This window comes from Humulus lupulus, chromosome 5 (assembly GCF_963169125.1).
Source record: "Humulus lupulus chromosome 5, drHumLupu1.1, whole genome shotgun sequence".
NCBI classification, from domain to species: Eukaryota; Viridiplantae; Streptophyta; class Magnoliopsida; order Rosales; family Cannabaceae; genus Humulus; species Humulus lupulus.
In genome coordinates, this window is record NC_084797.1 from 191,487,791 (window position 1) to 191,631,969 (window position 144,179).

Here is a 144,179-nt window from a genome sequence, read left to right on the forward strand (position 1 = left end):
GGATAGACCCAGAGGTGATCAGCCATGTCTTAAATATAGAAAAAAACTTTCCACCTATACAACAAAAAAGAAGGCTTCTCGATAAAGATAGATTGAAGGCCCTAAAAGATGAAGTCGAGAAGCTGAAGGAAAACGGATTCATTAAGGTAGCATTTTATCCATCTTGGGTCTCTAATTCCGTATTGGTTCCCAAGCCGAATGGCAAGTGGAGGATGTGCATGGATTTCACAGACCTTAATAAAGCCTGCCCGAAGGATTGTTTCCCACTTCCAAGGATCGACCAGCTGGTCGATGCTACATCAGGGCATGAAATTTTATCATTCATGGATGCATACTTCGGGTATAATCAAATCAGTATGCATCCACCTAATGAGGATCACACTAGCTTTCGAACAGATACAGGACTTTACTATTACAAAGTAATGCCCTTCGGTTTGAAAAACGCTGGTGCGACTTACCAGCGACTGGTCAACCATATGTTCAAAGAGCTGATCGACGTTAGCATGGAAGTATATGTCGATGACATGCTGGTTAAGTTGAATAAAGTTGAAGAACACATCGAGGACCTTCAGAAATGCTTCAACATCTTGAACAAATATCAGATGAAGCTAAACCCTCTCAAGTGTTCTTTTGGTGTTGGATCAGGGAAATTTTCGGGATTCATAGTAAACTCGCGGGGAATCGAGGCTAATCCCGAAAAGATTCAGGCCCTGATCGAGATGCAGTCTCCTGCCAAGATTAAAGATGTTCAAAGCTTGACTGGGAGGATTGCCGCCCTGAGTAGATTCATATCCAAGTCAACGGACAAGTGTGTTCAATTTTTATCTACTCAGAGGTAACAAGAAGTTTGAATGGACAGAGGAATGCGAGCAGCTTTTTCAAGCGCTAAAGTCCCACATGTCACAACCACAAATCTGGTCTAAGCCGATCGAAAAATAAACTTTGTTCATCTATTTGGCAGTCACAGAATATGCTGCTAGTGCAGTGATAACTCTATATTTTAGAGTTATTAATTGAGCTTTTGAACTTAAAAATTTAAGTGAAATAGAGTGTTTGTGTTATTATTGTGTGGTTTTAGTCATTTTGTCTTTTAATTTTGTTTGTGTATTTTGTTTTAATTAATGATAACTCTTGTGGAAAATAATGGGATTATATTCTAAAAAAAGATGGTATCTATTTTGAAGGCAAAAAGAAAGGGTGCTTGGAAAGCTTAGTGAAACATGTGCAAGGAAATCATCTTGGAGCTAAAATTCTGGCACTTTGTTGTAGCATCAGTCAACTTTGCTGCAGCAAAGTGTGTACAGCCAACAACATAAAGTTTGCACACTTGGCAAGTGATTAAATGAGGTAGAGAGACTTGAATAGTGGGAGGATGAGGTGGAAAGGAGCTGAAAAATTCTGAAAAGAAGAGTGGTCCCCACGTGTAGAGAGAGAAAGAGAAGGTTTATACCCTTTTTGAGCAAAAAAAACCTTAAATAAAATAGAGAGCATCTTCTCTAAGGAAAGAAACCCAGCTGCCTATCACCATTAAAGGAGAGTTTCTACATTTTTGGGAGCTGAAACATCAAGAAAAGAAGAGGAAAAACCTAGGAGGAGGAAGTTAGAAGAAGAAGAAGAAGAAGAGTTAGAAGACAAATAATAGTGGATTTCTATCATTTTGGCTTGTCTTTCTAAACTCTCTTTTCCTATAATTTTAATTTTTCTCATCTTGAACTCTTGAGATAATGTTGAATATATATTGTGGTGATTTGGGTATTTTGATCATGAGCTAATTTGTTTGTGTTAGGGATATTGATGAACCCTAATTTGTAATTGTTGACTGCGTTTTTAGCCAACGACGTGAGAACGTCAATAACGACAAGCCTTCAAGAGAAAGAAAAACGACACAGACGGCACAATAAAGAAAATAAAGAACACACGAGATTTTTATAGTGGTTCAGCCCCGATTGTCGGTAATAGCCTAATCCACTTAGAGTTGTGATTTATAAATCTATACTCAAGATCAGATGGACTGAGCCAACTGAGTTTCTTCAGTACAGATTGTGAAAATACAAGAATTCTCTCTAATTTCAGCACTTTCTCTCTCTAGAATGGACAGACCCAATTTTCTCTCTCTAGAAAGAAGAAGCAGAAGAAGACCTTCTCTCATCCATAAGCTCTCTATTTATAGAGATGGGATCCTCAACTGATATCCCCTTATGATCGGGATATTTTATTATATTTATTACATTTATATTACAAATAAACATTCAAAATTCGAAATGTAACAAACTCCCCATTTGTGGGAAGAATGAGAGATTCCCGCGTATGTTGTTGAAGTTGTGTCTGACTTAGTCTCCTCTAGCTAGTTGGTCCACCTCCTACTCACTATCCATGCAAGTGCTGGTTGAACATGCATGGTGGTAGGATATGCATGGTGGTAGGACATGTTTTTGGTGGGTTGAACGTGCATGGTGGTAGGAGATGCACTTCTCTCCTCTAACATGCACTCTCCTCTAGCATGCCATGTTCCTCCTTGAACCAATCTCCTTAGCTTCTCCTCGGACCAAGGTGGTCCGAGGCAACCTCCTTGGCACCTCACCTTGGACAACATTGAGGCAACCTCACCTTGAACAACATTGAGGCAACCTCACCTTGAACAACATTGAGGCAACCTCACCTTGGACAACATTGAGGCAACCTCCTTTAGCATCTCCCAAACATGTCCGATCGAACATTGTATAGGCTCTCCTTATCAAAATCTAAGTCTCCATTCTCTTGCATGAGACTCCTCCTCCTTAGCTATTTACCTTGGACACGTTCGAGCCAACACTTAGAAAACCTTGGGAGGCTTACCTCCTACACACCCTTGGGGTCTCCTAGGACCACATCCTCCTTGGGGTCTCCTAGGACCATTCCCCTTAACTCTCCTAGAATGCACCTTCCTATTTTTTGGGTATAACAGTAATCAACCCCAAAGTGTTGAATGTTTTATGCAATTTTTCTCTTGTGTCATTTGATCTATATTTATTGTGCAAACTCTTGCTTGAGAATGATCAACTTAGGTGAGAAACAAGCTAGTTTTAATTCCGGAAGGGTTAGAATTAGTGGAAAGGCTTGATTGATGCATGTTGATAATTTTGTTATTGATTAGTGGATAACTTAGGGATATTTTATTCACCTTGCAAACTTGAAGGATTGATGCTTGAAATTATGTTCTTGAAATTAAATTTAGCATAGGAGTATGTGAATTTAATTGATGGAACTTTAACATGAGCATTTGGAAAAATGGCATGTGCATTAAATTAGAAATCCTAGTTACAAGAGGACTTTGCTATGAACTTTGTTGCAACATCAGGGGCAAAACTACAAATTATGGGGATTTGATATGCCTAATTTTTATCATAATATTAATCACAATTTGTCATTTTCTAGCTTTAGTGTTAAAGACCTATTTTAATTCTCTTGTTTAGTTTGTTTTAGTTCAATTAATTAAATCATCAAAAATATTAATTGTATCCCAAATTGTTTGGTGTTGATTTTTACAATATTTATTTGGCAATCCTTGAGGAGACGATAAAAATTACTTTCATTATATTACTTGTTTGACAACTGTGTACACTTGCACACACTTAGAAAAATTCGCAACATGCAGTTTTAATCAGAGAAGAAGACAACGTTCAGAAAGTAGTATATTATGTGAGTAAGAGGTTAGTGGGAGCAGAATTGCGATATCCACCCATTGAAAAGTTAGCCTATTGCTTGATTCTGGCTTCAAGGATGCTGCAGCCTTACTTTCAAGCTCATCCCATTGTGGTGCTCACCGACCAACCATTACGGCAAGTCTTACAGAAACCAGAAGTCGCTAGTCAATTATTAAAATGGGTAGTCAAACTAGGGCGGTTCGACATTTCTTATTCTCCACAAGCAGCTGTGAAAGAGCAAGCTCTAGCAGACTTTGTCGCAGAATTCACCAGGATCCCAATTAGCGAACCGATGGAAGAAATGGAAAGTCAAAATAAAACTCCTTCCTGGAAGTTGTTCGTAGATGGCTCTTCCAATGAGCATAATGCAGGAGCAGGTTTGATTTTAATCACACCCGAAGAACATTGGTTCCATTGTGCAATCAGATTCGACTTTACAGCGTCAAACAATGAAGCTGAGTATGAAGCCCTGCTCGCAGGATTAAGACTAGCTAAGGACATGGATATAAAGTCACTGGAAATATATAGCGATTCCCAACTAGTAGTTAATCAGATTACGGGGGAATATCAGGCTAGGGGTTTCAAGATGGTTTCTTATTTGAACAAAGCAAAGGACTTATTGGCACCGTTTGGAAAGTATACTCTCCAACAAGTGCCTCGCGATCAGAATTCGAATGCTGATGCCTTAGCCAAGTTAGCAAGCGCTAAAGATGCTGACACCTTGAACATAGTGCCAGTTGAACACTTGTCGGCACCAAGCATTCAAGCAGAAGAGTCTTCACTGGTGATTCAAGCAAGAGACACGTGGATGACGCCCATCATCAAATATCTCGAGCAAGGATTGCTACCAGCAGATAGAAACAAGGCGAGGATGCTTCAGAGATAGTTGACTCGATTTATTCTAGTCGACGGGATTTTGTATAGAAGAGGATACTCGATGCCTTTGTTGAGATGTGTTTCTAAGGAGAAAGCAAAGGAACTGATGCAAGAGGTCCACGAAGGCTTCCGTGGAGATCATGCTGGAGGGCAAAGTTTGTTGAAGAAGATCTTAAGGCAAGGATATTTCTGGGCTACCATGAATGAGGACTCAATGGATTTCGTTCAAAAGTGTGACAAGTGTCAAAGATTCTCCAAGATACCGCGAGCAGCCCCAAATGAGCTCAAACAGATGCAAATCCCATGGCCATTCGCAGTTTGGGGGATTGATTTGATCGGGTTTTTACCTATGGGAAAAGGGAACGCCAGGTATGCAGTAGTTGTTGTTGACTACTTTACAAAGTCAGCCGAAGCTGAGCCATTAGCAACGATAAAGACCAAGAAAGTATTGGACTTTGTCATCAAAAATATCGTGTGTCGGTATGGGTTGCCAAGGAAAATTGTCTCAGATAATGGCACACAATTTGACAATGACCTTTTCACTGATTTCTGCGAGAGGCATGGGATTATAAAAAAAAATTCATCAGTAGCTCATCCGCAAGCAAATGGACAAGTTGAGGCTGTCAATAAGACTCTAAAGGACACACTAAAGAAAAGGCTCGAAGAAGCAAAAGGTGCATGGCCAGAGCAATTACCCGAAGTACTTTGGTCATATAGAACATCCCATCGAACAGCAACAGGCCATACTCCATTTTCCTTGGCTTATGGGTATGAAGCCATGTTGCCTGTTGAGCTCAACCCACCATCACATAGAAGGTTGACATACGATCAAAGCGCTAATGATCAATTATTGATGCAGTCCTTGGACTTGGTCGATGAAAGGCGCGAGCAAGCTCAACTTCGAGTAGCAGCTTACCAGCAAAAGGTCGCTCGATATTTTAACTCTAAAGTACGTGAAAGAAAGTTTAACGTGGGAGATTTGATACTTAGAAGAGTTTTTCTCAACACTCGCGACCAAGCTGCCGGAGTGCTCGGACCAAACTGGGAAGGTCCGTATCAGATTAAAGAAATTCTTCAACCTGGCACATATAAACTTGCTCGCTTAAACGGAGATCTCATTCCTCGCTATTGGAATGGAGAACACCTACGCAAGTATTATCAATAAACAGTTCTTTTTAAAGAACTGGCTTGTATTAATTTCACTTTTTACAAGTTTATGAACAAGGGCCAATCAATTATATGACTGGTCGCTTACAAGTGTAAGATCAATTTTTGATCACTCATGGAGACACGATTTTGTCCATTTATTACGAGAAATAAAAGGAAGTGTGCGCAGCCAGTTATTCTTGCCAAATTATTGTATTTATTACAAGTATTTGCTCATTACGTGTGTTGTTTTGCTATATTACCATTTTTTATTATGAGTACGCGAGCAATAATGTTCAAACAGGACTTGGTTATGGCAAGTGACCGAGAACCCTAAGTTCCTCAATCACTTGGGGGGCATATAAGATATTAAGCAAGCAAAGCATATCAACAGGCATATGTAAACACACGAAAAATAAGGGAAAGCATACTACGGTACTTAGAGTATTTTTAAAAAAATTTAGTTTAAATTTTGTAAAGTCAAAACAAAGTGTTATGCTAAGTTCGGTCATACGAACGGATGCTATAATAGTATCAAATGTTATAATATCAAAACAAAATGTTTTACACCACGAGCAGTTACTGCTCGTATGTAAAATTATAAATTAAAAGAAAGGCTTCCTGAAGCAGTAAAATTGTCTCAACATTACGAACCGTAGTTTGCATGTTCTAGTTACAAATATATATATAAAAAATAGTATTTAAATCACTGAGCAGCAGGAGGATCTGGCTGGGATTACTGGTCGACGGTGGTCCCCGCATCCTCTTCAACAATTTCAGTGCCAGTCGCCAAGGAGATTTCAGGGGATTCCTGAGCTTTCTGTTCCTCTGCCAGACGAGCGACACATTTTGCCAGTTCAGCCTGCTTTACCTGCTCAGGAAGATAGTCGAAGTTCGCCTCTGGATTGTTTTTCCAGAACAAGTAGAAGCAGTTGAAAGTCGCTCCTTTAAACTTCTCCAGATTGTGAGAGTTGGTTTCCTCAAGCAGTTTAACTCGTCCCTCCAGCTCAGCAGTTTCCGTCTGGCTGATCACCAGGTCATCTTGAAGTTTGGTGGCTTCTTTGAAGTTAATCTTCGAAGCCTCCTTAAACTTCTCCTTGACAACAGTAACTTTGGCCACCGACTCTTGGCACTTCCTTAACTCCTCGCTCAGGCTGGCAATTCTAGCCTTATCCACCTTAATCTCCTTGGCATGTCTGGCCTCAGCCACCTTGATCTCCTCAGCATGTTTGGCCTCGGCCGCCTTGATCTCCTCGACAAATCTAGCCTCAGTCTCCTCAGCTCGACGCCAGCTATGCCCTATGGTCAGGATACCCTGCGAATAGAAAAAGAAAAGTAAACCAGTCAGGGGAAATTAAAGAAAGTGTTGTTCGATTAAAGAAAAAAGAAGAAATACACTTACACTGAGGACTTCAGACAGTCTGCGGCTGATAACCTGCTGTTCTTTAGTGGAGGGAGATGAGAAAAGGCTTCCTGGCTACGGCGATGCCTGGATAGCCTTTGTAGCTTCTCGTGGATAGCATTGTAGGCACTACCCAGCAGGTCATTGGCCATAGATCTCCCTGCCTGCTCGGGGGGAGGGCTATTATGAGGAGGACGAGGAGTTGTATTCCTAGATGGAGTGGGCACTAGAGGGTCCTCTGTTCGAGCCATTTTCTTGGAGGGATCATTACCGCTCTCCCCAGGGTGCCGCCTACTCATTTTCTTTTGCTTGCAGGAGCTTTGGTGTTTGTGTATATGTCAAAGGCATCCTCGGAAGGCATGACTGCAAGACAAAAACAAACGATCAGACAATATAATTTAAAGGAGTAAGGGAATAATGAGAAGGGAAATTCTAAGTAATATACCCGAGCTATTATTATTGGTCGATATATTATTTATAGAACTACTGCTACACTCACTCTTTGCCTCGAAGAAGTCTAAATTAAAATTACTGGTCGTAAATTTAAAGTTGCCACCCCCGTCAAATAAATGATAGGGGATAGGCAAGCTATCTAAGAGTGAGAGGTCTATACCGTTCTCGTCGGAAGACTCGAGTACAGGTTCGGTATACTCTGGTAGTTTTTGCTTACCCCTCCCATGTTGGGCAAGGGCAGCAGCAGCCCGAGGGTTGCTGGATGGTTCTCAGATGGTCACTCCCATTGCTTGCCATCTCAAGGGTTGTGACACATCTTGCTGTTGTTCGGGGATTTCCTCTCCAGTGGCACTCCCCGTGATGGACTCCCTCACTTCTTGGTGAGGTGCCAAAAGGCCGACCAGCCTTAGATTGCTCTCGGTAACTAGCTCTTTGATGCTCTTCTCAATATTCGTCATGCTGGCCAGAGCTGCGGCCCTCATCTCCATCTCTGGAGTAGGGTGTGTGTTGGGGTTTTATGCCCTAATTAAAACCCAAATTCTTTGTAATCTCATTTTATTATCAATAAAAGAATATAAATCATTTTTTGACTTGGTCAATCACTTTGCTCACATGTTTTATTTTCATGATTATTTGTTTAATATAAACTTCTATTAAATCCCGAGCATATAGCTAATCTTATTTATAGTGACGTAATCACAGTGGAATATAAATATGATTATATGTTCAAAATAAGTTAGTCCTAAGATTAGTCAGTGCACGGGATTTACACTGACTTGCTAATCTACGATATGATCTACTTACACATCACAGTGTTATGTTCTCTCCAGAACATTAGCAAAGTAAATAAGATCGGATGTATTTGTTACATCGGACAGGACCGATATTGACAGTTGATAAGATAAGTAAACATACCGTTATTATCTATTCTAGTCATATCATATAGTTGACCATAGGTCAATTCAATCTCAATTCTGAGTGGTTAGTATTCTAACTGATTGTATTATTTGAGTTCTTTGACTTGTTCGTTACCAACTTACCCTACGAACTAGCCCATACTTACATCTTGGGAACTTAGTAGTATAATTGAGTGAGAGTGTTAATCATAGATATGAACATCTATAGCTTCTGATGAAGAAGTGAAACAATGGTTTCCTTTTAGTTTGGTTAAATGTGTTAAATGATAGAGATCTCATTTCAGTAATTAAATTAGTTTACTGAAATATCATTTACAAGGAACTAAGTGTTTTAAGGATAAAATACAATGAGGGGTAAAACGGTATTTTAGTCCTATCTCATTGTAGACCATAATAGAGGATTGAGTGACAATTGTGGTTGTAACAATGGATAATGAATAGTGTATCTATATTTGTTATAGAGTGTTCTATGAATTCAAGAGTGCAATTCTGAGTCTATAGTGGAGTCACGAGGAATTAATAAGTTAGTAAATTTATTTGTTAGATTTATGATAACTTATTGGAGCTTGATTTCATAGGCTCATGGTCCCCATTGTACCGTGGGTAAAATTATCTAGATAGTCTCAATTAATTAATTTAATCATCAATTAGAATTATCAAAGTTAACCAGGTCAATTTTGGATAGTTTCACATAGTTATGTATTTTTTAGAAGAAAAGATAAATTATTGCAGATTTATTAATCAAGATAAATTGGTATCTAAATTAATAAATAAGTTTAAATCAATGTTAAAATTATAAATTATTAATTTGATCAAAGATTTAAATAATTATTTAATTAATTAAATCAATAGAAAATAATTCAGGCCTTGATTTTAAGTCCAATGGGCTTATAATCAAATGATAAATTTCACAGGCCTAAAGCTCATGATAATTTCGACCTAGGGCTTTAAAATTTCTATTATTTTATTAATTTTTAAATTAAATTAAATGGCCTAATTGAGTCTATAAAAGGAGTGATTAGAGAGAAGTCAAAACATAAGTTTAATCACTGGTTTTCTGATAGTTTTAGATTCCTTCTAAACACAAATCATTTTCTAAGCCTCTTTGTTATTTTCTCTTCTTCTTCTCTGTATCTATCTCATGTGTTGAGAATTGCCCACACTAGTCTAGGTGATTCTAAGGATACATTGGAAGATTGTGAAGAAAATAGAAGATCGGTTCAGTTTCTTGATAATACTCTGCGACAGAGAGGATACAAGAGTTAGAGAAACTGAAGGAATGACTCTTTAATTCCGATGGGTATACTGTAAGTATTCTATTAATTGTTTCTCTTTGAATTCAATTTTAGAAACATGTTTTAGGTTATCTCGTATCAATTTGTTTAATATTAGATATACATGTAAATAAATAAAGATCTTGTATAAGTTTTCCTAACAACTGGCCTCAAAGCTTTTGGTAATCTTTATTTTCATGCATGAACATGTTTAAAATTGGATTATTTGATATGTTTGAATAATTGGATGGTTTTCATGTTTTTATGAAGCATATTGAATTTATGTGAATTTTAGCAATTTTTTAGGTTATTTTGTTGTGTTTTCTATGATATTAATTTTATATATGCATTATTTTATGTAAAACATGTTAAAAATTAATTAAAAAATTGTTTTGATTTGAAAAATTGTACAAAAAAAAAATTTCAAAATTTTTTGCCTGGCTGCCATGCGTGCCCGCGCGTGCCCAGCCCAAAAAATATATTTGGAAATTAAAAAAAATTAAAATTGTGGAAATAAATTATTTATAATCAAAACCAAAAATATTTTTTTTGTTTTATCATTTAAATTTTTTTTTTTTAAATAAGATATTTTTGTTAGTTGAGATTTAAATAATTAGATATTTTCTACAAAGATTCAAATTTAAATTTAAAAATAGACTAACAACTTAATTTTAAATATTTTAATATATTAAAATATTAGAATTATGATATTAGATATTTAAGATATTTTCATTTAAATTCTTGATTTTTTTATTAAATCTTTATTTGAAAATATAAATATTTTTTTATTCTATAATTTTTAATATTTAAATTATTTGAAATTTGAATATTGTTAATTAGATATTTTTATGGATATTTGAATTTATTTAATTATTTTGAGATATTTTAGGATTGTTATAACTATTTATATTTTATTTTACTTTTTAATGGTTAAAATATTAGCTAATAGTTATAACAACACAAGATATTTTGAAAAATAGTTAAGATATTGATTTTAAAATTTAAAATTGGTTAAATTTTGAAAAATATCATTTTTTTCCAGCCAATTAATAAAATATTTTTTTAATAATGGGATTTAGATCAACTTTGGTTAATTGTTGATAAATCCTATTTAAATTAAATTAATATTTTTTTTTCAAATTAACCTAAACCAAGTTGATTGTTAATAAATGAAATTTAAATTAACTATTGTTAATTGTTGATAAATTTCATTTAAATTGACTTATTTTTTGTAAAAATTTAATTAATTTGAATTTTTTGATAAATTCTAGATAATTAATTGTGGTATTTTTGCAAATGAAATAAATTATGGTATTTTTGCATAAATTCGTAGAATTGCTCATATAGTAACCTGATTAGGCCAATACAATTATAGCATGTCTGTTTGCATTATATGTGGTATTTTTGCAACTGGGCTTAGATGCATATAGTGGCCCATATGTTTGTTAAATATATGGTTTTTGCCAAATAAAATATTCATAAAATGATAGGTTTTATTTGGGTCCATTTGAAAATGTAAAGTTTAAATTCCTCTCTTGTGGGTGATTCTACTTGTGAAGGCTCATTTGCTTTGCATGACTATAGTGGGTCTAATCAATTAATAACAATTAATAAAACAAAGGTTTAAATTCCTGTCTTTTGGACCTTGTATGGAAGATAGGGGGCATTTATAGTGGGAACGACATACTGGACCCAGTCCTCCTCCATACAAGCCCAATTGTTAAGGCCCATTTACCTGAGCTTGACTTAATTGTATAGGTTCATTATATTAGTTAAATCTAAATATTGATTAGCAACAAATTAATTCTAAATTAATTGAATTTGTTTCAATGTGAAACTTTAGAATTTATAGGAAATTATAGGACTTTGGTTTTAAAAATTTTAATTTGTTTAATTTTTTTTTGGAAAACCATAGTCATTAATTTTCTAAAAATAAATAATAAAAATACTATTTTTAATTTTATAATGAGCTTATTTTAAGAATTTTATTCGATCTCCACCGTTGGTTTAACATAGTCAATAGCTTAATGGGGCCTCGAGGCGCTTTGATTCGTCCCCGACGGAAGGTGTTCATTAGTTATTTTGACAAGGTTAGATTTCGAAAGATAGATAATTATAGGTCAAATTCTACTAGACTCACCCCTACGATGACTACTAGGACTAAATCTATGATTATTGAAACCGTGGGTCTAGCTCATAAAATAAGATATTTTGTTTTCTTATTTTGATTGAATAGTAGGTTGTTAATAGTGGTGTCCATTATTAAATGAGTTTACAACTCTATTTAACTAGTGGTATTTTTTACTCTCGCCAATTGGGACAAGGATATCATAGATTAGTTAAAAACCTAAAGAAATAGAGATATGATTGTTTTTGGTATTTTTTTCTCATATCTTACATATTTTTGGTATATGTTGTGTTATTTCTTGAAAATTGTGTGAATAGAAGTTTTATTTAGCAAATGTGATTGATTTATATTTTATTGGTAATTTGTAGTTTAATTATGGTTGTGTCTACTACCATCCTTTCTCAACTTTCGATGGAGAAACTCACTAGAGAAAACTTCCATAATTGGAAGCAGAATATCAACATAGCGTTGATAGGTGACGAGTTGATAGGTGACAACTCCAAGTTCGTCATGATTGAGGAATCCCCAGAACGAGCATCATCTCCACATGTTCTTGATAACACCATAAATGCTTGGATAACACCGTCTCCACACGTACGTGATGGCACCGTGAATTCTCGGATGGCATCGTGTCTGCACGTTCGTGCTCAACTCAACTATGGTCTGACGCAGCTCATGAACGAGCTTCAGATTATTGAACCTGTCATGGGTGGACCTAGTAAAGGAAGTGAAAATAAGACTACTGATGTTGCTGCTGATCTAGCTAAGGTTGAAGCTTATCCAGCTTCGTCTTCGAAAGCAGGAAACAAGAGGAAAGGTGGACAAATAAACAACCCCAAGCCTGCAAAGGCTGCAAAGACGAGTGCACAACTAAGTGCACAGACGCCTAAGGGGAAGAACAAGAAAAACAAGAAAGGTAAAGGTAAGTGTTTTCACTGCAAAGAGAATGGGCATTGGAAACAGGATTGCCCCAAGTTTCTAGCAGCTAAAAACAAAGGTAATGATTATAGTTCATTTATCTTGGAAACATTTTTTAGAGAATGATAAATTCATTTGGATTATTGATTCTGGATCTACCAACCATGTTTGTAACTCTTTACAGCTTCTTGAATTGTGGGAGGAAGTGAACGAATGTGGCTTAAAGCTTAGAGTTGGGAACGGAGCGGTCGTTGCGGTCCGAGCTAAAGGAAGAACTCGTCTGAAGTTCGGAAATAAATTTTTAATTTTAAATGATGTATTTTTATTCTGGATTTTAGTAGAATATAATTTCAGTTTCCATGTTGCAATTAGAACGATTTGTTATGACTTTCACAAGTTTTAATATATCTATTTCTTTCAATGGATCACAATTGTGTATTGCATGTTTGGAAAATGAGATTTATATTCTGAGACCTAACGAACCCCTCGCTCTTAATAATGATTTATTCAAAGTAACTAAACCTAGGACCAATAAACGTCAAAAGACCGATAACGATGATATGACATATTTATGGCACTTGAGACTAGGTCACATTGGCTATGATAGGATTCAAAGACTTACAAAGGATGGACCTTTGAGGGAACTCACCTTAGGTGAATTACCTGTCTATGAATCTTGCCTAGAAGGCAAACTGACCAAGCGTCCATTCTCTGCAAAGGGTGATAGGGCCAAAGAACCACTTGGTCTTGTGCATTCAAATGTTTGTGGACCTTTGAATGTACAAGCCAGGGGTCGTTTTGAGTATTTCGTCACTTTCATTGATGATTACTCTAGATACTCATGTCTTTACCTAATGCATAGGAAATCAAAAACATTTTCAAAGTTTCAGGAATTCCTAGCAATGGCTTAGAACCAATTAGGTAAAATGTTAAAGATCTTGCGATCTGATAGGGGTGGAGAATATTTGTGTTATCCCCAAAAATTGGAGATTGATGACGTGGCAATAGAGGTGACAAGTGGCAGTACATGGTCCGTAAAAGACACATTAAATAGTCAATAAATACATTGCCTCCTTAGAGTTGTGATAAAATTTTGACTGGCTTGAGAAGTGTCATGACCGACCAGGCATGACCTTGTCCGACCAGTCACGACATTACTGCCCAGGAGTGACTTTGCTGCCCAATGTGCCATGTTGGACCAGAGTGCCATGTTAGAGGAGAGACATGGCATGCTAGACCAGAGTGCCATGTTAGAGGAGAGCACTTGCATGCCCTGCCACTTGCATATGTCCAGCATGCACATGTCCGACCAGCAAGTATATATCCTACCAGCTAAGTGCGTGACTATCTAGTAGAGGTGTGTTCGACCAGCTTGAAGGAGATATGGATCAACTAGATAGAGGAGGACTAAGTCAAGATTCCCATAAACAGCTCCAACAAGAACCGGTCTTGGCACACGCGAGAATCTCTCATTCTTCCCACTAACTGGGTGTTCTGTTATATTTTGAATATTTTTGTAATTTAAATGTAATAAATATAATGAAATATCCCGATTCTAGGGGATATCAGATGTATGATCCTAAGCCTATAAATACATGGCTTATGGGATCAGAAAGGGGCTTCTTTTTTTGAGACTTTTTGGGGAGATTTTGGGTCTGAGTTTTCTAAAGAGAGAAAGTGCTTGTATCTGAAGGAATTCTTATATTCTTGCAATCTGTACTGAAGAAACTCAGTTGGCTCAGTTCATCTGATCTTGAGTACAGATCTATAATCACAACTCGAAGTGGATTAGGCTATTACCAACATATTGGGGCTGAACCACTATAAAAATTGCGCGTGTTATTTATTTTCTTTTCAAACCTGTCTGTGTCGTTTTATTTCTCTTAAAGGCTTTATCGTTTTGGACGTTCTCACGTCGTTGGCCAAAAACCCGGTCAACAATTTGGATATGCAGTTCCAAGATCATTTAACTGAACTTGAGATTTTATCACAACTTACTGCCCCAGGTACTCCGCAACAAAATGGTGTAGCGGAACGCCGGAACAGAACTTTATTGGAAATGGTTAGATGCATACTTAGTTACTCAACTCTACCAACTTCGTTCTAGGGACATACAATTGAAACCGCGAATGACATTCTCAATGTCGTGTCGTCTAAATCAATCCCCAAAACACCTTTAGAACGCTGGAATGGTCGTGAACCTAGTTTACGCCATTCTAGACTCTGGGGGTGTCCCGCCCACGTCCTGAGGGAAAAGGAGGGAAAGCGAGAATCGCGATCTAAAGTTTGCATGTTTGTTGGCTATCCTAAAGGTACTCAGGGTGGACTTTTCTATAGTCATTCAGAAAATAAAGTGTTTACTTCTACAAATGCTACTTTTCTAGAAAATGACTATGTCCAGAACTTTAAACCTCACAGCAAAGTAGTTTTAGAGGAGATGGTTAAAGAATTGACTCCAACCAATGTTCCATCGTCATCAACGTGAGTTGATGATGAAATTCCCACTCTTCATTTCCAACCGATGCAAGTCGATTTAAATGAAGAAAGTACCACTGTTCCTGAGCAAACAGTCACAGAGCCTCGTCGTAGTGGGAGGGTTTCTAGGAACCCAGTTTGCTATGGTTTGGATGGTGAAACCAATATGGTTATTGGTGACACAAGTGATGATGATCCATTGTCTTTCAAACAAGCAATGGCTAGCCCTGAAAAGGAACTATGGCTCGAAGCCATGAAACAGGAAATGGAGTCCATGTACTCAAATTCCATCTGAGATATTGTGGAAGCACCTAGTGACTTTAGGGCCATTGGGTGCAAGTGGATCTACAAGAAGAAATGAGGTGTTGATGGAAATATCAAGACTTATAAAGCTTGATTAGTGGCAAAGGATTATACCCAAAGAGAAGGTGTGGACTATGAGGAAACTTTTAGTCCGATAGACATGCTCAAATCCATTCGTATCCTCCTATCCATAGCAGCCGCTCTCGACTATGAGATCTGGCAAATGGACGTCAAGACAACTTTTCTTAATGGAAAGCTTGACGAAGTCATTTATATGGATCGGCCAAAAGGATTTAAAGTATCTAGACAAGAAGGAAAAGTTTGCAAGTTGAATAGATCCATCTATGGACTTAAGCAAGCTTCTCGTTCCTGGAATCTTAGGTTTGATGAAATAATCAAAACCTATGGCTTTGAACAAAATATTGATGAGCCCTGTGTTTACCAACTGAAGGCAAATCAAATAGTGGTATTCCTGGTTCTTTATGTAGATGATATCTTACTCATTGGAAACAATGTTAAGAAATTATCAGATGTGAAGAATTGGTTGAGCACTCAATTCCAGATGAAGGATTTGGGTGAAGCGAGTTATGTTTTAGGTATCTAGATCATCAGGGATAGAAAGAACATACTCTTAGCTCTATCTCAAGCAGCTTACATAGATAAAGTGCTTGAACGTTTCTCAATGAAAAATTCCAAGAAAGGGCGTCTACTGTTCTGCCATGGAATTCATCTCTCAAAGAAGCAGTCTCCCCAGACTCCTGAAGAGGAAGATGCAATGAGAAAAGTTCCTTACGCATCTGCAGTTGGAAGTCTAATGTATGCCATGTTGTGTACTAGACCAGATATCTGCTATGCAATGGGAGTAGTGAGCAGGTATCAGTCAAACCCAGGACCGGAACATTGGATAACAGTTAAGCAAATCATGAAGTATTTGAGACAGACTAGGGATTATATGTTAGTCTACAAGGGTGGTGTTCTGAACCCTGTACGCTACACCGATTCAGATTTTCAGACTGATGTCGATGACAGGAAGTCTACTTCTGGAATTGTGTTTACTCTTGGGGGTGGAGCTATGATATGTAGAAGCGTAAATCAGTCTGCAATCTCATATTCCACCATGGAGGCTGAGTACATAGCCGCGTCAGAAGCAGCTAAGGAAATAGTTTGGCTAAAGAAGTTCTATTCAGATCTTGGTGTTATTCCAGAAATGGATAAACTACTTGTGTTGTTTTGTGACAATACAAGAGCGATAGCCAACTCAAAAGAACCTCAAAGTCACAAGAGGAGTAAGCATATAGAAAGGAAGTATCACATTATTCGAGAATATGTGGCCAAGGGAGATGTGAAGGTTATGAAGATTGCAACTGAAGACAATCTTGCGGATCCGTTTACAAAGACACTACCAGAAGCTACATTTGATAAGCATATCAAGGAGATGAGATTAGTATATTTAAGGCATTAGTTTCAATTAGTGCAAGTGGAGTTTGTTGGGGTTTTATGCCCTAATTAAAACCCAAATTCTTTGTAATCTCATTTTATTATCAATAAAAGAATAGAAATCATTTTTTTGACTTGGTCAATCACTTTGCTCACATGTTTTATTTTCATGATTATTTGTTTAATATAAACTTCTATTAAATCCCGAGCATATAGCTAATCTTATTTATAGTGACGTAATCACAGTGGAATATAAATATGATTATATGTTCAAAATAAGTTAGTCCTAAGATTAGTCAGTGCACGGGATTTACACTGACTTGCTAATCTACGATATGATCTACTTACACATCACAGTGTTATGTTCTCTCCAGAACATTAGCAAAGTAAATAAGATCGGATGTATTTGTTACATCGGACAGGATCAATACTTACAGTTGATAAGATAAGTAAACATACCGTTATTATCTATTCTAGTCATATCATATAGTTGACCATAGGTCAATTCAATCTCAATTCTGAGTGGTTAGTATTCTAACTGATTGTATTATTTGAGTTCTTTGACTTGTTCGTTACCAACTTACCCTACGGACTAGCCCATACTTACATCTTGGGAACTTGGTAGTATAATTGAGTGGGAGTGTTAATCATAGATATGAACATCTATAGCTTCTGATGAAGAAGTGAAATGATGGTTTCCTTTTAGTTTGGTTAAAGGTGTTAAATGATAGAAATCTCATTTCAGTAATTAAATTAGTTTACTGAAATATCATTTACAAGGAACTAAGTGTTTTAAGGATAAAATACAATAAGAGGTAAAATTGTATTTTAGTCCTATCTCATTGTAGACCATAATAGATGATTGAGTGACAATTGTAGTTGTAACAATGGATAATTAATAGCGTATCTATATTTGTTATAGAGCGTTCTATGAATTCAAGAGTGCAATTCCGAGTCTATAGTGGAGTCACGAGGAATTAATAAGTTAGTAAATTTATTTGTTAGATTTATGATAACTTATTGGAGCTTGATTTCATAGGCCCATGGTCCCCATTGTACCTTGGATAAAATCATCTAGATAGTCTCAATTAATTGATTTAATCATCAATTATAATTATCAAAGTTGACCAGCTCAATTTTGGATAGTTTCACAGAGTTATGTATTTTTTTAGAAGAAAAGAGAAATTATGGCATATTTATTAATTAAAATAAATTGGTATCTAAATTAATAAATAAGTTTAAATCAAGGTTCAAATTATAAATAATTAATTTGATAAAGGATTTAAATAGTTAATTAATTAAATCAATAGAAAATAATCCAGGCATTGATTTTAAGTCCAATGGGCTTATAATCAAATGAGAAATTTCACGGGCCTAAAGCCCATGATAATTTTGACCTAGGGCTTTAAAATGGCTATTATTTTATTGATTTTTTAATTAAATTAAATGACCTAATTGAGTCTATAAAAGGAGTGCTTAGAGAGAAGTCAAAACATAAGTTTAATCACTAGTTTTCTGATAGTTTTAGATTCTCTCTAAACACAAGTCATTTTCTAAGCCTCTTTGTTATTTTCTCTTCTTCTTCTCTGTATCTATATCATGTGTTGAGAATTTCCGACACTAGTCTAAGTGATTCTAAGGATACATTGGAAGATTGTGAAGAAAATAGAAGATCGGTTCAGTTTCTTGATAATACTCTGCGACAAAGAGGATACAAGAGTAAGAGAAAGTGAAGGAAGGACTCTTTAATTCCGCTGCGTATTCTGTAAGTATTCTATTCATTGTTTTTCTTTGAATTCAATTTTAGAAACATGTTTTAGGCTATCTCGTATTAATTTGTTTAATATTAGATATACATGAAAATAAATAAAGATCCTGTATATGTTTTCCTAACAGTCTGGTCGGCACCATGGACCTAGACACAACATCAAGGTTCTAAGGACGGTGAAAGAAAAACTGATAGAAAATAAACGACCATCGATTGAGAAATTTACCTCCTCGTGTGAAAGCTAGGTTGTCGGAGACCAGGTCTGTCGTAAGGAAATACTCCTAGAAGTACTTTCCTACGTTGGCTTTGTAGGTGATGTCACTTATGAATATGCAGGCAGATTCCTGGTGATAGAAGTGGAAAAACCTCGTGTTGTTTTGGTTGGGGTTGGATTTGAGATCATAAAGATAATTGATCTCGTGTGGTGTAGGCACAGGCCATTTTTTATGGTTGTGAAGGATATAGAGTGTTGATAGCACTCTATATCCGTTGGGTGTAATTTGGAAGGGGGTGACCTCGAACTAATTGGCCACCTCTTGAAAAAATTCGTGCAGGGGCAAGATTGCCCCTGCCTCAATGTGAAACCTCGACCAGGCGCTAAAGGCGCCTCCGGGCACGTTTGCCCTTTGGTCGAAGGTAGGTTTGACTAAAGTAACCCCAGGAAGACCATACTTCTTGACGTATCTTGTCACCATCCTAGCTGATATGACACTAGGAGGCGCGACGTACTAGTCAACTTCTAGTCGAAGGACGTCGAGAGGCCGTGCTTTGGGTTGAATTTCTAGTGGTGCAAAATTTACAGGTTGGGGATCATTTGAAGGACCCTCAGTGTCGGTTGCTGGTTGGTTAGAAGGAGAATGTGTGGTTTTCTTTTTCCTACGAGCTATGTGTTTAATACGGCCCATGTGTGGCTGGCGGTCTGGAGAACTGGTCGTGGGGTTTTGTTGTGAAGATGGAAAGTCAGAGAAAGGAAATGACGGTTGCTCTTGATCTTCGAACAGTAGTGCAAGAAGATCATCATTTATTGGCCTCTCACCTCCCCAAGGATTGTGCATGAATATCTGAGAAGAGTAAAGGGGAAATGAGAATCTATGACCAATAGATAGAAGAAGAAGAAATGTAAGGATAATGTTGCTCGTGTATAAAAGTTAAGCTTTTGTATGACCCGCAACATCCTAACATAAACACTAAAAACATGCGAGCAGTTTGGAAAAACAGATCAAAAAGTGAAAGTGAAACGTTTTTTCAAGAAAACTTTTCGACTCCGAAAAACAGGCGGGAAAAACCCAGTTTTTCCGAAAACAGTAAAATCAAATTTTCACTTCGATTTCAGGCCCTATAACAGTATTCCCGTTTTCCACATTAATTTCTAAGCATCACCTAATGTTTTTTACTACATAAAATTCCTAGTCTATCATGTTTCTGCATACGAACCTGATTACCCAAAGTTTTTTCACAAGAACATTAAAAACTCAAACCAGAAAACTTACGAAATTTATTCTAAATTGTACAATAGAGAAGATGAGTTCAAAACTTACTTGGATTGCAGTTTTCAGAGAAATCACGAAGGTTGTTACTCAGAGTTGATCGAACACGTCTCGGATGACCGAAGCTTTCTGGGTTTTTCTTGGGAAGTTTTTCTGAGTTCTTTAGGAGAGATAAGGATACGGTAAAAAGTGAAAAGTGAGAAAGGAGAAATGAGATATATTTATACTGATCGTGGTGCAGATAAAGAGGTAATAATGGGGGTAAGATTTCGATGCATTGGAAATCGTATTAGCCGTGAAATATTTTTGAGAAACTGTAAAGGTCATGATAGCTTACTTTTTCGAAAAGGCGCTAACAGATGTGACAGCTCAGACGAATCGCTGGTCGAGTAAGTTTATTAAATGCTGGTTGCATTAAAATAAACTTGGGGGGGGGGGGGGGGCAAATGTTTACCCAAAAAGGATTCATTTGATGACGTGACAAGACTAGTGCGCACGTGGGGTACGCGTGACCATTTAAGCAGTTACGTTTCCGGTCGACCATCGACCAGAGGAGAATTCACTCGGCAGAAGGCATATTTCATGAGCGACTAAGCTGGTCTCAGTATATCATATACTTTCTATTGATATGTGATATCGCATTTATGTAATAATTGTAATTTCTATTATTATTTGAGATTCGCTTGTATTAAATGTAATCAAGACCCATCGATCCATAAGGAGATCATTGAGCCTATAAAAAAGACTCACAGGGTATTTTTGGGGGAGGCTTTTGGGATCTGGAGAGAGAGAATTATTGTTTTTACACAATACCTTGTATCTGTTGTTGAGCTTGTGAAACTCAGTAAATCCTAGTTTACTTATCGCAGATTTTCATTACATTAATAAGAACTCTAAGTGGACATAGGTCATTACCATCACTTAGGGTCGAACCACTATAAATCTTTGTGTGATTTATCTTTTTGTCTTGAATTCATCTTATTTCTATCGTTTTACTTGACTTTGTGTCGTTGACCAAATCAATGGTCAACACATTTTATTAATTAATTAAATTTATTTTTAAAATAATTTTATTTATTAAAATTATTTTAAAGCTTTAATTAAACATTTATTTTATTTTATGAATTATGAAAATATATTTAAATTATTTAAAAATAATAAAATAATTTAAAATCAAATAAATCATTAAAATAAGGGATAAGATGATAGTATTAAAAATTTAAAAGGATAGCAACTTATGTAGTTTTTGTTATTTTAAAATTTAAAGGGATAAGATGATATCTATTGATAATTATCAAATTTAGAGGGTAATAAATTTATATTGGGAAATTTGATAAATCATGCTTACATTAGCTTAATAATTAAAATTTGAACCAAAGTTAACCACCATATGATACAAATGCTCATCTTTCATTTAATACCAAAAATACCCCTCTCCTAACAAAATCTCATACATTTTCTCTCTAAAATCTTGCAAGAAAGATACACATGGGTAAGTGATTTTCTTTGATTCTTGTTGTTGTTGGTTGTTTTTATGATTTAGAATGCTGTTTAGATGTTGGATCTGTAGTTTGTTGGTATTTTTTGCTGTTTTTTGGGTGAAAATCGTGTTCTGTGAAAATCTGCGTTTTTTTTGGGTTCCTTGAGTTTTTTTCTAAATGCCCGATAGTGTCCGATAGAGGCCCGATTCGGGCACGATAGTTGTTGAGTTTCAAGGTTAGGGATGAAGGTCCGATGGCAACCCGATGGTTGCCCGATAGTTTTGGCTACCCGATAGTCATAAAGGTTCGATGGCTACCCGATGCTTGCCCGATTATTATTTTGAATCTATTCGCCCTTTAAGTACGATAATGGATCGATAATAGTCCGATATATGCCCGATTTTTTATTTTTAAGCTACTGCAGACCTAATAGTACGATGGTACCCGATACTTGCCTGATATTAGTTGTTTTAAGTGATAAAAAACTTAAATAAAAACCTAACTTTTCCCCTCCCATTTCCCTTTCCCTCTCTCTGCCAAAACTCCTCACTCCCACAAAACCATCGAGCAACCCATTCTCACCATTACCTGACACATCTGTCTCCCTCACCCACCCTCACCCGACGCATCTCTCTCCCTCACCTGACGGTCAGAAAAATGCCCACCACCCGACGAAGGAAAACCCAGACCACCAGAGACCAAGCCTCACCCAAACACTAACCCAAACCCCGACACTCACCCAAACCCCAACCACCACCAGAGACGAAGAAAAAACCAGACCCCGAAGAAAAACCGACACCCCATTATGCAAAAATGTCTAGGGTGTGTGTTTTTTTCAATTTCTTTTCCATTGCAAAATGTTATAGTATGTATTGTTTGAATTTGACTGTGTGAAATCTGATTGTGTGAAATCTGATAAATCGTAAAATTTTGAATTTTTTTTGGGTTTTTTGAGAGGTACGATAGGGTACGATAGTGGGTCGATAGGGGTACGATAGTGTTTGTGTTTTCTCATAACTTCAGGTTGAAGATGACTGTACGATAGGGGTACGATAGTGGTTCGACGTTGGTACGATAGTTTTGTGTTTTCTGATAACTTGAGGTTGAAGATGAAGGTACGATAGGGTATGATATTGGGTACGATGTGTGCCCGATATTGGGAACAAATTGTTTGGGTTGTTGTAGAGGTACGATAGGGTACGGAAGTAGGTCAACATTAGTATGATAGTTTATGTATTTTTTGATAAATTGTGATTGAAGATGAATGTACGATAGGGTACGATATTGGGTACGATTCGTGCCCGATGTTTTTTTTTTAAATTTCCGATGGTGTACGATGTGAGGTACGATGGTGCACGATAATTTTATAGTTGTTCCTGTTTTTATTTTTTTCAGTGGTGTCCAATATGGTGCGATAGTATTTGATAGTTGCTCGATAGTAGATTGCAGAATATAAAATTTGATGTTTTTTTTGTTATTCTATTTAATTGGGTATTTATTTGTTTTATGCAAAATTTAAGACCTCCACAACTGATAGTTCTAGTAGAAGAACATTTTACAGGACGTATCACTTGGCGCGGCAGTTGGTACTTTCCAAAGATTAAAGCAAAATTTACTGAGTGTGGTTTATTGGATAGGGTGAAAGAATCCCCTTTCAAACAGTTCTTCATGGCGGAACCATTAAATTTTTCTGGTGCCTTAGTCCATCAGCTGTTGTTGCACAAATTCAGAGGGGAGAAGATTGACGAAGTCCAGTTTTATATTGGGAAAAAACGATGTAGATTTAGCCAATTGGAGTTCGCTTTAGTTACTGGTTTAAATTTTGAGGCCGGACCGTTTGAAGCTGAGATTAAAGCGAAGACCACTTCAGATCGGTTGATTTTTGAGTACTTCAATGGTCATTCCCCAGTGAGCATAGGGCAACTGCGCAAAACTTTTGAGAGTTGTCAAATAGTTGATGATGTGTACAAGTTGGGTTTGTGTTTATTAGTAGATGGTGTTTTGAAAGGTCGCGAGGAGAAGTTGATGGTTTGGACTGACATGCTGAGGATGGTAGATGACGTTGACTTCTTTTTCCAGTACCCGTGGGGGAAGATATCATACCAGAAGTTGTTACAAACTTGTCAAAAAGACTTTGTAGAAATGAAGAAGCATTTACAGAAGAAGATTGAGAAAGGAAATACTCAAAAGGAGGCCAAGTACTCTATTTATGGGTATGCTGCAGCATTGCAGTATTGGGCTTTTGAGTCCATCATTGAGTTGGGTCAAGATTATGCTGTGAGATTGGGCCAAGGCATTCCAAGAATAATCAACTGGCAGAGCAAGGAGAAAGTAGAGATACACAAAGAGCAACTTATTAAATTGTTTGCCAAAAAGGTGAGCTTTTACTTTACTTTTTAAATATTTTGAATGTTCTATATTTTTTTCTAGATATTCAATTCTATGGGTACTGCACGATAGGAATACGATAGGGTACGATTTGAGTACGATTGTGGGGTTATTTTGTGGTTTTTTGTCAATTGTTTGAAAACTGGCTAAGGGTACGATTTGGTACGATGATGGTCTGATGGGGGTACGATATGTATTCTTTTTTAATGTAGTTGTAGAGGTACGATATTGGTACGATGTTGTACGATGATGGTACGATAGTTAGCAAGTAATTCTCCCTTACGTTAGGGGTACGATTTGGGCACGATAGTAGTACGATATTGGTTCAATATGGGTATTGTTATGTTATGGGTATGATATGGGTACGATAATTGCATGATATGGGTACGATATGGTACGATTGGGGTACGATAGGTTACCATTGTTCACCGATGACAATTACTTATTTTTTATATTGTTTTACTTTCCAATCTAAATATTCATTGTTTTTTGTGGCAGTTGACAGTATACCCCTACCTGTGTGCCCGACCTGCTGAAGAACAGTATGTGAGGACCCTTACAGACAATGAAGCCCCATTGTATGTGGACATGGGGTTAGAGGAACTAGAGGTGGGTGCCGATGGACAGCCTACACAGGAAGCCTTACAGAGCCAGGCTGAAAAGCTTGCTGAAAAGTTAGCTGAGCAAGCGGAAGCAGCAAATATTTTTAAGGAGGTTCCACCACCTCCAGCACCTGAGGTTCCCCCATCAGCTCCTCATGCCAGCACCTCCTCCCAAGCTGAGCAACCAGGCTACTCTATGATTTTGGCCAGGTTAGAAAAGGTTGAAGGGCAACAAAGTGCCCTTATTAAAGGTCAGTCCGAGATCTTGGGTCAATTGCAGAAGCTGATGACAAAGATGGAAGATCTTAGTAGGCTAGCTCCAGATCCACAACCTCAGTCCACTGAAGAAGGCCCTCAGTCTCCTGTAGATGAAGACATTCTCCCTAACGATTACAGACCTGGTGATGTAGATGATCACATTTTTCGCACCCCAGAGGATATGCAAATTACTGTAATCGGAGATACTGAAGATTCTGAAGTACAATTCTTAGACATAGCTCCACCAGCACCGGAGAAGAGGAGAGAAAGAAAGAGGCCTAGGTGGTTCGATGAGTACACTGCAATGAAGAAAAGGAATAAGAAATCGAAGACAGCAGTGAATGTGGATCCATTGAGGGTTGTTGATGGTAAATTACTTATGACCTTTCACAAGTGGTTGCTTGGCACCATTGGGAATAAATATCCGAGGGAATGCTTCTCAGGGACACACGATGCTGCTTGGTTCCTGAAACTGCATACTCCGAGGACATGGCTTTCTGACTCTGTAAGTTTTCTATAACTTCATAATTAAAGAATGTTGAAAATTTATTTAAATATTTCTATATGTAGTGGTACGATATAGGTACGATTGGTGTACGATGGTAGTACGATAATTATAAGTGTCAAATTATAAACTGTTTATATTTTCAATGGTATGATGGTGGTACGACGGTATTACGATAGTGGGTACGATAGTGTGCAATACTGTAGTTATTTCTATAATGGGTACGATGATGGTACGACATTAGCACGATATAATTTGTTAAGTAGTTACTATTAACATCGTAATTTTAGAATTTGTAGTGGGACGATATAGGTACGATGGTAGTACGATAATAGTTAGTTTCAAATTGTTAACTTACTTTGTCAATGGTACGATGATGGTACGACAGTGGGACGCTAGTGGGTACGATGGTGTATAATACTGTAGTTTTTTCCATAAAGGTACGATGATGGTACGACATTAGCACGATAGGGGTACGATAGAAGGTTTTATTGATGTTATTTAGTTACTATATTCATGTACGATTGGGGTACGATTATGGTACGATTGGGGTACGATAGTTACTATATTCATGTCTGATAGTTTTTTGTTTATTTATTTTGGTACGATAATGTGGTTACTGACTTAATTTTTGTTTAATGTAGCATTTAGATGCAGCATTCCATCTCATGAGGAGGCGTCTACAATTTCATCCTGACGTGTACCCTCAGAACTGTGTTGTTATGCCTACAATTTTTCCCGAATCATTGAAGGCTCAGTGGGACGCTTTTCCAGGTTCTGACTACTCTAGCTTTAGTTGGGATGACAGTATATTGGACCGGGTTAGGGGTGATGCAATCCAGTTCTTACCGAGTTGGCAGAACAAGGAGTTCATTTATTTTGCCCTCTTCTTGAAAGACCAATTTCATTGGGTAGCTGTAGAGGCAGACCTGAATGGGGTGGATGTTCAACATCTTTGACTCCAGTATTGGATCAATTTCTGAAAACGATTTGATCAGTTTGATGGTTGACTGGTGTACCATTTTCCCGTCGATCTTGCGACAGTCCGGTTTATTTGAGAACCATGACGTTATACTCGCACCTCAGTTGACAGCATCAGAGAGTCAGGTCAGACCCTTCGATTGGAAACTCACTCCACGTGAATTCGTACCGCAAACAAAATCCAGGTGAACTTTATTAAATATCACATATTAATTATTATTTCTTAATTACAAAACTTTATTAAATTATTGTTTATTTTCTAATGCAGTGGCGATTGCGGATGTTACGTAATTGAACATATTGAACATAAGCTTCTACAACTACCATTTGATAATGTAACTGACAATAATATGAAATTTTTTAGGCAAAGGTGGTGTGTAGACTTATTCTACCAAAACTTATGTTGAACGGTCTTAATTTTTTTGAATTGTATAATTTTTTTATTGCTCTTTCTGTAAGTACTACATTTTAATGTGTTTAATCTTTGCAATCGTACTATCATCGATCACTATCGTACCCTTACATGTCTCACAAATTTCACGAAACTGTACTGAAACCATACCATCGTACCACTATCGTACTAAATCAAAAAAATTCATTTTCATGACACAATCAGACCAATATCGTACATTATCGTACCCTAATGTCGTATATTAACTATCGTACTACATCGAGCAACGTCGTACCATATCATATGACACATTTAACTAATCATACAACAAACGATATCGTACATTGTCGTACCAGCATCGTGCACTATCGAACCAACACTGGATTATTACATATTTAAGAGTTTCATAATGGAGAAAAAAAACAGAAAAAAACCTGCAAAATCCAGCACATAACAAATATTACTAGTTCAAGCAGAAATAAAACATAATAGGTCAACTAGAATACAAACAAAACAATTTAACCTCGGTACTTGCAAGACGCTTTGTTGTGCCCTTTACCACCACACTTGCTACAACATCGTTGTATCACAACCTTGTCTCCATTAGAAGGATATTGATTTTTCCTAATTCGTCCGACCTTTTGCTTCTTCGGTCGGCCTATAGGTTTCTTCTCAATCGGTACTCCAACTTGGATGTTCTTAATGTCTTCAGGCAATTCCCAATCATCCTCATCACCAACTGGCATAATTGTCCCCTCATATGTGCTCTTCCAACGCTCTCTTGTGTAATATTGAGAGCACAATGCGTACATGCTAATATTTCGTTCTTGAGCAGCAGCACATGCATGTGGACAAGGAATCTTCATGATTTGGAATAGGCCGCAACTGCATGTTCGTGCCTCTAAATAAACTATACCACCGCTCTGAACTGTTCCTCCGGGGTGGACATTAAATGTATAAGGTCCAGCTCTGTCGACGCTTAAGAACCGAGATTTCTCAAATTGACATGACAAGTCCCCCTCCATAACTGGTGATAGAGTCGTGCTACACTTTTCAGCGTTTTCCTTTCGAGTAGCAAACCATGTTTGAATAGTAAACCTGATGAATTCAACAAAAGCAGTGACCGGGAAGGCTCTTGCGTCCTTAGTTTTGCTGTTGAAACTTTCAGCCCAATTACTTGTTGTACGCCCTGGTTTTCACGCGGGCTGTTTAGCAGGACGAGCCTCGGACTAAACATGATTTAGTCCGAGGCTCCCACAGGCCAGAGGCTCTATTTCCAGGATGGGCCCTTTCTAGCTCGAGGGGGTCCTGTTTCCAGCTCGCACTTGTTGCACCAGGAGCTGGGAATAACATCCGGCGACCACGAACGGATAAGCTCGGGTTATGGATTGCTCCGGTAGCGAGCTTCTCAGGAAGCTCAGACCCTATGGGAAGTCAACACGCAAGATAAACGTGCATATTCCTGCCATCACGTGTCCGATATCCCCCTGACTTCTCGGACATGCAACAGGAACGTGCGTATTCAGACACCCACGGACGAGTTGGGCCTTGCGGCCCATTATCTCCTTCCATACTGATTAGACCACACTTGTGTGTCAGGTTTAGGAATTAATCATGAATATCACAGACTTGATATGACAAATGGTAAGGTCACGAGATGACCTCCCTACCAACTTCCAAGTGCCTTCTCCTATAAATATGGAGACCCTGGGAGTTGATAGAGGTTGGAAAAAATAGTCTTTGAAGAACTATATACTTTGTAAACCAATTACCCAGAGAATATCAATAATATTGACTAGTGGAGTAGAAGGATTTTAACCTTCGAACCACTTAAAAACGTGTCTCGAGTCACCTAGTTCTTTCCCCAAAGATTTCCTATCTGTGACGGTTCTACTTTTAGTACTAATCTCTTTCTCTTCTTCTCTTAATTATATGTTGCCGAAGAACCGCGTCAACAGTTTGGTGCTTTCATTGAGAGCAAGTCCGATTAGTATTACCACAAACATACAACTATGGTGACCACTCGATCCAAACATGGCAACGAGGGAGAGCAGCGTGATGGGCAGGAGGCCCACCATGTTACCCTCCCTGATGAGCAAGTTCCTGAAGTCCAGCAGAGGCCAGGAAAGCAGCCAGCGGGCCAAGACGACACTGGTAGTTCAGCGTCCCGACCGCCTAATCCGAATCCATGTTATTACACTGCGGCGGAGATGGAGAATGCTCAGCTGAGGAGCCAGCTAGCAGCAGGTGGTCAACAAATCCAGGATATTCTGAGTCGACTACCCCCTCTCACAACCAATGATAACGTTGGAGAGAGGCAAGGCGAGGCTCCTAAGTCTCGCCGGAGTAATCGATCCAGGCATAGCCGTTCGGGTAGACTCCCTGCGACCAACTCCACCCCTTCACCGCACCATCAAGAGGCGAACTTCAGAGAAATGCCTCGGACTGTACAGCAGCAGTACAGCTGTTCGGTTAGGACGTCAACCCCTAGCTCTCAGCCTTCCTCGAGGACGCCCAGAAGAGATCGAGGAAATTCCCAAAGAAGGGCCGAGGAGATCCGGAGACGTCAGCCCGTCCTCGAAGAACATCCAGTTCCTCGTCCAGCGCGAAACCAGCAAGCCGGCAGGGCCGAGAGGCCCCCACCAAATTTAGTCTGTCCGGACGGCACTAGGATCGCCTCTCCGGTCAGGCATCCTCCTTCTCCCATCAGATACCCGTCTCCTCAGCCCGTCCGAGACATCCCGACCTACGAAAATAGTAGGAGAAACCCGCCATCGGCCGGGCCTTCCCGGCGCAACAGGGTGCCGGGGGAAGGATCAGGTCGGAGCCGCCAAAGACGCACCTCGAGCCTGTCCAGCAGGAGTCACTGGACCGGTAGTGCACGGAGTGACCTTTCGGGAGGAGACCTGCGACAGCGACTAAGTTCAGCACAAAGTCACCATACTACCCAGGGAGGCGACCTTCAAGATCGCCTCAACTCTCACAGAGAGGATCGAGTTAGGGATGGCAGCCAGGCCCGCTCAGTTGGGGTCCGATCCGAAGTACGTAACGGCGGGAATGCCCCAAATGACCTATCTCAAGATAGGAGGGGCAACAACCCGCCTAATATGTACAACGGGTCTGGAGCTGGTGAACAGCCCCGGAATAACCCAGGATCTCAGGACAAGACCCTAGAGCGCTTAACTCAGATGGAGGAGCTGATGAAGAAGCTCCTATCGGAAAAAGAAAAAGACGAATATGATTCAGGGGATGAGATGGAACTCTTCGCCCCCAATATAGCAGCAACGGTATACCCTTCTGGCTTTCATATGCCCCACTTGTCAAAGTTCAACGGGGATGGAGACCCGTCTGACCACTTAGGGATGTTCAACACCCTAATGATGGCTCATAACATCGGGCCAGAGCTTCGTTGCTTGATCTTTCCTTCCACCCTAACTGGACCTGCCAGGCAGTGGTTCAAGCAGAGTAAAAGGCAGTCAATCAGCTCCTGGAAGACCTTTTCGGCTGACTTCAAGAGGACATTCCGTGCCTCTCAGGCCGCCCGAGTCCAGGTCGACTCCCTAGCTAACGTGAGACAGCAACCTGGAGAGACGCTAAAAGCCTACTTGAGCAGATTTGCAAATGTCGCTGCTCGAGCCAGAGACGCCGACGACAGCTCCAAACTCATGGCTATGAGGACCGGGATCCTAGTAGGCGGAGATCTGTGGAAGGATATTCAAAGGAGGGGGGTCAGTTCGGTTAGTGAATTCCTTAACAGAGCCCAAGAGTGGATAAACTTGGAAGAAGCTGAAGCTTCAGCCGCGGGGACCAGCCAGGTCCTCGATAAGCCCGCTGGGACGGGAACAGAGATCGTAGTGGCGACTCCCGACGTCGCGCAGAGTAACCAGACCGGTGGCGACAAAAGAAAAGGAAATGGTGAAAACAGCCAGCACGGTCAAAAGAAGAATAAGTCCGCGGATAAATTCAAGCCCGTGTTCACAACGTATACCGAGCTCACCCAGACCAGAGAGAATATTTTCCTAGCCAACATTACGCGAGTCCCCTGGAAAAGGTCGGAGCCAATAAAACACCCCAAGGGAAAGAGAGACGCTTCCAAATTCTGCCGTTTTCATAACGACGTCGGGCACAATACCGACGACTGCAGGCACCTCAAAGATGAAATCGAGACTCTCATCCGAGCAGGTCCGTTGGCGCAATACTCGCGGAACAGGGTCCCGACAAGTCGACCCGCTCTGGAGATCCCAGCCAGTCAACCTGGACCTCGGGTAGATCAGGACGTCCTTCCCCCCGTGGTCGAGGGAGAGATTTCCACCATCTCTGGAGGACCACACATGGCTGGCACGAGCAAAGGCGCCCAGAAGAGGTATGTGAATGAGTTGAAGGCCCACAATGGAGCGGAGTTCATCCTGGAACAGCGTCAATCAAAACAACAAAGATTAGAGAAACAACCGATCACTTTCACGGAGGAAGACGCGAGCCATGTCCAATTCCCTCATAACGATCCCTTGGTCGTAGCAGTCCAGCTCGCCAACCGGAGAGTAAGGAGAGTGTTAGTGGACAATGGGAGCTCGGTGAACCTCCTATTCCGGTCCACCTTAGAAAAAATGGGTCTGACCGTCTCCGAGCTGAAGGCAACCTCGATGATGCTATATGGTTTTTCAGGAGAAGGGTCAGCAGCGATAGGAACGATTGAGCTGGTGATCACCCTAGGAGACGAGTCCCGAACAGTGTCCAAACTACTCGAATTCGTAGTCATTGACTGCTCCGCTGCCTACAATGCAATTTTGGGCCGACCAACGCTCGTTGCTTTCGAAGCTATCACGTCCGTCCGGCACCTCGCCATGAAGTTCCCTACTTCAACAGGGGTCTGTACTATCAAGGGCGATCAGCTCGCTGCCAGGGAATGCTACAGCATTTCCATGAAGGGAAAATCTAAACCCGGGCAGGTGACGATGGCCATTCAGGATGAAGAGGAATCTCAGGGACCCAAGGCGGCTCCTGAGATTGAAAAACCTCGGGTTTCCGAAGACGAAGAGCTCGCCCTAAGCGAGGACATTGACCCCCGAGTAGGCGAGGACAGGTCCGAGCTCCAAGCTATTGAAGAGCTCGAGGAGGTAGGCATCGATGAACAAAACTCGTCACGGACGGTTAAGCTCGGAAAGAAACTCTGCGACGGAAGAAAGGCGGAGCTAACTGCGTTTCTGAAGAAGAACCTGGACGTATTCGCATGGTCGCACGAGGACATGATAGGGATCAGTCCGAGTGTAATCATGCACACGCTCCACCTAGACAAAAGCGTCCCTGCCAAGTCTCAAAAGCAGAGGCGTTTAGGGACAACCCGAGCCGAAGCCCTTGAAGAAGAAGTAGCCCGGCTCAAAAAATGTGGCTTTATCCGCGAAGCCAGATTTTCCATTTGGGTTGCCAATCCCGTGTTAGTTCCAAAGCCCAATGGGAAGTGGCGGACCTGTATCGACTTTTCCGACCTGAATAAAGCCTGCCCCAAGGATTGCTTTCCATTACCGAGGATCGATCAACTGGTGGATGCCACGGCGGGGCACGAGCTCATGTCCTTCATGGACGCGTACTCGGGCTACAATCAGATCGCGATGAATCCAGCAGACCAGGATCATACCAGCTTCATGACCCCGACTAATGTCTATTGCTATAAGGTCATGCCGTTCGGTCTGAAGAACGCCGGAGCTACCTACCAAAGGCTGGTAAATAGAATGTTCGCGGACCAGATCGGGAAAAACATGGAAGTGTACGTCGATGATATGCTTGTCAAGTCAAAGATTGCCAGCAACCACGTCACCGATCTGGAAGAATGCTTTAACATACTGCGAGAATATGGCATGAGGCTCAATCCTCAGAAGTGCACTTTCGGTGTCGCATCGGGGAAATTCTTGGGTTTCATAGTCAATACCCGAGGAATCGAGGCAAACCCCGACAAGATCAGGTCACTGCTCGAGCTTCCTTCCCCCAGGTCGCGGAAAGATGTCCAAGGCCTCACAGGAAGAGTGGCAGCACTGAACCGGTTCATTTCCAAATCGACCGACAAGTGTTTGCCCTTCTACAACCTGCTCCGGGGAAACAAGAAGTTCGAATGGACAGTAGAGTGTGAAAGCACATTCCTCGACCTAAAAACGCACCTGGCTGAGCCGCCTGTGCTGTCAAAGCCCAAGGTAGGAGAACCTCTTTTCCTCTACATGGCCGTCATTGAGGACGCAGCTAGTGCTGTTCTGGTGCGAGAAGAGGACCAGGCTCAGAAACCGGTTTATTACATCAGCAAGAGACTCCTCGGAGCTGAGTCAAGGTACCCATTGATGGAAAAACTGGCGTTCTGCCTAATCACGGCCTCGCGAAAACTCAGACCATACTTCCAGTCCCACTCTGTACACGTCATGACCGATCAGCCTTTAAGGCAGGTTTTGCAAAAGCCTGAAGCCTCGGGACGCTTGCTGAAGTGGGCGGTCGAACTCAGTCAGTTCGAGATTTTCTATACTCCCCGAACTACCATAAAAAGTCAAGCCTTGGCCAACTTCGTGGCAGAATGCGGGGGATTCCATGAGATCCCATCAGAAGACTCACCTCAGGTCGCCTCCTCAAGTTCATCGTGGAAGATCTTCGTTGATGGCTCATCTAACGAGAACGGCTCCGGGGCCGGAATCATTCTGATATCCCCAGAGGGGCATAGATTCCACTCGGCGCTGAGGTTCGGGTTCAAGGCGTCTAACAACGAGGCAGAGTACGAAGCCTTGTTAGCTGGACTTAGGATAGCTAGTGAGCTAAAGGCAAGCTCTGTCCAATGCTTCAGCGACTCCCAGCTCGTGGTGAATCAGGTTCTAGGCGAGTATCAGGCGCGGGGTCCCAAGATGGCCTCCTATTTGGCTAAGGTAAAATCCGAACTGTCTGCGTTTGGGCAAGGGTCGATCGAACAGATACCTCGGGAGCAGAACGCCAACGCAGATGCTCTCGCCAAGCTCGCCACCTCGGGAGAGACAGAAACCCTGGGATTGGTGCCAGTCGAGTTCTTGGAGAAACCCAGCATAGACGGAGATCGAGCAGATATTGAAATGATTGACATCAGGCCGACCTGGATGACTCCCATTGTTGAGTATCTCGTCGAGGGCAAGTTACCCGAAGGGCGCAATGATGCACGACGAGTCCTTTATCAAGCTCTGAGGTATACGCTAGTCGAGGGGGTGTTGTACCGACGTGGGCATTCCTTACCTCTCCTCCGGTGCGTTCTTCCAAGTGAAGCGAAGGCCATCCTGCAAGAAGTTCATGATGGGTTCTGCGGAGATCACGCTGGGGGGCAAAGCCTGGCCTTGAAGATCCTTCGGCAGGGTTATTACTGGTCGACTCTGTCCAAAGACTCGATCTCATATGTAAAAAAGTGCGACAAGTGTCAGCGGTTCGCCGCGGTTGCGCGAGCTCCTCCGACCGAGCTAAAAATGATTTCGTCTCCCTGGCCCTTCGCCATTTGGGGGATAGATCTAATAGGCGTCCTGCCCACCGGAAAGGGCGGGGTCCGTTACGCCGTGGTCACCATTGACTACTTCACCAAGTGGGCCGAAGTAGAGCCGTTGGCGACAATAACATCGAAAAAGGTGCTAGACTTCGTTGTTAAAAGCATCATATGTCGATTTGGCCTACCCAAAAAGATCGTCTCCGAAAATGGCACTCAATTTGACAGCGATCTGTTCACCGAATTTTGCGAAAGGCACGGAATTGTGAAAAGCTTCTCGTCCGTGGCCTATCCCCAGGCGAACGGCCAGGTCGAGGCTGTCAATAAAACTCTGAAGGCAAGCCTCAAGAAGAGGCTAGATGAGGCAAAGGGGATCTGGCCAGAACAGCTCCCCCACATTCTGTGGGCCTATAGGACCTCACATCGGACTCCCACGGGTCACACTCCTTTCTCCCTAACCTTTGGAAGTGAAGCAGTCCTCCCCGTGGAGGTGAAGGTCCTGTCACACAGGGTCTGGTCCTACGACCAAGACGGGAACCACGAGCTCCTATGCCACTCCTTAGACTTAGTGGATGAAAGGCGAGAGGATTCACAACTCCAGCTCGCCCATTATCAACAGAAAATCACTCGCTACTTCAACACTAAGGTCAAAAGACGTGCCTTTAGCGTCGGTGATTTGGTCTTGAGGAGAGTTTTCCTGGCCGGGAAAGATCCCAAAGATGGGGTTTTGGGACCAAGCTGGGAAGGACCATACCAGGTCATCGAAGTCATCAAAGAGGGAACTTATAAGTTAGCTCGACTTGGTGGAGGGGCGGTCCCGCGGACTTGGAATGCTATCCACCTAAAGAAATATTATCAATGAGCCATTTGTAAGGCCTAGAAGGTCACCTTCCATGTATAAATAAAAATCAAATGTTTCTCGTTATTTGCAAGTGTAATTTTAAAGTAACAACGAAAGACCCTTTCCCAGTTACTTGGGGGGCATATGGTACCTGGATATAACCAGGTCTCCTTAACGACTTAGGTGTTAATTTTTATCTACGGATAAGAGTTATCACAAACTAAGTCCTATCCTGGTCTTAACCAGGTCACAAAACTTAGAAGTTAACTAAAATTTGTTGACCGAGGTTCTTCTTTAAAGAGCCCGGGATACGGATAAAAGTTGACGCGAACTAAGTTTTTTCAAAATAAGTTCCTGGTCTTAACCAGGTCACAAAACTTAGAAGTTAACTAAAATTTGTTGACCGAGGTTCTTCTTTAAAGAGCCCGGGATACGGATAAAAGTTGACGCGAACTAAGTTTTTTCAAAATAAGTTCCTAGTCTTAACCAGGTCACAAAACTTAGAAGTTAACTAAAATTTGTTGACCGTGGTTCTTCTTTAAAGAGCCCGGGATACGGATAAAAGTTGACGCGAACTAAGTTTTTTCAAAATAAGTTCCTGGTCTTAACCAGGTCACAAAACTTAGAAGTTAACTAAAATTTGTTGACCGTGGTTCTTCTTTAAAGAGCCCGGGATACGGATAAAAGTTGACGCGAACTAAGTTTTTTCAAAATAAGTTCCTGGTCTTAACCAGGTCACAAAACTTAGAAGTTAACTAAAATTTGTTGACCGTGGTTCTTCTTTAAAGAGCCCGGGATACGGATAAAAGTTGACGCGAACTAAGTTTTTTCAAAATAAGTTCCTGGTCTTAACCAGGTCACAAAACTTAGAAGTTAACTAAAATTTGTTGACCGTGGTTCTTCTTTAAAGAGCCCGGGATACGGATAAAAGTTGACGCGAACTAAGTTTTTCAAAATAAGTTCCTGGTCTTAACCAGGTCAGAAAACTTAGAAGTTAACTAAAATTTGTTGAACGCGGTTCTTCTTTAAAGAGCCCGGGATACGGATAAAGTTAACTCGAACTAAGTTCATAAAAATAAAGAGATGAATTGTAACCAAATGCATAAAAATATATATATGTCAAACTGGCTGAGCAAATTGTCTCGAGGTGGAAACGCCTCACAATAAAAAGAGAATTACAATAGAAAGAGAGTTCAAAATACTTAAACGAGAAGTGTCCTAAGCCCCATCAGTTGGCCCTTTGGAGGTCGCGGTCTCATCCTGCTCCGCCGCGACAGAGGCCTCTCCAGTCTCCGACGGAGGAACCTCCTTATTTAGGCGGGCTTGGAGCTGCGGCAACAAGAATGCCCAGAGGTCAGGTGGCATGAAAGAAAAGTCCGCGTCCGGATTGTGGGACCAGCAGTGATAGAACAGGTCTTGTAAGGACTGCTCCGAGACGACCCGCTCGGCTTTCAGGGCGGCCTGGGAGGCCTGGGCTTCGGCCTTCGCCGCCTCAAGATCTGTCCGCGATGCGGCCAGGGAGTTTTTAAGCTCTTGGTTTTCGGAGCGGATCTTCTCTAGCTCGGCTTTAGAGGCCACCAGCGCGTCTCTCGCCTCCTGAGACTCCTGGAGGGCGGTCTGGCGATCAGCTTCCAAACCCTCGAGCTAGGCCTTGGTCCTAACAATGCCTCTGTATGCGGCAGCAATGCCCTGCAAGAAAAGAATGATAAATTAACAAACTGGAAGGAAAAAGGCGGCGTGTGAGTGTTAAAGCCTTAAAAGAAGGGGGCACTTTACCGTTAAGGTCATGTCCATCGCAGACTCTACAACTCGGACCGGGCTCGTTGATTCGATGGCCCGGAGCTCCTTCTCCCTGATATTGTAGAAATGGTTGACGGCGTAGCTAGCCGACTCATACACCGTACCCCGGAGTGCTTCGGGCATCTTCTCCAGAGCCCGGGGGTCGACTGGAATACGCACATCCGGGGCTGCCGCCGCCAGATTCCCGACCTCTATTACCCCGTCCTGGGCGGCTAGTGGAGATCGTTGGGGTGGCGGGTGCATGAGCCCTGTCCTGGCAATAGGGAGGTTCGCCCCCGCGACCTGGGATGGCGGGGCTTTCTCCTTCTCCTTAGCCGGGGATTTGGTGGAGGTCCCGGCCGAGCTCTTGGACTCGCGGAGCCTCTTTAACCTCGGCCTTGCTGAGGGATTCCCACCAAAGACAACGCCCTGCAGACTATTCCCGGGCTGAGACATCTCTTCTGCTAAGAACAAAAAAAAAAGACATGGTTATTACGAGGTAGCAATCATGCAGAAATAGAGACAAAAGGTTCAAAGGCGTATTCCCTAAGCTACCCGGTTTTTGCACCCAAAATTCCTAAGGGTCCTACCCAGAAATTGTTCCTAAGGAAGAACCATGGAACCCATGTTCTAAGACGATGTCCCATGGCAAGTGTGCCCTAATCTAAGAAGGGCTGTCACCCTCCATATCCGCACGACCCAGAAAACCTCTGCATGTGGCTACAGTAAATTTTTTTACCTAAGCTACAGTGGCATGATTTCAAAAATAAACAAGGACAGAAGACTTACAGTATATGGTTAGATGGTGAGCGAGGTTGCTGCGCTGGTAGGAGCTTCGTTGGCACAGTGGTCTCTAAGGCTTTGAAGGAACTCGTACGCTTAAGCTTCGTGAACGGAGAAGATGAGAGCAATGGAAATGAGGGTTTTGTTCTTCGGAAGGTCAAAGAGAAAAGAAGGAAATTTGAGAGGTTTTGAATGGTAAGGTGGCCCATGCGTGGGATGACCACCCCCTTTTATACAAGGGGAGGATCACGTGTAAAAGGCTCTTGGGAGACCCTCCACTCGAAATGTGAAACGACGGCTGGACAGTAGGCTAGGCCATTTAATGCGGTTCTCGTAGAGTGTACCGTCGCCACCCACGGCGTTCCACGTATCAGACGCCTGCGAAAAGCATGGAATACGAAGGGTTGTGGGGGAAGTCTAAAAGCCCCTACTATGGTCTCCCATATCTGACGTCATGGACCACGAGCAGGAGCTTGGGGGGCAGATGTACGCCCTGGTTTTCACGCGGGCTGTTTAGCAGGACGAGCCTCAGACTAAACATGATTTAGTCCGAGGCTCCCACAGGCCAGAGGCTCTATTTCCAGGACGGGCCCTTTCTAGCTCGAGGGGGTCCTGTTTCCAGCTCGCACTTGTTGCACCAGGAGCTGGGAATAACATCCGGCGACCACGAACGGATAAGCTCAGGTTATGGATTGCTCCGGTAGCGAGCTTCTCAGGAAGCTTTGACCCTATGGGAAGTCAACACGCAAGATAAACGTGCATATTCCTGCCATCACGTGTCCGATATCCCCCTGACTTCTCGGACACGCAACAGGAACGTGCGTATTCAGACACCCACGGACGAGTTGGGCCGTGCGGCCCATTATCTCCTTCCATACTGATTAGACCACACTTGTGTGTCAGGTTTAGGAATTAATCATGAATATCACAGACTTGATATGACAAATGGTAAGGTCACGGGATGACCTCCCTACCAACTTCCAGGTGCCTTCTCCTATAAATATGGAGACCCTGGGAGTTGATAGAGGTTGGAAAAAATAGTCTTTGAAGAACTATATACTTTGTAAACCAATTACCCAGAGAATATCAATAATATTGACTAGTGGAGTAAAAGGATTTTAACCTTCGAACCACTTAAAAACGTGTCTCGAGTCACCTAGTTCTTTCCCCAAAGATTTCCTATCTGTGACGGTTCTACTTTTAGTACTAATCTCTTTCTCTTCTTCTCTTAATTATATGTTGCCGAAGAACCGCGTCAACACTTGTCATTACATTGTAACGGTCCCTTGGAAAGTACGCACGAACCCATCTTTCAAATCCAATGCCCTCAAGATATAGTGCAACAGCAACATCCATTGCTTTTATCTTCTCAAATTCTCTTTCAAAATCAGTCTTCTTATACGAGTATGCACAATTGTAAATATGATCCGTGAAGCAATCAGTCTTGAACTTGCTAGCCACGTTCATAATAATGTGGTGGTAGCATGCGCCGTGGGGTGCATCAGGGAAGACAAGTTCCAAAGCATGAACAATGCTTTGATGCCTATCCGATACGAATGCTAAGTTCTCAACATCACCAATCGCTTGTTTCAACTTCCTCATGAAATAGGTCCAAGAGTCGTGGTTCTCGCTGTCAACTATTGCGAAAGCAATCAGAAATATGTGGCTGTCTGAATCCAATGCCACGACACACAAAAATTGGCCACCATACCTAGTTTTCAAGAATGACCCATCAATACATATAACAGGTCGACAAAACTTGAATCCCCGCCTACAAGCACCCAGAGAAAAAAAGCAATACTTGAAGCGACCCTCGTCTACCTTGAAATCAGTAATGGAATCGGGATTGTTCAACTGCAGCATATGCAAGTACCCAGGTAACTTCGAATATGAAGCTTGAGGCGTACCCCTAACTATGTGGAGTGCCTTCTCTTTGCATCTCCAAGCCTTCTCATAACTCATTTCGATCCCGTAAGAATTCTTCATATCTTCTCTTATTTTGGAGGCTAAATAATCTGAACCGTTAACTAAGAATTTATCCTTGATCAGTTCGGCAACTACCAAGGTGATGCTTGACGATTATCTTTTTTTCGAACATTGAGGGAACATGTGTGTACATTTTCAAATGCTGTCACCTCGAACATGTTAGAAAGTTGCTTCTTCTTCCCTCTTAACCTCCACCCACAATCAGGATCCTTGCATGTAATGTACCAAACATCAGTACCAGACTTCTTAACTATAAAGTCGAATCCCTTCTTCATTGCAAACAAGCCAGCAACCTTCTTTAAATGTTCCTTGTCTCTGAAAAACTTTCCTAAATGAATCTCCCCGCCCGATGTGCCACCCATAGATATATAGTGACTATTATCCTCAATGTCTTCTCTTGTAAACATCTGAGCTTTGAATTTACTATAATATGTCGAAGAAGAGAGTGGATCACTAAATTCTCTAGCATCATTTGTTCCATCTAGACGACTACTACTAGTACCAGGTGTTTGGCGATCTTCTCTACGGGGTCCACGTCTACATGTTGTTTGCCTCGGTATTTGGTACGACAGTGGACTCAGGTTCAAAGCTTGAGAATGAACCTCTGTTTCTTGGTTGTCTCTTACATCATCATTGCAATCAAAATCAGCATCAGGTTCAGGATAATCAGGAAAATCGTCATTGCCCTCAAAATCATCTTCAGGGTCAGGACAATCAGGAAAATCATCATGAAATGGCATCTGTGCTACATGATCAACTGTCGGTATGAAAGGGTTTGATTCAGGTACAGCAGTGGCTACCAGCACCTCCGGATTTGTTTCTGGAACATAAGTCCCAACCTCACTACGAGTATCCTTAACAGTACTTGGTGGAGGATTACGATCAACAATGATATTCTTCTCCACCAAAGTCACAAAAAGGGGAACAAATTCATCTGGCTTCTTTAAAAGCATTGACAAATATAAGCTTACACCCTTGTCATTCCTTATAAGTTCAGGCCGATACATTAACCCTATCATGCACTTATAATTCACTTCTAATTTCAGGTCATACTGCACTTTGTCAATCTCCAGCTCTGAGTACAAAAGTTAAACAAGTTGTGAGTAAGTTATGTCCTTCTCCAACTCGAACGTTAAATTTTCGGCTCCATTAAAAACCCAATCTCTACCTTCACGCTCCCAAACACCATTATACATCAAGTACGCGAACAAAGTTGACCCTATCATGTACAAAGAAAAAAAATCAGTAAATGGCAACAAAATGTCGAAATTTAGTTCGGCATTTTTTAGCATCGTACCAGTATCGGGCCATATCAGGCGGTATCGGGCAAAGTTTTATTTATGTTTTTGATCACTTAAAACAACTATTATCGGGCAAGTATTGGGTACCGTCGTGTACCATCGTACTATTAGGTCCGCAGTAGCTTAAAAACAAAAATCGGGCATATATCGGACTATTATCGATCCATTATCGTACTTAAAGGGCGTATAGATTCAAAATAATAATCGGGCAACCATTGGGTAGCCATCGGACCTTTATGACCATCGGGTAACCAAAACTATCGGGCAACCATCGGGTTGCCATCGGACCTTCATCCCTAATCTTGAAACTCAACAACTATCGTGCCCGAATCGGGCATCTATCAGATACTATAAGACATTTAGAAAAAAACTCAGGGAACAAAAAAAAAACGCAGATTTTCACATAACACGATTTTCACCCAAAAAATAGCAAAAAATACCAACAAACTACAGATCCAACATCTAAACAGCATTCTAAATCATAAAAACAACCAACAACAACAAGAATCAAAGAAAATCACTTACCCATTTAATCTCTTCACTATGAGCAAAAATAACACAAAGCTTGGTGTTTCTCCTCAAACAATCCACAATGTCCGAATGAGTATCTTTCTTGCAATATTTTAGTATGAAAATCTTGTGTGTAATATGTATGGTGAAGAGAGAGTGAGAGAGAATGTATGGTGAAGAGAGGTAGAGAGGAAGAGGGAGAATAGAGAAGAAATGTGTTATGAGAGAGGTATTTTTGGTATTAAATGAAAGATGAACATTTGTATCATATAGTTGTTAACTTTGGTTCAAATTTTAATTATTAAGCTAATGTAAGCATGATTTATCAAATTTCCCTTTATATTTCTATATAACACACATAGGAACTGACTATTTGTTTTTTCAATGGTGTAATATGTAAAGTATTAATTAATTTTTAAGTTACAGCCACATCATCTATTTCTAAACTCAGAATAAATAAAAAAAATGAAAAGTTATTTTGCAAATTTTGATATGTACGATAGTCATTCCTGCAAATTATAATTTATCTCTACAAAGGCAACTGACGACGAGCCGAGCTACCTATCTGTTCCTATTTCAAAGTTAATCTACATCAACGGAATAAATTAGAGAACAATATCCATGGCGGCAACTACAACTGCCTGCCGTTTCTCTCCAGCCCTTCATTGTCGTTCATTTTCCACTACCGACTCTCACAGACCCATTCATTCGAATCTATTTTCTAACACCTACAAACCCTTTTCCGCTTCCAAGACATACCCCTCCATCACTCTCTCCAGGTACCCAATCCCAAAACCCTGCAATAGGGTTCATCCCCTTTTCCTTTATTTGTACTCTAATTTATTCACAACTTGAATTTTTGTTTTATTTCAGGCCAAGTTCTAAAAATTCAGCACCAAAGCGTGCCTATAAGTCTTCGGTGATTTCAGGGCTGGGAAATAGAAGCTCTGAAACGCACCCAGAATCTGAATCAAGCGTTTCAAACTCGGTACGTGGTAATTATATACTATCAAGCTCATATTTTTCTGAAATTCCCTCTTTCTTTTATCTGCTGAAGAGACCAGGCTAGATTATTCTGTGGAGTTTTAGATAATTTAGTTTTGTTTACTGAATTATCTTGCAGGATGCAACTATTGACATAAAGTTGCCAAGAAGAAGTTTGCTTGTGCAATTTACTTGCGAATTGTGTGGTGAAAGAACACAGAAGCTTGTAAACCGACTAGCCTATGAACGAGGGCTTATATACGTACAGGTATTGGCTTCTTTTGTAGGGGTTGATACTGATAGAATGATGACTAATGTGTAAAAATTTCTAACTTTTTCTTGTTTTCTACTCTAAGTGATTCTTTTTATCGGTTGTTGTGGTGGGCATATATGTATGTAAATAAACTTGTAGACTTCTGGGCACTAATTTTAGTGCTCATTAACCCCTATTTTTTTTTAATATAATAACAATTTCTATAAATCAAAATTTAAAAAAAGAAAAGGTGGGTGTAATGATAACAACACCTATGAAAATGCTTGTATAGCTAGTTGATATATACTTCGAAACAAATGTTTGCCTATGTATAGAAAGCAGTTATCTTAAGCTCTAGCATTTTATAATTGGTATCTTCAATCTTTATGGTCTTAAGTGAGCATTGAGCTACTTTAGTTGATATGGTGACTTTATATGATTTGAAATGCTGGTGTATTCTATGAATTTGAACAATACAAACAACTTTTATGTTCCTCTCACCTAACCCCGGTGTATTCATCAGTGTGCAGGGTGCCTTCAGTATCACAAGTTAGTTGATAATCTTGGTCTTGTAGTTGAGTATGACTTAGGAGAGGAAATTAGTACAGACTAGAACAAAGATGAAGTTTGAACCATGACTTTGATTTCGTTATGCTGTTCTGATATTGTTTTGCTAAGTTGGATGGTGATTGTAATTCAAAACTCATCTCCACAAATCTATTAACCATGAAAGAATTGAAGAAATACAAAAAAAAAAAAAAAAATTCAGAAAGAACATCAGTGTTGAATCATTATCGATGCCTACATCTATGAATTTTTTTTTGTCTTTTTTCTTTTTTACGTAATATATATCAAACAATCAATTCTTTGTAAGATAACAACAAATGGCATTATAAGATTTCTAGGCATTGTAGCCTATTGAAGCCACCAGAACTAGAATAGCTATTCCAATTCTTACCCACATGTCTGACCTTCCTCCTTGAAGAAACAGCATATTTCCTCCACTCTGAGTCAAGAAAACGAAGTGTCGTTTAAATTGTATTGAGATTCTCATGTCATTTTGGTACTAACTACAGTATAGATTTACAAATTCAGTATGTACTAAAAAAAAAAGGTTCTAGTTAAGGGCATTACCAGAGTTGGTGAGGGTGCTGGTGCTGTTTCTTCATTAGACTCTTCCACTGTAGGTGGTGCTGGAGGACTGTGGTGATGAATAGGTGCTGGTGCAGGTTCAGGTGCATAATGATGATGTCTCTTATGTTTGTGTCTGTGCCTACTTTTATGTTTGTGGCGAACTGGGGTAGGTGATGGCCATTCAACTGGAGGCGAAGCTGGTGGCTTGATCTCTGGTGCTGGAGCTTGAACTGGTGGTGCCTTTGGTGCTAAGAGTGCAGGGGCAGGTGCTGGAACCTCCTTAGCAGGTGCTGGAGCTGGTGCTTTCTTTGCAGGAGCTGGTGCTGGTGGCGCTTGAACTGGGGTTGGTGATATCTTTGGTGCTGGCAAAGGAGGTGGCAGTGGTGGTGGTGAGGCCGGTGGAGGTGGTACAACTGGTGACACAACTGGTTGCAGTGGGACTGATGGTGGCTGTGAAGGAGTTGAGACTGGTGAGATTTTGGGGGGTTGTGGTGGGGGAAGTGTTGGGCTCACAGATGGTGCTACTTTAGGGGATGGTGATGCTTTTGGCGTGGCTGCTATAGGTGGTTGTGTTGCTGCTATAGGTGGTTTTGTTGCTGCAGCTGGTGACAGGGTAGGCGTTGATGGGGTTGTGGTTGGCAAAGTGGTGGGTGCAGCTGTGGGGGATTGTGCATTGTTTAGGGCAACAGGAATGGTCAGACAAGCTAAAAGCACTGCCCAAAACATTGCAGCCATTTTTGTGGATGTGAGAACTAGTAGGTGGATTCTGTGCTTAAATATGGACATGGGAATTGGGAACTCGCACAGAATAGTTTGGTGAAACGTTGGAGGAGGAAATGTAATATTCATGAGATTGTTACATCTCTTCTAATGATTTGGGCAAACAAGGTTGAAGGTTGTTGTGAAAAAGATTGCTCATTATTCTTAAGCAGCAAGAGCTTGTGCTTGAAAGCTGAATCACGTGATAGTCTTGGCGTGAACATAAGGCCCCAGTAGGTAGAAACATTTTCTACAGGTAGAGTTACCAATTTCCATTTAATTTTCACGTATCAAAACTTAATCATTATTTAGTACCCTTCACTAGTTTTTGAGTCAAAATCGCATCACTTTCCTTAAAGATTAAGATCAGATGTTCAAATCTCACTAGTTATACGTACATTTTCACTGGCCTAGCAAAACCTCTAACTTATGGTGGCATTACATTCTTTAAAACCTTATTTAACAATTAGTGGCATTCATGGAGGAGAAAATAGAGAAAATCTCATTACCAAACTTTTTATTTACTTGTTTATTTTTTTGGTGCCATACTGTTTGATACTAACATGAAACCTGAACACTGATGGGTCGTCCCCATCAATGATAAAATGAAAGCAAAACCCAAGAATAAACTCTTTCCTAGGATCGTTGTTGCTCCATCTCACACGTCTTTCTTCCTCTTCTTCTCATTTCTGTCACTATGATACACACAAAAGCCTCATTTGATAGTTAAATATACAAAATTGGCTAAACATATTTTTCGATTGTATGTATTGCTTCAAATCTTTGATGTGGTCCTTTGATTTAGATGCATCATTAATCACAAATGTAGGACCCCTCAATGGTTGTATAGGTAAAATATATATATATATATATAAAATATAATGTATTATCGGTTGCTGTCATGATGACAAGTGGAACTTTCAGGCACAAAACACCATTGACCATTACAAACTGGTTTGTTTAGAGTAGTGAAATTTGCATGTGTTAAGAGGCTTTTGCCTTTTGTTCTTTCCTTCATAACTAGATGAATTAGGATTCCACACCATTACTATGAAAGAAGGATGTGAAGTGAGGATAGAAGACAACCCATGATGATATTCATTGAATTGTGGGTTTCCACTAGAATGATATTGCTACAACACCAAGCAAGCATTATTATTCCTGTCTTTCTTGTTCATATAACACCCATATTTTTGTTGGTTCATTTTGTTGGTGTCTTTTTGTGCCTTACTTTTATATTTTTATTTTCGAACAAATCAGCAATTAGCATCTTCATTTCCTTTTTCCGTTTGTAAAATAATTCTACCACAAGTTAATTTGGTAACATAAATTTTGTCCAAAAAAAAAAAAAACAAAAGGGTAAACAGAACAACCCTCTCAATTAAAATTATTATTATTTCATAATAGATACCCCTAAAAATAAAATAAAATAAAATAGAAAACGCTATACTAGTTTTCTAAAAGGATTTCTCAGCAAACAGTCTCTCTCTTTCTTCACTCTACACTCTCGATCTCCTTTTCTCTTACTGTTTTCGGTCTTCCTCTCTCTTTCCCTTACCTCTCAGCTCCGCCTCCCACTCACTGTCACTCTCTAATCTCACAGGCAACGACAACAACTTCTCCTCCACAAAATACAGACACAATCACGGAACTAGTCGACGACGAGTGTAGGTAATTTCAAAACTTTGTATGTTTGTTTTGAGTTAGTATGTTAGATTGCTCAAGGATGACACACAACTCCACAGATTGGGCTTTTGATCTTGGTTATATGGAAAGAAAAAAAACATGAATCCGAAGTAGAGTTATCTAGACATGAATCCTATTAAAGTGAGTAAGAGCATGAATGAATCCTATTAGAGTTTTCTGGGAAAATAAAACAAAACAAAGCATGACCCTTTCGAATAAGGCTGGAAGCCAAGAACAAATAGTAAAAAAATGAAGAATTTACGAAAAGGCTCAAAGAAGTTAAGAGGGAAGAATATGAAAACATACCATGTTCGGACTGAAGAAACCAGAAACCAATATGCATACAAGAAGGAAAAGTTAGCACATAGAAATAGAAAAATAATGATGTACCACAACAAATTTAACACCAAGACATTAGTGAGTTTGAAAGAAAAGCTAAAGCTCTTAATTGTAATTTAAAAAATTAGACAATGGCTAAAGCCAAAAGATAGTCCATTTACTTAGTCCATAATGCATCTATTAACAAGTGAACAAGGAAAAAAAAGCACCCAACTATTTCAGCTAAATTATGAACAAGAATGGTACTAACTTTTAACTTATCTTCAAAAAATAGAAAAAAGTCAAATCTCACATCTCAAATCCAAATTTTTAAGAAGGTTGAAGAAAACTGTTTCATTACTGGGGCTCACTAATGCAATGTGGTCGTTTAGATGACATGTCCACATTATGTACAAAGTAGGGTGTTTTGAGTCAACTAGTGGAGGAAATTTTAAAGGGTATGGGAAGAGGGAGAGGAAAACAAACTGGGAATCATGAACTTAAAGAACAATTACTTTTTTTTACTCAAATTCCTAATTAACAAAGAAAAGCTAATTGGTCTCTTAAAAAACATCTTGCAAAGTTCGACATGAAATTCCCACCAAACTCCAACCAGCCAACTTAAGATTAAACAAGTTACAGAGCCCCACTATGCATATGTAATTTAATACAAACGGGTTGTAAACATATAATTTAGCAACTAGTTAAACCACAAAAGTGTAACAAGCTAGAGCACCAAAAACTAAGATTAGGAAATGCATTAATAACACAATAGAGGGTATTTTTAATCTTAAGCATATATTGTATTTATTAATCTTAAGCATATATGCTAGAGTACCAAAATTGTGATGATGGGTATTTTTAATCTTAAACATATATTCTATTTTATAGAGGTTTGAGAAAATGATTATATTGTTACATTATGTAATTTCAATCTGCATTTTGTGCAGGTTTTATTAAGACTTGAATTGGGTTCTATTTCAAAACTAGTTAAAGTTTTACCTTTGGAAAAGAAGAAGCGATGAGTTATATTGGAGCACATGGTATAGTTGCACTGCACAGATACAAGTACACTGGTGTACATCATTCGTATCTCGCCAAATATGTCTTGCAACCCTTCTGGAGTCGCATTGTTAAAATCTTTCCCCTTTGGATGTCGTAAGCTCCTTTATTTTATAAATAATAATAATAATGAACTATTGTGTTGTTAATGCCTTTGATGATCTTAGTTTTTGGTGCTCTAGCATTTTACACTTTTGTGGTTTAACTAGTTGCTAAATTATATGTTTACTTGTCTATGTGTGCTTTCCAGCACTTACCTGTTTGTATTAAATTGCATATGCGTAGTGGAGCTCTATAACTTGTTTAATCTTAAGTTTGCCAGTTGGAGTTTGGTGGGAATTTCATGGCAAACTTTGCAAGATGTTTTTTCAATAATGTTTAATAAATCAATTACCTTTTTTTTGTTAATTAGAAATTTGAGTCAACAAAGGAAAGTAGTTGTTCTCTAAGTTCAGGATTCCCAGTTTGTTTTCTCCCCCTCCTCCTCTTCCCATTCCCTTTACAATTTCCTCCACTAGTCGACTCAAAATACCCTATTATGTTACACACGGTGAGGTGATATTGTTTTTTAAAACAGTGAGTCTCAATTTCGATAAATGTGATTGGCTAGACTAAACTGCCACGTTACAGTGTGTAATGTTTAGGTGCATAGTTTGAATGCACATATCATTACTCTTTGTACATAATATGGACATTCATTTGAACCACTACATTGCATTAGTGGGCCCTAGCAGTGAAATACTTTTATTTGGCCTTCTTAAAAATTTGGATTTGGGACGTGAGATTTGGCTTTTTTTTCCATCTATTTTTTGAAGATAAGTCATAAGTCAGTAGCGTTCTTGTTTATAATTTAGTTGAGATAGATGTTTCTTTCCTTTTATATAAGTGTTCACTTGTTTACAGATGCAGTTTATTGTGGACTTAGTGAATGGAATATCGTTAGCCATTGTTTAATTTTTAAATTATAATTAGTAGCCTTAGCTTTTCTTTCAAACGTGTTTCTCACTAATGTCTTGGTGTTAAATTTGTTTTGGTACATTATTAATTTTCTATTATTATGTGCTAACTTTCCTTCCTGTATGCATGTTGGTTTTTGGTTTCTTCAGTCCGAACATGGTATGTTATCATATTCTTCCCTCTTAATTTCTTTGGGTTGTTTTGTACATTCTTCATTATTTTACTTTTTATTCTTGACTTCTCGCCTGTTTTCTAAAAGGTCATGCTTTGTTTTATTTTCCAGATAACTCTAATAGGATTCATGTTCTTACTCACGTCTGCAACGCTTGGCGTTGTAGGTGGGATTTTCCCTATTATAATTTTTTCTCCATGTTCTAGATTTCTCTTTACAATGCTTTTCTTATCTCACTTGTGTTCTTACTCACTCTTTATCTACTATTTTCTTTATTTTCCAGCATCTTTGAGATCGGAATCTGTAAATACTCCTGATGCAAATTTCTGTTGGTAGTTTGGTACTTTAAGCTATCTTGTGTGTGCGTTTTCTTTGTATTTTAGATTTATTCATTGTGGGATTAGGATTGGCAGAAACACGAATTTTTGTTGGTACTTTTTTTCGAAAAAAAGCGATCTTGTGTGTTTGTGTTTTCTCCAAAGCATTCAAGGAATGCTTGATTGTCATCGTTTGTGATAGGTTTATTCAATGTGGGATTAGGATTGTGATAGGCCACCACCATTGACATACGTGTATGCCAGAAGGTATAGAGGCAAAAAGAATGCCAAGTCAGTAGTGAGTGACAAAGTTAGTTAGAGGGGGAATTGTTGGGTGTATGGGGTACACAGGATTGAGATAAGCCAGAATATAAATAGTATTTTGTAAAGTGTTTTGGGTGTGCAATTTCTGTTATAAACTCTATTGTGTTTGGAGAGAACCAAGCTCTCGAATTCTTGGTATTTTCTAATGAAAAGTTTGGCTGATTATCCATTTATTGAATTGTGAGTTTGGGTACTGCTATCATAGTGGTATCAGAGTCCAGATCTACTATGGGACCTAAGGCAAATGTTCAGTTGGAAATGGTGGAAGAAAAGCTGGAAGAGGTGCAGTCGGAGCTACGTCGGGAGGTTTCGGAACTCAGGGCACAAGTGCAGTAGTTCCCACACGATTTGGAAGCTCTTCGAGCTGACACTCAGAGAATACCCAGTTTGGAGAAGAAGGTGGAGTACTTAATTGGGCACATCACTCAACTCTTACACACTTCACATCGCACGGGAATGGGTGGACCAAGTGAAGGAGATGATCGGTATCGAACGGCAGTTGACGGAGATAGCTCTTCTTCTCACGTACCGATGGCAGATCCGGCGATGAACCATCCTTCGCCTAGGACAACGACGAGCAGTCCGTTTGCTGCGACGGAATCGCAAGGAGGATGGGATTTTCGACCGCCGAGGATGGAGTTACCGTTGTTTTCGGGAGAGAATCCCGATGGGTGGGTTTTCAGAGTAGAGCGATATTTTTTACTGAATCGATTGTTGGAGGCCCATATGCTGGAGGCAGCCATCATCGGCCTAGAAGGCGATGCTCTGACTTGGTTCCAATGGGAGCATCAACGTTGCCCGATTACTTCTTGGTCGGCGCTCAAACACCTTTTGCTGTTACGGTTTCGAGAAGTGCCCGTCGGCTCCACAACGGAAGAGCTCTTGTCGGTCCGACAGGAGTCAACAGTGAAGGCATGCCGATTGAAATGGGAAGCTCTGGCTTCGAGAGTGGTCGGCGTACCTGAACACATCTTGGAAGGTAGTTTCATCAAGGGTCTGAAAGAAGAAGTGAAGGGGCCACTGCATGTGCTACAGCCAACGGGCCTAGCCCACATAATAGAGACGACCCAGAGGATTGAAGAGGGCCATTATTTACTCGGCTTGGGCCTTCATCAGAAGGGAGGAAACAGTAGGTCTACTCCCAGCCCAATTGCGATTCCACGATACACGCCGATGCCATCATCCTCAAGGAGCTCGACTTCTTTTTTCCAGGGACCATCTGGGCAATCGACTGGGAGTGTAGGGAACACAGCTGGGAAACCGATTAGCACTGCTGGACAGAGGAGATTGACCGAGGCTGAATACCAGGATAAGAAGAATAAGGGAATATGTTTTAAATGTGACAAAAAATTTCACCGAGGACATGTCTGTGAGCAGAAAACATTGCAGGTGCTGTTAATGGCGGACGACAGTGAAGAGTCCGAAACTCAGGAAACTCACTCGCTCAGCCCAGATGCCAGTGTCGATGCGGTGTCGGAAGAACAATTGGCAATGTTGTCACTGAACTCATTGGTGGGAATCTCCTCGGCGCATACGATGAAATTATCGGGGACTATAGCTAATCAGTCGGTAACCATACTCATAGATAGCGGGGCGACCCACAATTTTATATCGAAAGAATTTGTAGAAGCGTCACAGATTCCTATAACAGCTACTACGGCTTATGGCGTGCTATTAGGGACTGGCGGTCGAGTTCGAACGGAAGGAATTTGTGCAAATGTAGAGCTGGAATTGGGGTCCTTGTGAGTGGTAACCGATTTCTTACCGCTGGAGTTGGGGGGTGCCGATGCAATTCTGGGAATTCAGTGGTTAGGGACGCTGGGAAATATGCAAGTTAACTGGAAAACAATGGTAATGAAGTTCGAGGTGGGAGGATCTTGGGTGACATTGCAAGGCGACCTGAGCTTGTGTAAATCACAGATATCTTTAAAGGCTATGATTCACTCGTTACAGCAGGAAGGGCAGGGGTATTGGATTCAATTCAATTCTTTAACGGTAGATCCTATTCAGAGCACCATCGATATGCCACCAGCAGTAGCAGGATTATTACAAACTTATGATTCGGTTTTTTGCATGCCCGTCGGTCTCCCTCCCCAACGCTGCCATGAGCATCAGATTACACTAAAAGAAGGAGTAGGCCCGATTTCAGTCCGCCCTTACTGATATGCACAGATTCAAAAAGATGAGATAGAGCGGTTAGTGGCTGAGATGTTACAAGCCGGAATAGTACAGCCTAGCACAAGCCCTTTTTCGAGCCCGGTGCTCTTGGTAAAGAAAAAAGATGGGAGCTGGAGATTTTGTGTAGATTATAGAGCTCTCAATCGAGAAATGGTTGCTGATAAGTTTCCAATTCCAGTCATCGGTGAGCTACTCGATGAACTTTATGGGGCGCAAGTATTTTCTAAACTGGATCTTAAGTCGGGTTACCACCAAATAAGAGTGGCAGCCAAGGATATCGAGAAGACGGCTTTCAGAACACACGAGGGGCATTATGAGTTTTTAGTAATGCCGTTTGGGCTTACTAACGTGCCAGCAACTTTCCAGTCCTTAATGAATGAAGTTTTTCGCGAATTTTTGTGAAAATTCGTACTAGTATTTTTCGATGACATTCTCATCTACAGTGCGTCGATGGAGCAGCACCTACAGCACCTGGAAATGGTCCTTTTTCGCCTCAGCCAGCATCAGTTATATGCAAATAAAAAGAAATGTTTATTTGCTCAATCACAGCTGGAGTATTTGGGCCACATCGTCTCAGTGGAAGGGGTTTCTGCCGACCCACTCAAGTTGGCTGCAATGGCTCAATGGCCGGTACCGAAAACAATTAAAGAGCTGCGAGGATTTCTGGGTTTGACTGGGTACTACAGGAAATTTGCAAGGGGGTATGGACAGCTAGCACGACCCTTGACTGACCAGTTAAAAAAAGACTCTTTCGGCTGGAGCACAGAGGCGCAGGAATCTTTCGGCAAACTGAAGCAAGCTATGTGCAACATTCCCATGCTAGCTTTGCCAAAATTTTCGATCCCTTTTGTAGTAGAAACAGATGCGTCGGGCACGGGCATTGGAGCTGTTTTAATGCAACAACAGCGTCCAATTGCTTATTTCAGCAAAGCCTTGTCACCCCGAGCTCGCTGCAAATCAGTGTATGAGCGAGAGTTAATGGCGATTGTGCTCGCGATACAAAAGTGGCGTCCTTATCTATTGGGCCGCTAATTCATTGTTCGAACCGATCAAAGGAGCTTAAGATATTTACTAGAACAGCGGGTGGTCGCAACTGAACACCATAAGTGGCTCACGAAGTTGCTGGGATATGACTTTCAGATTCAATACAGACCTAGGTTGGAAAACAAAGCTGCCGATGCTTTATCCAGGATGCCGCCAATGATAGAGTGCCACGCAATTTCCTATCCCAATCTACTCTATTGCTGATTTGAGGAGCCATGTAGCGACGGATCCTGTTTTGTCCAGAATAGTTCAGCAGATTCAGGCAGGAAACGCACCCTCGGGATACTCATACACTCAAGGCTGTCTGAAATTTAAAGGCAGGTTGGTTGTTCCCTCGGCTTCACCTTTTATTCTGCTATTACTACATGAGTATCATGACAACAATGTGGGGGGTCACGCAGGAGTATTTCGAACCTTTCAAAGGGTTGCTGCTGATTTTTATTGGCAAGGAATGAGGGGAGATATACAGAAGTATGTGGCTGAATGTCTTATATGCCAGCAGAACAAATATTTGGCCCAGTTCCCGACAGGTTTGCTCCAGCCCCTCCCTATTCCGGAGCAAGTTTGGGACGATATATCGATGGATTTTATAGAAGGATTGCCACAATCTAATGGGTTCGATTCCATCCTCGTTGTCGTGGATCGCCTCTCCAAATATGGACATTTTATCCCTCTCGGACACCCATGTACAGCTGCTACTGTAGCTTCAGTTTTTGTGAAAGAAGTAGTTAAACTTCACGGCATTCAACGGTCGATTGTCACCGATAGGGATAAAATATTTCTCAGCCGTTTTTGGAAGGAACTCTTCAAGTTACAAGGGACAATGCTCAAGCGCAGCTCAGCGTACCACCCACAAACAGATGGCCAAACGGTGGTGGTCAACTGATGCGTGGAAACATATCTTCGCTGTTTTGTCAGCTCAAAACCAGCACAGTGGGTTAAGTGGTTAGCTTGGGCAGAATATTGGTATAATACGTCGTATCACTCCGCTGCTGGAATGACGCCATTTAAGGCTGTGTATCACAGGGATCCACCACCCCTATTGCGTTTGGAAGGCAATCAGACAATTGTTTCAGCGGTAGAACATAATTTACAAGCTCGCGATGAGATTTTGGATTTGCTGAAAATGAATCTTCAACGGGCTAAGCAGAAAATGAAGCACCAGGTGGACAAAGAGAGAAGGGACATCAAGTATGCGGTGGGAGACAAGGTATACGTGAAACTTAAGCCATATCGACAGCGAACTTTGGCAAAACGACGCAATCAAAAGTTAGGACCTCTGTTCTTTGGACCATTCCAGATTCTGTCACAAATTGGGGAGACTGCCTATAAATTACAGCTTCCAACGGATGCCAAAATACATCCTGTCTTCCATGTTTCCATGCTTCGACCAGCCTTGGGCCCTCACCAAACAGCAACACCGCTTCCTAAGGACCAGACAGCGGAGCTGGAATGGCTCTTAGAACCGGAAGCCGTATTGGATATGCGACCAGGAACGCACAAGGAGCAGCCACAAGTATTGATTAAATGGATGCACTTACCAGATTTTGAGTCCACTTGGGAGAACTTTATGACGATCCAACATCAATTTCCCACTTTTCACCTTGAGGACAAGGTGCGTCTTTGGGCCGGGGGTAATGATAGGCCACCACCCTTGACATACGTGTATGCTAGAAGGTATAGAGGCAAAAAGAATGCCAAGTCAGCAGTGAGTGACAGAGTTAGTTAGAGGGGGAATTGTTGGGTGTATGGGGTACACGGGAGTGAGATAAGCCAGAGTATAAATAGTATTTTGTAAAGTGTTTTGGGTGTGCAATTTCTGTTATAAACTCTATTGTGTTTGGAGAGAACCAAGTTCTCGAATTCTTTGTATTTTCTAATGAAAAGTCTGGCTGATTATCCATTTATTGAATTGTGAGTTTGGGTACTGCTATCAGATTGGCAAAAACATTTCTCTTCATTCATATAGCAAGCACAAATGTTGCTATGTATTACTTTATTTTATGAAAAAATAGATTTATTAAATATTTTTTAAGTATATTTCCATTTTCTTTTGGCTAAATTTGAAGGAGACTTCATTTTGCCTACTTTCTTATTGATTTATTTTTATATGTTTTATGTTCAAATTTATTCTCCTCAGCTTGATTCACCTCCTCCAAGATGGGTTCATTTTGCTCATGGATTACTACTTTTCTTGTATCAGGTTTGATGAAATTTATTAAGGGCATGTTTGAAAGCAATTGTGTGATTAATAGGTCGTATAATTACATATCCTAGTAATTACATAAAATTTTAAATTTAATATACAAGGTTTGTTTGGATATCAAGTAGTAATTACTTATGAATTCTTATTGTTATATTTAGCAAAACCGTTAGTAATTACCTAGAAAACAATACTATGTAATAAATACTATTGACAATTAATAGTTTTTAGTAATTACACAATGTAATTACACTCAATTGTCATGGGCTATAAGAATTAGAAAGTGTAATTGAGATCCTTTAATTACCTTAAATTACATAGTTGTTGTATAATTACATGGTCATACAAACACGTCAAATTTAGTAATTACTCCAAATCACACCTAATTCCACCTAATTCCAATTACAGAGTGACTTTCTAAACACACTCTAAAGCACAACTGTATTGTCCATTGTATATACATTTCATGTGATGATGCTATGTACATGTAAAGTCTCATTTTCTTTAAAGTTAGATGACTTGATGATAGGTTTGTCCTGTCAATTGGTTAGCCAAACAGCAAAAATAGCAAGAAAAGATGAATGAAAATTGCCTCTGTATTGCAAAACCAGGTATTCGAGAGCCTGACTTCCCCCAATGGGGAATACAATTCTTCCAATTACCTCCTGCCTACACTCAGCTTCCTCTCTCCCTTTTATACACTAACCCCCCACTGGTATTACTGTGTACCTTACACCCACCCAAACTCCTCTCACACAACTAACTCATAACCAACTCTAATACAAATAATCAGCTGCTGTCAGCCTACCTTAGGTGCTCCTATTCCTTCTAGCATACACATACGTAAGGGGTGGCTTATCACTTGATAATGTTATAATTAACAAAGAATTGCATATTCATCCGTTCTTTGATTTCTTTGGATTATCTTTTACGATGTGTTCGTATATGTGGCCTGTGGGTACCACTCTATTGTTTGATGGACAATTATTTTTGCCAATTCTTTTTATTCATAGTACGTGTTGTTATCTACAGTGAAAATGTTATATATATATTGCATATGTATAAATGAATAATTACTGCATGATGATTCATTAAACTTCTTTTTTTTATTTGTGTTGCAGGATGTGATGCACTTGCTTGTGCGGTATGTTTTTTTTTCGCGTTGCCATTTTGTAGCTCTGAAAGATGAACTTGCGTTTGCTTATGATTTTCTGTTTAAATTTTGTTTTTGACTGTAGCTTGAGTCATTGGCTTTTGGAAGCACTTCCATGTGTGGAAGAGATACTTTCTGATTCTGGGTGATTTCAGCTGTCCCATTTTATGGTGGGAATAGTAAGTTAAATAGTTTGAACTTTATGTGGTAAAAACATTCAATTCTCCACCTATTTCTTGAGGAAATGAAGTAGGAATTGATTAATTCAACATCCGAAAAGAAAGTTGTCTGCGTTGTCCTTGGATAGGGGCTATGAATCTACTTTGAACCTCTTGTATTGATGCATGCTTGTACCTTTTAAATCACTATTTATTTGTTTTTCACAAATTATTTAATTAGAATGGGAAAGTTCATGTTCTATGCTAGTGAAATTTTTTAATATGCCAACATAAGTTACTATCTCAAATATATAACAATTTTAATTTTTTGGATAAAAATACCCTTAACATTCAAACACTTTTTTCCTTTCTTAGTCCGAACTCTCTCTCTAACGTTTTTCATTCTCTCACTCTCTTTCTTATTCTAATTTTGTAGATCTCAAAAAAAATACTAAATTTAAAAAAAGAATGTGCATCCCTTTAGCCATTGCAAATTCACTGACAGCCAGATTGAATGATGGGTATGTTGTATTATTTATTTATTAATTTTTTTTTCATTTTGCTCTTTATAATTGTACATTTTGAACACTTACGATCTTTCTTTTACCTGTTTTGCAGAGTTCCTTTAGTTGATGAAAGCTTGGTTCTTCTTGGTTACTTCCTATTCACACGTATGGTGTTTATGCATAAGATACATTACCCTATTTTCTATACAATTTTCGAATTCTTATAATCTGCTTAGTCATTTTGTTGAGTTCCAATATCATAAAAAGTTTGTTTGCAAGTGTAACTACTAAATCCACTTAAAAATAATGTATATACTTACAATAGATACCTTATTCATCTTATTAAATGTTTTAATGACTTGTTCTTACTGACAAATCATTTATTTGCTGTACTCAGCTGTACTCTATTTGCACTTTGCCACATCTGTAATTCATGAAATCACCATAGCCTTGGGAATTTGTTGCTTCAGGTGAGAATCTTTTACATAAAATTAAGGATGCAAATCAAACCTTCCTTGAGTTTAATTAAATTTATTCGTGACATGTTAGGATAACAAGGAAAGAAGCTTAAAATTCGTTGATGTACTCTTCATGCTATTAGTCTAATGTTCATCCAATGATTCTTAATTTACATGTTACCTTAACGTGTAAAATTGTGATCATTTATCTTTGCATTTTTTTTAGATTTTGATATTCTCTCTTTATTTATTTATTTTTCTCAATCTAGCTGGATATTTTTTATTTTTTTTACACAAGCCAGCTGGATAGCCTATTATTGATGCAGTAAATGCCAAGGTTTTTGCTAAAATATTTTTGTAACAACATTGGTGATAATTGTGTTGTGTAATAGATTGTTTACTGAGTTTCCAAATAAAATTAAGCACTCCCGAGGTAAAATATCTTATGCTCTAAAATACATCTTTTTTACCTTAATGAATAGTGTTTCACACATGTTGAGAAACAATATTCATTGAGTTTTAATAATTTTATTAATTTTTTAAAATCTTTTATATATATGTTAGATACTATTATATTTAATTATTTTAATTTTTTAAAATGAATAAAATATATTTTAAAATGATGTAGAGAAAAAATAGATAATAGTAGAGTATGGTGTCTCACATGGAACAAGTGTAAAAAATATTATATTGTATTATTAATAAGAACATGGGTAATTCTAGTAATCATCAATTGGTTTTTAGATGAAGTCTTATGATTTTTGTGTACTACAAGAAAAAGACTCTACATTGACGAATTTTGTCGTCGCTATAGATCAAGAAGTCGTCGCTATAGGTTTTAGGGGTGTTCGTGGTGCGGTTTGTCTCTAATTTTTTGGACCGCACCACATATGCGGTTTGAACAATTTTCCAAACCGCAACCCGCACTGCATAGACTTAAAACCGCATAAACTGCACTGCAAAAATGCGATGTGGTGCGGTGCGGTTTTGGCGGTTTATACCTATCGCCAAATAATTTAACAATTAAATATTATAATTAAGAAAGATTCATAATAAATCTTATAACCATAGAGTATTTAACAAAATAATTAAATGTACAACAAGCTAATAAACTTTAAGCAAAAAATAAAAATATAACAAACTAATAACAAATAAAAAATGTAATATAAAAGTAAATATTATTTTAATTAAGGAGGAATATCTTTAGATTGAAGTAGAATATGATTAGCATCTTATGAAACATTATATTTCTTTCTAGATATTGTGTATATTATATTATACTATATAAATATTTATGCATTAACTTTAAATGTAGTAAAATTGAAAAAAAATAAAATAAAAAATTTAATATATATAATGACGCGGTGCAGTGTGGTTTGAACTGCATTTATAAAATTTAAAACCGCAAACCACACCGCACTGCGTGGTTTGGCAAAAATACAAACCGCAATCGCATCGCGAAGGGTTCTAAACCGCAAATTGCGGTGCGGTGTGGTGTGGTGTGGGCGGTTTTATGAACACCCCTAGTAGGTATACAACGACATGTCGTCGCCAAAACGACGTCGCTACAGGTTCGTATGTGTAGCGATGAAAAAACACAATCGTCGCAGTAGTGTTTTACTACAGCGATGACATGTCAGTCGCAGTAAGAAATTCTTTTTTTTTTGTTGGACTGAGATATTGCGACGACATGTCGCTGTAGGTGGTTGCAAAATTTGAAAATTTGAATTTAAAAAATTCCTACAGCGATCACATGTCGTCGCTGTAGGTTCATCGACCACCCACATCTACATCGACAATATGTTGTCGATGTAGAGTGTGGGTTTATATGCCTTCAGCGACGACATGTTGTCGTCGTAAGGTCACAAAATCTTAGATTTTCGTGTTCGGTGAGCAACCTACTGCGACGACAAGTCGTCGATGTAGGTATATAATTTTTAAAAAAAAAAAATTAATTAAAGTTTATTTAATGAAATATTAAATATTAGTTACATAAATAAATAAAACCAATTTATTAATTAAATAATACAACCAATTTAAAATTAGTACAGTCTCCAAAATGTAAAAAACAAAACATAAGTTATATTGTCTCCAAAATAAAATAAAAACAACACAAAATATTAGTAAGTTCAAAATAATAATATAATCAAATTAAATATCATCTAAATCAATTCCAAAGTCATCATCATTGTTGGGTTGTTGTGGTGGTTGTGGCTGTTGTGGTTGAAATTGGCCCGAGCCTGGAAATTGTGGAGCTTGGATGTTCGGATTTGTAGCTTGCATAAATTGTTGTATTTGTTGAAAGTTGCTGTTCTGAGTCATAATGACTTGACTGAAGTGTTGAACCATGAACTAGAAAACCTCAGTTGGTACCATTGGAGGGCCGGCTGTGGTGGACGAAAATGGTGATGCCTCTGATTGTGAAGGATTTGGTGGCGCCTGAGGCAAAGGTACTAGTGTCCTTCAACTTGCGTCCAATACCTCGGTTGTGGCCATGACGTTGACCAAGTACTTTTGAGACGACTTGTGTCTCATCGACAGAGACACGTCCTGCTGAAGATTCAGATTGGGATTGAGATTGAGTTTGGGATTGTGTCTGGACTTCTTGCTGCAAGGCATCTTGCAGTTTAGAAACAAGACAATTAATACATAATATAAATAATAATAAACATATATACAAAACTTAGAAAGTTATTTACTTATGCATCATTAGCATTCGTGTTCACCTATCCACATGTCAGATGATTGTGCATGTCATAGAACGTATCAATAATCCTTGGTCTGAAGATTCATATTTAGAAAACAAAATGTAACAAAATATCAGTTAAATATTAAAATTATTATTAAAATAACTAAAATTATTTCAAATTATCTATATATTTTTATTTACCTTCTTAAATTGAGTAGAAGCATAAGAGGTCGATCCATGGAGACTTGGATACTTCTGTTTTGCTTTGTTGGTAGCATTTACCTTTGAGCGTGCCATGAACTGTGGAGTGGTGAAAAATTCAACAAACTTTTGCCAACTCTCATTGTCCATGTCCTCTGGTGAATTCTTTCTGGTTGTCTCAATATCATCATACACTCTATGTTCATTGAAGTATTTTTTTTTGCGACCTTTTTTTATCTTTGTAGCGATTCTGAAACTCTCGTCCAATCCCAGTTTCTATCAGTCGCCGCTCAAGGAGAGCTCGGGAAGAATAAAAAATTCCTTAAAAAAAATTAAACTGGTTAGAATTTTGAAATTATAAAAAAACATTACATGTGAATAAGTTGATAAATTTACCTCAATCTTTTGCATCAATCCTATCTTGTGCTCATCTGGAACATTTTGTCACGAGTCATAATATAACGGGACATGGTGACCAATAAGGTTACCAATAAGTCTCGTGAACAATATCCCAAAATCACCAACTGTTTTGTAGGTTCTCTCCTTCATATCAAATTGTAGAGCCAACAGACCTTTATTGTCATTGACGAGCTGCTGCAAATTTTTTTATCGAGACTGGCCTCTTCTTTTTACGGTAGCCGTTGCATATTTTAATTAAACAATAAAATTAAATTGAATAAAATAATAAGAATTTGTCATTTATTGATAAAACATAGACTAATTATAGTATATTACATGTCTCACAAGAAGTAGGAACTCGCGAGGATCTAGAGGAGGATCACCTGCTCCATCACCACCATGAGAATGAGCAACAACAACAGACATATCTTTATAGTTTAAATAATTATTAACTTAACATTAGTTATAGTTGGAGGTTAATTACATAACTTAAAATGTATAACATTTGTCATTAAAATTTCGCTAATGCACTTGAAACTATTGAAAAACAAACATTGTTGAGAAAAGTCATATATTGATTTAAAAGTCATAAAATTAAAACATACACATTAAACATACAATAATAATTTACATAAAAAAATATTATTACTCATCAATGTCTATTCCTACATCATCATCTGTACTTTCTAAATCATTTTCACTAATTTCGTAATTGATGAAATCATCATCTACATCTGGAACAGATCGAGACGTTTCCCCAATTATGCTGGTGTGAGCAGGTCGATCTAAATGCAAAACCTTCAACTCTCCTAAATCCATAGTGAGTACAAAATTAAATGAAGTACTATCATGCACGACATCAATCTCGTTATCATCATCGATGCTCGGATGATCCCAGATGTTTTGATGATTGACTTCTTCTACTTCATGCCAATTTTTGTTTCTTGAAGAATCTTTCTAGTAGAAAATTTATTTTGCTTGAGTTACGAGAATAAACTGCTCTTTCTTGTACCATTCAGAATTAATCATATGATACTAGTTATGTTATTTTCAGTCAAATTTCAACCCTTGCTTGCATCGGTGTTGAACCATTTGCATCGAAACTACCGAGTAACCATGGGAATAACATAACTCTACAATCTACTCAAGTTGGCCATAGAAAGTGAAATCATCGGTTCCTAGCACCGAAACTCCACTATTTTGAGTGGTACGTCTTTCGTCACGATTATGTACCAAAAACTTCACACTGTTAACAATGTAAGCAGTGTAGGAGTATGCATTATGATTGAACCTGTTTGCTAAAGCAAATAATTCATCAGTACACTCAGTTGACTGTACTTGTTGCAAACGACCCATCTATAGAGTATGACACAAAAAAAGAAAACACAATGAGATTAATATTAATCGATACGAATTTAATAAGAATTCTACAGTTTCGATAATTTACATTCAATTTAAATCAGCTAAGGAAATATTTTTGAAGATTTGTGTTTGAATTTTCTTGAAGACATTCACAGTATAACAGAAGGATTAAGGTAAAATAACAGTTGGCTAAGAATTAAATTTAATTAATTCATGTGTGTTGAGCTACTTACACCATATATGGTTGGATTTAAGGGATATTGTTGAGTACAAACCATTCCGATTCTTTGCTACTTGGACGACATTGTGATTCAAAAACTGACAACTGTCTTTTCGGAAAAACAATATCCGCATTTCTTTCTGCACGATTAAATTTAGTCTCTACACCTTAAAAATATTGTGAACAAAAAGTCAAAGCTTCATTGGCAACATAACCCTTCGCTATAGAACCTTCATGACACGTCTTATTCCTGAAATAATTTTTCAACTTCTTCATATATCGCTCAAACGGATACATCCACCTCATGTAAACTGGTCCTCCGTTGATAGTTTCTTGCGGTAAATGAAGAATTAAATGAATCATTATGTCAAAAAAGGATGGAGAAAAAATTAACTCCAACTTGCACAAAATTTGTATCACTTGATCTTTTGCATTCTCCATGTCCTTAGCAACCAATGTACGAGCACAAATTTGCTTAAAGAAATTGCAAAGGTCAATGATTGTCTTTGAAGTAGGCTTATCCAAGTAGCATCGAATTCCTACCTACATTAGATGTTGCATAAGAATGTGACAATTATGAGATTTCAACCCAACAATATTGTCATCATTATGAGTTACTTTCTTAGAGAAATTTAAATTGAAGCCATTTGGAAGTCTAACTCATTTTATAAACTTACAAAAAAATTTGTCTATTGCCCGGTGTAAGATGTGGTTTGATCAACTTCGTACCGTCTTCCTTGGGGTGCAACTCTTATCGAATGCATCAATTCTTCAAGTTTACTCGTATGTTAGTGGTGCCTTTAGATTTCTCATTCATAAGAAAAGTACAGAGTAAAATGTGGCGAACATTTTTCTCTATATGCATCATATCTAAATTGTGCTTCAGTTCAAGTTCGAACCAGTAATCAAGTTCAAAGAAAATACTCTTTTGACTCCAATTAAGCTCTTATGAATCTCGTTTTCTTTTCACACATCTGAAACTGACACGTTTACCTGACAAACGATCTGAAACATGCGCTAATGTTCGAATATGTCTTGGATATTGAATTTTCTTGGAAGATGTTCTTTTTTATAATTCTCATCAAACAAGCGACTCTTCCTCCACTTATGCATAAAAGATAAGAATCTTCTATGACCAACATAAGTCATCTGCCCAATTACCCAACATGAAGGAATGTCTTCGTTGCATGAATGACATGTTATATATCCTTGGTCACTCCAACCAGATAAACTAATACGGGTTGGAAAATCATTGATAGTCCATAATAGTGTTGCACGCATTCTGAATACACTGTTCGTTGCAGCATCTCTGGTTTGAACTCCTTCATCCCACAACTCCTTCAATTCATCTACCACAGGCCTCAAATAGACATTCATGTCATTCCCAGGTAATTTCAGACCGGGAATCAATAAATTCAGCATAAATGATGACTCTTTCATGCACAACCAATATGACATATTGTACGTGCAGAATATTATCGGCCACATGCTGTAAGATAGACTCATGTTACCAAATAGATTAGAACCATCAACAGACAAACCCAATTGAAAGTTTCTGGGTTCTTTGGAAAAATATGGATATCTGGAATCAAGTTGTTTCCAAGCACTCCCATCAGCAGGATGGTGCATCACACCATCTTCTTTTGATCGTCCAATACTATGTTTGTTCATATCATTTGCTAGATGTTTTGAATCATAAAGACACTTCAGCCTAGGAGTCAAATGGAAGTACCGCAACACTTTTTGGGCGAATTTTTTTCCCTTTGTGTCTTTGTCAACCCATCGGCTCTCACCACATACAGGACAATTCTGTTCATGGGAATTATCCTTCAAGAACAAACAACACTCATATTTGCAAGCATGAATTGATTGATAATCTAACCCTAACTTCCTCGTATTTTTCTTAGACTTATAGAATGAAGCTGGATTCTTATTCTCTTTCAGGAATGCAAATTTCATAAACTATAAAAGTTCATCGAATGAACTATTTGTCCATTTATTCATAACTTTTATGTGCATCATCTTCACCAAGAAGTTCAAGGGAGACAACCAAGTATAACCAGGGTGCAACTCAGCTTCGACCTCTTGAAACAGACTATCAAATTGATTCTTTGCATTATTGCCACGACCATATGAAATTCTTTCATTTACACATTGAGCTCCGTCGTCCACTACTGGAGGCATATCAACTTTACCGTGGTAAGTCCATTTCACATATCGCTGCAGAAACCCATATTTGTGTATGTGAGCCTCCACCACATCCAGGTTTTAACTCAGCATATTGACACACTAAACGCATGAGCACCTGACTTCTCCTGAAACATTTACATGATTCTTGACCATTTTTATAAATGCTTGAAGACCATTTAAAAAATTATCAAAGTTACGTCGTCTATTAGTTATCTAACTCTTGTAAAAAACATAACTGATTCAAGTGGAAAATAAATTATCACGATGTGATAATCGTAAAAAACTACATTTATTTAATAATAATTTTTTTATCACCAAAATGCTAATTTTTTTAAAGTAAATTATGAAATCTTATGAATAAATTATTAAATTTTATGAATATATATTATCAAATTTTATGAATATTTATTATTGTTAGATATGAATGTATTATAAAGTTTTATTATATAATCAAATATTTAATTATAATTATTATTATGTTATTTAATAATTATCAAATTCTTAATATAATTTTTACTTTTTATTTTTTAAAAAACAACAATAAAATTTTATTATTTTAAAATTATTAATTTAATTTTAACTTAATTTTAAAAGTAAAGTTAACTTAATTACCTATTTTTCTACATATATTATCAAATTTTATGAACATGTCATAAAATTAATTAAATAAACAAATATTTAATTATAAATTTATTAATTTACCATTAAAGATTATTATTTTAATTTCTACTTATTTTATAAAAAAATAGTAATAAAATTTTATACTTGTAAAATTATTATTTTAATTTACACTTTATAATTTTTTAATTATTTTTATTAATTGCTTTAAAATTTATTAATTAAAATTTTTAATCACATTAATTTTAAAATTACTTTGTAATACTTAATTTTTCTAAATCTATTGAAATTTTGGCAGCATAACCGACTGTAATCTAACTATTTCAAAATTTAAAATCTGCATATAAACCAGTCCCATAACATACATAAATTTTAATACAATTATTTAAATTCACAAATAAACAACAAAAACATGTTATAAACATATTCCCAAATCAACATAATATTTATCTAACCTAACATATATATAATTAAAAAAAAACATAATATAAACATCTAATATGGATTTATCTAACCTATAACATAGAATACCCAATACAATGAAATATCATCTAAATTAATATATTTTTATAACCTAATATATAATTTTATTATAATAAAAAATTAAACAACTATGAAACTTTTTTATGTCAAATTAATTTTTTTATTATCAAAATTAAACTAAATTAGCATATAAATTAATCTATGAAAAAAATTTCATCAACATAAACAATCCATATTTTCTTAAAAAAACCTATACACATTAATTTATATACACATACATATATATATATATAATAATAAACATATACATATATAACCCCCAAAAAATATAGTAAAGATAAATAAAAATGCATATATACCTCTATTAATCCTCCAACCAACGTAGATTCACCACACTCACAATCCTTGCACAATCTAAAAAACTAAAAAAAAAATGATCACAAACCATTTTTACCATATACAAAAATCAAACAAATATTGACAAAAAATACATTTTAATGAACAAAATACAAAATAATGAGTGATAAATACACATACTTGAAGAAATGGGGTAAAAAATTGGCCTGAAAATCGCCTAAAGGGGGTTGGGTGGCAGAGATGGTAAAAAACCGTTTCCGTTTTTCAAATTTTGTGAAAATGAGGAAAGAAGTGGCTTGGGTTGGGGTTAATGACAATGGACTTTATAGCGACGACATGTCGTCGCTATAGGTCTAACCCCAGAATCGTCGCTGAAGACAGAACACGTCGTTTCATTTTAACCTACAGCGACGACTCGTCGTCGTTAGTGAAAATTTGACTGAAATTTACGGCGGTCCACTTTCCCTCCGTTTTCTTTATGGACCTTGTAGCGACTACATGTCGTCTCTATACACTGAAATTTTAATTGCCCACTGGATTAAATGAGTCTCTATAGCGACGACATGTTGTCGCTATACGGAGTGAAAATTGACAACCAACTTCATGTCGTCGATATAGACAAAGATATATATATATATATATATTTTACGAGGATTCTACGATGACGACAGGTCGTTGTCGTAGAGTTAGTTCCTGCATCTTGTTCCCTCCAAATTTGGAATTTGGAGAGTATGTTGTGTGTTGTTAACGACCCTATAGCGACGACATGTCGTCGCTATAAATTATTTATTTTAATAAATTAAAAAAATGACTTTTTCATGGATTTCGACAACATACAGCAACGACTCTCGTCGCAATGGTTGTCGTCGCTGTTGAGTCTTTTTCTTGTAGTGGTCATGGTATCTTGAGTCAATTTCCCAGCTTGCATCGATCCACACCGATCCAAAGAGTGAGATAACTTTAAAAATGCTTGAGATCCGCATAGTGTAATAAGACACTTGAGATCCTAATAGTGAGCTAAGATGCACGAGATCCGCATAGTGCAAAAATACCTTTGAGATTCATAAAAATAAGCGAGTTGAAAAAAGGCCACATGTGATTTAAGATTGGTGAGTGAAAAATCACCACCATCTTGAAAAAGGGGTATTGGAGTATGTTGTCAAACATGGTAAGTGTAAAAATATTGAGCCATTAATATGAACATAGATAACTCCATTAATCACCGATTGATTTTTAGATGGAGCCCCATGATTCTTGATGTATGGTATAATGTAAAAGTTTGAGGTAAAATAAAAAAAAATGTTTTGGTGAGATATTTTAGAGTATAGAGTAGAACACCTATTAGGAGTGTTGCATGTTAGTATATATATGTAACGCTCAAATTTCCCTAATAAGGCTTAGTTGATTTATTAGGGGGTCATGAGGGCAATAATTGAATATTATGTGCATGTTTGTGATTATATGCATGATTATATGAATTATGTGAGTTATATTATAATATGAGTGTATTTGCATATTTAGTATATTAAGCATGCATGTGGGTCTGTTTCTTATTAGGACATTTTCGTAATGTTGGCCCGTTGATGGCGTATTTGAATATGTGTGTTTTGTGATTAAGAGCACAGTATTATGTGAATAAATTTGAGTTAGTCAGCACTAGGCGATCGTAGGGAGCAAGTTAACAGTTTAGTCATAACGGAGTCAAATACCTGGCTCAGAGTGAGCCTAGAGGTATTTTAGTAATTTAGTATATTATTGAGATTTAACGGGTAATGCAAAATTCCTTAGTAATTATTTGAGGATATTGGAATTAACGAGGAAATTATGAGGTGATAATTGAGATTGCTGGAAATGTGGCAAAAGACTAATTTGCCCCTGAGGGCATTAGAGAGCAAAGCATATGCAAAGAGCATTTTAGTCTTTGTGCCAATGTAGTGATTGTTGGGGTTTTATGCCCGAATTAAAACTCAATTTATTTGTAATCTCATTTATTATCAATAAAAGAATAGAAATCATTTTATGACTTGGTCAATCACTTTGCTCACATTTTTATTTTCATGATTATTTGTTTAATATAAATTTCTATTCAATCTCGAGCATATAGCTAATCGTATTTATAGTGACGTAATCATAATGTAATATAAATATGATTATATGTTCAAATATAAGTTAGTCCTAAGATTAGTCAGTGCACATGATTTACATTGATTTGCCAATCTACGATATGATCTACTTACATATTGTAGTGTTATGTTCTTTCCAGAACATTAGCAAAGTAGATAAGTTCAAATGTATTTGTTACATCAGACTAGACCAATATTGACAGCTGATAGGACAAGTAAACATACCGTTATTATCTATTCTAGTCATATCATATAGTTGACCATAGATCAATTCAATCTCAATTCTAAGTCATTAGTATTCTAACTGATTGTATTATTTGAGATTATTTGACTTCCAACTCATTATAACAAATATTGACCCCCAACTATGGAATTCAGTAATAATGAGTTGGTAAAAAATGAGCATAATCACACTGGAGAGGAAATGTATGCTTATTTAGAAAACTATTTAGGAGAAACAGTAAAAGCACATTGGGAGAGGTATAAAGCTCGGTACCCTAATGAAATAAAAGAATTAATTGATTTAGGAAATAAACCTTATAATTTTGTTAATAAAATACATCTTTCAATAATTGGAGAAGATCTTAATAGTTGATTATTAAGTGTTCGATAAGATGCTACGAAAAAACTAGAACAAATATATATTAGGGATTGGAAATATATTAAAGTTTATATTAATGATTTTGTAAAATTAGGAAGTATTTCAGGAAACGCTATTAATAGTGAATTAGGAGATAAAATGCTAATAAAATTACCTGGAGCTTTAGGAACAGAAATAGTAAACTCATGGAATAATAACATGGCACACACTAGAAATACGACCATGGATAGTTTAAGTATTAGAGGAATTTTATCCTAAAACATTTAGTAGATAAATGTACTTTTATCTAAGTACAAAAACAATTAAAAGGAGACAATTTTAGTTTTTGTAGTAATATATTTACTCCACAACAATATGGAATAAAAGATAGAGAGTATAAACTAAGACATAATAAAAAATATAAAGGGAATAAAAAGTACTATCAATTAAGACGAAGTAACGCTAAAAGACCTTTCCTTCAAAAATGTAGACATGTAAGAAGATATAATGATAAAAGAGATTATCGAAATAAAATAACATGTTTTTCTTGTGGAGAGATAAGACACGTCTCTACTAGTTGCAGAAAGAAAAATAATAATTTTAGTAGAGAAGCAATGTTAGTAGAACAATTTAATATGGATTTCCTTAATGTTGAAGATGATATGTCTGACACAGAAAATATTTATAGTATAGAAGAAATAGACCTAGACCAAATTATAGAAGAACAAAATAATAGTTCAGATGAAGAAGAATACCATGTTAATATAAATCCAGAATATGAGATATTAAATGAATTTATGGATATTGGAGAATGTATACATAACTGGGAAATAAATAAGGGAAGCTTAGGAAGAGCATGTAGTAATTGTAAATTCTACCCGAGCTATAGTAAAAGAGCAAAATGTAGTATCTGTTTTGAAGAAATGTGCATTAAATGTATTAATAAATTATATCAAACTAATATAGGAGAAGTCAGTCAAGTAAATAAAATTAATAAAATTTAATAATAGAAGAAAGAATTAGAACACTTGAAAATAGAGTAGCACTATTAGAAGAAGAAATAATAAATTATCAACATATTAATAATACCATAAATAATCAAGAAGAGCAAACTGAACTGATAGATGCTATACATTTAGTTTGTAATTCTAGTAATCTATACAGTCTAAAAATAAAAGGATTATTCATCCATAAAGATATAAAAATAGAAATAATCTATTTTATTGACACGGGATGCAGTTCCGTAGTAATGGATAGTACACTAATACCTAGAAAATATTGGAAAACATCTAGTTCACCAAGAATAGCCCAACAAATGGATACGAATACTTTTGAATATAAATATTATCTTGACCCTTGTAAATTTCAATTCTTTACAAATTGTAATGATTATAGCAACGAGTATCAATCAGGCCAAGTATGACTCAGGGACTTAAAAATGAATAATATAGATATTATTATAGGATTAGATTTAATATTAAAACAAAACGGAGGCATTAACATTACTAAAAAATATGTTAATATTTATAAAATGGCTAGTAGTATACTCATTCAATCAGAGTTGCTGCGGAAGCGTGGTGGCTATCCTAGTAATTTAGAAAACACCCAATGTAACTGTAAAATATTAGGATCATGTAAAAATTTAATAGAAGAAAATATAGAAGAAAATGAATTAGTAGATATAATAAAAGAAATAAAACTAGATAGAGAAATAATAACAGGAAAAGAATTATACGACTTAATATTTAGTAACGATATAGAATATTTAATATATAAACTACAAAAACAAGGAAATATCAGAAATAGTATGAAAAATTTAAAACAAAATGATAATCCAATATGTAAAGTATTAATAAAAAATCCAGATTATAAAATAGCTGGTTAAACACTAAAATTTAATCCTATAGACATAGAAGATTTTAAAGATCATATTGACGAATTATTAAAAAATAAATTTATTAGACATAGTGACTCACCACATATGAGTCCTACTTTTCTAGTAAGAAACCATAGTAAAATAGTTAGGGGAAAAAGTAGAATGGTAATAAATTATAAAAGATTAAACGATAATACTGAAGACGACTCTTATAATATTCCTGATAAAGATGTTTTAATAAATAAAATACAAGGTTGTAGAGTTTTTAGTAAATTTGACTTAAAATCAGGTTTCTACCAAATAAAGATGGCAGAAGCTAGTATTCCCTGGACAACATTTGTTTGCCCACAACGACTATTTGAATGGTTAGAAATGCCACAGTAATATTTCAGAGAAGAATGAATAAAATATTTAATGAATTAAGTTATTGTTTAGTATATATTGACGATATTCTAGTATTTAGCAAAGATTATAAGGAACATGAGTACCATTTAAAACAAGTTTTAAAAAAATTTGAACAGTATGGTTTAATTATTAGCAAAAAGAAAATGGAATTAGGAAAAGAATATATAAAATTTCTAGGATCCGAAATAGGAAAAGGGAAAATAATATTACAAGATCATATTAGTAAAAAAATACTAGATTTCCCTGAAAAGTTTGAAGATTTAAAAAGTATTCAATAATTTCTTGGATTATTAAATTATGCCCGTTCATAAATTAAGAATTTATCTAAATTACTTGAGCCATTATATAATAAAACCAAACTTAATGGTCAAAGATACTTCAACATTGAAGATATTAAACTAGTAAAGAAAATCAAAGAAGTAGTAAAAACCTTAGAAAGTTTATCCCTTCCATTAATAACTGATTATTTAATAATAGAAACAGAGGGATGTGATAAAGGATAGGGAGCAGTATTAAAGAAAAAGCCTAATAAATATTCTAATAAAGATACTGAAGAAATATCAAGATATGCTTCAGGATAGTATAAAGAAAAAAGTATTACTAGTATTGATGCCGAAATAATGGCAATCAAATATTCCTTAGATGCATTCAATCTTTATTTAATTAATAAAAAAGAATTTACTATTAGAACAGATTGCCAAGCAATAGTAAGCTTTTATGAAAAAATGAGGCAAAGTAATAAAAAACTAATGACTAATAGATTGACAAAATTCCTTAATAATTTTATTATTAAAGGATATAATCATACTATTGAGCATATTAAAGGAAAATATAATTATTATGCTGATGTATTATCTCGATTAATTTACAATACAAATGGACCGACAACCATTTCGTCCAATAATGTATAGGCCTGGAATACATCCCGAGCCAAAATGGCAAACAGACAAGCAGTAGACCAAATAATATATAGTCAGCCAATGGAAAAAGGTGAGGCAATATCCTTCAGAGAATTAGTATTACATTGTTATGGTAATAGTGAAACCAAATATATCCCTCACAATGCCATTAGTAAAGAACAACAATGCTTATTAGATAATCTTCATTACGCCTATCTATTTAATAATCCTAGATATTTCTAGGTAGTAGTAAAATGCCTAATAGAATACTTCCAAATTAAGAAATTTTTTTATTACTATTTAGTATTTCAAAGGAAAAAACCAGGATTATATAAGTCATGGCAATCAGTAGCCGAAACAGTAGATAAATTTAATAATGCCATTTGGAAATGCCAAATAAATTATGAAGAAGCTACTAAAGCTGCTATTATGTATTGGGATCTCAATTATTATGATGAGACAAAAGATAAGGGGAAAGAAAAAGTAACCGAATTAAATTGCCCCAATTGTATTTATTATAATAAAACAATAATAGAAAAAGACTTAGTAAACAAAAAATTAAAAGAAGAAAATGAAGCCTGCTGGGACCAAATTACCAGTCTTAAGCTTCAAGTGGATGCCTTTCGACATCAGCGTCAACAACAAAGCACTCCACCTACCGCCAATCAAGTAACCATGTCCACTAAAGACATACAACTTCTTATCAATAAAGCTGTTGACAAGAAAATGGAGTGGAATAGTCAATTTGATGGGACATATGATGCAGAAGACTCCATCGACCTACTTGGACTTGAGGACCCTACTATGGGAAGCACTACGATTTAAAGTCTGATTTAAAGATAAGATGCTCTTTCCACAAAGACCAAAGGTAGCCACCCATGTGCTACGCATAATATCTTTTCATAAAAAACAAAATCCCATAAATGCTTAACCTTATCATCTTATCCTCTCTTTAATAAAATAATAGAGGATAACTTTTTATTTCGGTATAAATAAACTAAGGAGTCTGGCTTGTAGACTCACTTCTTTTATTTTTAAATCTTATTCTCTAAACTCAGAGAAACCTCTAAGTCTTGAAAACCATCAAACTTAGCTTTCTCTTCTATTGTATAATATTTTATAAGTTTATTAATAAAATGAGTTACCATTGCTAAAACACCTTGCGATAGTAGAAGGGGACAATGAATCTTTTTTAGAAATTCCAAGTTTTCTCAAGGATCTTCTATCAGGTATTTAAATTATTTCAAAAATATAAAAGCATTGGTTATTGCATATAATATGATCTAGGCATTGCTTCATTAAACTTGTTTATGCCATTGATAGGCTTGTTAAAAGTTGTGTTGAAGTTCACCCTAGATATGAATATGTATAGATAAGTCACATTTTATATGAGAAAATAATAAATTTACATAATATTGTAGGCTATAATATAATGTTATAATAAATATTGTAGATGAATACGTTATATATATATCAAATGTTAGTTATTGTAGGCTTAAAAATAACTAATAATCAGTAATATTTATGACTGTCTGATTTCTATTTTTGAAAATGTCACTTTTAATACTTTCTAATAAAGTAATTTGACCAGATATAAACTTATAGCTAATATTATATTCTTCGTTTAATAACTGGATATCATATTCGTTAAAAGTGTTTACTATGTTATGTGATAAATTATCAAACTAATTATCTAGATTTCTTTTAGTTCATTTATTAATATATCTATATTGTTACTATCTATACTGAGTTGACAGAGTTTATTGGTATACTTTTCTATGTCTCTAGGTACGTTCATATATTCTTGGTATTTTTAGTTTATAAGAACTTCTTATATATAGTTTATAATTGATTATAAAAATAGTTGTTTTTATAGATATGAAAAAGACTTGGGTTTTGAGAATAAAATTTATATTCATATGATAGTAGAGTGTGGATGAAATATTTTTACTGAAACTGCAATTCTTCTGAAAAATCTTCTTAACAAGTAAATTTATTATTTTCTCATATAAAATGTGACGTATCTATACATATTCATATCTAGGGTGAACTTTAACACAACTTTTAACAAGCCTATCAATGGCATAAACAAGTTTAATGAAGCAATGCCTAGATTCTATTATATGCAATAACCAATGCTTTTATCATTTTGAAATAATTTAAATACCTAATAGAAGATCCTTGAGAAAACTTGGAATTTCTGAAAAAGATTCACTGTCCCCTTCTACTATCGCAAGGAGTTTTAGCAATGGTAACCCATTGTATTAATAAACTTATAAAATATTATACAATAAAAGAGAAAGCTAACTTAGAAGCTAGTTATTCATATGTATTTTATCATATGAATAACTCTAAACCATCTGCCATTCATATAAAAACTCTTCAAAAGTTTTGAAAATACAAAACTTCAAAATCTTAAACCAGCAGTAATAACACTGTCCATGCATGCATGCCATTCATATAAATGACTACAACGTCATATGGGACCAAATGCCCTAATTAATTGATTAAGTATTTGAACATTGAAATATCTTTAGATGAACAAATAATTAAAGGTTATGTATTTAAACCTAGTCTTCTATAGAGAAACCTCTAAGTCTTGAAAATCATCAAACTTAGCTTTCTTTTCTATTGTATTATGGAGATTATCATATACTACTTCATTAATATAACCTTTAATACCCATCAAACTTATAACATCAAACTTAGCTTTCTCTTCTATTGTATTATGGACCTTTAGTTATACTATTTAAACGGTATGTCTTTAGGCGACGCCAATATATGATAATCTCCATATGTTCTATACACGTAGATTATATTATCATTTAATAATTTCAATATATTCATCAAAGTTTGATGGTTAAGCTTTATTGATAAGAAGTTGTATGTCTTTAGTGGACATGGTTAAGAAGGGCAAGGCAGAGCAGTGAGCGCTGAAGTCTACCTTGCAAATGTACATGTGGACCGGCCTTTTGGGAAGTTGTTTTATTTTTGGAAATGTTGTGTAATTTTCCTAAACTAGGTTCACTCTACTCTTTATAAAATATGTTTGTAATTAAATGTTAAGTATGGCCATACGACTTTTTTTAAAGTTTTTTTATACGGGTTTTTGAGACATTTTGTTAAATGAAAACATTTATATTTCCGCATTATCGAGTCTTGAAAATCCGGGTCGTTACACTTTGTTGGGGTTTTATGCCTTAATTAAAACTAAATTTCTTTATAATCTCATTTATTATCAATAAAAGAATATAAATTATTTTTTGACTTGGTCAATAACTTTGCTCACATGTTTATCTTTCATGATTATTTGTGTAATATAAAATTCTATTAAATTCCGAGCATATAGCTAATCGTATTTATAGTGTCATAATCACATTGGAATATAAATATGATTATATGTTCAAAATAAGTTAGTCCTAAGAATAGTCAGTGCACATGATTTACATTGACTTGCCAATCTACGATATGATCTACTTACACATTGCAGTGTTATGTTCTTTCCAGAACATTAGCAAAGTAGATAAGATCGGATGTATTTGTTACATCGGATGGAACCGATATTGACAATTGATAGGAAAAGTAAACATACCATTATTATCTATTCTAGTCATATCATATAGTTGACCATAGGTCTTCAATCTCAATTCTGAGTGGTTAGTATTCTAACTGATTGTATTATTTGAGTTCTTTGACTTGTTCGTTACCAGCTTACCCTATGGACTAGCCCATACTTTCATCTTGGGAACTCGGTAGTATAATTGAGTGGGAGTGTTAATCATAGATATTAACATCTATAGCTTCTGATGAAGAAGTGAAACGATGATTTCCTTTCAGTTTGTTTCAATGTGCTAAATGATAGAGATCTCATTTCAGTAATTAATATTAGTTTACTGAAATATCATTTACAAGGAACTAAGTGTTTTAATGATGAAATACAATGAGGGGTAAAACGGTATTTTAGTCCCATCTCATTGTAGACCATCTATAGAGGATTGAGTGACAATTATGGTCGTAACAATGGATAATTAATAGCATATCTATTTTTGTTATAGAGCGTTCTATGAATTCAAGAGTGCAATTCCGAGTCTTTAGTGGAGTCACGAGGAATTAATAAGTTAGTAAATTTATTTGTTAGATTTATGATAACTTATTGGAGCTTGATTTCATAGGCTCATGGTACCCGTTGTACCTTGGATAAAATCACCTAGAAAGCCTCCATAACTAACCTTTGATATATATAACGTATTCATCTACAATATTTATTATAACATTTATTATAGCCTATTTGACATTTGTAACTATATAATATTTATTTAAATAATATAACTAACATTTGATATATATATAACGTATTCATCTAACATTATATTATAACATAACATTTATTATAGCCTACAATATTTGACATTTGTAACTATATAATATACATTTATTATAGCCTACACTTAGTTAATTGTAAATGATATTTCAGTAAACTAATATTAATTACTGAAATGAGATCTTTATCATTTAGCACCTTGAAACAAACTGAAAGGAAACCATCGTTTCACTTCTTCATCAGAAGCTATAGATGTTTATATCTATGATTAACACTCCCACTCAATTATAATACCGAGTTCCCAAGATGTAAGTATGGGCTAGTCCGTAGGGTAAGCTGGTAACGAACAATAGTCAAAGAACTCAAATAATACAATCAATTAGAATACTAACCACTCAGAATTGAGATTGAATTGACCTATGGTCAACTATATGATATGACTAGATAGATAATAACAGTAAATTTACTTATCCTATCAACTGTCAATATCGGTCCCATCCGATGTAGCAAATACATCCGATCTTATCTACTTTGCTAATGTTTTGGAAAGAACATAACATTGCAATGTGTAAGTAGATCATATCGTAGATTGACAAGTCAATGTAAATCCTGTGCACTGACTATTCTTAGGACTAACTTATTTTGAACATATAATCATATTTATATTCTACTGTGATTATGTCACTATAAATACGATTAGCTATATGCTCGGGATTTAATAGAATTTTATATTACACAAATAATCATGAAAAATAAAACATGTGAGCAAAGTGATTGACCAAGTCAAAAAATAACTTCTATTCTTTTATTGATAATAAATGAGATTACAAAGAAATTGTGTTTTAATTAGGGCATAAAACCTCAACAAAGTGTAACGACCCAACTTTTCAAGACTCGATAATGCGGAAATATAAATGTTTTCATTTAACAAAATGTCTCAAAACCCTGTATGAAAAAAACTTTTAAAAAAGTCGTATGGCCATACTTAACATTTAATTACAAACATATTTTATAAAGAGTAGAGAGAGCCTAGTTTAGGAAAATTACACAAAATTTCAAAAAATAAAACGACTTCACAAAAGGTCGGTCCACATGTACATTTGCAAGGTAGACTTCAGCGCTCACTGCTATGCCTTGCCCTTGTTCTTACCTACAACAGGAAACAACTAGGTAAGCGAAAACGCTTAATAACTTCAACCTTAAAACAAAAACATGCAGAGAATTAGGGTTCCGGATCCATCTGGACCCTACACAATCAATTTCAAGAACGCAAAAGCGTCCTGGAAAACTTATGGTCATGCCTGATAACCGATGATAAATTATTTCAAATAAACAGATAAATTCCTGCACTCAGAAAATCCCAGAGCAACTAGATATAATATATCACCATATAATTCGAGACCAACGCTTGACAATTTCCAACAATTCAGGCATAACACGCCGTCCAGCATAAATGCTAATCTGTAAGAGAGAACCGAGTCTCAACACTAAGATCTAGGCAATAAATATCCCCATCAAGGGTAACTATCGTGTTACCTAGGACATCGCTACTTATCCAAGAGTAAATCCCTCATGAGGGTAACCATTAAGTTACCTAGGGCATCACTACTTATCAAAGAGTGTAATCGAATTTACACGGTTTTACAGAAACTTCTATGTTAATTAGTGGTGCTAGTGAGCAATTGCCCCTAGGGTGTTCAGCCTCACTCAAACTTGGCAACCCTTAGTATCTCTAGGCACTCTCACTGAATGGCGAATATTCACGGCTGCTATCCGGGAATAACTTATCGGAGCACTTGCTCGGGTTCTAACCGTTCACAGATTAAGTAAGCATGAGGGCCCCTAGGTCCCATTCATTTTGGCGCCCCTAGGTTTAACCAGCAATCCTCACCTCTTGGCCACTCGTCGCGGTAATGAACCGAACATAATAAAATCAAGCAGTGTGACGGGGATCAGCTGTCTAGGATATGACGGATATCTACCGTTCATATTTTCTAAATCAGTACTCACTAGACTAACGTCTCTAAGCAACTTTCTACGATAGTGGATATATATGCATGTGTCCCTATACTAACATACAATACAATAGTCGTTTCACGTTGCAGCCACACAATATAAGTTGACTTACTTGGAGTCCTTAGCTCTCAGTAAGATTTCACCCTTCAACGTTCAGTCCAGTTATGCTAGCCAATACTGTAGTTATTCATACAGTATACTCAGATTAATTGTGGCACTCATAATTTATTATTATTATTTTGGGAAGTTTGGTCATTTTAATAAAAATCATTTGTAAGGATAAATAATCCTTATTTGGTTTTAAACCCATTAAGGAAATTCATACAAAAATATTCGAGACTAAACCCTAAGTCTCGGGGAAACCTATCATATGGTCTCGATACCTAGGCTCGGGTATCACAATAGTATTTTCCCACAATCCGCTAAAACTCTTGTTCTTTAAACGCATCGCTATTAACCTGTACTTTCAACAAGTCGGTTAAATATATGAAAGATTTTAGTTGGAATTATATCTAGAAAATACTAATTAATTTCCTTAATTATTTTTAAAGAAAATAAACTCTTGATTTTCCTTTTATTTTTTTAAGGTTTTAAACTCTAAAAACTTTTTAAAGAAAATTGCCTAATTTGTCTTAATTAGGAGAACCGTTAAAAATTTCCCATTTTGATTAGTTAATTTTTCAAAATCAATTAATTAAGTTTACTTACTAGAAAAATAATTCACTTGATCATTTTCTCAAAATATAGGGTTTTAAACCCTCTTTTAATTTTTTTAACTAATAATAAATTAAATCATTTATTTTTAAAAAGAATAAAAATTCTTTAATAAAAATAATTCACACTCAACTCAAAGTGGTAAATTTTAGTGAAAATATATTTTCAAGACTTACCAAGTTTATATCTTGCAATAAGCAAAATTTTTACTTTTGACCTTAAGTTCCAAAATCTCACTTTTTATACTAAGTGTGAAAAATTTATTTTTCACATTTTTAACTACATACTTTGTTAGTTCATAACTTTAAATTTACTTACCCAATTGTTACCAAAATTTCCCAATTCCATTTTTGGTATGCTATTTAGGTTTCTGTAAAATCTTAGGTCTAAATGAGCATTTTTTATTGGTGAAATTATTTTCCAACAATTAGGTAAAAAAATGACCTTATTTTCAAGTTCTTATTTTTTCCAAACTTTGACAATCAATAACTTTCAAACCATTCATTATTTTATTACCAAATTTTACAGTAGAATACTAGGTTATGCCAATAATATGTCCACCAAATTTTAGAAAAAATTGGGTTCATTTTCCCTATACAGTGGCTGTCTAAACTTGGTTCCGAAATTAAGAATACGAAAAAACAGTTTTTTACCTAAACTTTGAAATAGCATAACTCACTCATTTTTAAACATTTTTTAGTGTTTCAAAAGCTAAATTTTATGTACTCAATCTCAACAATATCACAGTACAATTAAATTTTACAAAATCAATATACAGTGGATGCTTGACCCCTTGGAAGTCACAACTCAAAATATGTATTTTGTTTTAGGGTTTCCTACAAAACCCTTGGGGGTTTTGGTCCCTATTTTTAAAAATCAACACACAAGCATCATAAAAATTATAAACAACTACCATATCCTTATTACATCACCAATAAGAAACTTTAAGCATTAACTATACAAAATAATGCTTAAAACTAAAAACCATACTTTAACAACCATAAAAGTAAACTTTTTACCTCTTGTTGTTATTGCTTAAGGTTTGGATCTTCCTATTAGCTTTGGCTCCTTAAAAACCCTTTCAAAACCTTAAACAACTCCCCCAACAACATATATAATCAGCTATTGAAAAATCTATGGTTAAAACCTTACAAAAGTCTAGTTTATGGAAACTTTACCTTAGGGAAAATCCTTCCTAGACCAAGGCTTAAATGCTTCCAAGCCACCTTAGTGTTCTTGAGGTCGAAGATGGAGAGAAAACTTGAGAGAGTTTTCAAAAATATGATAGTGAAAGAGAGAGATAGTGTGGTGGGTTTTGGGGGTTAGAAGAGCTTACACAACTCTACAAAATATCCTAAAAACACTCAAGTGTTTTACTATCCACTTGGTGCCTTTAACCCTTATAGTTAGATTGGGATTAAACTCTAAATCATTTGGTCCACCCAAATAATTTCCCACATGGCCGACCACCCCTTTAATTATATATGTGATTGTAATATCTGTTTTCTCGAAAATGTCATTTTGTAATTTTTCCACTGAGAGTATTTTGTCATTTTATATATTTATGGGTTTAGATATGTATGGATTCCAATGATAACAAAGATTCTCGATTTCTTATGTTTGAGAACTTGGAATGAGATTTAAATCTCGACATGTGCATAATGCCTAATAAATAATTAATTACGTGGGTTAATTTAATTATTTATTTATGTTGTGAATGTTATTATTATTATGAGCATAATAATATTAATAACATGATAAGAATTCATTTTATTTTATTATACGGTTTATTGCATTATTATTTAAATGGATTAAATAATGGTAATTGCATGTAATTATGAAATGACCATAATGTCCCTATGTTTGAATTTAGTTGAGGGGCATTTAAATGACACTAGAATATGATTTCAAATGCAATTAACTGATTAAATTCGAAATTTAATTTAGTTATAATAAGATCGCCATTTCTTTTATTTAATTTTAAAAGAAGTTCCTTATGCATAGGCTTAAAATCGGTCAACAACAACCAAGTGGTTAAGCCTTTGTTTCTTTTTGTTTAAGCACGATTTAGAGGGCCTCTCAACAGTTCAAAATCGTGGGAAGAGAGGGAGAGTCGCACTAGTAGAAGAAAATAGACGTTCTTGAGTTTTCTAGAGAGAAAGGGAGATTTTGGGTTTGAGAGCTCTAGGAAATTTCTGGGTAGTTTTGAGTGTCTGAAATATCTTTCTTATGAACTAAGGAATGTTTTTGACGTGACAAAATGGGCTAGAAATGTCGTTTTAAAAAATCACAAAATTTCAACATTAAAGTGGGTGTTCTTGAATAATTTCAGATCTAAGAGAACATGGGAGGTTCCGGGTTTGTTTGAAGTGTTTAGAAAGCTTAGAGGGACCCTAAGAAGTGTTTCGGACGTGAAGAAACGGATCAAAAAGCTCTAAAACAGAATTTTGTATTTTGACCGCCATTTTTGGCGGTACACCGGCGATGGGGAAGACAAGCATGATCTCATCATGGGTTGGTTTTCTTAAGCTTCAAGGGTTATTTGAGGTGCTAGGATCTTTGGGAACAAATTCCAACCGGTTTGGAGTGTAAAAAACAAGTGGAAAGAGGAGTTAGAATCTCGCCGGCGACGGAGAAGAAGAAGATTTCGGCGAGGCTTCGGCGAACTCGATCTGGGTATTTATGGAGGTTTTTTCTTTTACTTTTGAATCCTAAAAATTAGTACATTAATTTTAGAGCACTTTCCAACTCGTTTGATATTTTTCTGATTTTTCTTTAAATTACTATGATTTGTTTAAGTTTAAATAAAGATTAATTATGAAAAATATTTTTATTGTTCAGATTAATATGAGTTTATGTTTGAATGATCTCTGTATGATTTAGAATTGTTTTGTATGCTTAGATTTAAGTTTTGATCGTATTTGATAATTTTATTCAATTATTTGCTTTTAAATATGTGATTTAAGAAAATAAATGTAGAAAAAATTATTTAAAGTACTCTAAAAATTATGAGAATTTTTGTATATATTTAAAATGAGATTCTAAGGCTCTCTGTAATTTATATTTAATTTTTATCATTTATGTAATTTTCATGATTTATTTGGCTTATTCTATATTTTAAATATAAAAAATATTAATGTTAATGTTCTGAACCCTCGGTAATTTGTGTGTGTTACTGCATGTGTTGACGCCGTTTTTCTTCAACAGATAAAAGAAGAGAGCACGTAAACAATTAAAGAAAATGGCCAAAAGAGACAAACGAATCAAACACACGGTTTTTTACGTGGTTCAACAGTTAAATCTGCCTAGTCCACGAGTCTCTGTTATTAATCTCAAGATTATCTCTGAACAATTCTTTAGCATGAATTCTCCAGAGTTTTCTCTCAAGGATCAGAATTTCGGTCCTTTACAATGGTGCATGGCTTCTCTATTTATAGAGAAGGATGCAGAATACTATCCCACATATTTTGGATAGTTACTCTTTTGTGAATAAAAATAAATGGCTTTAAATGCCTTTAATCAAATAAAAAAGGAAACGTCCCTAAAGTCCAGGGAATGCATAACCGACTAAATAATATCCCATGATTCTTGGGGATTTACATCAATAAATGAGGATTACATCTCATGTTTACAATACTTGTAGATATTCAAGGTGGTTATAGCGTATCTCCAAGGCTTCAGCATCTCAGGTTTCATGTCATTGTGCGAGCCACTGACATCTCCCGAGCTAACATTGCTTTCGAGATAACATATCGAGCTCAAGACCCATGCTCCGAAGTTCCTGAAGATGAAGGTGTTCTCGGAGCTACCTTTCGAGATCGAGATCACTTCGAGGTCACCGCATTCGAGATCATATATCATACTTTGCAGGCTCGATTTACAATCCTAGATCACTCTAATCCTCATGAGACCATTTATTGCGAACTCAGCTTTCGAGGTCATATTTACTATGACTCGAAATCTGGGTATAACAGCATGGTATAGAAACCAGTTTGTACAGTTATATTTTATTTTTACATCGTTTATGTATTTTTCTTGAATCAATTGGTTTTTCTATTAAATTAATTAAGAAAAATAGTTATTTGCCAAGAAAATTCTAAAATAATTTTTATAAGTTTATTTTGGCTTTTTGAACAGTTTTGTATGATTAGTTTGAATTTTGGGCTGACTCTATAATTATTTTGAATTATTTGGGAAATTGAGGAAAAATAATTTATAAATGTTAAAAATTATGTTTCTGGTCTTATATGAGCATTTGCTGATTATTTAGGGTTTCAGAAAAGTTTTTTATTAAATTTTGTTTCATATGATAATTTTTATAAAATTATTGAGTCTTTAATGTAATTATGATATTAAAGGGTATTTTGGTAATTTTCACATAAAAATATATTTATATGAATTCATGCTATACGTTAGAAACATCCTTGTTTGTGCATGTGACATGATAGTTTGAACCTTTGTGGAAAATGATTTTAATTTACGTGTCATGCATGTTAAAATTGCATAGTTAAATTATTTCGATAATTATGGTTTCGAAATAAAACCCTAACGCCTATTTTTATTTTTCCCGAATTGTCACTCTGTAATTGGACGTCTAGGAGCCAACAGTCGTCGATGTGACACAACAAGTGGTTTGGGACACGTCAGCGGACAATTCACTGCTTTAGGTAAGAAGAGTGGACATCTGCGCACACGGTGTGCGTTATGCGTACAACCTTGTTTTTTTTTTTTGTTAGTTATATAATTATATTTGTGACCTGAATTGTTGCATTAGGTTGACTAGCATGAGGATAGTGCTAGGGATTTTAGTTAGTAGACATGCTTAGATGATAAAGTAGGCGTGCTACTAGATTCTAGCTGCTTGTGTGAGTATAACACTTGTAGGAATTATCTTGGGTGTGTGTAACTCAGGATAATAGGATGTCACCACGGAACTGCCGAGTGTGAGTACAGCATAGGCAGGGCAACGATGTCTTGAGGGAACAACCGAGTGTGAGTACAGCACAGGCTAGACTAGGTGCCACCGTGGGAATGTCGAGTGTGAGTAAAATCTAATTTGACTTCCTATAACCCTTTTCACTCTTATTAAGTTTTAAACACAAAACTTAACACTAAATAATTAAATTAAATGTCTCTCACATTTAATTTAATTAATCACACAATAAAATTTAACCTAAGGTTACTTCATGGAATAAAATTCCACATTTCGGTAAAATTAAGCATTTAACACAAAATTCCCTAAAATTTCCATTTTCCCTTAGGTTTATTATTTTTGACCAAACTTTAATTTTTATGAATGTATTTTATGCCCAAAATATATTTGCATAGTTTTTCATTTTATTTTCCGAGATTTTTACCCGGTCAGGGTTTTCGTGTCAGTCCAAGACCGAAAGTCTTATCTTGACTTTTAAATCACAAAATTCATATTTTGGCTAGCAATAACTCATGGAATAATTTCCAAACAAATATAATATTATTTAAAATAATATTCTTAACCCGGGGAAAAAAATCCCGACCTGAGTTGTTTAAAGGTACCCAAATACGCAAGACGTTACAATACGTACAATTTATAGAGGTTTCGTCCTCGAAAATTAAAACAAATGAGAATACAACTCCCTCATCTTGTCTTCTGTTTCCCAGGTTGCCTCTCCAATGCCATGGTTACACCACTGCACCTTTACCAACGACACCGTCTTGTTCCTCAACACTTTTTCCTTTCGGTCTAGAATCATAACTGGCTTCTCCTCATAGACGAGTTGAGGATCAATACTCAGCTGCTCATAGCTGAGTACATGCGAGGGATCGCACATGTATTTTCTCAACAAGGATAAATGAAACACGTCATGCACCTTAGACAAGGCGGGCGGAAGAGCTAAACGATAAGCTACTTCCTCGATCCTTTCTATGATTTCGAAAGGTCCAACGAACCTTGGACTAAGCTTTCCTTTCTTCCTGAACCGCATAGCCCCTCATAGCGGAGCTACCTTAAGCAACACATTATCGCCCACCTCAAACACCAGGGGTCTCCTGCGTCGATCGACATATTTGCATTGTCGATCAACCGAGGTTTGCAAGCGTTGCCTTATTTGTCGAATGTCCTCAGTAATCTTATCAACCTCATCCGATTTGAGAAACTTTCTTTCACCGGTCTCGTGCCAATGAATCGGTGATCGGCATTTTCTTCCATACAAAGCCTCATACGGAGCCATCTTGATGGAATCATGATAGCTATTCTTGTAAGCGAACTCTATCAGTGGAAGCTTCTCATTTCATGACCCTTGAAAGTTGAGCACGCAGGCTCTTAACATATCTTCCAGGGTCTGAATTGTTCGTTCACTTTGACCGTCTGCTTGCGGGTGGAAAGAAATGCTGAACTTCAGTTTAGTACCTAACCTCGTTTGGATTCTATTCCAGAATGTCGAGGTAAAACGTCCATCCCTATCTGATACGATGGAGTTGGGTACACCATGCAGTCTCATTATTTCTGCAATGTAAATATCTGCTAACTTATGTGCTCCATAAGTTACCTTGATCGGAAAGAAATGAGCAGACTTAGTTAGCCTATCTACGATAACCCAAATGGCATCGTGCCCCTTGGGAGTGGTTGGTAGACCTGTGACAAAGTCCATAGTGACCATCTCCCACTTCCATTCCGAAATTTCTAAGGGATGTAACAATCTGGCTGGCCGTTGATGCTCGACCTTTGTCTGCTGACAAGTCAAGCAATGTGCTACATTTTTTGCCGTCTCTTTTTTCATCCCAGACCACCAAAAGTACTTCTTCAAGTCTTGGTACATTTTTGTGGTACCTGGATGCATGGCATAAGGAGCATTATGTCCCTCGAAAAAGATCTACTTCTTGATCTCGTCATCGTCCGGAACACATATTCTGCCCTTGAACCCCAATACTCCATCTTTGGAGATATGGAATCCTGGTCGTCCCTCATTCCTCACTTTGTACATCAATCCTTGAACCCAAGGATCGACTAACTGCCCGCCTTTTATAGCTTCCATAATGGTAGGATCGATAGAGAGGTTATCCAATTGACCGACTACTATCTCTAAATCCAAGGTAGCAAGGTCGGCTTGTAACTGCGGAGAAATCTCTTTCACTATCATCACGTAAGCACTTGGTTGTTGACTTAATGCATCTGCCACCTTGTTTGCTTTTCCCGGATGGTACAGAATGTCGCAGTCATAGTCGTTAAACGGTTCCAACCATCGACGCTGTCTCATATTCAATTCCTTATGAGTGAAGAAATACTTCAGGCTTTTGTGATCAGTGTAGATGTCGCAGTGTATCCCGTACAGGTAGTGCCTCCATATTTTTAGTGCAAAAACCACTACTGCAAGTTCCAGGTCATGAGTGGGATAATTCTTCTCGTAATTCTTTAGCTGTCGAGAAGTATAAGAAATTACTTTTCCATGCTGCATCAGCACTGCTCCCAACCCTCGGCCTGAGGCATTGCTATAAATAATATATCCCTCTGTGCCATTAGGGATTGTCAGCACTAGGGTAGTCGTCAATCTTGTTTTCAGCTCCCGAAAACTATTCTCACACTTGTTAGTCCATTCATATTTGATGTTTTTGCGGGTGAGGGCAGTCATTGGTGTGTCTATTTTGGAAAATCCTTTCACAAATCGCCAGTAATATCCCGCTAACCCAAGAAAACTTCTATCCTCATGAGCATTTTTTGGAGGTTTCCACTACTTAACAACTTCTATTTTGGCGGGATCTACTGAAATCCCATCTCCCGACACTATGTACCCCAGAAAACTTACTTTCTCTAGCCAGAATTCGCACTTCGAAAACTTAGCGTAAAGCTTTTCATCTCACAGACACTGGAGGACCAGTTCCAGATGCGTTGCATGCTCTTCCTGGCTTCTTGAGTATATTAGAATATCGTCAATGAACATGACGACAAACTTATCCAAATACTCACGAAATACGCGATTCATAAGATCCATGAATGCTGCAGGCGCATTGGTTAGTCCAAAGGACATCACTAAGAACTCGTAGTGCGTTTTGAAGGTCGTCTTTGGTATATCCGTCTCCTTAACCTTGAGCTGATGATAGCCTGATACCAGGTCTATTTTGGAAAATACTGACGCTCCTTGTAGTTGATCGAAAAGATCGTCAATCCTCGGTAATGGATATCGGTTCTTGATCATCACTTTGTTCAACTCCCGATAGTCAATGCACATTCTCATCGAGCCGTCATTCTTCTTCACGAATAAGATCGGGGCTCCCCACGGAGAATTGCTTGGCCTTATGAACTTGTCTGGTAACTCTTGCAGTTGAGATTGAAACTCCTTGAGTTCAGCTGGTGCCATCTTGTAAGGAGTCTTTGAGATCGGCTCAGTTCCCAGAATTAGCTCGATCTCAAACATGATCTCTCGGTCTGGTGGAATCCCTGGGAGATCTTCAAGAAATACGTTGGGAAACTTGCACAAAACTGGTACATCAGAAGGTTGTTGACTCGTCTCTATATCCTTATCCACTATTTTTGCCAGAAAACCGATGCATCCATCACTCAACATTTTTCTCGCCTTCATCGCAGAAATCATGGGGCATTTCTTTTCTCTTGACGTACCCTTGAACTCGAATGGTTCTTCTCCCGTTGGGGTGAAGACCACTTTTCTGCGCTTGCAATTGATAATGACCCCATATCTGGTTAACCAATCAATCCAAAATATGACATCGTATTCATGTAGGTCCAAGACTAACAGATCCACTGCCAGCTCACGACCTTCAACCCAAACTGGTACGGCTATAACCCATGTCCGCACCAGCATATCCTCTCCCGAAGGCAAGGATACCCCACAAATAACAGGCATAGGCTCAGGACTTCTATTTAATTTTTCCACAAAGGATGTAGATACAAAAGAATGCGATGCACCAGTATCCATTAATGCATATGCCGAGCTTTGGGCGATAGAAATCTGACCATACACCATATCAGATGGTCCAAATCCTTTGTCACTTTGCGTAAGCGAATAAACTCAAGGCGGAGCTCCAATTTGTTTATGTTGGCCATTTCCATTGTCCTTGGCTGGCATTTGACAATCTTTAGCAAAGTGCCTTGTCTTTCCACAGTTAAAACATACCCCACACTCGCCCTGATGGCACCGGTTACACTTGTTGCACAATGGCCATTGTTCAAACTCATGTCTCGGCTGTTTGTTGGGACTAGCCATTGCCTGATTTGGAGGTCCCCCTTTTCTTTTGTTATTTCCCCCAAAAATCAGTGTTGTGCCTCTTGGATTGTTTGTTCGCCCGAGTTCTGGCCGAACCTCGGGTTGAACTTTCCCCTTGGGCCATTCTGATTGGCCCTGAAACTGTCCAGGTTTGTTGGGAGTGTACCTCCTGTCTTCGTTCTTCTATGGTTCTGGCTTGTTTGACACGGCCCAAGACTCTTGGTGAAGAGCCCGTTCCACAGCTTCGACATATGTCTCCGGGCCAGTTCTACCAGTGTCTACACACTTGGCAATGTCTCTGCGTAGGCCCTTCACAAAACTCCAGGTCTTATTTTCTTCAGTGTTCACCTGGTTCTTCGTGAACCTAGATAGCTGGTCAAATTTTCGAACGTAGTCATGCACAATCGATGTTAGGAAAATATAAATTGTCTCAATGGAAATGGTAAGAAAATATTACAACTCTATGCAAAATATTACAATAGACAAGGATTGATTAAATAAAGTGTTACAACTCTATAACTGAAAATACAAATAAAAGGAGAAGGAGATGTAAGATGATAGAAATAGAATAGTACAACTCTATTACAAAAAGATACAAGTAAACTAGAAGTGTTTGAACAAAGGAAATAAAAGGATTACAACTCTTAAACAAAAGTACAAGTAAATAGAATAAGAAGAAAAGAAGAAAGAGCAATAGAAGAAAATAAGAACAAGAACCAAAACAATAAACTCTCACTCACACAACCAAAGTGAAGAGTGTTGGGGATCACCAACTTGAACAAGGTTTGAAACCTTTGTCCAAAAGCTTATTTCCCCCTAACTCAAGCACTAAGGGATCTCTCACAGATTATAGGAAATGCTTTATGGAATAATCAAGCCTCAAGGTATTTCTAGCCAAGTGCTCTAATGGATAGAAATGTTGTGTCTTTCAAGTGAGTTATAGGCTCCTATTTATAGAGTTTAGAGACACCCTTTGAATTTCAAATTCCACCAACCCCCATGGCTGTTACTAATGTTTAATTGGATTAATATGGAATTAAAAATGAGACTTGGGAGTTATTTGGGTTTTTTTGAGCCGTTCAACAAAGATTGAAAAAACTGAAAATTTGGTCAGTTTTAGCCTGTGGCCGCGACCACTGGTCTCTGTCCCACAGGCCGCGGCCACCGACCAATTTCAGCACAAAAAATGTGCTGTTTTTCCAAACGGTTCCAAACCCTCCCAAATGATTTTGTAACTCCCAAAACACATTATTGAGGTTAAAATCATATCTCTAACAGCCATATCACATATGACTTTATGAAATTCATCTTAATATTGTGTAACAACAATTTTACACAATAAAGGGTAATATTTGGAAGTTACAAATTTGTAACACCAAATATGTTACATTATTTGGATATATCTCATATATCTAAATATTGTAACTCTCTATTATATGTTACAATATGTGACTCACTTTGTCACATTTATTTAATCTAAAACATTATATTATAATATAATATAATATTACATTATATTATAAAATAATATAACATTCCCCCACTAGATTAAATAACACTTATTTAATCAATCATTATATTTTGAAATATAACATACCCCCACTTGATTAAATAAGAACTCTCTCTTATAGAAGTCATTGCATTAGTGCATAAAGCAAAATGTTTTTCAACTTGAACTTTACTATAGTGTAATTATCACAAAATTTGTCGAAAATTAGGTTACACTAGGCATTGAACCATCTTTTCATGATGAAAAATTGGTGATAACACACACACCTTTGCGATGTTCACTTAAGACCTCTATGTCTCGCTTTGCACCGTTAATGGCCATGTGCACTTTCCATTCATGGACGTTCTTGAGAATACTCCCAATTCTCATGAGAGGCGGCACCACCCCTAGGTCCATATAGGTAGAATTCTTACAGTATTTTGTTACCAAAAATACTTGTCTTTACAAGACTGAATTTTATTAAAAAACCTTTCAGTTTTAACCCTCCACTTGGTAACACACAAGTACTCAATATCTCAGATGGGACTTGTTTTGAGTACAACTAATATTCACTTGATTGACTTGTTGTTACCTATTGAACCTAATACTAGTTGAATAACTATTGTTAAGATAGGTTACCATCAATCGTGAATCTCTTTAGGGAGTTTAAGTCCCATCCCTCGAGATGATGCAGCCACTAAATCCCTCGTTAGTGGCTTAGTGAAAGGATCCGCCAGATTTTTACTTGTTCTCACATAGGATATTGAGATGACTCTTCTTTGAATCAATTCTCTTACATATCCATGTCTTAGACTAATATGTCTAGACTTCCCATTATACACTCCGCTGTATGCTCTAGCCAATGTCGCTTGGCTATCACAATGTATCGATATAGTAGATACATTATCTTTGATTAGGGGAATCTCTATCAACAGATCCCTTAACCATTCGGCCTCTTTGCTGGTAGCATTTAGAGCTATGAACTCTGCTTCCATAGTGGAATGAGATATACAGGTTTGTTTCTTGGAACCTCAAGAAATTGCACCTCCACAAAGTGTAAATACCCAACCAGTTGTGGACAAGTTGTCTCCAAGATTGGATATCCAACTTGCATCTGTATATCCTTCTAATATTGAAGGAAATTTGGAGTAGTGAAGGCTTAGTCCTTTGGTTTTCTTGAGATAACCTAGGACTCTTCCAATTGCCTTCCAGGGATCCACACTTGGATTACTTGTAAACCTACTAAGTTTACTTACTGCAAATGCTATATCAGGTCTAGTACACTGGGCAGCGTACATTAGACTCCCTATAGCCCTAGCGTACTCCAATTGAGCCACCGCTCTTCCTTCATTCTTCTCTAGTTTTACACTATGATCGAATGGAGTATTGGCATCTTTAACCTTGAGATGGTTAAATTTGTTTAATACTTTCTCAACATAGTAGGCTTGCCCTAACGCAAAACCCCCACTATGTTTCTTTACTTTGATACCAAGTATGGTATCAACTTCTCCAAGATCCTTCATCTTGAAGGTTGATGATAGAAACCTCTTCGTTTCTTCTATCCCTTTCATGCTATTACTTAGAATAAGCATGTCATCCACATATAAGCAAACAATGATCACATACCCCTTACAAGTTTTGGAATACAAACACTTGTCTCCATTGTTATGTCTAAACCCATTAGACATGATGGCTTGATCAAATTTCTCATGCCATTGCTTAGGAGCTTGTTTCAATCCATATAAGGATTTTACAAGTCTACAAACTTTGTGTTCATATTTTGGTAGGACAAACCCTTCGGGTTGTTCCATATAGATCTCCTCATTGAGGTCACCATTGAGGAATGCCGTTTTGACATCCATTTGATGAATATACAAGTTATGTATAGAAGCTAAAGTGAACAAAATTCTTATAGAAGTTGTTCTTGCAACAGGCGCATAAGTATCGAAATAATCAATACCCTCCTTTTGCCTAAACCCTTTAGCTACTAATCTAGCTTTAAATGTTTGGATAGTGCCGTCAGTGTGGTATTTTCTCCTAAATACCCACTTACACCCAATTGGTTTAGACCCCGGTGGGAGGTCTACCAATTCCTAAGTGTTATTGGAAAGAATGGAATCCATCTCATCATTGATGACTTCTTTCCAAAATGCACTATCTCTCGATGGCATAACTTCTCTATAAGTCTTAGGATCATCCTCAACGAGAAGTACAATAGGAATTTTCCTAATGACTTCCTCTCTATTTCCTTCTACTATGTAGAATGAAATTCGTTGAGAATCTATCTCATCCATTACTAGACTTTTATGATTTTTAAGCCTTTGACTTCTTCTAGATTCAAAGGGTTGCTTTACATCCTTTTGATAATTTTTCGCTTGAGAATCAACTTTGGATGTAGAAGCTTGAGAATTGTTCTCATATAACAAATTCTCCTTTAGAGATGTTGAAGCTTGAGAATTGTTGTCACATAACATGTTCTCAAAGAATTCAACTTCTCTAGATTCAATCACAATATTAGACTCTAAGTCTAATAACCTATAAGCTTTACTATTGTTGGCATAACCAACAAAAGCACACTTTATGGCTCTTGAACCTAACTTTGTTCTATTAGGTTCGTTTTTCTTGCAATATGCAAGACACCCCCACACTTTTAAGTACCCTATGTTGAGTTTTCTTCATTTCCATAACTCATATGGAGATATCTCATTTTTCTTCATTGATATTCAATTAAGAATGTGACAAGCGGTTAAAAGCGCTTCACCCCATAAGTTGAAGTTCAACTTAGAAAACACCAACATAGAATTTATCATCTCTAGATAAGTCCTATTTGTCCTTTCAGCAACACCATTGTGTTGTAGTGTATAAGGTGCAGTGCACTCATGAATTATACCATTTTCTTCACAAAATGTATTGAATTCATTAGAGAAGTACTCTCCTCCTCTATCACTTCTTAGCACCTTAATCTTTTTATTTAGTTGATTTTCAACTTCTAATTTGTACAATTTAAAAGCATCAAAAGTTTCATCTTTATGCTTTAAAAGAAACACATAGGTATATCTACTAAAATCATCTATAAAAGTAAGAAAATACCTTTACCACCTCTAGTTAAAACACCATTTAATTCACAAAGATCACTATGGATTAAATCTAGTAAATTAGATGATCTTTCTACTCTAGGAAATGGTTTCTTAATCATTTTTGCCTTAACACATGTTTCACATTTACCATAGTTTTTAATATTGCATGCAATCATACCACATTTTACTACTCTTTTTATGGTTGAAAAACCTATATGCGATAGTCTAAGATGCCACAAAAATAAAGAATCATACTCAACAATATAGGTGGAATTAGCATTTTTATTGATAACATTGAAAGTTACATCATTGGTGCACAATTTAACCATTCCTTCACAAGAGTACCCTTTTCCCAAGAATACATTTGATTTGGTAAGTATAAGTTTACCAGACTCGAAAACGGCTTTAATGCCGGGCTTGCCAAGTAAATCACCACTTACCAAGCTTCTACTCATTTCGGGAACATAAAGTACATTCACTAATGTAACTTTCTTGCCGGAGGTGAAGTAGACATCAATAGTACCTTTGCCAAGTACCTTGGATATGCCCTCATTTCCCATTTGTATCTCATGGTTGCCCTTTGACTCTTCAAAGGTCTTGAACAATGATTTGTCATAGGTGACATGGACGGTGGCACATGTATCATACCACCACTCTTTCACCTTGCCTTGGACCACATTCACCTCACTAAGGGTGGCAACTATGTTTTCCTCTTGAGTTGCGTTCACCTTAGGTCCTTGTTGGTCTTTTCTATGCCTACACTCTCTAGCATAGTGACCCTTTTTCCCACACACAAAGCAATGACCTTTCTCGCCCTTAAACTTGTTTGGGTTGGTTTTTGGACCGAAAGGTTTCTCATTACCCTTTTCCCCTTTGTTTTTGGGATGTTTTGGTTGTGACACCGCATTTGCATTGGAAGTCTCTCTACTAGACCCCTCCACAAGTTTATCTCTACATATCGATTCCTCTTCGATTCGAATATGCTTTTGGATTTCCTCCAAAGAATAATCCTCATTTTTATGAAGGATTCTTTTCCTATAGCTCTTCCAAGTTGGTGGTAATTTAGCCACTATAGCACCAACTTGAAAGGCCTCGAGAAGCTCAATCTTTAACACTTTCAATTTATTAACAATAATTTGCAATTCATGAATTTGAGGAAGAATAGGTTTATCACCAAAAAATTTGAAATCAAAGTATTGAGATATCAAAATTTTTTTGGTACCTTCCTCTTCTGTCTTAAAATTTTTCTCAAGTGCATCCCATATCTCCTTGGCCGATTTGGTCTCGGTGTAGAGGTCATAGAGCCTATCGGATAGGGCGTTGAGGATATGACCCCTACAAAGGAGATTGTCCTCCTCCCTCTTCCTTCTCTTCTCCACCTCCTCGGGAGTGTCTTTGTCGGATGGCTCGGCTAGAGGTGCCAAGGAAGACTCAAGGATGTAGGAGATTTTGAGAGTGGTTAATAGAAACCTCACCTTGTCTTGCCACCTAGTAAAATTGGATCCATCAAACCTATCCAACCTTACTAGGTCTTGGTTCATGATCTTGATGGTTTCCCGTTCCATTGAAACAAAAATGGATAAGCTTTTGAATGTTAGGAAAATATAAATTGTCTCAACGGAAATGGTAAGAGAATATTACATCTCTATGCAAAATATTACAATAGACAAGGATTGATTAAATAAAGTGTTATAACTCTATAACTGAAAATACAAATAAAAGGAGAAGGAGATGTAAGATGATAGAAATAGAATAGTACAACTCTATTACAAAAAGATACAAGTAAACTAGAAGTGTTTGAACAAAGGAAATAAAATGATTACAACTCTTAAACAAAAGTACAAGTAAATAGAATAAGAAGAAAAGAAGAAAGAGCAATAGAAGAAAATAAGAACAAGAACCAAAACAATAAGCTCTCACTCACACAACCAAAGTGAAGAGTGTTGGGGATCACCAACTTGAACAAAGTTTGAAACCTTTGTCCAAAAGTTTATTTCCCCCTAACTCAAGCACTAAGGGATCTCTCACAGATTATAGGAAATGCTTTATGGAATAATCAAGCCTCAAGGTATTTCTAGCCAAGTGCTCTAATGGATAGAAATGTTGTGTCTTTCAAGTGAGCTATAGGCTCCTATTTATAGAGTTTAGAGACACCCTTTGAATTTCAAATTCCACCAACCCCCATGGATGTTACCAATGTTTAATTGGATTAATATGGAATTAAAAATGAGACTTGGGAGTTATTTGGGTTTTTTTGAGCCGTTCAACAAAGATTGAAAAAACTGAAAAATTGGTCAGTTTTGGCCTTTGGCCGCGGCCAGAGACATTAGTGGCCGCGGCCACTGGTCTCTGTCCCACAGGCCGCGGCCACTGAATGTTGGTGGCTGCGGCCACCGACCAATTTCAGCACAAAAAATGTGTTGTTTTTCCAAATGGTTCCAAACCCTCCCAAATGATTTTGTAACTCCCAAAACACATTATTGGGGTTAAAATCATATCTCTAACAGCCATATCACATATGGCTTTATGAAATTCATCTCAATATTGTGTAACAACAATTTTACACAATAAAGGGTAAAATTTGGAAGTTACAAATTTGTAACACCAAATATGTTACATTATTTGGATATATCTCATATATCTAAATATTGTAACTCTCTATTATATGTTACAATATGTGACTCACTTTGTCACATTTATTTAATCTAAAACATTATATTATAATATAATATAATATTACATTATATTATAAAATAATATAACACTCGACGTTCCCTGCTTCAGATTAGTGAACTGATTCACTTTGTACTCAATCACTGCCTTACTAAAGTACTTGCCATTAAACAAGGTCAAGAACTCTAGCCATTCCATCTCGGCAACGTTATGCCCTTTCTTGGCTGCGTCCCACCAGATGTGGGCATCTTTTCTCAGCATATAGGTCGCACAAACTACCTTTTCTCTCTCGGTAATTCCAATGAAGTCAAAGATCTTTTCCAAAATATTGATCCATTTCCTCTGCCATTGATGGGTCACTGCTCCCCTCGAATATAGGTGGATTCTGGTTGGCGAACCTTTCTGATATAAGTTTCGCTCGGGAAGCTCTTGGTGCTTCTAACGGTAGTACCGATTGCTCAATGAAAACTTGTGGGCCAGGGTTTTGTTCTTCATTGTTTTTAGGTGGTATTTTGTTGTTCTGAGCATTATTGGGTGGCATGGGGAGTCGTCCCAAAAGGGTGTTAAACCTTTCAGCTTGGAGGGCATCAACGTCCTCCTGTCTCTTTTGTCCTCTTTCAATTTGGGCTCCCTGCGTCTCCACTAGCCTTTGTAGATTATTCATCTGCTCAACTATCTAGTGAACTCTAGCAGCTTGGTTTGGAGCTCTAGCGGCAGGTGCATTCTGAGCTCTAGCAGCAGGTGCGGCCTGGCTCCGGCCAGCAGCACCCCTTCCTCTCTGAGCTCTAGTCCTAGCCATTTTTATTTGATTTAAAATAAAAAAGCTCCTAATGCATAGGGACGAGAAGTTAATACCAACACAAATTACCTTTTCCTTTTTGGTAGCTGCGACAAAGTCAAAGATCCTCTATCTGAGTTGCCAGATTTGATTCTGACTGTACTCTTTGTCCTCGGCCTCGACCCTTCCTTTGCCTCAGCCACGGCCTGCATCTTGGTCAATGACTGCTCTCTCGGCTGGGTCTGGTTGATTAACAACTCGACCTCCCTTGGCTCGAGTGTTAGGTAGAATTACAAGTCTTTATACCATAATGTATAGTAAGGAAGAATACAAACATAGAAATAAACGAGCATACCAGTTTTGCTCATAAACAAGAAAGAAGAACCATAATGATTCGACTCAAAACAGGTAGTCATAATATTGACAGATATAACCTAGCAATACAAAATGTTCATGAAAGATCATGCCATAGGATTTTAGTTAGTAGAACGATAAATCCAAAAAGAGAACCCTAACTACACTTCGAGTTTTTACATCCGCCTGCTACAACTATACAAAAGTCCTACAACCTAGTAGGTTTAAAAGGTCTTTACAAAAAGTATCAACAAGACTCTCACAACATAACCTAATCTAGGCTATCCATCAGGATATCCAGCTTTATGTCGGTATCCTCGTCCGGCTTCTCGGATCCTCCTCTGCCTCGAGGTATGCTATCAACCACGGAGATATGTCAACCAATGGCCCAAATGCTAGCTCGATCTGCATACGGAAATCATCCCACGTGTCACGATCCAGTCGCCAATGTCAAAAGAATTATAATGAACTAAGCCTAAGGATAAGAATACCTTGGATAGACTAGAAATTCGATCTACACCTCAATACTGAATATCACTCTATCTTACTTCCCAAGTGTTTAGAAAGGCTTAGATTGAAAAGCTTTTAATCTCAAAAGCCTAGAGTTTTCTCTCTAGAATAAACTTAGCATCTTGAAGCCTTTGAAGAATGCTTGAATAATGAATGAAATGGCTGAGTACTAAGTCCTATTTATAGAGTTTAAGGAGTGAAACTAACCCCTTTTTTTTTAAACAGAATAAATAAATGAATATTAATAGAATAAAATTATAATTATTGTTCAATAGATGCCCAGAACTCGGTCAAAAACATTCAGGAGCAAATCTAGATTGTTGAGGGCTATTTCTAATTCGGTTCCACAAAATTTCAAAAACATCACAAAGGGCTGATATATCGCCCCTATAGGCGATATATCACCTGCCCTTATGTCCTGAGCCTTCGTGGTTTCATTTGTGCGAAGTTGACGTGTTTTCTGTATCAACCTTAGGCATTGTATCGACTCCTATAGTTATGATATATCGTCATACGCTGATATTTTAAACATGTTTTGCACATTTTCAGCACACTGGAAGTTTGGCAAAAACAACTTTGACTGAGTAAAACGTGATCCTAAGATGCTTGATGCTTGCCACATCCATGATGCTTGCTAAGAATGTGTGACATCCTTTCTCTATCATCCTCTGAGCTTGGAGAGATGAGATAAGCGGTGTCCGTAGTCCTAAAACCTTTCCCATAAAACATAGTTTCTGATCATCAGGAGTTTCAAACGTCACTTGCTTACGTCTACAGTCGATGGTTGCGCCATGCCTTTCTAGCCAATCCATGCCCAGTATTATGTCGAAGTCCTTGGTCTCTAGCTCTATCAGGTCTCCTTCTAGTTCCGTGTCCTTGATTTTGATTGGCACTCCTCGTACTATTCGTGATGATAGAACTACTTCGCCTGAAGGCAGCTCCGTAACAAACCTAGTTCTAAATCTTTCACAAGGTTTGTCTAATTTTTCTATCAATCCTAATGAGATATACAAGTGTGTTGCTTCTGAATCAAAAAATACTGAACATATATTATTGAGGATTGGAAGTTGACCTGTGACTACTTTTTTACTAGCTTTGGCTTCTCCCTGGGTCAAGGCAAAGACTCTAGATAGAACCATATTGTTGTCCTTCTTTTCTTCTTATTTGAGCTGTGGACACTCCTTTTTCCAATGACCTTCATGTCCACAATTGAAACAACCTTTGGTATTTGCACGACACTCCTCAGGATGTCTTTTCTGACACTTGGAGCACTGAGGGTATTCTACATAACCCAACCTATTATTTCCATTACTAGTCCATGTTCTTTTGTCACCATCGGCTTGCTTATTGTCAGGATGCTTTCTTTTCTGCCCATTATTATTCTGCTGGTGGTTGTTTTTGTTTCTACCATTTTGAGTCTGATTCTGCTGCTTGGGTTCAGACTTGCTTGCCTCCTCCTTACTAAAATTTGCTTGGAGTCTTTCCACCTCTATAGCCATTTCTAGGACATCGACGTAAGAAGTGGTTCTAGGGTTTACAAGCTTGACTCCTAGCTCAATCTTGGGTTTGAGTCCCCTGGTGAACTTGGTAACCCTCAAGAAATCGGTTGGGACTAACTCTGGTGCAAACTTGGCTAGATGATCAAATTGTCGAGCGTACTCAACTACTGTCAAATTGCCTTGCTTCAGACTGGCAAACTCTTCCACCCTCGTAGCGATGACTGCCGAGTTGTAATACTTTTTGTGAAACAACTCCACAAATCTAGTCCAAGTCATGGTGGCGACATCATGATTTTGATGTACTAAATCCACCATATTCTAGTATCCTTTTTCAGAAGAGAAGAAACACAGGATATGCGATCCGCATTGCCGAGGTTAATGTGTGCTAGAATAGGCTCTACATTCCTGAGCCATTCTTCCGTCTCAAAGGGGTCGGTTGTCCCTTCAAAGTTTGGAGCGTGCTGCTTATGAAAATGGTCGTAGATTGGCTCTATGTACTGAGCTGGATAAGGCACGTAGTTCGCCATCGGCCATCCCCCATATGGATATCCTACTTGCTGAGGCTGCGGCTGAGGTTGTGCCTGTGGCTGTTATCGTTGTTGCTGAAGAGTTCTTCTACTTGTTGATGTCGCCGGATAATCTCATCAGTATTGTCAACTGGTGGTGGTGCATTTCTATTGGCAGCAGTAGTAGTAGCACGCGTTCCCCTTCTTCGGACTGGAGGGACTTCGTTAGCTCGTTGGCGGTGCTGGAGGCATTGCCGTTCATGCGTGCAGACCTTCATAGCGACATCTTCAGCAAAGTTCTATCAGTTTAATAAACACGTTAGAACTTACCCTAATAGGTTCTAAGGCAAAACATAGTCTAAGCAAACATAACTCAGACCTATCAGTTATGATTTCTTATGAAAAACTATGTAAGCCTTCTATATAAATTAGGGTATGTTTCTATACTTATACATTAAGTCGTCTTTATTATTTTCTAAGTCTGTTTCTAACCATCCTATATGACTTAATTCTTAGGCTCGAAACTCGTCGCTGTATCAAAGTTAACTATATTGAGGGAGGGCTGGGATCAGTAAAATCATTCCCACTACTATGGCCCCCTAAACTCTCAATACAAAACCTGGTCCATTGATTTGTATCCACCCTCATCGAACTCAGTCATTATTTATTGAATTTATTCTAAATTTATTATGATTGTAGAAAAAATCAAACTCATACATGTCATTAAAAAATAACAACTTTATTTATTTGGAAAAAGATTTTCACTAATTACAATCATAAAAATAAAATAAAGAAAATATGTTAATAATAACTAGGGTAAATCTCTAAAAATTAGGATCTTCTACATCTGACCCTTCATCTAACATATCATCATCTATTTCTACATAATCATCATTACTATGAGCCTCGAAACTACCTCTTGGAATATTCATTAAGATATTATGCTTTTGTTCATTAGTGAATTGAAATTCAAACTTAGAGGTAAATCTATGTATAAAAAAATAATATCTTATGGCTACCGGTAAATCATCTTCATCATCCATAGTCACCCATAATTCTTCTAATTTTGAAACTACAAAAGGAAAATCCTTAAAACGCCTAATTACTAAGACATATTGTTCCATGGCTCTCCTCATAATTTGCCTAGTGGTTTGAAGGTGAACTATTTCCTTGTGAAAAAGGATCAATCTTTGAGTGATTCTTTCTAGCACTCCTATTGTATTCATTGGCTCTCTAATCCTTTTTAATGCCTTAATGGCTCGGATATCATGATAGGTCAAGGCTCCATTCATTTTTAACTGAAAACATAACGACTAAAACGTTAGCTATTAACATAAACATAATAGTCATAATATAAACACTTACATTGGCGGTTAGATCCAGAGCTTGTGTGCGTGTATCAAGGATAACTTCATGCATATGAACTGTGGGCTCTGATACCAATTGTAATGTCCCGACTAATTCTAAGATATCGGACCATTAAAAACTACTAAGACATAGCTACTATTTTGGAAGACATTCATAAAATAATTCAACTTTATTATAACAAAAATCCAAAATACGGGATCCCATTGTTATTACATAAAAACATAAAGAAAACATACACCTTTAATTATTTTTTCAAATACTAAATGTGGAAAAATAAATACCTAAATTGAAAAGTCTCAGAAATATAAACTTCATCCTCGATCTTTTCTAGCAGTCCATCCCCAATACACATGTCAAAGCTGCCATGAATCCATTCCGCCCTCCAAGCTTATTTTCTTGCACCATCTAAAATAAAAGGAATGAGCCTAATGCCCAGAAAGGAAAATCTATTAAAACATAACATAAATCATAAGACTAAATGCATATACTATAAAACATATAACGTAAAAACGTATATCATATAAACATAGGACTACAATATTAATGGCCATTAACTCATTATCGTTGTATGTGATAAAACCATCTAGGTCCTCTGCCTACTAATCGAGGTAGGTTAGATCACAAAAATATTATATGATAAAATATCTAGGTCCTTTGTCTACTAATCGAGGTAGGTTTAATCATAACTCTAATCTGCGGTAATGATAAAAATCTTGGGATTTATTCGCTATCTAAGCAACTATATTTCCCAAGTGACTACAACATAAAACATATACATACATATATACATAAACATAGCATAGAAAATAAACATATCATAACACATACAATCTAACCTATTTTCCTTACCAAAAACTAGGATATTGGAGACAAGAACGGGATGGAAAACTCCTAAAATCAAACAGTAAGAATCATAAGTTTCTAAAGAAATGGAGATGAAAAGAAGATCTAAACCATCAAGGTAGAAACTCATCGAAAAACCTTATGTTTCAAGAATCTTAAACACCTAACCAAAAGCCATTATAACAAGTTAGGATTTGAAAGAAAATAAAAGAACTATAATGAACTAAACTTGAGGATAAGAATACCTTGGATAGACTAGAACTTCGATGTACACCTCAATACCAAAATATCACTCTATCTTACTTCCCAAGTGTTTAGAAAAGCTTAGATTGAAAAACTTTTAATCCCAAAACCCTAGTGTTTTCTCTCTAGAATAAACTTAGCAGCTTCAAGCCTTTGAAGAATGCTTGAATAATGAATGAAATGGCTGAGTACTAAGTCCTATTTATAGAGTTTAAGGAGTGAAACTAACCCCTTTTTAAAAAGAATAAATAAATGAATGTTAATTGTATAAAATTTGAATTTTTGTTCAACAGATGCCCAGAACTTAGTTAAAAATGTTAAGGAGAAAATCTAGGTTGTTTAGGGCTATTTATAATTCGGTTCTGCAAAATTTCAAAATCATCACAAAGGGCCAATATATCGCCCCCTGTAGGTGATATATCGCCTGCCCCTATGTCCCGAGCCTTCGTGGTTTCGTTCATGTGAAGTCGATGCGTTTTCCGTATCAACCTTAGGCGATGTATCGGCTCCTATAGTTGCGATATATCGGCATACACTGATATTTTAAACACGTTTTTGCACATTTTCAGTACACTTGAAGTTTGGTAAAACAACTTTGACTGAGTAAAATGTGATCCTAATAGCTGCTGGAAGGTTCTAGAGCTTCTAGATCTATCTTTTATTTATTTATTCATCTAAAATCCTTAAATCCTTAATAAACATACATGTGACAAGTGTCACGTTCTTAATTATTCTATCTAAACCTTAGGTTATAATAAATAATATTTCTAGGACTAGCTATATTAATCAAACCTTATGTTAAAATTAATATTTCTAAACTATAACTACTACTAAGTAAAATTTCGAGACACTACACAAAGGTTACCATCTTCCTTCTGCAATATATGGTTGCTCCATACTTCACTAACCAATCCATACTTAGAATCATATCAAAGTCGGTCATAACCAACTCTATCAGATCAACTGATAACTTTCTACCCTCTACTGTCACTGGCAGTGATCTGACCCATCTCCTAGATACTACTAGCTCCCCAGTGGTCAATAAGGTTCCAAACCCCATAGCATAATAATCATATGGTCTACATAGTTTATCAATAATTCTACTAGCAACAAAAGAATGTGTAGCACCAGAATCAATCAAAACAGTATAAGGGGTTCCAGCACTAAAAAGCTTGACCTGTAACTACTGAGGGACAAGCCTCAGCTTCTGCCTAAGTCAATGCAAACACTCGAGCTGGGCTTGTCTTCAGTGGAAAGTGTACATGCCCAGCCAGTCTACAGGAACCCTAAACCTTGGCATGCTCTGTACCAAGTTGTAACCCCCTGGTTAGCCCAAGATCGTCACACTATGTAATTTAAATAGTGCTTAACTCGCTAAACGGGTCATTAGGTTGTAAACATACATCTAGGTGTTATTAACAGGCCAGGATGAAAATCTCAGTCAAAAGGAATGGATATATTTTATTAAAAACATTAAACTGTACATGGGATCCCATAAAAGAGTTTACAAAGTTATTTACAATCCAAAATGGTAGTTACAGTATAAAAGTTACAACCTGCCGACCTAAGCGGCAAAAATTGGGGTTAAACCCTAGTTCCCCTAAGAACCACCTTGGCTGTGGTGGTTAAGTGGCCGCATATGTACACATCTCCACCTAAGCTCTCTACTCAAGGTTGGGAGAGATTTTCTTTCCCTTTACTTGCACCACATAGCACCCGCGAGCCAAGGCTCAGCAAGAAAACTTATTACTGCATGTATACAAATAATATTAAATGTTCATGTAATCATTTTGGGATCATGTGCCTTGGTTTGTTGACTATTAAGTCATTCTGGGGACCTGCGCCCTAAATAGATGACTAGTAAGTCATTCTGGGGTCCTGCGCCTTAAATATGCGACTAATGTGTCACTCTCTGGGGTCCTGTACCCTGAATAGGTGACTAATGAGTCACCCTCTGGGGTCTTGCGCCCTGAATAGGTGACTAATGAGTCACTCTCTGGGGTCTTGTGCCCTAAGCTATGTGACATTCCAGTCACCTGAGCCTTTTAGCCTTGGCTCTGAGTAACTAGCCTTAGACTACCCAAGCGCTTTAGTTTTCTTTGACCAATAGGTCGGTCAAGCATTTGATGCTCATGCTGATTAGATCTAACCACTTCGACCTACGTTAAACATGCTAATGTCGCTCTTGACTCATAAGCCAATACCATACGACTAGTGCCCAATACTATTGCCGATCATGACTGATAAGTCAGAGCTTCGCGACCAATACTAAACACCATTGTCGTTTCTGACTAAAAAACCAGTGCCATTCACAGGTAAGTAAAGTTTCCAGGCATTTACAATGCAACCAATGTCCATATATAGAGCACTCCACATGCTTCATCAATAACCATGCATGTCACATACTGGGTACAGTTTTCTTACCTCTGGTTCGAGCATGAAATAATAAAAGAATGACCCTTGAGAAAGATCTGTCATTAGGCCCCTTAGCAGTCACCTAATCATAACCAAGTATGAAATCCCATCAATAAAATAAATAATAAAAAGGTTAATGGACTAAATCCCAGCTCCTGAGACTTCGAATCCTACTAAAATGATTATTAGATTCGATCTCGAGCCAAGAGAATCGAAAACCCGTTCCTAAAACATGTTAAAACCCAACCTCGCACAAGGAAGACAGGCTGCGGCGCGCTCCCAAGACAGAGAGCCCCCTGTCTGGGGTGTTAGGGGCAGGCCGCGACTTGCCTCTATGGGTCGCAGCGCGCCTACTAGACAGAACCCAGGGGAGGCTTTGGGGTTCATTCAAATTGTGACTTGACCCCGCGAACCCAGCTCCCCTGCATTTTTCTCAATCTAAACCTTAGCCAAAACTCATCAAACCAATCCTAATATCACAATAAATCATCACTACAACATTACCACTAGTTTGACAGCAAAACCCAAGCTCTATAACACTTAAAACATCACCAAACACCCAATTACACAATCAAACATCAAGCTTAAACATAACCTTATAAAATAGAGTAAACCATGAAATTTCAAGCTGAAATCTTACCTCAAACACATAATTGAAACCATCCAGCTGCTGAACACGATCCTAAACTTTCAAGCCTTAATTTCTCAAGTAAATCTCTTAGCTTAGCTTCAAAATTCCAACCTGAGAGAGAGATGCTCGAAAGAAAGATGAGGAGAACCTCTGTTTTTCTGCTAAATCAATCCACAACCTTCTTAACTTAAATATATCTAATAGCCAAAAACACAGAAATGCCTCTAGGCCTATTCTAATCTTTCAAAGTCAACAAGGGAAAAAATGTCATTTCCCACTTATCCTGTTAATCATAATTAACGTCCTCCAATTCTCATTTTTCAAATATCCTCAAATAATTATTAAATCATATCCCATTACCCTATTATTCCCGGTAATGTACTAAACACCAATTTAGCCCTAGACTCACCCCGAGCCTAGCAATTAATCCCGTTATGACCAAACCTCTAACTTGCATCCTAGGATCGTCTCATGTCGAATAACTCAAACATATCCACATAATAATCTGATCTCATCCATATATCACATACATGCACATAAATATACAATTATGCCCTCAACAGGCCAAAATTATGAAAATGCCCCTCTAATAAGAAATGGACCCACATGCATGAAATTATCATCATATAATAATACAACTCAAATAATCATGCATATAATCACATAATTGAATATTAAATCAATTATGGCCATCTTGGCCCCCTAATCCAAGCAGTAAGCCATATTAGGGAATTTTGGACGTTACACCCTTCAACCATAACATATTGCGGAGCTTGATATAACAGCTTTCTTGCGCCCTTCCGATCGTCAGGTAACTTTCCAGTTGTGAGATACTCCACTATGGGGGTCATCCAGGTCAGTTTTATGTCAATCATTTTGACCTCAACCATTTCTGCTATTATGCTCGGACTTTCCAAGAACTCCACCGGAACTACATTTAGTGTATCCGCCTCTTTGGTGGTAGCAAGTCGAGCCAAAGCATCATCATTGGAATTTTGCTCGCGGGGTACTTGTTCAACGAACATAAACTCAAATTCAAACAACTCGCTTTTAACCTTGGCTAAGTAGGTCACCATCTTGATACCGCAAGCTTGGTATTCTCCCAATATCTGATTGACTACGAGTTGGGAATCGCTATAACATTGGATCGCCTTTGCTTTTAGCTCTTTCGCCACCCCCTTAGCCTTGCTAATAGGGCCTCATATTCGACTTCCTTGTTGGATGCTTCAAATCCGAACATGAGAGCTGTATGGAATCGATGCCCTTAAGATGAGATTAAAATTATCCCAGCTCCTAATCTGTTATCATTAGAGGATCCATCAACGAAGATTTTCCACAATTCCTGCACCGGTTCTCTAATCGGCTCGTCCTGAAAACCTGTGTACTCAGCCACAAAGTCAGTGAGGGCTTGATTCTTGATTGATGTGCATGGCATATATAATATTTCGAACTGGTTGAGTTCGATGACCCATTTTAGTAGACGTCCCGACATTTCAGGTTTTTGCAAAACCTGCCTTAAAGGTTGGTCGGTTAAGATGTGGATAGTGTGGGACTGAAAATATGGTCTGAGCTTCCTTGAAGCCAAAATAAGATCAAACGCGAGCTTTTCTATTAATGGATACCGGGACTCAGCTCCGAGAATTATTTTACTTACATAATACACTAGTTTCTGCGCCCGATTTTCCTCTCAAACTAACACAGCACTGACTGCATTTTCCGTCATGGGCAGATACAAAAACAAACATTCCCCAGGTGTCGGTTTTGATAGTACGGGGGGTTCAGCCAGGTGAGCTTTCAAGTCGTGAAATGCATGTTCGCATTCTTCGGTCCACTCAAACTTCTTGTTTCGTCTGAGAAGTTTTAAAATGGGAGATACTTGTCAGTGGATTTTGAAATGAACCGATTTAGGCCGCCACCTTTCCAGTTAAACTTTGTACTTCCTTGCGCAACCTAGGTGAAGGCATTTCCAACAATGATCTAATTTTCTCTGGATTTTCCTCTATCCCCCTTGTGTTGACTATAAACCCCATAAAATTTCCTAACAAAACTCTGAAAGTGCACTTCTTGGGATTTAACTTCATATCATTGTAGAGTCCCAGAATATTTACTTAACTAGCTAGCTAGCTAGTAGTAGTAGTAGTAGTAGTTAGTATTAGTTTGTAGTATGTTAGATTCTGTGGATTTTGGTTCAAGTCGGGACTTAGTTGGAAACTCATAGCAATAGTTATGAATTTTATAAGTTTAACCTATAGTTTAAGAATATTAATTATAACATAAGGTTTGATTAATATTGCTGGTCCTATGTGTATTATTTATTATAACCTAAGATTTAGATAGAGTCAATAAGAATATGACACTTGTCATAAGCATGATTATTAGGGAATTAGAGTTTGTTATTTTATGGTTAGTTAAGAAATTTGTGGATTAGGTTGTTATTTAGATAATTAAATAGATTTTCCCGTAACTTTAGGGTACTGTAACTTCCGACCTATTTTTGAGCTAGTTATATTATGAATTTCGAAAATAGTATTTCTAGAGAGTTGTAGATAATTTAATTATCTTTCTAACGGTATAAAGATGGTCTAAATCGAAGTTCTAAAGCTCCAGTTATGTTGATTTTACTACAGGTTTAGAGTTAAGAGATTTAGGAAGTTAGAAGTTAGGATTCTATTTTTAAATTTTTTTTTTAAAAACAAGCTTTGACTCCTTAGACTTCCCTCTAAACGATTTGACTGAGTCCTAAGCCTTTGACTGAAGAATATTCAAATATTTTCAATTAAATTCATTATTTTTATTCAAAGCCTAAAAGAAGATTTTTATTCCTAGAACTCTATAAATAGGACTTAGAACCCAGCCCTTCCATTCACTCTTCAGCTGTGATCAGACTCCAAGGTGCTAGTGAGACCTTAAGAGTGATAAACACTTGGGTTTGGAAAAAGCTTTGCCATTCTTAAGCTTTATAAAATACTTGGGAAGTGAGGTTTAGTGTATTTCGGTATTGGAGTTAGACCAATCCATAAGATCAACTAAGGTACTCCTATTCTTTAAGTCCAATTCTTTAAAACTGTTTAGTTTTCTTTAGTTCCTTTTATTCAGATCCTAACTTTCCTTATTGGTTCTTGATTAGGTTCTTGAAACTTAAGTTCTTTCTTGGTCAGTTTTTTCTTGATGGTTTAGTTTCCACATTCATTCTTTATTTTTTAGAAATACTCGGCATTTGTACTGTTGGTTTTAGGAGTGTTCCAAATCCCGTCCTTGTTCTCATATCCCAGTGTTGGTAAGGAAAATATGATAGATTTTATGTGCTTATATGTTATGTTTATGTTTATGTTATGTTATGTTATGATATGATATGTTATATGTTTATGCTATGATATGTATATGTATGATATGTTTTAGTTCTTGGGTATATGTTTTGTTTAGATAACAATCATATAATTTGTTTAGATAACAAATAACTTGTTTGGATAACAAGTCCCAATAGTATATTCCTTGGGCATATGATTTGTTTAGATAACAAGCCCCATAAATTTATATGACTTGTTTAGATAACTAGCCCTGTAGAATTATGGGCATATGATTGCCTAGCTAGCAAGCCCCAAGATGTATGATGGCCATTGTAATAGATGTTTTTGTAGCCATATGTTTTATAGTGTATGCTTATGATATATGATATATGTTTTAGATAGTCTTATGTTCTTTTATAGTATTTGATGTAGTCTTATGCTTATGTTTACGATGTATGTTTTGTTTTTAGTAGATTTTCCTTGATGGGCATTAGGCTCATTCCTTTATTTTAGTGTGATGCAGGAAAATGATTATGGAGGTGGAAGGATTCTTGGTAGCATGACATGTGTGTTGAGGATAAATGGAATGGATGGGCTGCCTGTTGATTGAGGATGACATCTATTTTAGTCTTTTGAAATATGTCTCTTTTGTAATTCCACATTCAACTTTTTTTTGAGCTTGTTTTTAAAGCTATGTTTTATGTTTTGTAAACAATGGGATCCCATACCATATCACATTTTATTTTACATTTTTAATAAAGACATGTTATTTCTTATATTTTGGGTTTTCAATAAAGGCATGTTATTTCTTATGTTTGTATCGAAATAGTAGCTATGTCTAGTAGATTTAATGGTCCAAGGTCTTAGAAATAGTTGGGTCATTACAGTCATACCTCCTTAATATGCCAAATCATTCTTCCAGGTCGGATACATGGTTACTGGCAGTCTTTGATTTAACAAGCATATCATCGACATACACCTCTATGTTTTTCCTGATCTGGTTAGCGAACATTTTGTTGACTAATCGTTGGTACGTAGCACCGACATAATTCAGCCTGAATGGCATAACTTTGTAACAATATACGTTATGCTTAGTCATGAAGCTAGTATGCTCTTGATCTACATGGTCCATCGCGATCTGGTTATATCCAAAATACGCGTCCATGAAAGACATGAGTTCGTGACCGGCGGTAGCGTCTACGAACTGATCAATTCTAGGTAATGGGAAACTGTCCTTAGGACATGCCTTATTGAGATCGGAGAAATCAATGCAAGTTCTCCACTTCCCGTTTGGCTTCGGGACCAGAATAGGGTTAGCAACCTAGATTGGGTATTTTTCTTCCCTGATAAATCTGCATTTAAGTAGGTGATCTACTTCTTCTTCTAATGCTTCCAACCGTACTCTCCCCAAAAGCCTTCATTTTTGGGACTTTGCAGGCACTTTCTTATCCAAGTTCAAAGTATGCATTATTATAGTCGAACTGATTCCCACCATATCTTCATGCGACCAGGCGAAGATGTCCAGATTCTCCTCAAGAATTCGACCAACTTGTTCTTCCTTTCAACTCCCAGATTTTTCCCAACTTTTACAACTCTTGAAGGTGTTTCTGGGTCGATATTGATATCCTCGAGCTCCTCCACCGCTTTGAGCTCAGATCTATCTTCGCCTATTCGCGGGTCAATGTCGTCCTGTTAAGCGACCTCATTATCTCCTTCTTGAGGTTCTTCCGTCCCATGGGTAACTTCCATTACCCGGGACTCCTCTCCTTCTTTGTCTATGACCATGTCCTGTTGCCCGGGTTGTGATTTTCCCTTCATGGCTATGTTGTAGCATTCTCGGGCAGCGATTTGGACTCTACGTACTGTGCATATCCCCGAGGCTGAGGGGAACTTCATTTCCAAGTGTTGTATCGAGGTAATGGCTTCAAAAACTATTAGTACGAGTCATCCCAAAATCGCGCTATACGCAGCTAGAAAATCGATTACAACGAACTCAAGTATTTTATTAATAGTTCATGCATCATCCCCTAATGTAACCACCAGTCCGATAGTCCCTATGGCCGCTGTCCCTTCACCTGAAAATCCATACAGTGTCATTGAGGTTGCCTTTGAATCGACATAATCCCATCTTTTTTAGGGTGGGCCTTAAAAGCACATTTACTAAGCTTCCATTATCTACCAATATCCTTCATACCCTTCGATTAGCGAGCTGCACGATTACCACCAGTGGGTCATTATGTGGGAATTGAACATGGCTAGCGTCCTCCTCCGTGAAAATGATTGGTTGTTTTTCCAACTGCTGTTGTTTTGATAATCGTTGCTCCGGGATAAATTCCATATCATTATGATTTTTCATCTACTGTATACACCTCTTTTGGGCTCCATTGCTCATGCCCGCCAAATGAGGTCCTCTAGCAATAGCAGTTATATCTCCTCCTACTATTGGGGGAGGGTCGACTTGGTTCTGATCCATCTAAGTCCTAGGCTGACCTGTCAGAGTTTCTGGAGTTGGACGAGAATTCTGCCTAGTATATTGATTAGGAGAAACTTAGTTTTGGGCGTATTGGGCTAACGGTCCAACTCGAATGAGAGTTTCAATCTCATCCTTCAATTTTCGGCAATCATCGGTATTATGAACGGTGTCATTGTGGTATCGGCAAAACTTTGAGGGATCTCTCTTCGCTCTCTGATGCCTTAATGGCTCTGGTTTCTTCCACGGAAGGCGATTAGAGTTTGCCAGAAAAATATGTTCCCGTGTATCTGTTAGGTTAGTGTAGGTGGCATAAATGGGCTTGAATTTTTTCCCCGGACTTGTTTTTCTTTGTGTCGTTCTGGTCGCCCTCACCATTACCTTTCCTCTTATTATTTCTTCCTTAGTTATTCTAGGTAACAGGTTGAGCCGCAGCTCCATCGCCTGTCACCACTCCAGCGAGCTGAATAGGGGCCTGGTTGGTTCCTGCAACAATAGATCGTGCCTCCTCCAAGTTTATCCATTCTTGACCTTAGGCCAAGAACTCATCTACACTTTTAACCCCTTTTCACTGAAGCTCCTGCCATAGATCGCCTCCCACCAGAATTCATGTTCTCATTGCCATGAGCTTGGAGCTATCATCAGCGTCTCTAGCTCGTGCTGCAATGCTGGTGAATCTGCTCAGATATGCTTTCAAGGACTCACCAGGTTGTTGTTTTATGTTGGCCAATGAGTTAGTCTCTACGTGAGTTTCCTTTAAAGCTCGGAACGTTCTCTTGAACTCGGAAGACAACTTCTTCCAAGAGCTTATCGGATGTTTTTTGTACTTTTTGAACCACTGTCTGGAAGGTCCGATCGGAGTCGTGGGGAACATAATACATCTTGGGTCGAACCCGACATTGTGGGCCATCATCAACATATTGAACATCCCGAGGTGGTCAGATGGATTTGTGTTTCTATCAAATGTTGGCATGTTCGGCATCCTAATGCCAATAGGATACGTAGCTTCTGCAATGTTTGGGGTGAAAGGTTCGAGCTCCTCACAATCAATCCTTTTTCCAGATAAGAGCTTCTTCATTTGCTCCTCCATCAAGGTCAGTCGCTCGAGGGTTGGGTCTTTGGTCTCTAATTAGATAAGAGCTATTCACCAGCTTTCATCCAATTGTACGTGTTTTATGAGTTGTTTTCCCTCCAAGTTCGAGCTTGGTTAGGTGGGACATTCCCATTGTCGCGTACGATAGACGGACCTCCCTCATGTTGAGTATAACTCATATCATCTTTGCAAGCTGGATACCTTCTTTGTGAATTCAGATGATCCCGCAGGTCGGGATGTGGATCGAAACGAGGAATTTCTAGTGAACTAAGATGATTCCTCGGGTTGCTTTTAGACTTGCCTCCACGCTGGCTCCCCGTCCAGTAACTTCTATTTGCGAAACTTACAGCCTGCGGTTAAGATTGAGGACCTGGATTATCAGCATGTGCCCGTGGGACGTAAGTGTCTACTGACAGGGGAGGATTTCTCCTACTATTTCCACGAACTGGAGCGTCTCTTTGTGGGCGCGGTGGTGTAGGATGTCTAATCGGTGATGGCTGATGTCTTATCAGTGAGGCTATCCTCGTTCTATCAGGACGAACAAATTTAACCCGTCTCAGTTTTACCCCGATGTTCCGAGTTCTCTGTGCCTGGGGTTCTGATCACGGTGTAGGAGGATTTGCTGGGGTGTTTTGTCTCCGTGAATTAGTCCCAGCTTACCTTGGTGGGTTGTTATGGGCATTCCTCAGAATTTGTGCAGAAGGTACGAAGCTGGGGGTCGCAGTTCTAACCGACCGACTAACATGCAGATGATGGTTCCTGTGATGATTAGTGGGCTGAGCACTTCGGTGATTTTTATCTGAAGTTACAGAGCTTGGAGTGGCAGTCCTGACAGAACGATTGGGTTTGGATCGGTTATTCCTGTGAGACTTATGGGACCCACTTTGCCTCTTTCCGACATTAGCATTGGTTGCAAGAAGGGGTAACCAAGCCGGGACCTCCTCGGTCTATCTGTTTGCCCTAGCGAGATGGCTCCTTAATTGGGTATTCTCTATCTCGATGGCCGTTAGATATCATGGATTAGGATATGGTGGGTGTGGCGCTGAACTCCTAGTGTTGTCTTAGCCCACTGGTTGCTTCCCAGAACGTTGTTGAACCTTTGGGCCATTTTCAATGGGAATGGCTGTATGATGCGCCTCTTGCCCACCAGGCTGTTCCATTTCATTGTCATGCATCGATCGAGTAACCACCATGATGAACGTCGAATGAAACTTGTAAAGGATTAAGCACTAATTCCCTCTTAACGAAAGCACCAAACTGTTGACATGGTTTTTTGTCAACAGTAGATTTAGTGCTTATTTGCAAACTGTAATGAAATTATATGAACCATTTCTTACACACATGATTTTACGTGGTTTAGTGGTTAAAATCCACCTAGTCCACGAGACAATATTATTATTCTCTCACAATTTCTGCAGAGTTTCAGTATTAAAAAAAGGTCGTCCCCTTTCCTGTCCATTATCCTTGATATTTATAGTGGAATTTCCTGGACAGGTTTGGGTAACTGTTGTTTACCCTAAAAAATACTACTCGCCGACGTGGCAAGATTCGTGTACACATGGGATATACATGTCTACTCAGTGACTACAATTAGGTCGACCAACGACCAGGAGAGAAGTTGCTCGATGGATTTAAGAAGAATGCTCAACCGTACGGTAGAGGCTGTGCTGGCATGTACGACCGTCGTGGTAACAAAGGCACATTTCAAATAAAGTTATAAGATATTTCTAAGATATTTTATCCTATTTTTATGTAAAGATTATGTTTTCTATTATTTTTTAAATATGTATAAATCAATGTGTATTGGGCCCCGTCGGCCCACAAGTAGATTCTTAAGTCTATAAATAGGACTCAAGGGACTCTTTGAGAAAAAACCCTGGATACCTTTACGGAGCTTGTGAAACTCAGTAAACCCTTGTTTGTTGATCACAGGTTCCATAAGATATCAATAACAACATTAAGTGGAAGTAGGTTATTACCAGTATCTGGGGTCGAACCACTATAAACTTTGGTGTCATTTATCTTCTTGAGTTCAATTGATCTTATTTCTATCATTTTTATTGACTCTGTGTCGTTGACCAAATCGAGGGCCAACATTTTGGTGCTTTCATTGAGAGTTGAACTCAAGACCTTCAAGAAGATCAAATGGTAAAGACAACCAGGAAAGTGGGAATATGTCAAATCAACCTCCTCCACAAGATATATCAGAGGATGAGCCATAGGTGGAGTTGGAAGAGGAGGAGATGGATGCTGAAACATTGCGGTCAACTTTGATTGTATTGCAAGAAGAATTAGCCAATCTGAGAGCTAATCAAGAGAATGTAGCTGAGACAATGGTGTTGCAGCAAAGGGAGATTGATCGGCAACGCCAAGAGCTGAATGAGTGACAAGCTGACATGGACCGCTAGTAGACGGATGCCACTGCGGCCTTAGAGGCGACCATTCAATTGGCATGAGGATAGACTACACCTGCCTCCCAATCGAATCAGCCACCAAACACTCACCCTCAGAAAAATCTACATTCAGAGAATCCTCAATATCATCATAATCCACCACAACCAAGGAATCCTCAAAGACCAGAGTAACCTCCTGCTGCTCAATAGGAGAGGCCAGTCCAAGATTCTGAGCAGCGACCACCCTCTCGCATTGGTCGAGATAACAACAAAGGCAGAATAAGGCCAAGCAGCATCCCAGAAGCCCTAGACGCCAGGCAGCTGAGGAGAAAAACCCACCTAGCAGGGGACAATGTCCCTCGGGAAGTAGGAGACAGGCGGATTCAGGCTCTGCGGTCAGAGGTCCCCCACGACATAGTATTGTCAGAGGACCTACCGACCAACACAGGCCTCCCCCTGTTTATCAGGACGAGCTAGCGGTGAGAGAGGGAAATAGTGCGAATAGCAGGTCGCACCCTCATAGGTCACAATTTAGAGATGGCCATGATTATAATGAGGAGGATTCAGGCAGGAGGAACATTGGTCGACAACAGGAAGAGAGAGTCGAACGACAAAATCCTTTGCCAATGGAGAACATACCTGTAAGCCAAAATGCTGGGGGGCAACCTAAATAGACCAATGTCTTTGATCGACTAGGTTCATGTGAGCAAAGGCGAAGGGAAAGACACGATGAGTACTTCTCCTTAGCCCCAGTCACTCCAGCAATACCAAATGCTATTCAGGCCCAAATAGATGCCTTGAATAAGGCCGTCAGCAACTAGTTGGGAACAAGGTGTCCCATATAGAATTTGATCGGAGGAAGGGCACCCCATTCATTCATAGAATTGCTATAGCGGAAACTCCGAGCAAATTTAAGATGCCAATTTTACCCAACTTTACAGGAGGAGAAGATCATGTATCTCATGTTAACAAGTTTGAGATATAGATGGACTTCCAATAGGTGTGAGATGATGCTCGATGCAGGATTTTTCTTGCCACGTTATCCGAATCTGCTCAGGAGTGGTATTTCAAGTTCCCTCCGGCTAGCATAGTTTCCTGGGAAATGTTCGTAAATGAGTTTTATGGACAGTTCTATGGTTGTCGAATACACCCAACAGAGGCCAAGCAGTTGGTTGAGATTCGACAGAAGGAAGGAGAAACACTAAAGGGGTATATACTATGATTCATGTGAGCCGCTGCTCGGGCCAAATCTGTTGGAGATCAGGGAAAGATGATGGTGCTTACGACTGGAGTTCGGTGCCATTCTCCCCTCTAGAGTAGCTTACAAAATAATGGAGTCAAGAGCACTAAGGAATTCCTGGATCGAGCAGAAAAGTATATCAACTTGGAAGAGGCTATTGCTAATGAAGGGAAATCTCCTATGGATGACCAGGGTAAGAAGGAAGACCCCAACAAAGCTGGCAATGGGTCTGGCAAACCCAATGACAACAGCAAAAATAATGAAAAAATGGGGGGAAAAGGGCGAACAACGAGTCGACAACATCTGATAACAAGTGCCCCAAGCAAAATAGATACGAGCCAAGGTTCACCAATTACATTTCCCTGATCGATCGAGCTGAAGTATATCAAGCCAGTCATACCACTGTTCCCTTTCGGCGGCCAGCACCGATTAGAAAAGATATCTCCAAAAGGGACATGACCAAGTTTTGTTGCTTCCACAAGGACTTTTTCCATGACACCTATGAGTGTAACCAGCTCAAGGACAAGATCAAGTTCCTTATCCAAAAAGGACATCTAAGGAGGTATGTACAAGCAGGCAGAGGTTCTCAACAAGAGGCTCACGGAGGCAACGAGCAGGCGCCTGTACGCCAACGCTCGCCTCCTTTACAACCAGCTCCGGTTGTTGGTACATTGTTGACCATCTGCGGAGGACCACACATAGCAGGTGATAGTGGTAAGGCAAGGGAGAGATATGCCAGGACTCTACATCACGATCAGGACATCGAAATGCTAAATGTCGAGGAGTGAACTCCCAAAAAAGCTCGAGTAGAGGAAGAGTTAATAATTTTCTCTGAGCTAGACGCTCAACATGTTTGATTTCCCCACTCAGATCCTCTGGTCGTACACGTTTAGATTGCTAACATGATGGTAAAATGTGTGTTGGTAGATACAGGAAGCTCGATCAATATTTTGAATAAATCTTCACTGGAAAGAATGAAATTATCAGTGCAAGATTTAGAACCATGCAACCAAACCATCTACAGTTTTTCTGGCGAAGGACTCGCACCAACATGGTCGATTAGACTCCAAGTCACAGCAGGAGCTGCACTTACGAATAGGACATTACTTGCTACTTTCATAGTAGCTGATTGTCCGTCTGCATATAATGCTGTGATTGGAAGACCCATACTCGTCGATTTGTGAGCCATAACTTCAGTCTGGCATTTGGCCATGAAATTTTTGACTGACACAGGAGTTGCATGCATGTTGGGAAACCAGCGAGAAGCCAGAGAATGCTACAATTACTTAATCACAAAAGCAAGAAGAGGTAGATCAGGGGATAGAGCTGAAAAAAGGTTGCTGGTAGTAAACAAAACACAAGCCCAATCAGGTGAACAAGTCACCAAATAAGGTGTTGGCCAAATTGAGGATAGGGACTTAGATCCTCGATTTGGGGATTTTGAAGATAATGTGGGACCTGTGGAGGACCTCGAGGAGGTCCAGTTAGAAGAGACATATCCGACCAGGGTTGTGAAAGTCAGCAAAAAGTTAGAGACAACAACGAAAAATAAACTGGTAGAGTTTTAAAAGAAATACCAGGAGGTCTTTGCCTGATCACATAAAGATATGGTTGGGATAGACCCAACGGTGATCAGCCATGTCTTGAATATAGACAAAAACTTTCCACCTGTACAACAAGAAAGAAGGCTGCTCGACAAAGATAGATCTAAGGCCTTGAAAGAAGAAGTCGAGAAGTTGAAGGAAAATGGATTCATTAGGGTAGCATTTTATCCATCTTGGGTCTCTAATCCCGTACTAGTCCCCAAGCCAAATGGAAAATGGAGAATGTGTGTGGATTTCAGAGACCTTAACAAAGCCTGCCCAAAGGATTGTTTCCCACTTCCAAGAATCGACCAGCTGGTCGATGCTACGTCAGGACATGAAATTCTATCGTTGATGGATGCATACTCTGATTATATTCAATTTAGTATGCATCCACATGATGAGGATCACATTAGCTTTCGAACATATATAGGACTTTAGTGCTATAAAATAATGCCCTTTGGTTTGAAAAATGCTAGTGCGACCTACTAGCGGCTAGTCAACCACATGTTCAAAGACTTGAACGGCAATAACATGGAAGTCTATGTGGATGATATGCTGGTCAAGTAAAAAAAGGCCGAAGAACACATCAAGGACCTAAAAGAATGCTTCAACATCTTAAACAAATATCAAATGAAATTGGACCCTCTTAAGCGTTCTTTTGGTGTTGGATCAGGGAAATTTTTGGGATTCATAGTAAATTCACGAGGAATTGAGGCTAATCCCAAAAAAATTCAGGCACTGATCGAAATGCAGTCCCCTACCAAGATTATAGATGTTCAAAGCCTAACGGGAAGAATAGCGGCCCTAAGTAGATTCATATCAAAATCAACAGACAAGTGTGTTCCATTTTTTAATCTGCTCAGAGGCAACAAAAAGTTTGAATGGACAGAAAAGTGTGAACATGCCTTTCAGGCGTTAAAATCCCACATGTCGCAACCACCAATTTTGTCCAAACTGGTCGAAGGAGAAGCTTTGTTCATCTATTTAGCAATTACATAGTACGCAGCTAGTGCTATTTTAATCAGAGAAGATGACAACATTCAAAAAGCAGTATACTACGTAAGCAAGAGGCTAGTGGGAGTAGAACTACGATATCTGCCCATAGAGAAATTAGCGTATTGCTTGATTCTGACATCTAGAAAGCTGTGAACCTACTTTCAGGCTCACCCCATCATAGTGGTTACCGACCAACCACTACAACAAGTTCTACAAAAACTAGAAGTCGCTGGTCGGCTACTAAAATGGGCAGTTGAGTTAGGGCAATTCGAAATTTCCTATGCGCCATGAGTAGCTATAAAGGGACAGGCCCTAGTGGATTTCGTTGCAGAATTCACCAGATTCCCTGCTAGCAAACCGTTGATAGAGACTGGTGATCAAAATCAATCCCCTACTTGGAAGCTGTTCGTAGACGGTTCATCCAACGAGCACAACTCAGGGGCAGGGTTGATTTTAATTACACCTGAAGGACATCGGTTTCACTGTGCGATCAGATTCGACTTTACAGTACGAGGCTCTGCTCACAGGATTAAGACTAGCCAAAGATATAGATATAAGATCACTAGAAGTATATAGTGATTCTCAATTAGTAGTTAATCAAATTATGGGAGAATATCAGGCCAGGGGTCTCAAGATGGTGGCTTATTTGAACAAAGAAAAGGACTTGCTGGCATGGTTTGAAAAGTATACTCTCCAACAAGTTCCTCACGATCAGAACTCAAATGTTGATGCCTTAGCCAAGTTGGCAAGCACTAAAGATGCTGATGCCTTGAGCATAGTACTCGTCGAACATTTGTCAGCGCAAGATTCGTGTACACGTGGGATATATGTGTCTACTCAGTGACTACAATCAAGTTGACCAATGACCAGAAGAGAAGTTGCTCGATGGATTTAAGAAGAATGCTCAACCGTACGGTAGAGGCTGTGCTCGCATGTACAACCAGGTCTGGTTGTGGTAACAAAGTCACATTTCAAATACAGTTATAAGATATTTTATCCTATTTTTATGTAAAGATTATGTTTTCTGTAATTTTTCAAATATGTATAAATCAAGGTGTATTGAGCCCCATCAGCCCACAAGTAGATTCTTGAGCCTATAAATAAGACTCAAGGGAATCTTTGAGAAAAAAAACCCTGGATACCTTTTCAGAGCTTGTGAAACTCAGTAACCCCTTGTTTGTTGATCGCAGGTTTCATAAGATATCAATAACAACATTAAGTGGAAGTAGCTTATTGCCAATATCTGGGGCCAAACCAATATAAAATTTGGTGTTGTTTATCTTCTTGAGTTCAATTGATCTTATTTTTATCATTTTTATTGACTCCGTGTCGTTGACCGAATCGAGTGTCAACAACTGTGCATAAATATGGTATACATTTAATAAAGATAATTCCTATTTACATAGGGATACGATTGCCTGACAGAGTATAACCCTGTTATCTCAGACAATAAATGTGCAATACAACCTGGACATTAATGAGCGTATAGTGTGCCTCCGAGTCTTTCGAGATCCTTCAGTATGCGTCATGACCAGGTTTCCACGAGCTGAACATATTTAGGGCGCCCTAAAGGGGATCCGGCCACTACATGTCTTGAACTGTACTGTCATCCTAAGAGGTGACCTGCCAATTACCTGAATGCCACACTTCCAAGTCCTAACTCGAGCTGCTCACATCATCACTAGCTAGATGTTCTACTATGCTTTTTCCATATATTCATGTGCCAAGTGTACCCCTAGCTGATTGATTAAACTTGTGCTAATTTTTAGGGTACAACACTTGTAAACACTTATTTTGGGATCCCATGTACAGACTCAAACTTTTAAATGAAAATAACTATTATTATGATAAAAAATTTTAAACCCTAATTCGTTAATTACCCTTAGTTATACGTTTATATCCAAATGACTTGGTTAGCAAGTCCATAACTATTAAAAATACACAGTGTAATGCTTTTGGCTATCCATGGCGTTACAGCATGACCCTGTAGCAATACATGCCCATGTTTGTCATAAACAATGTGTGCTCTTGTTTGCGGGATGCATCGTTATCTAATTGTATTATGAGTAGACGTTCATTAATGACAACATCTCATGTCCGGAGGTGGCGTTGATAAGCTGGTCAATCCGCGGAAGCGGAAATCAATCTTTGGGGCACACTTTGTTAAGGTCACTAAAGTCAATGCACATTCTCCAGGTACTGTTCGGTTTACGTACGAGCATCAGATTAGCGACCCATGGGGGATAGAGGGTCTTTTGGATGAAGCCATTCTCTTCCAACCTCTTTACTTCGCCTTTCAGCGCTTCATATATCTCGGCATCTAGGGATCGTCGCTTCTAGCGGACATGAGATTCCTTCAGGTCTATGCTCAGGAAGTGGCTAATGACAGATGGGCTGATGCCTACCATGTTATTGTGGGGCCAAGAAAAAATGTCTTGATTCTTTCGTAGGAAATCGATCAAATCGGTCTTCACATCACTATTCAGGTTCTTCCAAACCATCACCTTTCGGGTGGAGTCACCATCCTTCAATTCCATTTCTTCGAGCTCTTTGACAAGTCCAACCAGTCTTTCTTCATCCCCAAAGAGAGGATCCAACTCTTCCCTGCTTTGGGACTCATTTCATAAGATGTGTGGCTTGGGTCTCCATCGCTGACGACGCTGTCCTTGCGATCGTCGTTGGCGGTGGAGTTGGCAGTGCAGTTGTGTTGGGAATAATGTCCTTAAAGTAATTGTAGTTGACAAATGTTTTAAATGAAATAAATAATTGAATTATATATATAGACTATGTCCAATATTATATTGATAATATTAAGTAAATATCAGAAAATTCCAAAGTTTATCTATGTGGTCTTAATCTCATACTGGTATGAGAGGATCGAGATTAAGATAATAAACTTAAAACAGTTCATAGTAAAATAAATTTATGGAATCTTTAGATTAATTGCTACTAGTACGGTCCACTAGTATTATGAATACATGTGACCTAGATCCAGGTTACTAGTATAGTAGGACACTTTAGTGGATGTACTTTGCATGCTGAGAGTATGTAGAACTAGACCAGATGTGATTTATTAATGCTTGTTTAAACATCGTTTCATAGTATTAATCAAACACATCAAATGATGATCATATATATCATGATCTTAATCTTGAGGTTGCTATGAACTCCTATATATGTCATCTGAACCTTTGATTCATGCGTTAAGGTTTGTCAGAATGATCAGGCTAAGAACGATTGTTTTGGGGACTCAATGATGTATATGGTTGGGAAGGTAGTTTAATAGATATGAAATCTATACCTTCTTATAGATTGAATATTGGTTCCTTATTGGGTTGGCTTTGGAACTGAAAAGGTTATGAGCACTCACATCGCAAACTTGTTGTGACACAACCTTCACTAGTAAAGTCAATGGTACTCTAGGAACAAGATATAACTAAAAGGGTAAAACAATAATTTTATTCCCTTTTAGTTATGAACCATTAATAGAGGATTAACGTTGTATGTAATGATTATATCAGTGGACACTTTATTTTTAAATAAAATACTCAGTAAATATATGTTTATAATTATCAAGAGTTCAATCTCATATTATAGTGGAGTAATCATGAGATTAAGAAATATGATAATTTAATCAAGGAGCTTTGATTAATAATGTAATATTTATTGGAGCTTTTTATTATAGGTCCATAGGTCCCCACGGTGGCTCTATTAACACCATATCAAGGTAAGAGTTGATACAATAGTATAACTGTAATTTGGGAATTTTAGAAGAATTTTATTCTTCTGGTCAAGTATACAATTATATGATAATTGAGGTTGAATAATTAATTTAGAATTAATTATTAATTTTCAAAAATATATTTATTAATTTAAATATATAAATTTTTGACATTCATATATATAAATAAATTAATTAATTTTTGAAATTAATCATTTTATTTGAGTGGAAGAAAATAAAATTGGTAAGTCAAAAATAGTTTTTTTGATTTATTGAATTTTAAAAGATGATGATAACGATGATCATCAATTTGAATTTTGAATTTAAAATATAAATTTTGAAATATGGTTGTCATCTTTTCCTTAAAAAGATAAACACCTTATTTTGTAGGAGATTGATTTTAGTTAATAAATAAATAAAAGAAAAATACAAAATCTCTGAAAGGGAATAGTAGGTCACGCAAGACACAGTCCAGAGACTGTGCCGTGTGTGTATCAGATATACTGATAGTGTATCGGTGTAGTTTTTATTTTATTTATTTAATTAATTAATAATTTAAAAATAGTTTTTTCAAATTTGGTAAGTTAGATATTTACCTAAATCAAATCATGTCGACATTATGGTATTGAATAATAAGGTAATAGAAATATCTCTATATATATGATATAGAATAAAAAAAAGATAAAAAAACACAACATAACAAAACAACACAATACACAATTCAGAATAGTTCTTAGAATTTTTGTAAAAAAAAAACTCTTTCTTCTTCTTCTTCTTTATTCTAGCCATTCTCAGACCATAATCCAAGTTCTCATGTGTTGAGAAATACTTGTGATTCCTAAAAATACAAACTCATATTCTCTATGTACCCACACACATCTTGAGGTGTAGAGAACACTCCGGAAGATCATGGTTTGAGTGCTCAAAGCTTTGGATAGGAAGATCGATAAATATACGAAAGGACTCAAGGACACTTGATAGGCTTCAAGAGGTAAAAGTTCATGTTCTTGTATGTTTATATGCTATATATAAATGTATTGTATATTTATATATATGTGTTGCATGATTAATAATATTATATGTTAATATTTCTGGACTATTTTCTTGGTCATATAATCTGTTTATATGATTAATGAAATTTTTTATTGTTATATACAATGGGCCCACCACACTATTTTCGCTGCGTGCTCTGAATGTTTTTCCAACAATTGGTACCAGAGCAAGTCATTAATCTATGCATATTATTAATTGTTGTGTGGGATTATATGCATTTTTATATTATATATGATATATGTTTGAATGGATAGATGTTTATTTTCATGATGATAGATTCTTAAGGGTTGTTTATAATGGTGCTTTTGGGTTTATGAATTGTTCTTAAAATTTCTAGATGAAATATGTAAGCCATTTTGGGGCATAGGAATTTTGTAATTTTTTCTTTAAAAATTATGGGTAAAAGTTCTATTGGAGTCCGAGCCCCAAGTTGCTGCCCGCGCACTAGCTCAGTCGCGCCCCTACGCCTACCTGTTGCCACAGCCGCGCCCTTGCGCACGAGCCCAACCCTTGTGTGCTCGTAGCCGCGCCCCTGCGCACCTATTGCGCCTCCACGCCCAGCCGTGCCCACGCCAGCTCTCAGCCAAGCCTCCTCTAGTCGCCGCCCCTTTTTGGTACAACCTAGGGTTTGTATCAAACAAACCCTAGTGTGTTGCTACCATAATTATTTTTAATTATTCATTTAATCCAAAATCAGAAATTAAATTAAAATGGTTTTAATTTAGAAATTTATTTAATTGAAATAATGTTAATTATTTCCCCTACTTAAAAATATTTTAATTGTTATCTTCCATAATTAAAATTGTTTTAATTAAAATATCTAAAATTGAAATTATCTTGAATTTTAATTTATTAAAATTGAATTGTCTAATTTTATTTTTGAATTAAATTACCCAAATTCAAATTGGACCTTAGAAACTTTTGGGTGTTAAAATCCAAAGTTGAATTATTTTAAAAGTTTGTTTAAAATAATTAAAAAGTTGTATAATTCAAAATGGATATGGAAAATGGTGGCATTGGCTCAACAAGACTACATCTCAATGTTCAAGATCAAAGTGTTTTTATCAGGCCTTAGTTAGTCTAGGTTACATTTTCATGTATTCTTTGCAAATGTTGTAATTTTTCTAGAAATACCAAAAAGTTACCATACCCGCTTTTATTTATTTATTATAAATGTTTGAATGTCATTAAAATGTTTAATATTTTGTCATGCATTATAACATGCCTTTCATATACTCACATAGTATGCAACTAGCATGCACTACATTCGTGTAGAAACATGCCATTAGGAACGTCATATGTATATTTTTTTGTATGTCTATATTTGATAATTCATATAATAATAAATTTAGTTTTAATTAACTAAGATAGTAAATCAAAATTAAAGTTGTTTAATTTGTTGTTTTAATGAAAAAATGTTTTATTAAAATAAAAATGATACTCTCTTAACTAAAGCAAAATTAGAATTAGAATTATGGGCACAATTTTGTTTTTGTTTTGCTTAATTAGATTAGTAATTGTTAGAATATCATTTGGTAAAAATAATTAAATTTATTTTTACAACTAAATTAAAAAATATTGATTTTGTGAATAACACACTTTTCCAAAATAGTGAGTGGGAGAGGGAGTTATGACAATAAGTCTCATGGTCTCCATTATTGGTTGAACATCGAGAGGCATAGGAAGAGCCTCGTGTCGCCTTTGTTTGCGGCCTCCCTAAGGAAAGACTTCGAATATGTTTATTTTATCTCAAGGTTGAATTCTCTTATGAGAATATAATTAGTGATGTATTTCAAGTTTGACTGACCCTAAGGCACACTCTTGAGTCAAGTCATTGATTGAAAATAATGGGTTACACTCCAAAGGTGTATCTAGGCTTTCGAGCACGACTAGTGTATCTTGACCAAACTAGTGGTAGTTCATAAGTCAAAAGAGAAAAATGCGTTTTTAAGTTTTCACTTATGAAATTGAGATTTTTCTCAAAATTAATTTGGAGTTAGTCTGGCCTACCCCAAAGCGGTCCATTAATTTTCAAATTAATTTATCGTGGATTAGTATACTTAATCTAATATTCTCAATGTAAAAATTTCTGGGACGAATCCTATGAAATATAATCCATGAGTATCTAATTTCACTGAACCATTATGGGCAGCGGGTACTTACTCGGGACAGCTCCAATCTCCTTTTTTTATTTCAAACTCGCTTTTGCCAACACTTTTAGGACCATCATGCTTGCATTTTAGGCAACGTAAATTTTTGGAGAAGTTCATAAAATTGCAACTAAAAAATAAAAAGGAAGGCATTAGCCAATGGACTTAAACTTGATGGAATTGCTTGCTATAAATAAGTATGTGGATTCAAAAAGTAAACGGCAAAAGGCAAAAGGCAGAAACAAACAAAAACAAAAAAACCCTCTCCATTTGATAGGAGTACCCTTTATCCCTGACCCCGTTGCCATAATAATATTGATAAAAGTTAAGATCCAAGGAATTTATGAATAAATCATTCAATACTTTTTATTTTAATCCAAAGCAAGGAAAAAATTATTAATGAAACAGAAAATTAAAAGAATGTCACTTTATGAACTTACTTAAGACATATCCAATCTCCTCTCTTCATTTCAACATTATTCGACATATCATCATCTGTCAAACTCAACGATTTTTCTTTCTGCTTCGGAACTTTGGCAGCAAGCTTTGGAAGTGAAGGATCAACCGACATTTCACTGAGCTCAAGCAACTCCGAAAGTAGTTTTCTTGCAGATGATTCAACAAGCTCTCTACCAACAGGTTTTTCACCCCCTGAGATAACAATTGGATCTAGAGCATAAAAGAGCAATATACGCACTATATCCACTGTCTGGGCATCTTCTTCAAATTCCTTCAATATTGTATAAGCTCTATCACAGGAACCTCATAGATTGCAAGCACTACAAACCTGAATCCAAGAAAATACTAAATAATTCAGAAAGAGATGTTGCAATTTTCCTGACTTTTACCTCTCCAAGTCAAAACCATGAAACTTCCACTCAAAAATTAAATGTATATTAAGGCTTGCCATACATAATACTAGTGTATCAACAAGTTTTTGCATCATATAAACTTGAGCATATGGCTTCTTTTCTCAAAATTTAAATGCTAAAATATTACAAAGAGGAAAATCACATACATCCCCTTCATCGAGTCTGACATAGGCTCTCAATCTTTTAGTTGAATTAACAGCTTTCCTTAGCAGATTAGGACATCCACTTCCAACAACCACCTCAATATCTTTCATCGACAATGATCTACATATGTAACATTAGACCACAAAAAAAAGTTAATTCTTTATATATTTATAATGTTAAACCATGAAAATGCTCCCAAGATAACTAGTGAAAGCCCATGAAAGTGTGCTTGTGTTGGTGTTCAACTCAAACAAACAACCACACGAGATGAAGAAAATAGCTTTCATAGTTGGCTGACTTAGTTTCACACACTTGTATGTATATACAAACATTGACCAAATATATGGAAAATTGAGACAAAGTATGAATAAAGTTGACATTAGAATGCTTTGTTTGTTCCATTGTTTCTCAAAAATAAATCCAAGAAAAGGTGCTCACACTTGTTGAGTCGTTTTCTCAAACTTGATACCTTATTGCTAACATAGATTAGTCTATGCAAATTGAGCAAAAAAAAAAGCAGAGTAAATATCATACGAATTTATATCTTCCTCTTCAAAGAGTTTTACTAAAGCATGTTTAAAATACAAATTTATCTTGAATACTTTCTACTCAAGCATTCTGTAACCAAGAAAAGTTTCTTGATTTGTATTATTGCTTCATTAAAATTCCAATAACTAACATATATTTTACAGGATATGTCTAACAAAACAGGAAAAACGACATCTCTATATATCATCAGTAAAAAATACTGCATATAAACACATAAAATTCAAGCACGGTGATTGTAACCTACCATAAACAAAACCAATAAATACCATGAACTATTAAAAAAGAAATTTCAAAGTTAATTAACTTGATTATTAATTGCAAAAGGTACGGAAGTATGTTCTCTTAACTTTTTTTATTTTATTAATATCATACAAATGTTAGAGGAGGTTGAATATCTTAAATATTCATTCGTAAAGAAGTAGGTTCTGAGATTAAAATTGTGTGATGCGGTGATAACGGAAGGTTGAAAACTTGTGTGTCTTAGAGAAGTAGGTTCTGGAAAATTTGTTTGTATGTTGCGGTGATATAAGGAAGAAAACTTATTGTGTGTTGTTTGAATTTTTTTACTTGGTATTGATAGATGGTTAGGTAACCTTTATATGGGAAATGATGTTAGATTTTATCTAGAATTATGTATTATCTTCTTACAGATAAATTGTGTTTGCTTGAGTTGGTTTGATTATATTGATAGATATATCGCCTTAGGTGTGAATAAGGGTAGCTTTCACGTTCCCAACCATAGGGTTTGAATAATAAAACATTATACATATGAGTTGTGATTAACTTTTTTATATCTATGCTTATGATATGCAGATGGATAAAACTTGGATCCATCTTAACTATTTTAGATTAATGATATGATATTTCATGGCCTCATTAGTTTTTCTTTTATGTTTTATTTACCGGATTCAACAAGTGAAGTGCAAAAGAAAATCTGATTTGGACGGCTTTGGTGTGCTGACATTTGGAAGATCATGAATTCCTACCTTTACTTTTGAATATGCAACTGTTTAAGACTATTTTGTTGACTATTGTGAGAATGTTTTGTTTATGTTAATTAGGCAGTGTTGAATATCTTAAGACTTTTGGATTGTTTTTTAGATAATCTTGAATGTATTTTGACACAATTATTTAGTTATATGTGTTATGAACCATATAATTGGTACTCAAAAATATATCTGTACAATGTTAAGGGTGTCTTAATTATATTAAATGAAGCGGGTTTGAATTAAAGTAATAAAAAATAATTATAATGTACAGGTTTATGTAATAATAATTCAAGCTTATACAAATATTAGAATAATACAAAAAATGTGTTATTGTATCTTTTACAATAACACTTGTTTATAAGCATAAAATTATGTTATGCAAACTATTTTCTATAATGTAGAAACTGTGTTATTATAAAGTGTATCATAACACTACTTTATAAGTACAAAAAAGTGTTATATAATCTATTTATAAATAGCATAATGAAATACTTATCTAACTATTAAAATAACACAACAAAAGTGTTATCGTAGGCTATACCATAACACATGTCTATAACTATGGAAAAGTGTTATGCAAAGTGCTCCAACCTACTATAACACCGCTTTCCTTAACACATCAAAAAGTGTTATGGTATATATTTGATAATACTTTTTCGGTCTTATTGAAAGTATTTTTTCTTGTAATGTAACGATGCCTCGTCATAGTGGGAGGGTTTCTTGTACCTTGATCCTCTATCACATGGATGGTGAAACCAACATGGTCGTTGGGGACACACGTGACGATGATTTGTTTTCTTTCAAACAAGAAATGGGTAGTGCTGATAAGGGTCTTTAGCTTGAAGCCATGAAACAGGAAATGGAGTCCATGTACTCTAACTCTGTTTGGGATCTTGTAGAAGCACCTAGTGCCTTTAGGGCCATTGGGTGCAAGTGGATCTACAAGAAGAATAGAGGAGCTGATGGAAAGGTCGAGACTTACAAGGCTCGACACGTGGCAAAGAGTTATACCCAGAGAGAAGGAGTTGACTATGAGGAAAAATTTTCAACGGTTGCCATGCTAAAATCTATTCACATACACTTATCCATAGTTGTAGCTCTTGATTATGAGATTTGGCAAATGGACGTCAAGACAATGTTCCTTAACGGGAACCTAGACAAAACCATTTATATGGATCAACCTTAAGGGTTTAAAGTAATTGGAAAAGAAAAGAAAGTGTACAAGTTGAATAGGTCTATTTATGGACTTAAGCAAGCTTCACGTTCATGGAATCTAAGGTTTAATGAAATCATTAAAACCTACGGTTTTGAGCAGAATGTTGACGAGCCCTGCATTTACCAACTCAAGGAAAACAACATTGTGGTATTCTTGATACTATATGTGGATGATATCTTGCTCATTGTAAACAATGTCAAGAAATTATCAGACATAAAGAACTGGCTGAGAACTCAATTTTAGATGAAGGACTTGGGTAAAGCAAGTTATGTTCTTGGTATCCAGATTTTGAGGGATAGAAAGAACAAAACTTTAGCTCTATCTCAAGCAGCTTACATAGAAATGGTGCTTGAGTGTTTCTCTATGAAAGATTCAAAGAAAGGACGTTTACCATCTCGACATGGAATTCATCTTTCAAAAAACCATAACACAATTTCCTCTACAATTTTACAGTAACCCTTACACATGTTTAAACTAACACCCTACCACATTTCATAGCTTTTATAATAGGGAAACCCGTTCAAAAGTGAAAACAATCTGGGCAGTGCATGCTACCCATAAGTTTTCAAGATTTACATCAAAATTCCAAAAAGTGCATAACTTGGGTTTAAAAATACATTTTTACGATTTTCCAAATCCTATCATCAAGTACTCACAAATTACTATGGAACTACACAAATATTTTTCACAAAAAGAGGCAGTATAGTGTGATCTGACCCATTGGAAGCCAAACCACGAAATTTTGGCAGCATGCATTTTTACACAATTTCACAACCATACGCATTTCTAGCACAACCCTAGCCACATGCATGCATGCAAATCATCATATCACACAATCTCAACCTTAAGCATAAAATAAACTCCAAAAACCATTAAATAACCTATACAACCAGATCTACCAACATAAATCACAAAATTCAAGAACAACCATAAATTTCTTCCTTTTGATAGTTCTAGCTTGGAGATGTGTTTTCCTTAGCTTCTCAAACTCCCCCTGCAATGCCCCAAATTTCCTAATAGGGTTTAGGACCTTGATTAGGAGGCCGGGAGGGCCATAATTGATTTATCATGGTATTAAATGATCATATGCATCTTAATGTGAATTATATTATTATATGATGATAAATGCATGCATATGGGTGTATTTATAATCATAAGGGCATTTTGGTAATTTGGCCTGTTGAGGGCATATTTGTAAATTGGGTGCATATTGTAATTTTTGAATGAGATTTTATTATTATGGAGATATATTCGAGCTATTCGGCATGAGACGATCCTAGATTATGAGTTAGCGGTTTTGTCATAACGAGGTCAATTTTGGGGTAATAGAAATGTTTATTTGATGATAAATTGGGAGTATTTGAGATCAGGATGGAATTATGGAAGTTTTGACTATAATGTCCCCGGGGGTGTTTTCGGGACCCTGAGCCTTAGGTTTTATTTGAGGTTACTTAAGCTTGAAGTAGCTTGTCAGATAAGAACGTACGTTAGAAAATCTCTCTCTCCCTTCCCGATAGCCTATTTTACCGTCCGAAGCTTTCTTAAAGAAATTTCGAGTTCTAGGAGTAGGAATCAAGCGAGGGTCGAGGCATAGTGATCCTAGGAAATATTAGAAGCTTCTTAACCGAAGGATTCGACAGAAAACAACCCAATCAAAGGTAATTTAAGTTTGAAGTTTTGAGTTTCTAAAGTTTTTAAGCTTAGAATTGGACTTTGTGAATTGTTGAGTTTTTGGTTGGTTTGAACCTTGGGTTTTGAGGTTTATGGAGCTTTAGGAAGCTTGGGAACTTTGTTTTGATGATTGGGGAATGTTTGGGTATGATTTTGGAAGCTTTTAGAAGTTAAAAACACGTTTGGGAATGGCCCAGGGTTGGGGGCCGCGACCCTAGCTCGATGAAGAAGGAGAAGGGTTCTAACTTGGCTGGGCACCACGGCGCTTGCTTCAGGTAATTCTGGGGGTCGCGGCCCAAGGTTCCAGGGCCACAGCCCTTGCCTTGTTTTGACCCCGTTTGTTCGTTTTGACCCCGGGAACTTAGCTATAGGCCTCAGGAGTGTTCCTACTACTTGGGTTAGTTTGGATTGATGTCCCGGAGGCTAGATTTTGGCTTGGTAACCTATGTTGATCATTTTTATTGATGGTATCCCATATTTGGTTATGATTAGGTGACCGCTAAGGGCTTAAAGGTTGATCGTTCTTATATTGGTTCTAGCTCGAATTTGAGGTAAGAAAACTGCACCCTGTGTATATGTGACATGCATGGCTATTATTGGATTGTTAAATATAATGCATATGATGCATGAGTAACATGTGATTAGGACATGCTTTACATATTGAGTATGATATTGTTCAGAGCTTGAGCCTCTGTGTTCGTGCATAGTCCTAATTGTACTAGTACATGTTAAGTAAGCATTCTGAATACCTTGTTTATGGATATTGGATATGTGATATATGTTTGGTGGCATGGCTTACTTGTGTGTGGCACTGACTTATTAGCCAGAATCGGCAATGGTGTTAGATCCATGTGTGAAGCTGTGATTTACTAGTCAAGTTCACAGTGGGTTGAACACTGGTCGTGTTTTACTGACCTAAGAGTCAGAAATGGCATAGCGTCATGAACTCCGAGCCAAATGAAGATTAGATCTAATCGATATCAGCAATGAATGACTCATATGGGGTATTAATGCTGGACCGACCCTAGGGTCGATGAACTTATAAGCACTTGGCTAGTCTGAGACTAGTTATTCAGAGCCAGGGCATATGGCCCCGGTGACTGTTTGTCACATGGCTAGGGAACGCTGTTCCAAGGTTATGACTGTCAGTCATGGGGAAGGTTATGTTGGTGACTATTCACCATGCACCTATCCTGTTCAAACTTGTGAAGGTTCTCTTATTAGTTAAGCCCGAGTGACCCTAACGTCACATGGCTAGAGGGGGCTGTACCCACTTTTGTGACTGTTGTGACTGTCACCTATTTGTTTGGACTGAGAGTCCTGGATGATTATTACGATCATTGCTGATATTATACCGTGCTTTATTGTGTTTTCTTGCTGGGCTTCGGCTCACGGGTGCTATGTGGTGCAGGTAAAGGAAAAAGAAAGCTGGACCATCCTTGAGTTGGAGAGCTTAGGTGATGAGGTGTACATATGCAGCTGCTCGTCCACCACGGCCGAGGTTGAGAAGGAACTAGGGTTAAACCCTATTTTGCCTCATAGAACGGCCTGTTGTAAATATTTTCTTGTAGTAGACTCTGAAATTATAATTTTGGGATCCCAACATATATATATATATTAAACATTCTAATGAAATGTTACATCTTAACCAAGATTTTTAATCCCAAAACTGCTAATCATACTTAGTACACGATTTTGGCCAAATGACTCGATTAGCGAGTTTAGCAGTATTTACAAGGCACACCGTAATGGTCCCTGGAGTTTAGGGCGTTACACCCCCTTTGTGCTCTACACTCTCAAACCGAGCCCCAAAGTCCCACATGCAGATTGATAAGAGAGAGTTATGGTAGAATGACATAGATGAGGGACAAAACATGCAAACTACCAAGATTTCTTACCTTGCTTTCACTTGATCACCAAAGTGCTAAATCCTTGAGATCCTACTCGTACAAGCTTCTCTTGAACCCTAGAACACAAGATCAATGCCATGAATGGCTATTAGATCACATGCATGCATAATGAACCCTTAGGATTTCAGGTTTGAAGAGGAAAAGAGAAGAAAAGATGAAGTAGGTTTCGAAACTTACTATACACAAGTGTTCTCTTGAGTTTCTCCCTTCTTCAATGGGGAATGAGTGTGCTTAGCTTATGGAGAGAAAAGATTGCAAAAATGAAAGGTAGAGGGATTTAGGGTTTCAGTTTTGGGAGAGAGAATATAAGAGAGTGTTTTTCTTGAGGGAAAAGAATTTTTTGAGAAAATGACTAGAAGTGTAAGAGAACAATGATTAGGGTTTAGCTTGTGAATGTGGTAATTCTCTTACTCTTCCCCTAGGGTAGGTGTCCTAGGCTCTTGAGAGCCCTAAGCCTATCCTTACCGCCCACCACACCCTCTCTCCTCCCTTGGAAAAAACCTTTATGCCCTTGTTCATTTTTTCCTCTCTCCAGAGACACTCAATGGCCCTTTGGTAATTTTACTTATCTAAAATTCCCTAAAATTTTAACCTATAGCTTTTAAATATCTCCAAGCTTAATTAATTAAATTAAATGTGACCCAACAATAACATTTGTTACATATTACATAATTTTTGTAATTTTATCCAATTGAGCAAAATGCCCTTAGAGGCCTGAGCAAGAAATTCTCATCCTTAAGCTCGATTGATTCGAATTCAAACCTCAATCAATTTTTCTTAAATTTATTGGCTCGACTATAAAATCCCAGTTTCTAGAAAAAATTAATATTTTTATGCCATAGTATTTCCTATTTTATTTATTCCGAGATTTTTCTCCGATTACGGTTTATCCCTTGGTCCGAGAGCAATCTTTCTTTGCATAAAGCTAGTTCCTTAACTGAATCATTACAATGACTATAAAACTTTACGAATCATCACAAATTCATAAAATATCATTTATCAAAATAATATTCCACATATTTCTTCACTGGATCCAACTGTCTACTGACGTGTGTTCAAAACATGGGACGGTACAACACCTACAAATTATAAAAGTTTTGTCCCCGAAACTGAAAATAGATGGGGATACTGCTCCTGCATCTCAGCTTCTGTCTCCCAGGTCGCCTCTTCAATGTCGTGGTTACACCACTACACCTTTACCAAAAGAGGGCATTCTTGTGGCCCATGGAGCAATACTGGGTGCTAAGGGAATCGTTGTCTATATATCCCGAGGCTCACCTCCACTTTACCATGGCATGGCACGATGTCATCCAGGAGAATTTGGATTTCAACACGATCGAATACATGATTTACGACCTCATAGGCAATTACGATTTTAGTCATTTGGAGCCGGTCATGGTAAAGAAAGACAACTGAGGAATGGAGGAACGATTCATGACAATGCATGATTTGGAAGGAGAGATGGCCCGTTAGGAGGTTGTGCACACCATACCAAAAGTAAGCGCTAGGATGAGGGCATTGGCTAGCGCTCCTGAGTACTTCCACATACCGGAAGACGTCTTCGACTACAGCTCAGGGGACGGGTCCACGATTGAGGACTAGAGTGCATCTCGTATTTCCTCTCAATAAATGTTTACGAATAAAATGGGACTTTTTCTTAAGAACCCTTAAGAAATTATGGATTTTCTTATCGTTTTCTAAACACTTTATGGGATGTTTAAGTTATTGTAATACTTTTTAAAAACTTTGAATATGATGGTTTAATATTTTCACTCTTGCAAATTCTAATTGGTGTGGGTATGGAATGTATGACAACTTTTATGAATTTTATAAGTAACCAAACAATTATGTGATTTATCCACTCTTATGACTTTCTTTTGGTACCTTAGAATTTCATAATGTCAACGAGAGGAAGAGAAGCAAGAGGAGGCAGGGGAAAAGGGAGAGGTCAAGGAAGAGGTGCATCTACAAGTCCTAACGTTGCAGAAATTCCTGATCTGGGAATGCCACCAGCCTAACCAGAAGCCTTAGCTGCACCGACTGTGGTTTTGGCTGTAGAAATAGTGAGGGAGGAAACAACTGTTAGGATGAATGCCCTAAAAGCACGTAAAGAAATTTTATTGGTTTTCAATAAAAGTACAATTTTATTATATTTCAATGTTATAATTATTGTTTGAATTAATTATATAATAATATCAAGAAAATTTCCTATTAATTTATGAGAATATGATCTCGTATTAGTACGAGAGAATTTAGATCATATATAATTAATACAATAGTCAGTAACATATTAAAGTATGGAATCTTTAATGAATTGTTGCTAGTACGGTTTGCTAAGCATACGAGATGCAAGTAATATAGATTCAGATTACTGATGTGGATATACATCTTAGTAAAGGTGTTGTATATAATAGAGATCATATATGACAGGACTGATGAGAATTAATTATCTTTATAAACATGTCGTTTGTCATAAAGATTTAATTCTAATCATAATAGATGATCATTTGTAGATCAGTCTAAATCCTGAGTACTCATGAACTCTTGTTTATGTTTATTGGATCTTTTGATTCACTCGTTAAGGTCTTTTAGAATAATGAGGTTAATGACTTTTGTTTTGGAGATTCAATATCATGGATGGGTGGGAACATAAATTACAATATTAGAATCCATGTTTTCCTAACAGATCGAATATGGGTTTCCTTAAGGGTTAATTCTGGAACTGAATAGTTATTGAGCTCAAATCTATAATTAGATTATAGATTAATTATTTTCTAGTGAATTAATGGTACTTAAGGATCAAGAGGTAATTAGAATGGTAAAACGGTAATTTTGACTAGCTCTAATTAACAAACTAATAATGGAGGACAAAACTACATATATTGATTATATCAATGGACTAGAAGAGAAAACTCTGTAAATATAATTCTATTAATACTTAGAGTGCAATTCCATATTTATAGTGGAGTAATCATGGAATTAATAAATAAGATTATTAGATTAAAGAGTTTGATTAATAATTTGGTTTATTGGAGCTTCGTATTATAGGTCCATGGTCCCCCGATCACATCTGTCCTACAATGTCAAGGATAAGGATGCCAAAAGAAAGATTTGTAGAGAGAATGACTAAATTGCAAAGGAATTGATTTTCTAGGGCACGAAAATAATTATGTGCTAATTATGGGTAATTGATTAATTATGAATTAATAAATTATTTAACTATATTGTTTTATTTTGAAAAAAATATAGGTTAAAATTAATATTAATCTTGTTTGGATTAATATTAGAATATGATATTTATTTAATTTAAAACTGATATTTTACTATAAAGTTAATATTGAATTAACTGATATTTATGTTGGGATAAATATATTGCTTTAGAAGTTGATTATAAAAACAAATGAAAAAATTAGGGAAACCATAATATGGTTGGGCGACACACATTGTATAACATAGTGTGTGGTGCCTAACTCAAGGATTTTTATCGCTGAGATTTGAATTTTGAATTTCAAATAAATTTGTTTAATCAGTTATTTAATTATTCTTTTTAAATATGATATAATAAATAATTAAATATAAATATCATATCAATTTTAATTTGAATATTATTTTTAATTAAATAAATATTATTAAATTACATTTAATGATTTTTATATAAGTCAGATGGTACGTGACTTTCAGAACAAGCTCTTAATTTTTTTTTCTGAGATTAGAAATACAGACTCTCTCTCTAAAGCGATAGTTTTCTCTAAACCTGAAAACTATTCTAAACCTCTTCTCTCAGTCAAACCTCTCAAGATCTCATGTGTTGAGTACATTAAGACAGTCACATAAATCAACATTTTGAATCCCACGTGCTCACGCACATCCTTGTGTGTTTGAGGATTGGTCTGGAAGATCAACATTCTGAAGGACACTTGATAGGCTACAAGAGGTAATCCCTGTTCTATTTTGTATGTGATTTAATGTTTATATATGTATATGATCGTGCCTGGTATTAATATTTATTAAAATGGGTCCATATATTCCTCTTCGAACCTTTGATTTGATCATTTAATACCAAGTGCCCCAAGTACCGGTGGCACATCTTGTGCCTCCAGTACCATCACCTACACCACTACCTATGGCTTATGGATGTGAGCGAATCTATGAGTGCTTCAGGAAGCAAGCCCCACCTAGTTTTGAAGGGATAGCTGACCCTATGGTGGCAGAGGATTGGTTGAAATTGGTAGAAGCCATCTTTGATCTCATGGAGTTGAACGATCATCAAAGGATTTCATGTGCAGTGCACCTACTAAAGATGGATGCAAGAATATGGTGGGATGTGGTGAAGCATACTCTTGACTTGAATACTATGACCTGAGCAGACTTTGTTCAGGCATTTGGTAAGAAGTACTACAGTGCAGCTGTGTTGGCAACCAGGGTGGACGAGTTCGTGACTTTGGTTAAAGGGAACCTTTCTATTACCGACTATGCACAAAAGTTTGATAGGTTGGCTAGGTTTGTACCTGAGATAGTACCAACCAACGTTAAGATGACCAGGGCTGAGGTGGTTAGTTATGCTGAGGTGTTGGATAAGGCACTTGAAGCGGAATACTTGGAGGACCGTATATGGAAGGACAGTGTTGCAAGAGAGAGGCCAACAGGGGCTTCCATGAGGGAAATAAGAGGAATTCCCATGAAGGATAGAGCGGTGGCAATGAAAAGTGGCTTAGACCCCTGGCCACAAATAGCAACAAGCATAACACCCACAACAACCGTAACAGACACAACAATGATCGTAACTGTGGAAACCACCAGAACAACAAAGTTCAGCACCCCAACTACCCTAAATGCTTGTGAAGACACTTAGGAGAATGCTAGGCTGGCACCAACAAATGTTACAAGTGCGGTCAGGAAGACCATCTGAAGAAGGATTGCCACAGTGGAAAGCGGGGCAGGGCAGTAACAGCAACCTAGTGCCAACGAGGGTTTTTGCATTGACCCAAAAGGAAGCAGCCGACAGTAACACCATGGTCATAAGTCAGCTCCTTATTTCTGGTATGATATGCAGAGTACTTATTGATTCTGGAGTGACTCACTCTTATGTTGCTATGAATGTGATTGATAAACTAGCTATGCCTTGTAAAATGTTTGAGTGTAGTTTTAGTACAATGTTACCATCAGGAGACTTGATGTCATCAAGTAGGTGGTTACAGTCAGCATCTATAATAGTAGAGGGCAAAGAGTACCTGGCAGACCTTATAGAGTTAGACATACCAGACTATGATGCCATACTTGGCATGGACTGGTTATCCAAATATGGAGCGACGATAGACTGTCGAAAAAAGACAATGGAGTTCAAACCAGAGGAAGTAGTACTCTTTTCTTTTAGAGGAGAAGTAGCAAGTACACCCCTTATATCGGCACTGGAAGCTCGAAAGATGATGCAACATGGGTGTTCGACATATCTGGATAGTGTGGTTGATAAATCTAAAGAGATAGAGTTGAAACCAGAGAATGTCCACATCGTTTGTGATTTTCTGGAAGTGTTTCCCAAGGAATTACTAGGTTCAGGCTCGGATAGAGAAATTGAATTCGTGATCGAACTTGCACCAAGAAAAACACCAATATCTAAAGCACCCTACCGAATGGAACATGTAGAGTTGAAGGAACTCAACACCCAGCTATGATTGTTGGATAAGGGGTTCATAAGACCTTGTCATTCTCCATGGGAGGCACCAATCCTGTTTGTGAAAAAGAAGGATAGAATCATGAGAATGTGCATCGATTACCGAGAACTTAATAAGGTCAAAATTAAGAACAAATATCCTTTGCCTAGGGTAAATGACCTTTTTGATCAACTGCAAGGGGAAATAGTGTTCTCAAAGATTGATCTGCGATCCATGTATCATCAGTTGAAAGTGAAGGAAGGAGACAATCCTAAAACATCTTTCAGAACTTGCTACGGGCACTATGAGTTTCCAATGATGTCTTTTGGACTCACTAATGCTCCAGCATCATTCATGGACATGATGAAAAAAGTATTTAAGGACTACTTTAATAAATATGTAGTAGTTTTTATAGATGACATCCTTATCTACTCAAAGACTAAGGAAGAGCATGAGGAGTACCTAAGGTTGACACTAAATAGACTACGAGAGCATTGATTGTACGCTAAGTTCTCTAAGTTTGGGTTTCAGTTGGAACAAGTGACTTTCCTAGGGCATTGTTGACCCTTGATTTGGCCAACTACACAGAGTCAAAATAACGACGAAGAATAAAAAGGAAATTAAGGAGAGAATCAAATGGGAAGAAAGTGACACAAGTAATTTATAGTGGTTCAACCCTAACTATGTGGTAATAACCTACGTCCACTTAGTGTTCTTATTGATGTTAAATCCTAATGCAGTGATAAAAAAACTAGGGTTCTTGAGTTTCATCAGCGTTAGGAGAATTACAACTTTTTTGTTGATAATCACACTATGCTCTCTCTATGGGTATTCAAGTTCAAGGTTCAAAAGTCCCTTCCTTGAGCCCTCTCATTCATATTTATAGGCTCAAGGGGGTTACATGGGCCAATGAGCCTTAATTATCCTTAATATCAGCGTATCAAGGCAATAAAGAGAAAATATAATAAATGTAGTTATTACAAGATTGTGTATCTTAAAGGAAATAAATTGAAGCATGCGACCAGAGTGGTCGCATCTAAACACGAGATCTGATGAAGTAATAGACATCTGGTCGATAGGCGAACAACATCCCTTCACTTTAATGCTGCCACGTGCCAACCACGTGTAATAAATTCTTGCCACGTCATCAGGAGCCATTTTTGGGTAAACATTTGCCCCCAAGTTTATTTTACTGCGACCAGCATAAAGTAAACTTAGGAGACTGACCCTTCGCATACCCCACCAAATCTGTCAGAGCCGTCCATGCCTTCTCGAAAAAGGCAACCAATCATGTCTTTTCAGTTTCCCAAAAACTGTCTGACGGCTATCGTGCTTCCCCGTGCCTTGAAAAGTTAATCCCATTATTACCTCTTTTACAGCGCCGTGATCAATATAAATAACCCACTCCCTTCATTTTTTACTTTTTACCAATCCTCTTGCCTCCAAGAACTCTAAAGATCAAAGTAAGATAGACCCAGGAAATCTCACTGATCCAAGGTGCGCTTGTCCAATCGTTTGAAATCTTCACTCCAACCTTTCATCCAAGTAAGTTTTCTAATTGATTTCTCTCTGTTATGCTGTGTTGTGCCTGTTTTCCCTTTATTTTTGATCTCTGAGCCTTGAATATCTTTGTCAGTTCTTGCAAAACGATTTCGGGGTAAATGGGTATGTTGATCTACGCTAAATATGATAGGAAAATAACACCTTGCTGGGGTTAGGAACTAGTTTGGTAGTCAGGATCATGAATTTAGGGCGTAAAATTGAAGTAAAAATTCGATTTTTAAGCATGTATAAAAAACGGGTTTTTCCCGCCCCTTAGAGTTGAAAAAGTTTTTCCTGAAAAACTTTTTAGTTATGCTTTTTGATCCATTTTCCAAACTGCTCGTATGTAATTTAGTGTTTTTGCTAGAATGCTGCTGGTCATTTAAAAGATTAACTTTTATACATGAGCAACGTTATTCCAACTCTTAACACTTCTTGGTCTTTTGGGCTATTGATTCTCATCTCCCCTTCTCTGTTCGCAGATTTTCATGCAAGATCTGTGGGGAGGTGAGAGACCAATTGACGACGACCTGCTCGCTTAGCTGCTTATGGACGAAGAACAACCGTCACTACTGATCCTAGAGATTCCTTTTTCTCGTATTCCACCCAACAAACCTTCTTCCAGTCCATCAAATATGGGTAGAGTAAAATCCACCGCCCAGACAAAAAAAACCATCTAAACCTTCTGAAAATCAGCCTGCTCCTCGAGCTGAAATTCCCTCGACCAGTGGTAGAGCCAAAGACACTGGTCCCGAAATCCAAAGATAGGCCCATCCCCGTGATGTACTTCGACCATATGTCGAATGGTACCTCGCTCCTCCTAGCCTAATCACTGCTAGGATGGTAAACAATTTCCTCAGAAAGTACAGACTTTTTGGGGTAACTTTATTTCTTCCTACCACCGACCAACGGGCAAACCTGCCTGGTGGTGCCTTCAGCGCTTGGTCGAGGTATCACATTGAGGCAGGAGCAATCCTACCTCTCCATCCTTTCTTCCAGGCAGTGGCCAATTACTTCAGGGTTGCTCCTTTCCAAATAACCCCGAATGGGTATAGAATGCTTTCCGCACTCTATATGCTTTACAGCCATAAAAAATGGCCTGTCCCTTCGCCTCATGAGATCAATTACATGTTCGATCTCTAATCTAACCCCAACCAGGACAACAAAGGGTTTTTTCATTTCTGCCACCAGGAATCGACCCGCACTTTCCTGAGTGAGACTACCTACAACTCTAATGTAGGAAAGTACTACCAAGAGTACTTTTTAACTACTGACCTGGTCGCCAACAACCTAGCCTCCACCAAAGGAGGTAACATCTTCGTTCTCTTGGTCGTTTATCTCTCTTTATTCATCTGCATTCTCCTTAAAAAATTAGTACTCTTCAGGTCCATGGCTGCGACCAACTCCTACTCCAGAAATGGAGATTCGAATAGCACTACTGGCCAGCATGACTGACGTAGAAAAAAGCATCAAGCAGCTGGTCACCGAAGCCAACTTAAGGCTAGTTGAACTTTGGCACCTCACCAGGACGTGAGGGAGTCAACGGCGGGGAGTGCCACTGGTGGAGAGATTCCCGAGCAGCACCCGGACGTGTCACAACCTTAAAGGAGGAGGACAACTGGATTGACAATCAGGGACTTCGCGAGAAGATGCTCCCCCTGCCCCTTCGGGAAAGGGAAGAAAGAAAGTTTACGAACACCCTGCACCCATCGACGAGTCTTCAGATGAGAACGATACTGTCTTCTCATTCTTAGACAGTTTGCCCATTCATTGTCATTTATTTGACGGGGACGACAACTTTAAGTACACTCCAAATTTAAATTCAGATTTCTTCCAGGGAGTGAGTGAGTGTAGCAGTAGTTCAATAAGTAATGTAGCGACCAATAGTTATAGCACGGGTACTTTACTTATAATTTCCTTGCTTTTATTTTCGGCTCCATTTATGCACATTGTCTAACTGCTCGCCATGTTTCTTCACTTGCAGATATGTCATCTGGAGACATGTTTGATCGATACACCGTACCTGTTGCTCCCTCGAGCAGGAAGAAAGAAAGCAAGCGGCACCGCGGGGAAAGCAGCAATGCCCCTTAAACCAAGAAGGCCCGGACTGAGGATCTTCTAGCTGCTGCTCCTTCAAAGGAAACAACGCCACCACCAGCACCACTCAACCAACAATCTCCTCCTACACCAGCTGAGCCAAACTTTACCCCTCCAGCGCCAACCGACCAGATACCTCAGGGCAATCAACCTGAAGACACCCTGACCGGCACCGTAGTTGGTTCAGCTAGAGAGAGGATATACAAACTCTCAAAGCACAAATGTAACCGAGAGGCCATTGTCGGCACCAACTCCATGGAGGCAGATCAGATAATCAACTGAGGGCTGAATGAGATAACCAATGTAAGTTGCTTTTCTTTAGCTGAGTTATTTTACTTTGTCATTTTCTGCCATCATCTTATCTTCACCTGATCGCAGGGATTGCTGACTATAACTGCTGGTTGGCGCCGCACGGGGGCTTTGGTCACCCAGGCCAGAGACTCCGACACCAAGTATACTGAGGCGATGAAGGTGCTCGAGGAGAAGAAAACTGAACTGCTCGAGAAAAACACTGAATTGTTCAGCAAGAACAACGAATTGCTCGAGCAAAACTCGCAGCTGACCGAAGAGCTGCTGCAGTTCCGGACTGCCCTGGACAAAGCCAATGCAGACAAAGAGAAGTTTAGGGAGTGTGCTAAACTTAACTTCCAGGAGGCCAAACAGCTTGAGGTTGATGTGATCGCAAGCAGAAAGGAGACTGAGGAGCTGAAGGGGTGCGTCCAGGAGCTCGAGGAGACTAACACCAGCAACTTGGAGAAGTATAGGGAAGCCGCTCACCTTTGCTTCTACGAGTTCTGGAAGCATAACTGTGGGGCCAACTTCAACTATCTTTCCGAGCGCCTAAGGCAAACTCAAATAGCCCGGTGCACTACTCGCCTGGAGGAAGAAGAAAGAGCCAAAATTCCTACCTCCTTAGAAATCTCCTTAGCAACGGGGATTAATGGCGCAGAAAATGAAGTTGGAACTATTGTTGACCAGGACACTCCTCAAGACCCTCCTGCCTCGTAGTGTTTTTTTATGTTTCTTTCTTTATTTTTTAGATACACGACCTACGGGTCGTGATGTAAAGACAATTTTTATTTTTTATTGCTGCATGGGCAACTTTTTTCCTTTTAACAAACAATTACATCCGAGCAGTAACTACTCGCGGTGTAAAAGGATTCATTTTTAGTATTATATAATATTTGCATCTTATTATAACACCTGTTCGCATGACCGAACTTCGCATAGTACTTTGGTTTGATTTAACAAAATAATTTTTTTTTGAAAAATACTCTAAGTACCCTAGCATGCTTTCACTTATTTTGCTCATGTGTTTACATACCTTTAGATATGCTTTGATTAATAGATACCTTATATGCCCCCCAAGTGATTGAGGAGCTTTAGGTCCTCGATCACTTTCCTTGACTAAGATGTAAAGAACGCCCTAGACTAATACTTACAAAACATTCGCATAACATAATTTATAAAAGAATACCATCCATTATTAAAGTCTCAGGGGGACTTATTTAAAATCATGCAAGTTGGCGCCATAAGTTTAAAATAAAACATAGGTTTTTATGCAAAGTTCAAAGAAAAACCAATTAAGTTAAATAACAGAGTCCCACTAATAATTTAGGAAAAAGTCCCTTAAAACAAAACATAATTTAAATGGCGTTCTACGTTGATCGTTTTATCGTCCATAGGATTGCCCCACGCCATACACCCCATGATGAAAGAACTCCTCACGTCACCACGCGTGCCATAGAGAAAACCTATTTGCTACCTGGAAAGAAAGTAAGGGGGTGAGCTAAAAGCCCAGTAAGGAAGTACAAGCAAATAAGCAAGTAAGAAAAACAAACAAACAACCAAACACTAACGTTCATCTAAAAGATCATGGTATATCATAACATAATCGTAACATTTCATCATATCATAACATAAATATGACATATCATCATATCATAACATAAATGTAACATTTCATCATATCATAACATAAATATGACATATCATCATACCATAACATAAATGTGACATATCATCATATCATAACATAAATATGACATATCATCATACCATAACATAAATGTGACATATCATCATATCATAACATAAATGTGACATATCATCATATCGCAACATACAACATACATGATGAGCATGGAACGCTAGTTGTCCATGTCACCCTATGAGGTAAACAGGAGATCATTGGTCCTTGAATAACCTCGGCGCGTCCGCCCTAGGAGTCACGTCTCAATGTCCTTAGTAACTCGTTCGATGTATCTGACATCGTAATCTGTTTGATGTATCCAACATCCATACACATATCACATTCAACATATCGTCACATTACGGCATTCATAATTTCATAACAGTTCATTCATATGACAGCCTTACCATTCATAGCATAAAATCATAAAATCTATCTAACTTCCTTACCTCAGGTCCAAGCTAAGAATTTCACAATCTTTCAACGAGCCTATATCATAATCAAAATAACGTTTCTTAGGTTCATAAAATTACTATTTTGCCCTTCCATACAACTCATGTGTGCATGGGCCATGCACTCATGATAACAGTTACACTAAACATGCAATTATCGCCAAAAAGAATAATGCTCGTTCTACCCATTTTACTAACATGATTGTTTTATAAAAATCACATAGTTGAATAATAATCATGATTTTGGACGTAAAAGTTGACTTGCATGTAACATGCATACGTGGGAACATTGCGTAATAAAGACGTTTTTCAAAAACGATAATTCTACATTTATTTTATTATTTTAAAATCAATAGACATATTACATGCTTTATTTTCTTAAAATTTCTAAGTTGATTAAATTTCTCAAAAACTTTATTTTATTTTATAAATTTATTTTATTTTATCTCAAAATAAAATATGTGACATTTTCATTAAATAAATATTAATTTATCAAGAATTACTCAACAAGCTTGGATTTAATTAAAATACCTATTTTAATATGTTTCTTTAGAAAAATATATTTTGTCATTGTGTTACATAAATGATGTGAAAAATATATTTTAAGTGTGGAAAAATACATTTTGATTTAATTTATTTAAGACTTAGTTTTTAAGTAGCAAAAATCCATATGTGACAATTTAATAACAATTTGTTAACCTTTTTAAAACAAACTTTCAGCCACCTTTTATTTTATTCAAAAATCACAAATAAATAGAGTCTAAATATTTTTCTCAATCAAAATAAAGAAAAATCATTATTTGTCAAAATATGCATTCATACCATTAAAATATCATTTTTCAATATTACCATAACTTAGGAAAAATAATTTATTCTAAAAAT

At 37.4% G+C, this 144,179-nt stretch overlaps 3 protein-coding genes and 1 pseudogene across 29 annotated transcripts; 1 reads left to right on the top strand and 3 right to left on the bottom strand.

Moving 5' to 3' along the window:
* Positions 1 to 7,402: 7,402 nt before the first annotated feature.
* Positions 7,403 to 41,700, bottom strand: LOC133779792 (uncharacterized). Its single transcript, XM_062219703.1, has 3 exons — positions 41,557 to 41,700; positions 40,185 to 40,949; positions 7,403 to 7,470 (listed from the first exon to the last, which is right to left on the bottom strand). Exons 2-3 carry the CDS (start codon positions 40,747 to 40,749, stop codon positions 7,403 to 7,405), a joined length of 633 nt encoding a protein of 210 aa, XP_062075687.1. The 5' UTR covers positions 40,750 to 40,949; positions 41,557 to 41,700.
* A 327-nt stretch (positions 41,701 to 42,027) lies between these two features.
* LOC133777970 (mitochondrial protein import protein ZIM17-like) lies at positions 42,028 to 81,524 on the top strand. 27 transcript variants are annotated; one of them, XM_062217753.1, is made up of 10 exons: positions 42,029 to 42,320; positions 42,415 to 42,529; positions 42,665 to 42,793; positions 54,870 to 54,932; positions 56,054 to 56,076; positions 56,171 to 56,264; positions 56,680 to 56,764; positions 56,862 to 56,914; positions 57,147 to 57,219; positions 80,993 to 81,524. In XM_062217753.1, exons 1-6 carry the CDS (start codon positions 42,163 to 42,165, stop codon positions 56,232 to 56,234), a joined length of 552 nt encoding a protein of 183 aa, XP_062073737.1. In that variant the 5' UTR covers positions 42,029 to 42,162; the 3' UTR covers positions 56,235 to 56,264; positions 56,680 to 56,764; positions 56,862 to 56,914; positions 57,147 to 57,219; positions 80,993 to 81,524. The 27 variants fall into 27 exon arrangements, with proteins under 27 accessions (XP_062073733.1, XP_062073737.1, XP_062073736.1 ...); XM_062217752.1 differs by lacking the exon at positions 80,993 to 81,524 and adding an exon at positions 74,505 to 74,746; XM_062217754.1 differs by lacking the exon at positions 80,993 to 81,524 and adding an exon at positions 61,240 to 61,555.
* Positions 43,650 to 44,647, bottom strand: LOC133777973 (lysine-rich arabinogalactan protein 19-like). Its single transcript, XM_062217765.1, has 2 exons — positions 43,913 to 44,647; positions 43,650 to 43,784 (listed from the first exon to the last, which is right to left on the bottom strand). Exons 1-2 carry the CDS (start codon positions 44,645 to 44,647, stop codon positions 43,680 to 43,682), a joined length of 840 nt encoding a protein of 279 aa, XP_062073749.1. The 3' UTR covers positions 43,650 to 43,679.
* A 42,717-nt stretch (positions 81,525 to 124,241) lies between the features above and the next one.
* LOC133779793 (zinc finger protein VAR3, chloroplastic-like) lies at positions 124,242 to 125,731 on the bottom strand (annotated as a pseudogene).
* Between the last annotated feature and the right edge of the window lie 18,448 nt (positions 125,732 to 144,179).

Bases quoted from the DNA above. Each gene is read 5' to 3' on its own strand.
- LOC133779792 (XM_062219703.1), bottom strand. From the start codon at position 40,749: ATGATAGGGTTAATGTATCGGCCTGAACTTATAAGGAATGACAAGGGT. The intron at 7,471-40,184 runs GTGATCCACTCT...TTTGTCTTGCAG, and splicing joins AAATGATGCTAGAGAATTTA to TCATGCCTTCCGAGGATGCC.
- LOC133777973 (XM_062217765.1), bottom strand. From the start codon at position 44,647: ATGGCTGCAATGTTTTGGGCAGTGCTTTTAGCTTGTCTGACCATTCCT. The intron at 43,785-43,912 runs GTAATGCCCTTA...TTCTTGACTCAG, and splicing joins CAGCACCCTCACCAACTCTG to AGTGGAGGAAATATGCTGTT.
- LOC133777970 (XM_062217738.1), top strand. From the start codon at position 49,964: ATGGGTGGACCAAGTGAAGGAGATGATCGGTATCGAACGGCAGTTGAC.